This window comes from Aedes aegypti, chromosome 2, assembly GCF_002204515.2.
Source record: "Aedes aegypti strain LVP_AGWG chromosome 2, AaegL5.0 Primary Assembly, whole genome shotgun sequence".
Classification (NCBI taxonomy): Eukaryota; Metazoa; Arthropoda; class Insecta; order Diptera; family Culicidae; genus Aedes; species Aedes aegypti.
Genome location: NC_035108.1, coordinates 389,150,221 through 389,294,399, shown reverse-complemented (window position 1 = coordinate 389,294,399; position 144,179 = coordinate 389,150,221). Strand labels below are relative to the sequence as shown.

At 36.4% G+C, this 144,179-nt stretch overlaps 2 protein-coding genes across 2 annotated transcripts; both read left to right on the top strand.

Annotated features, from left to right (window-relative positions):
- Positions 1-40,785: 40,785 nt before the first annotated feature.
- Positions 40,786-101,383, top strand: LOC5572785 (ras-related and estrogen-regulated growth inhibitor-like protein). The gene is made up of 5 exons (XM_021846979.1): positions 40,786-41,405; positions 73,234-73,348; positions 89,424-89,737; positions 98,262-98,430; positions 99,076-101,383. The coding sequence occupies exons 2-5, from the start codon at positions 73,273-73,275 to the stop codon at positions 99,216-99,218; spliced, it is 702 nt and encodes a 233-aa protein (XP_021702671.1). The 5' UTR covers positions 40,786-41,405; positions 73,234-73,272; the 3' UTR covers positions 99,219-101,383.
- Positions 101,384-134,541: 33,158 nt separating this feature from the next.
- LOC110675967 lies at positions 134,542-138,425 on the top strand. The gene is made up of 3 exons (XM_021842118.1): positions 134,542-135,352; positions 135,410-135,470; positions 138,049-138,425. Exons 1-3 carry the CDS (start codon positions 134,741-134,743, stop codon positions 138,333-138,335), a joined length of 960 nt encoding a protein of 319 aa, XP_021697810.1. The 5' UTR covers positions 134,542-134,740; the 3' UTR covers positions 138,336-138,425.
- The last annotated feature ends 5,754 nt before the right edge of the window (positions 138,426-144,179 follow it).

The following is a 144,179-nucleotide window of genomic DNA, read 5'->3' as shown; positions in this document are numbered from 1 at the left end:
TATTCTGTTATTTTCTTTGACGTTGAGGACAATACAGCTTTCTTTGCTGGATACACTTTTTGGGAAATAATCTACAATTTAAAAACATCCCAGTCGTGACAGAACACCTGAAAAGTGAAAGTTCAGGAGAACGAAGCTTGGAAGAGTTTTAAAATTTTGGGGTTTGAAGATTTCTTAAGTGTCATAATAATTAATTTAAATTTCAATACAAACAATCTTACCATGGGGGAAAGGGAGAATGAAATATCCCCAATAATGTATTGTACCTGGTACATATATCATGGTACAAGTTGTCAAGAAAATTATTCCAAGGCTATCTTAAATGAAGACGATTATCAATAATGAACTTATTTCAAAATAATCATATGTTTTATAATACTACAGGTGTGTCAGAAGTATGACGTAATTAATGAACAGTCCCTTACATGATTTCATGGTTTTATAAAAGTGCTTTGGATAAATTGAAGACCATTTTTATAATTTTTAAAATTCATGAGATTTATTTTTAAATTTTGGCCTTTGGCCCAAGATATTTAAACATTATTATAGGGACAACGAATAAAAAAAGTGGTCTAAAAATATTTGTTAAAGAGCCATATTCTGATTCATGGTCGTTCTTGAGCAAATATTAGTTTTGGTTTTCAGTCCGCGAAAAGATCATTTGTTTGAATTTAGAAGAAAAATAGTGATCTCGAAATGAACCAGAGAAGTACAAAGTATTTCCTGTTGCATACCGTAAAGTGCCCTAATTCAACGCATCGCGCTTTTGGTCCAAAAATGTCAAAACTGATGAAAATTTTAAAATTATCCCATACCGCTATCTGCGCTGAATACGGTACATATATTGTTAACATTGGCGTAGAAACAGGGGGGCCCCTACAGAATCGTCCAGGACGCCCCAGAAAATTTTAGGATAGCATATATCAAAATAAAAAAAAATAAATAAACGTGTTTATTATAGGCAGATATAACCATGTTAACCAACATGAAATGTATTTATAGTAACTTTATGCCACATTATGCTGAAAGGCGTGGTGAGACTCAAACCCACAATTCCCATGCATATTTCAAATTCAAAGATATCTTACTAACCACAAACAAGTCATCGTTTATTTCCTTATTTAAGAACATTGCAAAAACTACGGAAAATGCATCTTAAAATTTGATAGAACATTTGGAGTTCCTCAAGGAGAACAATAATCCTTTTTACTTCAATTTTCCATAATTTTGTACCGGAATTTTTCGAAAATTGTCTCTCGAATCCCTCCAATAGTATGCTAAGAAATTTCTGATGGATATTCTATCATGAATTATATCACATCTTACCTCTAGGAATTCCACAATGTACTGCTTAAATTATTCTACCGGATAAATTTCAAGAAACTCTTCTTTGTATTGCTTTGAATATTTCTCCAAATCCCACTAAGAATTCTTTCATAAATATTATCAGAACGTCCACCAGAAAGTGTATCAGTGTAGTGTATTCCTAAGTTTATACTATAATCATTCAAGAAAATCCACCGAAAGTTCCTAAATCCCACCAATAATTGTTTTTGAAGAATTTCATCAAAAGCTTTAAAGATTTTCTTCTGAAAATTGTTCCAGAAACTTTACTACAAACTTAAGAGTTTTTTCCACTTTTTATCTCAACAATAGATTTTGCTAAAAATCTAAAAAAATGTGCTAGATACAACTCTATGATTTTCACAGGTACATCGTTATAACTTCTTCCGAAAAATGTTTGTAATAATAATACATGCTTGAAGTTAAAATTTTTAATCCAAACATTATTATTCCAGGTTTTTTTCAGGACTGTGAAAAATTTCTTAATTAATTATGACAAAAATCATGAAAAACAATTTATAATATGTTCATGAAAAACAAAATTCATCAAATATGTAACAAATTGCTCTAAAACAATATTTTCTTTTATATCGAAAGAATGTATCTATAAGTAATATTTAAATAACAATGAATCTATAAAACCTTATTGAAAGATTGATAAAAAATACCTGAAGATCCTTGTAATTTTTATTTATCTTAAGTTAAGAAAATGGTAATGGAATCTTTTTATAGTAACGTATGGCAAAATAATTAAAGAAAATGGAGTTTCAACTAGAATTCAAAGATATACTTATGAAGGCATTCAGAGAGAAATTTGTTAACATCTTCTGTAAGATGTTTAAGAATTTCTTAGCAGATTCATTTTACAGTTATCCTTAGATGTAGCTTTATGGAAATATTTTTTAGAATAGTTTAGATCAGTTATCAAGATTATGATAAAATTCGTTGACGGAATGCTTACAATAATTGCTGATAAATCATCGGAGAATCCAAAAGTTCAATTAGGAAATTCTGGCAGATATCTTAACAGAATTCGAGAAGTAATAACTGACGAATTCTTACAGTTTTTTTTTTTTGTTTTGAGAGACTTTACCCAGAAGGGGCAGTAATTCGCCAGTGCTTACAGTAATTCGAAATGCTATTATTGAAGAAATCTTCGGTAGAACTTCTGAGGAATGCACTCTTTATGAAAACTCTAGAGTAATACATAATGGAATGCTTTAAGCTAAAACAAGAAAATAAAATTAGATTTCTCATATAATTTCATTTCATATGAGATTTTTAAGAATTACTTTTTAGTTATTCCATCTAGTATTTTAAAAGGTGAATCATGTATTTAAAAATTTCAACAAGAAATTTCTACGAGATATGTGTATAAAAATTGGCAGAATTTTGTCAAATGTTCTCTTAAAGATTTTCCCACAATCCCCCATAAATAGAAATATCCTTTGGGAATTCCGTCAAAATACTGAGAAAAATATCGCCTTATAAATAATTGAGAAGCTTCTGAGACCGTTCTCAATTAAATTTGTTCAATTACACTAGATTAATTTATATGCTCTTGCCAAAAAATACCCATATAAAATAAAAATATTTGAAATGACTTCTCAAAAAATCCTTATTTTTTTCCCTTAGGCCTAATTACAAATTCTTCAAAGATTCAGAATACAAATATAATAAGAATCAGAACACAGTTATGATTTAAAAAAAAGTTTTGACTAAAACAAACTTCTTAAATTCCCATTCCAATGCCTTCCTGCATACCGCCACACAGTGGCCCAAGGCTGGCCAAGAGTCAAAAAAATGAAGTTTGCAAATTCCTTCTCAAATATTTTATCTTGATTTCTTCAGTATTGAATAACAATTCCCCAAAGTTTCAGATCGATCGGTTTATTTTTCTGGAGAGATGTCAGCTGAAATTGACCCTTTGAATTTTTCAAATTTCGTGAAGGTTGATCTATAGAAATAAATTGCATTTTCTGTGATAAATCATATTTTAAAACGTATAGTGTTGAACAATAGAAGATAAACATCTAATTATCCACCACAAGGTATAAGAATTCCTATTGAATGAGAATTTACGAGATAATCAAAAAGAATACCAAACATTTAAACCTTAAATAACAATTAACTTACACCATACTAATAATAATAACTATCAGACACGAATGCCATTTGTTTGGTAAAGTGTCATAAATAATTAATAAATAATACTAATAATGACTTAGATACTATTACAAATAACGTGGAACTCAATGAAACATTAATTTTTCTCCAAGATTTTTTCACAAGAAAACCATGAACCAATATTTTGATAATGACCTAAAGTTGTTCTGGTGATGACCTAACTTAAAACTTAGCCTAAATTAAAAAAGGCCGATTCATTATTTTCTCCCGGAAATTTAGTTCAAAATAGTTGAAAAAAAGTGACTTTTTAACGAAAAAGATGACTTTAGTTGAAATGGCTTCAAAAAAGAGACTTTAAAGTGACTGGGTTCAAAAAAGTGACCAAGTCACTAAAAATGACTCACTACCAGCCATGTAATTCTGTCAAATGTACCGGAAATATCGATTTTCTGCTTCAGCGACTATTTCTATCAAATTGCCTCTAATAATCATGTTTTGTCAAACAATAAGCATTTTTGAACGTTTTGAGTGAGAATTGTACTTTTGGCCAACATTTGTATGGGATGCGGCCACTGTGCGCCAGTAATTTTGTCGAAAATAATGTCAGCAAGACAAATCAGCTGGCCTTTCATCGAAAATTCTCCCAGATGTATCGCTAAATGTGAAAAAAAATCTCGAATGAGATTACAGATCACAGATAAAATAATATTAATCCAAGCATTTGTTTAATAAGTTTCACTTAAAATTTACATTGATAATAATCTGGGAATCATGTAAAACATTTTCTCAGTCATTATGCCAGGAATAACATCACGCCTTTAAGTCCTTTATGCAAAATATAAAACTCTCCATAAACTCTGTTGCAAATTACTAATCTTCTCATAACATGTATCACAAAATCACAAAAATATTGTATTATTTATGATTATAATACCTGAAATTAATCCATAAAAAATCCAGAAAAGAGCTTTGTAGAAATATCGGGAAATATTTATAGAATGACTCCTAGATAGATTCCAGAACGAAATTCATAGATTTTCTGTAGTACTAGAGTAGTGTTTGAAGGAACAGCCGAATTAATTTATGAATTTGAAAAGGGTAGTATTCCTGCCGAATACCCAGAAGACATCTCAAGAATAAATTGTTACTTTCTTGTAATCTAATGATCCATGTATTTATAGCAGAAATTTGGAACGAAATTCTAAGGACAATTGTGCAAATTTCCATAGTTCGGAAGAACAACTTGAAAAACGCTGAATTTTGATCAAATGTTCATGGTAGAAGCAATCCTGAAATCTACTTGAGAAACATTTGAAGAAAATAAATGAATTCTCTTGGAGGGTTCTTAGAACAAATTTCTGCAAGATTCCCTATAGAAATTTTTTAATAAATATCAGCAACAATTACAGGAGTATTCCTGTAGAACTCTAGGATAGATTTCTACGAGCTGGTTCTGGAAAACCGTGCAACTCTTAAACTAAAAAAAACCTACATCAGACCTAAAGAGGTTTTCCAGAAGATAATTTTTGAAGAACTACTGATTAAATTTCTGAAAATTTCTAGTTTGCTAAATGGTAAGAGGTATCCCAAAAATACATGAGAGAATTCCTAAAGAATATCTTGGAAGACGTTATGAATCAAACAAAACAAAATAGGAAAGATACATTAAAGATGAACCTAGCGGCATTTTCGAAAGACAAATAATCAGAGATAAAGGAACTGTTGGAAGAATTCTCCGAAGGAAGTTTTTATGAAGTAAACAAGACTATAAAAGTAATTAAAAAGTAACGTTGTCCATAATCATAATTGAAATCTATAAAGATTGCTAAATGTGCTCAGCGAATTGGGATACTTTTACATTCATTTGGATCATAAAAAAGTACAATTACTAAAAATCCATGAAAAATACGAGATTTGTGGAAACTATGATTATTGCGACGTAAGTATATTACATTTGTGACATCAGAACACGCTGGGCCCCCCCAAGGCCCCATCCAGAAAAAAATCCTAGCTACGTCAATGTGTTAACTATATTTCTCTGGCTTTAGTAGCCCTTACAAAATATGTTGTATTTTTCTTCTTATAATTTTTCGGCTCGGGAAGGAGATCGGTGTAGTTGGGGTTTGACTCCCAAAACCTCCCTTGGTTGCGCCACTGGCTGCACTCGATACCGGACACAACCTGGAAATAGCTCGATTTCTATAAATTTTAACATCATCGAATGCTTTTATTCCAGGAATAGTATTTCATAGCCAATTAAATGCATTTGCAACATTTACAAGAATATTTAATTTAATTTAAGGATGTTTAATTCTACGCAAACATTACTCTCTAGTATAGCTCTCTTTTCTTCTAATACACCATGTTGATTGTACCATGATTTCTCAATTCTTCGAATTTGTCCGGTATTAGGTGCTGTCCGATACAGGGGGATCTCCCTTTCTTATAAATTTCCATGCATCCAAGTGTCCTACGGGATGCATCCTTGGGTAGATCGTTCTGAGTACTGAAACTTTGCGGAAGACAGTACCGTAATCCGGAGTATCATTGATCAGCGGGGTAACATTGATCGGAATGACTCATCTCATAAAAAGTTCGTATCATCATTTATTGATGGAACATTTCCAAATCATGAATGGTGCTTCTCTTTCTCATATTCATAAGCTAATGAAAGTGAAGATTTTTGCGAAAATTGCGTTTACCTAATGCGTAAATTTGTCCACTTTTCGAAACAATGATTTCAATGGGTAAGGATGACACTACCGAAGATTCATGTCTCACATAAGTTCTGTAAACGATATGCGCAATGAAAATGCAATTCTTACTAAAAATGGCATCGCTGAAAACGATACCGTTGTCAAAACTTTCATAAGCATGCTCAATTAGGTAACATAAACGAATTATTGTGAAGAATATAGAATTCCCTTAGGAAATTGCCTACCTTTAGGCGTATTCCATGGTTCGAGGTGTTTTTATTTTTAAAATAACTCAAAAAGTAAATGACTTGTAAGCGTTTGGCCTTCATATTCGGCTTCAGGGGTCATGATTTAAGTAAGTAACGACATTTTCAATATAACCGAACGTTGTTTACATAGGTGATCAATGTTACCCCATATCAGCTAAATAAAAAAATCACTTAAAACATTTTTTTAAACATGCTTAAATCTTTCAAAAAAGAAAATGCAGTTTGTAGTCACGAGCTATGGGTGGCAGTACTTGTTTTAAAAATATAAAAAGTGGAACATTTGCATTTTCAAACGAAATATTTAAGAAATCTTCAAAAAAATGATCAATGTTACCCCGGATTACGGTACTGAACTATCTGTTAGCGCATACAAGATAATCAACAACACCTCTAAAGTGATGAACTCCCAAAAGGCTAGCAGGTCAAGATTTTTTGGGATTGGAAATTTTCTCATGGTCATTTGGCAAGGAGTTAAGAACTGTGGAAGTAATCATACGAAGCAGGCAATGCTCCTGTCAGAGCGTAAGACCAGAAAGATAGCAAAGAAGTTGTATACTTTCACTACCCGCCTAGAGTATATAATCGTCTAATTGAGTGTTGCAACACTCGCTTTGAATATTGCAATACCCCCGGAATGTTTAAAATTACTACCACAGCAACTGAATATATCTGGTGATTCTAAACTTTGCAATACTAAAAACGGTTGTTGCAATATTAGATGAATTAGAATACTTTAGGCGGGTAGTATAGGGTGCAGAGCAACTTGGGCACTTTCATGATTCACTTTGGGATGGGTTTTTTTTTCTCCTCTCTGGGGGCCAAATTGTCTGAAGCTTTGCAAGAAAAGCTCTTTAATACGCCGCATATTTTGGCTAAATATGAGCTCACTAGCTTTCAAAAAACCCACTGCCGAAGTGAATCAAAACTGCCAAGAATAGGATCCGGCTCCCTACTTGTAATAGTTTGGTGACCCGCTGTAATAAAATTTGCACTTACCTAAGGACGTATCGGGAACTGCACCAGCACTGCCATCTTCCTCAAAACTGGTCGATTGAGCATACTCTGGACACTCCAGGAGCGTACTCTGAAGATTACAATTCGTCGTCGGTTCGTTTGCCAGAAGTGGTGCCGCGAAATTGTCAAAGCTATCTATTTTTCCAGTGTCGTGTCCACTGTAGTTTTCCACGGAGCCGCTGAATTCAGTAACATTGGTTTCAGTACCTTTAAAGAGATAAAAATCCATGAAGTCACTGTAATCACCCTATCCATTTCAAGAAGCAAATCTCAAGTTCCACTCCATATGTCAATGTGATAATGTATCACTATATTTCTATTTACCATTAATTAATCGGTTTTTTAGCTATATACTTACCATCATTACTAGAATTATACACAATTTCACTTGCATGTTGATTTGGTGGGGTCACAAGTTCAACGTTTAACTTTTCTGGATCGAAGTTGGGGATATTCAACGTGGGAGCCCAATCGATATCTGATATATCTGTATCTCTAGCAGATTTTCCTTAAAAAGTAAATGAAAATAAGTATGATGTACAAAGTTTAACATTTCATCCACTAACCTGTTTCAAAATGCAAACTACAGACAAATTTGTTTGCGGGGTCGTAATGGGATCTAAATCCCAAAACGCTTATCCACTTCAAGAATCTTCTCTTGGAAAGCGTTGGTGACGAACATTTTAGTGTGGGGAATCGGAAGAATCGTATGTTTGGCGTTCTGTGCGACGACAAACACTCGGGAACAACACACTTTCGAGGCATTTTAACGAAACGGACGGACAAATATGCACAAAATCACGGAAACTTATTTTTTTCGGACGCGCGGGACAAATATAAACGAAATCACGAAAAAAAAATCGGAAACAGCGAATTGTGTTATTTTCAATTTGTTTGTAAACACGAATGCTAAACAAAAAATGTGTTGTAAACAGGGCGCACAGTAAAAGTCATTTGTATGTCGACTCGGCAGTCGACTACGCCGTCATGCATAGGCTCATTGTATATGGCGCGATTGAAGATACGATTTTATGACAGATTTTTGTGACTGCTTCGTGCTACATATGAGTACGGTTCGTGATTGAAGGCATTTTCATTTGGTAGATGCCGGTGTCAATTGCTCATTGATCTAAGGTCATCTTGTTGTGTGTCTGGTGGTTTCGCGTGGAGAATTCTGGGGGCGATTAAATTGATTTATTGAGTACATTTTGAGTGACATTATGATGAAACTGGATGACTAAGCATGAACGTTTTTTGTGTGGCTATTGGATATAGGGGCCTTCCTCAGCCGAGTAGTTTGAGTCTGTGTCTACAAAGCAAAGCCATGCTGATGGTGTCTGAGTTCGATTACCGGTCAAATCCAGGATCTTTCTGTAATGGAAATTTCCTTGGCAACTTTGGCAAAGAAAGCTCTCAGCTAATAACTGTGGAAGTGCCTATTGAACACTAAGCTGAGAAGCAAGATTTGTCCCAGTGAAGACGGTATGCCAAGAAGAAGAAGAAGGAAACATCCAATAAATCTCCTCCTACAATACTATGCCGAACCTGGGAATCTTCAAATCATCGGAGTGATATCACCAGATCCATACAAGTGTGCATCCATGCTAAATTTTCGTGTGTTGCATCAGATGGTCAATTCATAGGTATCAACTGCACATAATCTACAAGTTTTGAACATTAGAAATCCCACCTGATTTTGAATTTCTTTACCATCACATTGAAAATGAGCGAAGAACGTCTAACCTACCCATACTAATTTAACCTTTCCATATTTTCCCTCTTCAGAATTGGCATTTCCACTAGTAAAATAAAGGATAGTTTCAACCTGCTCTCTGTTATCTCACCGTTCTGGAAAGTCACGTTAAAGATAAAAGTTCACGTGGAGATCTGACACGCTGAGCCACTACAACTAGCAGATTATGTAATTTAGCTCAATGAAACTGTCTTAATTGATCTGTGAGGTAAGAATGACTACCTAGAGAAAGTTGTGGAAGGTTGCAACTAAGACGATGAGTAGGAAGTCTGCCATCCATGGGGCATGTTACACAATGCCACTGTTTCACCTGTATGTTTTAATTGATTGTCCTTCGTACCTGTATATGTACCTATACTGTTGTGGCAGATATTTGTCATGATGAGGAACGCTTATTGCATGATTGAATGCATACTGGCATGGCTGTCGATATCTTATAACAGGAAACGTAAATACGATATGCTTCGGTGGATGATGTGTGGCCTTTTGCTACGCGTGTGAGTTTCATAGTACAGTTATGGCAGCTCAGCGCCTTCAGTTATGCAGCAAATCTAAGAGTAAGAGGGAAAGTTTAGCATTCTCGCCCGGCACATACAGAAACAGCTAACTTGCTACATGTGGTAATTCGAATGTTCATGTAAGATTATTATTCATTATGATACATAGGTTTGAAGTTTGAGTTGTGTTAAATAATCGAAAGCATTTCACATCGTAATCCGGGCACATCGATCACTGTTTCACAACTTTTTGCTGGGTGATATTTTGCAATTAAGATATTGTTAAATAATTTTCTACAAAATAAATCTTTGATCTCTACCAATTTATGTAATCGATTTTTTATGTAACAACATTTATCATTTCATAAAATTAGTTTTCATATCAAAAGTTGAAAATGACAGACTGGGGAGAAATTGATCGCTATATGAAATAGCAGGTTTTAGAATAAAAACCAATAGGGAAGGTGTACCAGTTATGGCCATAGTGGTTCCCTATTTGACCATACGCAAATGGATAACTTTTACCTTTTTAATCTTTCTGAATGTTTTAACATCAAGATTTATCCTTTATCTTACTGCTAAAATACAAAAGATTTTTCAAAATGTGAAGGCATTCAAGATATCACGTATGGCGAAATAGGGAACCACTATGGCCATAACTGGTACACCTACCCTATGTACTGATTTTTGGTCTCCTGAATCTGAAATTTATGTCAAAATTCCTATAACTCGTTAACCTATTTATTTATTTTCCGCAATATTAAACTTTGTAAATCTGCATAATACGCCAAAATGTAGGCAATTTCCTTGGATATAAGTACGTACTTTAGGGGCCCAGATAGCCGTAGCGGTAAACGCGCAGCTATTCAGCATGACCATGCTGAGGGTCGTGGGTTCGAATCCCGCTGGTCGAGGATCTTTTCGTAAAGAGAATTTTCTCGATTCCTAGGGCATAGAGTATCTTCGTACTTGCCACACGATATGCACATGCAAAAATGGCCAATCGGCAAAGAAAGCTCTCAGTTAATAACTGTGGAAGTGCTCATAAGAACACTAATCTGAGAAGCAGGCTTTGTCCCAGTTGGGACGTAACGCCAGAAAGAAGAAGAAGATAATTACGTTATTCAATAATACACGGTTTTATGAGCCAAAAACTAAGCGTACAAGGCTGTATGATTCGAAAAATGAGTTCAGCAGTTCACACTTAAGCTTAACATTCAAAGTTTGTTTGTAGGCTTAGCACCAGCGGATTGTTTCGTGCCGACATTTCAAACAGTATTGCTTACATCTTTTAAAACTGGGAATATTTATATGCAAAACTGGCCTTAATAATAATCAAATAGTTCAAAATCATCTTTGAGTATCTATAAACTAGAAAACATGGAAAACATGGTCTGCGATGCCAAACAAAAATACAAGACTTAGAGTAAAAAGGGCAAAAGCTTCTTTTCAAGTTTTTTTTTTCAAGCGCAATTCAAAAACAAACATCATAAATGTTATGGTGCTATTCCAGAAAGCGACTTTCGCTCCAAATAGGAAGCCGGATCCTATTTTTCGCACTTTTGATTCACTTCGGCAGTGGGGTTTTTTAAAAGCTACTGAGCTCTTATTTGGCCACAATCAGAGCTGGAAAGCGTCAATGTAAATACAGAGTGTCGCGCGACTTTTACATAGTTGCTTACCTCACTTTCATCGGACGGCGAGACAATGACAAAAAATTTTTCTAAATTCTCTTTCATATTTCCGTCACTACGGCCTGTGACGGAATCGCAAACTTTGACTATTTTTAGTAAATTATCTGGTATAATTGTTGTTTGTATCGTTGGAATCAAGGAAGGATATCCACTTAACGATTCACACATTTACTTCCCGAAATTCTTCAAAATGAGATGCAAATTTTAATTGCAAAACAACATTAGAATTGCTCTCGTGAGAGCTCTGTCATTGCGACTTGACAAAGGGAGCACATGAAATATAGTTTCGGCTTGCGACAGTGAGAAGACTCGTTTCGTCGGTGTCGGAAGCCGATCATGATCCTTAACAAAAAAAATCCCCATGCCAAAGTGAATCTACTATAGAAATCGATTGAAATTTGGAAAAAGTTATAGCCTGACCTAACAGAGAGAAGACAGCTGACTTAGATTGCGAGTTCGCAATTTGGAAAAGTTATGGATGGTTTTCGACGTGAAAAGTTTATTTTTTTTATTTTTTTAAGGCACTCCGTGCTCGTGGCCACTACTGTGCCGGAATCAGTTTATCTGTATCTTCTTTACCGATACAGTTCTATTTTTAACTAATCTATATTTACATCTGCTTTCATGCTCTTCTGCTCTTTTGCTCTCACACCGAGCAGGTAGGAGAGTGCTCTGCTGTTGGTCCAATCGATTTCCATAAGCCATAGTCCATTGCTCTTGCGGTGGTTCGTTTTGCCGTGTTCCTGAGTCGTTTGAGGCTAGCTGCCTGCGAAGTGGGTCAGTTTGTCTCAGTCACCATCTGATACTGACGGAGGAGTGATGTGTTCCCCTGAGCACGGTCCCTCCGTGCGGCGTCTTCTGGTGGCTGGACGGGTTATTTTTTTGGAGGGGCTGGGAATTGAATCCATGACCTTCCGCTTATGAAGCGAAAGCGTAACCTCAAGGCTACGGACCCCCCTTACCGTGAGAAGTTATATGTTAGTGTTTGACGTGAAAATTGTAATTTTTGGTCGAATTTTATTGCATGGAACCAAATAAAGATAAAATCTTATTGGTTTTCCTGTTTTGTGCAATTTTTGTATGAAACTTTAGTGTGTATTTTTCTGTAAGCATAAGTTTATGGCTAAATAAAAATTTAAGTAATTTTTTCTAATGGCTTCATAGGCAAAGTACCTAACGGAGGCCTTGAAAATTTATTCAAATTTGGGTTTTTGGGCTCAACTACGGTTTTGCGTTGAAACAACTCAGGTTTGAGTAAATCCACGTTGCCGTGTACAATTTATATAAGCAGTACTTCCCAAACTGTGCGCCGCGGCGCCCTGGTGCGCCGTAGCATTTCTTCAGGGGCGCCGCAAGTTAATTCACGATTAAATTTGAAATCTTCCCATTATCTTATAAATCATTTCAAATTTTCGGATATAAATAATGGATTGTTCTTCGACAACTTTGAAGCAGATTATAACCGTTTTCAGCGACTATCCTTCATTGTTGACAACTTTTGAAATTGATCTTGTTTTTTGGCATTCGAGGCCGTGCGGTTAATGTCGTCAAGCATTGTGCTGAGAAGTGTTACTTCGATTCTCACTTCAGTCCGGAAAACTTTTCGTAAGGAACGTTTTCCGATTGTTTCACAGGGCGTTGCATGTAGGTCCATTGTCTAAAGTGGTGCTACTTTCAAGGAATCAAATCGTCCACTGGAAGCAGGGTAGTGTTGGTGTGTTTAAAAGATGTAATTATGATTAATGTATTTATTTGATTGACTCAAAATACAGCATTCAAGACTTTTTTTTGCTCAGATTGTTTGTTTGAAAAATATATAATGTATAATGGTTTTGCTACACAGATATAAAAAAAAACAGAGGTTAACTTCAGATTTTTAAAATTGTTACCATTGTGTAATACTCGGATTTATTTTAGGACGAGCAAGAAATTTCATTCAACATTTACAGTTCAGAAAACACTCATTTGCGATGACACGATTACAAATTGATCATATGTTGAATGTCCAATCCTACTTTTTATTTAAGTTTTGAAAACTGGAGCTTCTTTTTTACATTTTTTCTATCTGATTCTTCTTCTCGCACTATTGATAAGTTTCAAAAAAAATCTAAAGTACTGTTTAAAAATTGTATGATAATCAATGAACAATAAAAAATATTTATCAAAAAATAAGGAATATGCATGATAATTGCAAGAAAATTGTCAATCGTTCACAATTACAGAAACAAGAGTTCTGCGTTGGTGCATTGGTTGTATTTTTTTTAGTAAAACTTCCATTTTTTCTAATGAGTATTGAAATAGAATATTAACTTGTTAGAACAAAAGTTTCACGAGTTCACATTTTACTTGCAAAAGCATAATTGTGTGAGTATATTCAGGATAAATTAGAATATCTCAATATCGTTTAAAAATCGACATTGAAAATTAAACTCAATTAAACTTTGAACCCCAAAACACAGACAAACAGACGTAACACTTCGAACAAATCTCAATCAAAATCATAGTCACGATGACATGTACGCCCAATGCTAAAATTAGTGTGTTTGGCCGACGAACCAATAGATGGCGATAGTGTTTAAATGTCAAACGCGAACAGAAACGATGTGAGCGCTGCGGGTGACGGATTGGCCACCTACCACATTTTTGTATCGACCGTTAAAAAGGTGGTCGATGGACAATGGTGAGAGTGTGACGTCTGTTTGTCTGTGCCCAAAAGTTGACTAAGGAAAGAAATCGAACTGTCTAGAAATTGCACCAAACATCACTTTGAGTTATTCGTTTTAAGTAGGATGATCAACGTATTTTGGACAGACCGTGACGCGTTTATGGCAAAATCAAAATGGAAAAGGCCGCATTAAATACGCGTAACCAACGTCATAATACACCTCCTTATAATCCTCAAAGTTATTTTGGTGTTGTTTTTTCCATATTTAAAGTATTATATTTCTGGTAAGAAGTGAGGAAAATGCAAAAAAAATAATATCTCATGTATAAGGAAGTCCTCTCCCTTCAGTTTTTTGTTCCGGTGCGCCGCGTCATTCGCAGAAAATTGCTAAGGGCGCCACGATCTAAGAAAGTTTGGGAACCTCTGTATATAAGAATCATGTGCTTGTATGAAGAAATGATATCAACATGCGCTGAACGCTCCCTTATGCTTTGTATATAATTTGTTGATGGATCCATGCAGGAGCCTTAATGAAATAACATGACTTTTTAATTTGATGTTGTCTAAGTAATTTGGAAGCACTTAGTGCGCTTTAGCAGTTAAAAAAAATAACGTGTTCCCCATCAAGCCTTTTTGATGAGTGTGCGCATGAATTGCTTCGAGTTTTCCGCTCTCAATAGGGCGCTTGCAGCAAACAAAAATGTGACCAACGCCTCCCTTTGATTTTGCTGGGTAACGGTTTGAAACGGGAAACACGCTACGAAACGTTTCCCAGCTGCAAGAGCCCTATTTAACAGTTCGAAATGACCGAGAGCTAGCACGCCTAATCACCACTCGAGGGACACGAGTTCGACACGCTTTGAGACACGGATCCCGATTTTTTTTCTACGTTGTCCCTTATAGATATTTAGAAAAATAAATCAAATTTTATCTCATGGGCTAATTTTTGAACTATAGAGCACAATCAGTTTCATGTACAGCGGGAATGGTGAACTTCATGTTATTCCTGGTATCCATTCCACGTAAAGAAACGTGAACTTGTTCAGTGCGCTTAATGTGATTAACTTGGTGCCCGTAATGCGGGTAATTCACCAGTTCGTGGTGCGTTACGGGGTAAGATCTACCAATTTGAACCCTATTCTCATCTTATTTGTTGGGCTAGGGTAAAATGTTCTGGTAATTTAAGGATTCGCGATGCAAAATCCTTGTTACTGGCAACAGTTTCTGAATTTGAATCTATTTAACCTAGCAGATGGTTAAAGCCGCGGAGTCCCTAGACTACACTTGAAGCCAGAATAACAATCATGAGTATTAACTCAACAAGGACTGTTAAGTATTGGTAATTCAAGGACTCATGTGAATGCTGATTACCGTAATTTGGGGCGTAGTTGATCAGTGGGGAGAAGTTGATCATTTTCGTACCCACATGTGAAGACTGTCAGGAGAACTATGATGAGATTTCAATTATCACAATTTCGATGAAGTCGACGCATTACCTGATAGCTACTTTAAATGTTCCTAAAATGGGCTTGACATTTTAAATAATTATACCATGGGAAAACAGATTTTTTAGGAAATGTTTGATGAACTGTTAAAGGGTTTTTCTCTAAACAATCGGATATTGCCAAGACTACATCAAGACACCATTTAAATGAACTGTTTCATGCATTCTCTATATGTTCTGTGTATCCATAGTTGAATTTCCATTGAGTATAAAAATTCATTTTCATAGAAAACAATAATGTTTTTGTGAGTGAGTTGCTGATTTCAAAGGGAATTGCATACTTTTAGGTGTTTATTGCGCTGTATTCTGAAATTCACAACATTCTATTAAAAAATGATCGATTTATCAACAAGTTGTAAGATTTTTGAAACTGGATGCGGATTCAGTGACCCTAAATTTAGTGAATAGCATATTTCTTCAATTTTGGAATCTTATCGGAGTTTATTGTCTTATTGATCAACTTCATCCCGGAATCAAAAACTCAAAATTGGATTTAAAAAAATGTTTTTTGTTATTATGATATTATTTCGTCCAAATTTCGTTTATATATTTCGATCAAAATCCATCCAAAACAGGTTTTAAAAATATTTTGATGATAATACATGCATCCTACTGGGAATTATTAAACAAAATCACTCCAAAGGGATCAACTTCACCTCATATTACGGTACTAAACAAATTTCCTAGATTGATACGGTTTTGCTACTAGCCCAAAGCCCCTTTTTTCTAGTATTTTTCTGGGACTAAACTAAAAACGAAACAAGGATGGGACTAGAGTTCCATTGCATGGTCAAATATCAGTAGTACCGATTTAGTTCCTGAGAAATCAAATTGATTATGTTTGCTAAGCGGCGCGCCTCTGCTGAGATGTAAAACTCTATGAAAGATGTGAATAGCGGGACCTTTTCATCACATTCGATTGTTATCAATCTCTGATGAATCAAAATAAGAACTGTACAGGAATCTATGCTTCTTTACCTATCAATGGAAATGGAACAATGTGAAATGCACAAGGATACGGGTAGTGTCAAAATAGATCTAAATAATGGTCGCAGTGGTGCATCCGAACAGAAAAAAATAAAAATAACTTGGTGCGCTCTGACAGAACAAATTCATGGTTTTCTTCGTTCACCACATTCACATGATTCATGATTCAACATAATTTCTATTGAAATAGGTAATCCACCAAGAGAACGACAAATAGAATACTTTTAGGATGGCTTGTACCAATTTATTGATAGGTCCCCAACATTACATTTGTGGCCAGTTCTATGGAAAGTTACAATTCTTTTCTATCCGTAGTGCATAAACATTTGTAACATGCATTTTAACATGCAAAACGATGATATGAACCACTTGTGCCCCTAAATTTAAATTGAAATCTGATTACATGGAAATATATGATGATTTTCTTGAATATTCTATCTTGAGATACTTATTGGACCCTGTGAGCGTAAAATTTTCGAAAGAGTCATTGGCGATCTACTCGCAGATGAGTGGACTTTAAAGATAAATATCTCAAAATAATGGTATTGGAACTTAGTGCGGTTTAGCAAATTCCTGACCAACTTTGAAACTGTTATAACTAAAAATGGGTACATATTTTAAGACACGTTTGTTCTACAAAACTATAGCCAATATGTTGGAGGTTTACAACTTGTTAATCGTCAGAAACCTATGTTTAAATTTAGCTAAATATGCCTAATCGTGTTAAAAAGTAATTTAAACTACACATTTTACCTTAGTTTTGCTAAATAACTATTATTTTTTTATAGTCAACCCTGTTTTGGAAAAGTTTTCCATCTAAACCTAGAGTGCATTTTTTTTTTGCAAAAATCATTTTACAATGAGTAAAAGCTAGTCTAGGCATAAAATATCGATGTTTCATGTCAGCTTCAATGAACTTTTGCCCCACATTCGATTCAAACTCGTGCCCCACCGGTGGAGCAAAAGTACGTTTACGACACTCATTTTTGAAACTGTTATAAATAAAAAAAATAAATAATTTCACACAAGCTTATTTAGCAATTTGTAGCCAACACGGTGCGGTATTTATAAATATTGTTTATACCACTAAGATCGAACTTTTGCCCCACCTTACTGTACAGACAAGTATGCATGGATAAATATGGTTCACAGTATAAATGCTGTAGGTTAGATTAGTTCGTTGCTGAGATTAGGTCTAGTTTGTCTTTTTCCACACAATTTCGCACTTATATTTGGGTCCTGTTACTATATTGGAAAATGTTAAAGATATTCCAGGTGCTTAATGAATCTTTTTGTTTTAGTGTTTTATAGCGCACAGCTATTTTTTATTTTTTTAACCTTTTAATTATTTTAAAGTTTACATAAATTTTACGCAATTTAAATTGAAAAATGAAAAATAACTAAAACTTCTGGTTTTGTTATATAATGTTTAATCGAGTGAAATTGATCATTTTGCTAAACGATTACATTACAACCAAATTCAATACCGTACTCCAGGGTAACATTAATCAGTTTTATTTTATTTCTTGAAAATTTCATTAGAAGATGCAAATGTTGAATGTTTTATATTTCTGAAACAAGATCCAAAAGACGTCGAAAATAATTGAATTGTGAAGCACTGTTTTTAATTATTTTGGACAAATCAATACATTTTGGACCCTCAAAGTATATATTTTGGACACCCGGCATTTTTTATCGTTTGGCGACAAAGTCCACGACACTGTTTATATGATATTCTTGCCCATAGTCTAAGAAATCGATTGACAATGGAAAAACGAAAAAATTCTACGCTTTTAGTTCAGAAATTTGAAAAAAAATTTAGTTCACTTTTGACAAATTTCTGACGGCTTCAATTTCTGTGTGTAACGTGTTGTAACGATTGCATGAATGAACCGATTAAATTAAATTAATTTCAGATAAAATAAACACATTTTCTATGTACAAACGGTTGATGCAAGTGCGGAATAGTCTTATCTTTCCAAATGGCATGCAAATCGAGTTGGTCTTTCCATTTAAACAGAGAAATTTGCAGAAAAATTACCCAGGGGGTCCAAAATATATTGGTTACCCTATAGGTCTACAGGTCGATAATTTTATTAGTAAATTTTGCAGTCTTCAAAGTAATTCGTAATATCTGATGAGTTGAAAATACTCATCAAAATTTTGACAACGGAATTGTTTTCGGTGATGCCGTTTTTAGTAAAAACCACATTTCCCTTGTTTATCTAATTTGCAGGACTATTTTCTTCTTCTTCTAGGCATTACGTCCTCACTAAGACAGAGCCTGCTTCTCAGCTCAGTGTTCTTATGAGCAGTTAGCAGTGAAGATTTTATTTTTATTAATAAATTTATGATGAACTTTCATGCTTTAACAAATGTTTGTATCTGTGAATAATTACTGATTTTTACTGACCATGTTTAATATGGTAGTGGAAGATTGTACTTAAGGTCAGGACGGATAGCGAGTCACTTTTTTCGATTTGATCACTAAAAAGCCACTTTTTACAACAAAAAGTCACTTAAGTCATTATTCTTGTGATCTAATGATTATCAAATTTTATTTAAGAAAAAGGTATTTATTATAATAAAGACAAACATAGGGTGATTTGGAAATCAAAGTATCTAGAAAGATAGGGATTCCTGACTAGCTTCCTGAAGGAATTCAGGTAAATATTTCGTAGACATTTTCAACGGGAATTGTAAAAACATATGACAAATGTTTTGAAAAAGGTTCTGGCAAAACTTTGGAAGCAACTTTGGACTGAATTTTTTGACCGAAATATTCGAATAAATTTTAACGAAAACCAGGATCAATATCCTGAATAAATTACCAGCAAATTTTCTGCAAATATCTACAGCTATACATGAAAAGCTATGCTCAAAATCTTCAAAAATTTCTCCAGCAATGGCTTTGTTGAATGTATTTCAATGAATAATTCATTTATCATGAGCTATGAGGTTCACTATGTGCTGTTTAATGTCTAAAACTTGGATTTGACAAAAGTTTTACACATCACACAAACTCGGAATTATGCAGAATGTTCTATGCATTTCTACATGAAATAGTCGTAATGAGGATCTTAAATTGATTAAGGACTCGATTCAAATATCTAATTATGAATTCAATTTAATTATTCTATATGACCATTAACAGAAAATTGTCTATTTTGGACCGGTTTCAAAATCACAGTCTTGTGATTGCCAAACTTTAATCATTTAATCATTAAATATTCGGAAAACAATCCTCAGAAACATGACCTAAAGTTGATGTGCCGTTTATCATATATATGAAAGTTTTTGAGATTGGCAGTTTAAATTGATCAAAACGCCTGAGTAGTGCGCAAGAGGAAGTATGCAGTATTGGGAGCGCTATACCAATTTTCTTTGACCAAACAATGGAAGCAACAACCCAGATAACAGTCTACTAAGACACAGCTATAAAATCGGTAGGCAATCTCTTTGCAATCCATCTTTGCAGGGTTGTTGTCCGGCATTCTTGCAACATGCCATGCCCATCGTATCCTTCCAGATGTGGTCACCTTCTGGATACTGGGTTCGCCATAGAGTTGGGCGAGCTCGTGGTTCATCACCATTGGTACCTCGCGTACCTGCAGGAATAAAATAGATTTCTTTGTGTGGTCCTTAGCCTCTTGCCCAGCAACTCATATCCCTACTACCTCGTGATGCTAGCCGGGGTACAAGTAACCTTGGGGAAGATTGGGTAACCAACCCCGGTGGGAACTCTTGTCGTATGCTGACAGCATACGTTCATTTAACTTCCATTAGGGGTCGTCCATAAATGACGTAGCATTTTAGGGGGGAGGGGGGGGCTTCTCGTATTTGTGACGATGTGTGACGAGGGGGAGGGAGGGGTCCCAACTTATGGACGTAGCATTTTGATTTTTTTTTTGAAAAGAGTAGAAAAATTTGACAAACAGTTTTTTATCAAACATCTTGTTTGAATTTTTAACCTTTAGATAAAATTAAAAGATGCAAAACATCAATATTATAAAATTCAAAAATTTCTATGAAATTTATAATTTTGCTGACAATTAAACAGATTTTATGAAGCTTCTAACAGTTATGTGAATTTTACATTGTATTTGTGTCCAAACTATTTTATTTATGAATTAACAAATTAAAAGTTTAATAATTCAAGTAAAAATCAATGCTTTATTTATTATATTTATTGAGACATAGAATCGAATGTTTTATTTTAATTCACATTTTTTGCTGGAGCCTTATTTTCTCTAAAGAATACAATATGCTCATTTAGGTAAATATTAACATTATTATAGTAAAACAGGATATTTTAGTGCGTTCAATGTTTCAGGAGATCTCCACTCAGTCAACTCAACAATTCGTTTTGATATATCAATATCAATGATCTTGATGGAACAGCCTGGATAATCTTCCCAGGGCTACCAGAATACTCTTTTACTATTATTTTCAGGTTTTTTTTTTGCATTTTATCTTCTTTTAGGTTGTTCATTACAAATTAATTCCAGTATTTCTTTACAAATTCTCCCAACAAAGATACTTGTACTTATTTATCTTCAATTTGTGTAGGAATATTTCAGTATAGGTGACGATGATGAAGTTTAGTTTAAATACTAATAGAGTTGATTGCATAAAAGTCGCTTATTTTAAATATTACAATTGTTATTTTTTTCTCTATCTAGCTACTGTTAGCTGAATGGATTTGAATTTAGTGAATAATTACGGAGATCCTTAACAAATTAAGGTATTTTGTTGATCATATTCACTGAAATCTGTTTCTTAACCACGAAAAATTAAAAAAAAAATCCTCTAATATATCAAAATTTCTGTTTAATATATTTTAAAATATTTCGAACTTGTTTTAGGTTTTAACAATGAAAAGTACTGCAAATCAAATTTAACCTAAATTTAACAAAATAAAGTTTAAACTGCGAACCAAAATTATGTAACTTAAACATTAAATAAGTTAGTTTAAACTGTCTTCCAAATGATTTTTGAGCGCAACGGTATATCATATCAAACTATCATTCGTCAGATTACCCTGACGTGTCAGTCAGTAATTAATATCAACATTTGAATTTCTGGATTTTTAAAGTTAAAAAAATAATGGAGGGGGGGGGGGGTGTCCTTGATATGCTACGTATTTTCCAAGGGGGAGTATCAGCATTTGTGACGAAATGCTACGATGGGGGAGGGGGGTGCAAAAAATCAGTGAAAAAATGCTACGTCATTTGTGGACGGTCCCTTACATTTTAATTTTACCCACATGTATCTAAAATTAACTCTGTGGAAATATATTTCAACAAAGATTTTTTATAAAAATGATGATGAAATTATATTTTCGTCACAATATTCCAACGTGTTACATGTTATCAACTTCCTTCTTCAATTAGGCGCAATTTTTAGCAAGTAAACTAGAATATTGCTTAGGGTGTTCATTCTTCCCCCAAATCCCCCATAACATTGATGTGTCTATCGCACTGCTGAAGGTTAAAAATTAAACTAAGGACTGTTCATTTTATAAAGTGGACACTTTGTTTATGCTATATCTTTTTTATTTATTGATAAAATCGAAATCGGTTTTCTGTGCATCGTTCAACTATTATTCTACAATGCTATGAAAATACAGGATCTTAGAAAATGCTCTTGATTGAAAAGCTAAATATTTTTTCCGAAAACTCCTAAGAAAAGCTGTTCGATAAAGTTTAACATTATTTTTCGCAAAACAAAAATCCCAATTTTCATGAACAAATTGTATGTTTGTATTCTTTACTATTCTACTAGAGGTTAAAAAAAAAGTCAAAAAAAAAGCTTTAAAAAGTCAATTATATTCCATCATTCTCTGACAATAGGTAACTTAAGTGATTTACCCATTACTGGCCAAATTTGCTGATACACCATCCTTTCACTCCCAGCAGAACAGAAAAGTAAAAAGCGTATTCAAAACTTGTTTAGTTTACTAAAGAAACTATATTTGTACAAACTAGAGCAAAATCGTGCGTCTAAACCATAGTCTTAAGTACAAATTTTACTGTTTATGGTAGTTTTATTATAAAGTCTCATGCTTTTAAAATCGTGTACGCATATTTATCAATCTACAGCAAATTGTAAATGGTTTTCTCCAAAAATTTCAATTGGTAATCTCAGAATAACATACAGTCGACTCTCCATAACTCGATATTCAAGGGACCATCGACTTATAGAATTATCGAGTTATAGAACATACCGATAACAAAAATTTGAAAATCAAAGGCTCAAATTTCTATATTTCCTATACTTTTATGATCACTTCTGCAAGCAGACAATATCATTTCGTTGATAGCATTTTGAAAAAATATCTTTGGACACTTTTGTCAAAATATTCGAAAAATCCCTTATTTTTACTAAAAAAATTTTTTTTTCTTTTATGTTTTTCAACTTTTATTACAACTTGCAAGTCCTTTATTCACTGCCAAACCAGAAACGGTCCATGTCTCCCTGTATAAAAATGGGTTTTTATATAGATTTCGAGTTATGGAGGGAAATTTTCCTCCCACGTGGCATCGACTAGTGGAGACATCGAGTTATAGAAACATCGACTTATGGAGAGTATGATGTATGGGAATTTGAAGGGACCGCAAAATCCATCGAGTTAAAGAACATATCGAGTTATAGAACATCGAGTTGTGGAGAGTCGACTGTATTATGAAAATAATATGTGCAAAATAAAATCGATTTTATTACAGCAGTGTTGCCAATATTGATGATTGTCAACGTACTTTGGAAAGTCTTCTAAGAATAATGCAATTGTTTTTCTATTGTGCTTAAAATGTGATGTGGGGACTAAATAAGTAACTTTACGAAGGCGTAAGTTATTTTTCATATTAATACTATATTAAGACTTCCGTCAGGACATACTTTTAATCAAAACATTCTACTCATATCAATTCCCTTTAAATTTAAATTTGTTATCTCTAAAAAATATAAGGTAAAAATGATCTTATTTTATCTGTAAAATTGTTGTTCCAAAAATAACTTGATTTTTTCCATCGGGCTTCTGATTGATAATGCTTTCGAAGTACAAGCATTTTTTGAAAATAAAAAATATATACTGTCAAATTTTCCAGCAGATTTCTAACAATCATTGATTTTGATAACCTCCTGAAATCGACCGTTCAAATCGTTTTTTCATATTCGTGTGAAATTTAAATATTTTGTAGAATTTTTATTATCACAACATTGTACAATACTAGTTGAACGATGTACAGAAAACCAATTCAAATTTCATTGACAATTAAAAAGATACAGCATGCACAAGGTGTCCACTTTATAAAATGAACAGTCCTTACGTATTTGTACTCGAACAAGTTTTCATCTTTTATTTGCTTGAAAAACTTTTGACAATTACGATGGTGTAAAATGACCTTATTATGACACTCTGCAGATTGCAAAGTTTTATGGCTTATGGCCTCACGTCAATGCTCCATAATTGAATCATAGTTGAAAAACTTGCATTGTGAAGCAATACGAAAATATCTGGCGAAACACTTTTAGCAACTGCAATCAATCAATCTCCTATTTTTATCAAATGGGTAGTTGCTAGAAAGGGCAGGTCGAGTACCCTCCGTATTTTGACCTGTGTATAAACAGCTGATGAAACCACAACGAGGGTAGGGGAGAGTTTTTCAAAACTGAACAAAAGGATGTAGTTGGGGCCTTTCTTAGCCGAGTGATTAGCGTCCGCGACTACAAAACAAAGTCATGCTGAAGGTTTCTAGGTTCGATCCACGGTCGGTCCAGGATATTTACGTATTTGGAATTTCCTTGACTTCCCTGGGCATAGAGTATCTTCGTATCTGCCACACGATATACGAATGCGAAAATGGCAACTTTGGCAAAGAAAGCTCTCAGCTAATAACTGTGGAAGTGGAAGAACACTAAGCTGATAAGCAGGCTCTGTCCCAGTGAGGACTTTAGTGCCTAGAAGAAGTGGTATTTGCTTGTTTGTTTTTGTCAAATTTTCATCGTTTGATGAATTACATAAATTATGAAAAGTAACTCTTTTGAAATTATCCTATTATTATAATAGCTCCAATAATGTTAATTGATATAGGAATCTTATACTAAAAACATCAGGTACAAAACTCTTATAATCTCGCTCATTTATTTATAGTTGCATTCTCCCTTTGGTGTTTTGAAAGTGATTAATTGTCTGAAAAATTTATTAAGTGCGTATTGGAACATGCTTCCCTTAACATTCACGGTCAAGTATTCCTTCGTTTATTCTGCGTGAACCGCGCACGTGTACGAAGGGTTTTGGTTACGTCAACCTGTCGGTCAACCGACATCGCTGAAACGTTGGTTGTTAACTTTTGTCGAATCCATTCCTTTATATCGTTATTTATTTAGAGTAGAAAACGGGTGGTGCAACTATCCAAGAGTGGGTTGGTTGATGGACCATTGCGGCCACATTGCGATACCTAATCTCTTGTTTGTGTAAACATTTAGTAGAAGGAAAATGCCACGACGACGGTAGTGGTGGCGGCTGGAAATTGCGATGAAAATAGTTCATTTGTGGGAGAAATTCCAAACGGTCTATACCCATTCTGTATGTCAAGGTTGCTGTCAATACTGATGGTTTGTTTATTAAGCTAATAATCATCAGTTAAGTGTGATGGATAGGGCAAGTGGAATTCACAAGTCCATTTAACATTGAGTGGTACAATTTAATTCTTCAGTTGTCACGCTGTTTTACTTTGTAGAATGAAGGAGAAAACTATGCTTGTTATGCTAGGGTAGTTCCAAATTTAATTCGGCGAGCTCCTCGAAGCTAAACTTAAAGTAACTTAAACTCAAGTAAAGTTAAAAATAAGAATAAAAATATTAATAATTTAAGGCCACACGGGACGTCATCATAATCACCCTATCCATTTCAAGAAGCAAATCTCAAGAACTACTCCATATATCGATGCGAAAAATTTATCACTCTGATTCTATATATGTAGTGCACAACCCGATACATTTTCAGCTTCATCGGTTCACTAAAACTCGAGATTTGCTTCCACAAAGTTTTGATGATAATTGTTAGAGTCAGACGAAAGATAGGGAAAATAACACGGTCTCCCGTGTCCCCTTAAGCCACTGATGTTGACGTTACAGTCTGGAGTAATAAAAACGACTTTCAATGGTTTTACCATCATAGTAAAAAGTATGGCATTACTGAGGAAATGACGAAAATCATTCTTCAATCATTTCAAATATTGATTCAAAGAGACGAACCAATTCAAAGCTAAAAGTCTCTATAATGAAGCAATAAAAAAAAACTATTGATTTGCAAGACTATGTACGACTTTCATATCCTTCCATATTCGATATTTTTTCTTATTATTATTGGCTTCGTTATAAACATCACATTCATTGCTGATCTAAGTATTTTGCTAAGGTTCATGCCAAGAGTGGTGGGTTCGAGTTCAAATTGTATGGTGAAATAAATTATTATTGTCGAAAACTTCACAACGATTAAAAAACGTGTCATTTACCGCCACTCAAGGGTACACGTGTCCTCAACCTCATTAACATACTTCGCAGATTGTAGTGCAGAAAACGCAAAACATTAGTGCAACGTGTAGACCAGCATGTTCTTACACACGCTTGGCATAATGCTTTATTTGCCGAAGAAATGAAGGAACGGACTGATGCAAATCAGTATTAAATTCTATGATGTGAATGTAACCCAATAAACCTGGAACAAACGTATCTAGCTACATGGCTGGAAGCTGCACAGCGTGTTTCTGTGGCACGCGGACAACGCGTGTTACTTCTTAAGTCAGTCCTGTTATGATGTCCAGCATTCGATAAGCCACATGCAGTGATTATAAAATGGTCCTTTAGTGACAAAGTTTCATCCAGCTTTTTTAAGACATTATTGCCATATGGTTATACGACGGATGTTTAAAAATCAGTATCCAAGTAATAAATCAACATATTCCACGAATTAATTACAGCCAACAACCCAAAACATCTGTTCGCAAACATTCTCATTCATTAATAGTGAACGTACTTTGCCGGCTTTGATCGGTTTGTGTATCGATTGGGAGGAAGAAATTAAATCTAATGAAAGCACAACAATCAAACCATTTTGATGCGCCACCGACAAAACCTCTAACTAGTAGCTGGATGAATTCATCGTCTTTTGGTTTAGTAGAATTGCACTCGATTTCATACGTCTCATCCAGAGGTACGCGAACGACATTGCAACGTGAAAAATCACCGCCACCATTATTATGGCTCGTTATCAAAGATAAACACTGTTACATTCACTCAGAAGCAGATGAAAGCACGGTCTCTATGTTAAAGGCTTCGACCTAATCAGCGAGATAAAACATGACGAGGTGATTTGTTCGCTGTTTGTCCACTGCATGCCTTCGCTAATCCTCATTTCAGCAGCAGTAACGTCGCCATAGTCGTCGATTTCATGGTGAATTTCCTATTAGACACAGGAAACATATTGTGCTTATTGAAGAATTTCAAATATTTGTGTTTATTATCTTGCGATGTACATCAATGGAATGCAGTGGCAATTTTTGCTTTCTTATGAAAATTTTTGAGCTGATGATTAATCTTCTTTAAGTTCCTTTATTAGTATCATTTTAATCATTGCATAATTTCTCATAGCTACATGTTCTGTGTCAGGCACCACTATCAACCAAATTTTATAAAATTTATTTATGGTATTTTTATGTTTTTGTTAACATGCTATTTTTTTTATCTGACGTAGAAGTTTAGATTTTTTTGTTTGAATGAATTTATGTGCTCATGAATTTAAAAATTGAGTTTTAATAAACATAACCAAATTGAGCGGTAATGGTAAATGGCTGGGCATGGCGTACCATTGGTACCTCGCGTACCTGCTTAAATAAAATAGACCCCTTTGTGTGGTGCTTAGCCCAGCAACTTATATCCCTACCTCACCGTGGTACTGGCTGGGGTACGAGCAATTTTAGGGAAGATCGGGTAACCAACCCCGGTGGGAACTTTGGCCGTATGCTGACAGGTAAGGGGGGGTTTGCTTCTGCAAACCTGGAGCGTCTGTACTCCATGTTAGGAGCGGCTCACAACAACGTCTGTTTCCCATGTCAGGGGCGGTTGATCATCGTGCCAGAGAAGGACTCTAAGCTAAACTGCGCACTATGGCTCTCTGAACATTGTGGGGGAATGGTCCTCCGGAAACCTAGGGGGTTGGCGTCAGGCCCTGCAAGCCAACCGTAAAAATACACCAGTACAGGAACGTCAACGAGAGAATACGAACCAGAACAATCGGCAAAGACCACAGCGACGGAAATTGACTAGCGATTGGACGTGGAACTGCAAATCTCTCAACTTCATCGAAAGAACACGCATACTCTCCTATGTACTGAAGATCCGCGGTTTAGGCATCGTAGCGCTGCAGGAGGTGTGATGGACAGGTTCGATGGTATGGTTACGTTTAGAGGTAACCATACCATCTACCATAGCTGCGGCCACATACGTGAGCTGGGAACAGCTTTTATAGTGATGGGCAGTGAATCAATTTGTCATCAAAACAGACGAAAAACAAGTAAAAAAGCAAGCTCGCTCACAACCGTTCGACCCAACTTTTTCGGATAGAGATACAATCAAAAGCAAAATTGTCATAAGATTCACATGGCTGAACATTGTTGTAAGCTTTTCAACACGCGATTAATCAGTTATTTTAAACACAAAAGCGAATTTCTGTTAAGGATGCTGTTCGATAATGTGGCAATGTTTACAAACACAGAGAAAGTTCCAGAAAAACGTTGCGCACGTGGTGAGCGATCATTGTCATATTCTGTTCGAGTGGTGATAAACCGTTGTTGCGAAATAAAATTGCTGCAACAAAAATAGGAAATAATAATGTCTTTGTTGCTGCTGTTGGGTGACAATTGGTTTACTGGTGATGGGTGATATGCGAAGACGCGTGATCGGGAGGTGGCTGATCAACAAAAGAATGTGCAAGTTGAGACTCAAAGGCTGGTTCTTCAACTTCAGCATCATGAACGTGCATAGCCCTCACTCCGGAAGCACTGATGATGACAAGGACGCATTTTACGCGCAGCTCGAACGCGAGTACGACCGCTGCCTAAGCCACGACGTCAAGATCATCATAGGAGATTTGAACGCTCATGTTTGCCAGAAGGAGGAGTTCAGACCGACGATTGGAAAGTTCTGCGCCCACAGGCTGACGAACGATAACGGCCTACGACTGATAGATTTTACCGCCTCCAAGAACATGGCCAATCGTAGCACCTACTTTCAGCACTGCCTCCCGTATCGGTACACCTGGAGATCACCACAGCAGACTGAATCACAAATCGACCATTTGATTTGATTGATGGACGGCACTTCTCCGACATTATCGACGTCAGAACCTATCGTGGCGCTAACATCTGCCCACTAGATGGTGATGGTTAAACTGCGCCCAAAACTCTCCGTCGTTAACAACGTACGGTACCGACGGCCGCTCTGGTATGACATAGAGCGGCTTAAACAATTAGAGGTCGCAGTTGCATAAGCGCAGCACCTTGAGACTCCATTACCGGAAGAGGGTGAGCTGCAGGAAGCCCCTCTTGAGGACTGCTGGAGAACAGTGAAAGCAGCCATCAACAACGCAGCTAAGTGCAACGTCGGGTACGTGGGACGGAGTCGATTGAACGATTGGTTCGCCGAGGAATGTAGGCAGATTCTGAGGATAAGAATGCAGCGCGGGCGGTCATGCTGCAGCAAGGAACCCGACAGAACATGGAGCGTTATAGACCAAACCGGCAACAGCAGATCAGCCTTTTTCGAGAGAAAAAACGGCGCCTGGAAGAGACGGAGTGTGAGGAGATGGAACAGCTGTGCCGGTCTCAAGAAACACGTAAGTTCTATCAGAAGCTCTACGCATCCCGGAGCAGCTTTGTGCCGCAAGCCGGGATGTGCAGGGGTAACGATGGGAGCATTTTGACGGACGAGCGTGAGGTGATCGAAAAGTGGAAGCAGCAGTTCGACGAACACCTGAATGGCGCTGAGAGCACAGTCAATGAAGGACGTGACAACGGATGACATGCCTTTGTTAGTACTACGGGCGATGGAAACCAACCAGCTCCCACTTTGAGGGAGGTTAAGGATGTCATTCACCAGCTCAAGAACAATAAAGCTTCTGGTAAGGATGGTATCGGAGCTGAACTCATAAAGATGGGCCCGGAGAGGCTGGCCATTTGTCTGCACCGGCTGATAGGCACGATCTGTGGTAAGCAGAACGGCTATCGGAGGAGTTGAAGAAAGGGGTAATATGCCCCATCTACAAGAAAGGCGGCAAGTTACATTGTGAGAACCTTCGAGCGATCACCATTCTAAATGCGGCTTACAACATATTATCCCAGATCATCTTCCGTCGTCTGTCACCTGCAGTAGACGAGTTCGTGGGAAGTTATCAAGCTGGCTTCGATGACGCCTGATCGACAACTGACCAGATCTTTATCCAAAAATGACGTCAATACTAGGTCCCAACGCATCACCATTTATCTTCGTGTTTGTTTGTCGTTTTTTTTTATTTTTTGCAATATCGCACGTCAATCAAACATCTCAGTCTCTTCAAGCCAGAGCATCTGATACTACGTCCGTTGGACGATCAGGATCCGACACAGGCTGGCGATTCTAGTTTGGGATCGGATCGTTCAGTATTCGTAGGAGAAGCAGCAGAGTCAGCTAATGTCTTACCTGTTGTGTTCTTCAACATGGAATATAGATCTGATGGGAGCGAGAAAATTTGTTACTTTCATATGTATGACTGTATCACAGATTACGTGATTAAAAAATACAGAATGGATTCTACGCATGGATGTATGCTCACGTGGGTTATCTTGAAATGTTTGTTTGTGCTTAAGAAATAATTCAGGTAAACCAGTTTTTTTTCGTAATAGCAAAAAACGTTGTATGCAACTTGTTGCAAAACTCGATTTTTTCATCACACGTTGTATTTATGCAACGAGGGTCGCCGTGTACAACTCGTGCTGAAAAAAGCATCATTTTGCAACTTGTAGCATAAATAACTATTTCAGTGTTCCAGTAATTACCACAGTGTTTCTACATCTATTATATTTTTTACATTCTAGAAGTACATGTTTATTAGTAAATTTTGCAGTTGTATGTGGAACAAATTGGTAAAACAGATTACGGAGTAAACATTTAATCGTGCGTTCTGCGTGAACGACGGTCGTTCCTTTTCGCTTCTGGAAATAACTGAGAGCATTGTCTTAAACAGAGATTCTCCCAAAAATTTCTTCATGGATTTTTCTATTATTTTGCCTTCAGTATTTTTAAAAGATCATCCAAGCAATTCCTATAGAAATGCCGATTGCAAAATTTATTAAGTCTCCGAAATAAAGTTAAGGCATTTTTCCAATACTTTCCCATGCATTTGGGATATTCTTGGAAGTAGCCCAGGTGAATTTCTCTGGGATTTCATAAGAGGTTTTCCAAAGATTTTTTTTATTTTCCTTACAGTTATTTTAAGTTGTTTTTAATTTCCTCAAATTTTTTTATATAGATTTCCTAAATTTGTTAATTTTCAAGAGTTTAAAGAATCTAACCAAAAGTACCTTAAATTTTATGTTTTGATTTCTACCAGGTACTATAATAATGTTTATATATATAACATCTCGCAAAAGTTTCCTCAGTAATTAATCCTGTGCCTTCCCAATAATATTTTTCATAGAAATCCAAATATTGAAACAGGAATTCTCCCATGGATGCACTAGAAAGTAGTACAGATATTTTAATACTTCATCTAATGCTCCTTTCGGGATTATTTTTAAAATATTAGTTTATCTATGAATAACTCTAAGAACAGTGCTAATAAATCTGCATAATCAAAAGGAATTTTTTTTAAATATCACTTCTTGGATGATATATTTTTTTGCGAGTGATATTCTTAGAAATATTCGGAGGATTTCTAGAAAGAATTTTTTGAGTTACTATGGCAGATTGCCAGAAAAAAAAACTTGGCGCAATGTCTGAAGAAATATCTCTACGATATTTCAAGTCACAAATATAAATGAAATTGAGAACTACTTACTTACTTATTTGGCTTTACATCAATTATCTTGATAAAGCCTCGCCAACAATATTTCGCCAATTCCCTCGGTTCATGGCCGCTTCTCTCCATCCTCGGCTGTGACCCACGCTCTCCAGGTCCTGGTGTACCTGGTCAATCCACCTAGCTCGCTGCGCCCCACGCCTTCTTGTTCCGACCGGATTCGTGGCGAACACCATCTTTACAGGGTTGTTGTCCGGCATTCTTGCAACATGCCCTGCCCAGCGTATCCTTCCAGCTTTAGCTACCTTCACGATACTGGGTTCGCCGTAGAGTTGAGCGAGCTCGTGGTTCATCCTTCGCCGCCACACGCCGTTCTCCTGCACGCCGCCGAAGATCGTCCTTAGCACTCGGCGTTCGAAAACCCCAAGAGCTTGCAAGTCCTCCTCGAGCATAGTCCACGCCTCATGCCCATAGAGGACTACCGGTCTTATGAGCGTTTTGTACATCGTGCATTTGGTGCGGGGGTGAGTCTTTCTTGACCGCAGTTTCTTCTGGAGCCCATAGTAGGCACGACTTCCGCTGATGATGCGCCTTCGTATTTCCCGACTAACATTGTTGTCAGCCGTCAACAAGGATCCGAGGTAGACGAACTCGTCCACCACCTCGAAGGTATCCCCGTCTATCGTAACACTGCTTCCTAGGCGGGTCCTGTCGCGCTCAGTTCCGCCAACCAGCATGTACTTTGTTTTCGACGCATTCACCATTAGCCCGACTCTTGTTGCTTCGCGTTTCAGGCGGGTGAACAAATCTGCCACCGTTTCAAATTTTCTCCCAATAATATCCATGTCGTCCGCGAAGCAAACAAATTGTCCGGATCTCGTGAAAATCGTGCCTCGACTGTTAAGTCCGGCTCTCCGCATGACACCTTCAAGCGCAATATTGAACAACAGGCACGAAAGTCCGTCGCCCTGTCGTAGTCCCCGCCGAGACTCGAACGAACTGGAGTGTTCGCCCGAGATCTTCACGCAGTTTTGCACACCGTCCATCGTTGCTCTGATCAATCTTGTGAGCTTCCCGGGAAAGCTGTTCTCGTCCATGATTTTCCATAGCTCTATGCGGTCGATACTATCGTATGCCGCCTTAAAATCGATGAACAAATGGTGCGTAGGGACCTGGTACTCACGGCATTTCTGGAGGATTTGCCGCACGGAAAAGATCTGGTCCGTTGTCGAGCGGCCGTCGATGAAACCTGCTTGATAACTTCCCACGAACTCGTTTGCTATAGGTGATAGACGACGGAAGAGAATCTGGGATAGCACTTTATAGGCGGCGTTTAGGATGGTGATTGCACGATAATTTTCACACTCCAGTTTGTCGCCCTTTTTGTAGATAGGGCATATAACGCCTTGCTTCCACTCCTCCGGTAGCTGTTCCGTTTCCCAGATTCTGACTATCAGCCGATGCAGACAAGCGGCCAACCTGTCCGGGCCCATCTTGATGAGTTCGGCTCCGATACCATCCTTGCCAGCGGCTTTGTTGTTCTTGAGCTGTTGAATGGCATCCTTAACTTCCCCCATCGTGGGAGCTGGTTGATTTCCGCTGTCCGCTGTGCTGACGTAGCCATCGCCTTCGCTGTCCTGACCTTCTGTGCCTGTGTTCTCTGCGCCATTCAGGTGTTCATCGTAGTGCTGCTTCCACCTTTCGATCACCTCGCGTCCGTCCGTCAAGATGCTCCCATCCTTATCCCGGCACATCTCAGCTCGCGGCACGAAGCCTTTGCGGGATGTGTTGAGCTTCTGATAGAACTTCCGCGTTTCTCGAGAACGGTACAGCAACTCCATCTCTTGGCATTCCACCTCTTCCAGGCGGCGCTTTTTGTCCTGGAATAGGCGGGTTTGCTGTTTCCGCTTCAGTCTGTATCGCTCCACGTTTTGCCGCGTACCATGCTGCAGCATTGCAGCCCGCGCTGCATTCTTCTCCTCTAAAACCTCTTGGCACTCCTCGTCGAACCAATCGTTTCTTGAGCTCCGTTCCACATATCCGACAACGCTTTCGGCAGCGTCGTTAATGGCTGCTTTGACTGTCCTCCAGCAGTCCTCAAGAGGGGCCCTATCGAGCTCGCCCTCATCCGGCAACGCTGCCTCAAGATGCTGCGCGTACGCATTGGCGACATCCGGTTGTTTCAGCCGCTCGAGATTGTACCGGGGCGGGCGTCGGTACCGTACATTGTTGATGACGGATAGTTTTGGGCGCAGTTTCACCATCACCAGATAGTGGTCGGAGTCAATGTTGGCGCCACGATAGGTTCTGACGTCGGTTATGTCGGAGAAGTGCCGTCCATCGATCAAAACGTGGTCGATTTGCGATTCTGTCTGCTGAGGTGATCTCCAGGTGTACCGATACGGGAGGCTGTGCTGGAAATAGGTGCTACGAATGGCCATGTTCTTGGAGGCGGCAAAATCTATCAGTCGTAGGCCGTTCTCGTTCGTCAGCCGGTGGGCGCTGAACTTTCCAATCGTCGGTCTGAACTCCTCCTCCTGGCCAACCTGAGCGTTCAAATCTCCTATGATGATCTTGACGTCGTGGCTTGGGCAGCGGTCGTACTCGCGTTCGAGCTGCGCGTAAAATGCGTCCTTGTCATCATCAGTGCTTCCGGAGTGTGGGCTATGCACGTTAATTATGCTGAAGTTAAAGAATCGGCCTTTGATTCTTAACTTGCACATTCGTTCATTGATCGGCCGCCACCCGATCACGCGCCTTTGCATATCACCCATCACTATAAAAGCTGTTCCCAGCTCGCGTGTGTTGCCGCAGCTCTGGTAGATGGTATGATTACCTCTAAACGTTCGCACCAATGCTCCTGTCCAGCACACCTCCTGCAGCGCTACGATGTCGAAACCGCGGGTCTTCAGTACATCGGAGAGTATGCGAGTACTTCCAATGAAGTTGAGAGATTTGCAGTTCCACGTACCGAGTTTCCAATCGCTAGTCCATTTTCGTCGCTGTGGTCTTTGCCGATTGTTCCGGTCCGTATTCTCTCGTTGACGTTCCTGTGCTGATGTGTTTTTACGGCTGGCTCGCAGGGCCTGACACCAACCCCCTAGATTTCCGGAGGACCATTCCCCCTAAATGTTCGGAGGGCCATAGTGCGCAGTTTAGCTTAGAGTCCTTCTCTGGCACTCGGACGATGATCAGCCGCCCCTGACATGGGGAACAGACGCTGTTGTGAGCCGCTCCTAACGTGGAGTACAGACGCTCCAGGTTTGCAAAAGCAAACCCCCCCTTCCCTGTCAGCATACGACCAAAGTTCCCACCGGGGGTTGGTTACCCGATCTTCCCCAAGGTTACTCGTACCCCGGCCAGTACCACGAGGAGGTAGGGATAGGAGTTGCTGGGCAAGAGGCTAAGGACCGCACAAAGGGGTCTATTTTATTCCTGCAGGTACGCGAGGTACCAATGGTACGCCATGCCCAGCCATTTACCGCGCCTGAAATTGAGAAGAAAATCTTAAAATAATTTCAAATTGATTCTGAAATAAACATTGTCAGTATTCCTGATACAATCCCTAGAACAATTCTGAATGTAACTCCTAAAGTAATTCAAGGAACTTTTAGAAAATTACTTAGAGAAATTCGGGAAAAATACAAAAAGCCATCATTGGAGTAGTAAACAGAGAAATCTTTTCAACAAATGATAGGATTAAATTTATTATTTTTAAAGTTGTTTCATTTGATAGAACAACTAATCGAGGTATAACAACATCAAATCCTGAAGAAAGCTACAGAAATCCCGAGACATTTTCTTGAAAAATTTCTGACGGATTCCACTAAGGAATACTTAGAATAACTATTCTAGGGATGCCTGCAAAATTTCGTGAGTGAAATTTTCGAACTTTTTTTACTATTGAAAATATGAACCAAAAATGGTTCTGAACTCCAATTTGCTAAATGTGGATGATGAATGTCCTTCGTAGCTTAACGATTGCAGATATTGTATATAATGATCCATTTGCGCACAATTCGAGAATGAACTTTTATGATCGCTTGCCTCTCCCTGACAAAAACCTTGGCTACGTCCATGGAATGACCTATTATATTTGTTAGTTCAATCAGTCTATTGTTTAAAAGTGTGTACCAAGATTAGATGAACTCCATTCTTATAGCCAAGCATTCAAGATTGTTTTTCTTAATAAATGGCTTAGCGTCTTGTCCAGGAAGTTTTTACTCAGCAAAATCGACAGCCTTATCATCTTTGGCTAATTTATCTGCCTCTTCGTTCCCCAATATATCGGCATATTCAGGAAGCCAAGTTTACCTTTTTTTTAGTTTTAATTATATCTTCACACTGTTGTATCCAAGGACATTCTAATGTCTGATGCAACTAGCACTGTCGGTAAAATATAAAATTTTCTTGTTTTATAAACGTACTTGAAATCATCGAGTGCTTATTTCGTGTCTAGAATAGCAAGACCAGTTTTATAGTCTTCAGATTGAAATTACAATTTTCATTGATGTTAACCACCCTTCTGTTAAAAATGACTTTTTCAAACATTAACTTTTTGATTGAGAAAAACAAGCTTATTAGACGATTAGTAGAAGCTTTATCAGGATATTTGTTCGATTTAAAAAAAAATGTTTGTTTAATGTATCAACTAACCATTTGTTTAATGTATCAACTAAGAATAATAAGACAGGAAAAAGGTAGTTTATTGATGAGAGACGTATACAATTCCATTATCGCTAGGTGATTTTATATTTCTGAATTTTTTAATAATAGTTTCACTTCTTCCAAACCATATTCCATAAAAACTGTCAAAAACGTTCTCTACACACTTAGCTAATTTTACCGGAAATCCGTGAATTTCACCGTAATCTCGACAACTGAACAGTTCGGTGAAATAAAACACCGTAATTCCGTCGAAACTTTTACGGATCCCGGTGCATTTTCACCGAATACTGTAAAAATTTACCGTACTCCGTTTATTTATTTGACCTAACTGTTCTGCTGTTGAGATTTTCCAGGAATCCGTAAAATAATGTAAGTGTGTAAATTAAAAATATTTTCGAAATCTTTGATAATTTGATTTTAAAATGGAAAATTGAGTCCTTAATGAGAATTCTTCGTGCTTCCAAACTACATAGCAAATTTTTGGATTAGTCGCAAATATTTCATTATATTTTGTTAACTATATTTTTGATAATTTCTTTAAAGCTAAAAGACCGAATCTGATTCATACACTTTTTTTTTTAATTTTTATTGCTTGATTCAGATAAAACGGTTTTTAATTTCTCTTTGCAGAACCTGTAATGCAATCAATCGGTAGTACGTTGAAATTACGTTTTTGAAGCGGATCAAGAGTTTGAGAACGTCGTCTATAATAATACAGTCGACACATCTCGATGTTCTACATCTCAATATCTCTCCCTATGTCGATGATTTTTTCGGTCCCTTCATTCTGCATACATTTACACTCTCCATATCTCGATTTCCTCCGTATCTCGATATTTCCCTATCTCGATGTGATTTTCGTTCCCGATTTTCTCTCCGTATGTCAATATGCCCATTGTCAAGGGTTACTTGACTAGATTTTAGGGATTCAAAACAATTTCCCAAGACGAATTGACATCTGTTTGTTTTTAGTTTTGCAGGTAGCGGAGTGATTGTCAATGTAGTATTCATTAACAATTTGTTCTATGTCTCGATCTCTCCCTATCTTTATGGTCCCTTCGATATCGAGATGTAGAAAGTTAACTGTAGATTCGAATTTGAGATTTTGGTATTGCAATGCATCTTGCTTCAATAAAGAAAATTGCATTGTCGAAATGATTTTCTCAACGCCTTCTGCATCGTCCTGTTCGCTTGTTGCCACGTGTAATGGAAAATACCTTGCGCTGACTAATTGTCATCCTTCCCATTGTGTGCTTGTAACAATGCAAGCAACAAAATTGAACTACAATGTAGTCACGTGATTAACGGAAAACTTCGACTGTATCGCATCTTGTGTTGACAACCCTAGCTGTGAAGATGAGAGGGCCTGTCGCGGCCTTCCGAAGGTGGATTCATAAACATGTCATTGTATTCTTCACAGTTGGCTAAAATAACTCTCACCGTTTACTTTCTGTGGTAAGGGCGCGGTTTGTTCTGCGGATGACATTTACTGTCTGCGACATAGATGTATTTTTGGTCATATGCTTATGCATTGAAACATTCTTATGTTATGCATGGCGCAATTTCCAATTCCAAACACCGCTATAATAACGCAGCGTAATGAATATAACATGTTTGCACGTCCCAAAGATCAAGTTATGTGTTTCTAGTATATTAGAGATTGCTAAATATGATACTGCTCTCAGATTTTGTACTACAGGTCACCAAAGTTGTATGAAGCTGATTATATTAATATTTACATGAAATTAATCTAGGATTTAGAAAAAAAAATAGTGATCTATTCCACTGAGTATTCAAATTAGGACTTAAACTTCTGAGTGCGAGATAGTGTTGTTAAAATTTTTCTAACATGCTTGAAATTTCCACATAAAATTGTTTCGTTATTTTATATGTACAGATACAACATCTTTCTAAGGCATAAAAAAAAACTATTGAGCATCGAAAGTATTACGACTTGGTCTTGTTGGTAAGTATTCTTTAACAATTTCTGGAATCCTAAACCAAATATATGATAATATTTTGCTGCAAGTATATAATAATGTTTTGATATACATTGTTCGAGCAATAATACATAATCTATGTTTTTCAAATTTAAATCTTGCTTAGAGACAGAGTGACCAATCAAAAAGTGAAGAATATTTCTGATAAATTTACAATGCAATGCAGTTGGGTTGAATTTGCTCAGCTCATCAATTTTTCCAGCTACACAATTGATTGAACAGAAATCAGAATTTTCGCCGGAGCATTCTTGTTAGTAGTACAGATCACGTTCCAACTAAAGATCCAGTTCCGCGAAACGTGGATAATTGAACGCACAAATGTTGTGTAATTTGAAATCCTTTGTGCTCACAGTTCCGCTCACTTGGTCTTTGCCGCAGGGCTAATCGATGAAGTTCCATAGAAGTATGACTTACCAGATGAAACAACAAACAACAATAATCCCATAGGTTCATTGGAACAGACTCGATGGGGACTTTGCAATTATGGATGCATCATTTGCAATACGGTTTAATTCGGATTTCCGCATTTCCGTGTTGGGAAGAAAATGGCAAAGGCGCTGTGATAGAAAACACGTGGAAACTGTTTATAATTCTGCAGTGGATGAAGCTGTGAATTATATACAAGTCGTGGCTGTTCGGACGGTACTACGACGTTTAATATCCATACGTAGTTTTATTTTATTTTGCCAGTGGGAAAATCGTGGAAGTACCTAGTTTTTTTACGTTTTCGAAACTTTTGAGCAGAATCGAAGAGAACCAAGAATGAAAATGAACAAAATATAAATCAAAACGATATGCGTTGCAGTCTTCTTCAGTAGCGAAATATATCTTTTTTTCCGATCACACTTCAAAAAAAATTGATTTATTTTTTATTTAGGTCAAGATCTATTTTTAGCTGATATTTAATGCTATCAAACAGCTGGTAATTGGTTTTATACTTGTTTAATTTTATTTATTCAAGGAGGAGTATATCTTTATTTTTTTCGTTAGATCTAGAAAAAAACATCAAACTCACCAGGACAAAAGCTGGTGAAATGCGCAATCCGATAGCTTAAAACATTTTGGAATCTAACATCCTGATGTCAAAAACTTTTTATGGATTCAAGAAATCTTCGAGACTTTACACAACAATTTAGAACTTTTTCTTCTTCAGTGAGGACGTTATCACTGGGACAGAGCGTGCTTCTCAGCTTAGTGTTCTTATAAGCATTTCCACAGTTATTAACTGAGAGCTTTCTTTGCCATGTAACAAGCACAAGCACGAAAATAGGAAGAAGTCTAGAAAAATATCAACCCGATCAACGGGATTCGAATACACGATCTCTGGAAGAATTAGTACCGACATTGAAAATGTGCCAAAGCTGTTTTCCCAATACCTTCGGATAATTATAATTCCGTAATAAGGGACATAAAAAATGTCGAAAATAGAGATTCATAACAATGATGCAAGAAACCATTGAAGACAAATTTCCACTCTGTCTTTGTACGAGTGTAATATGATGTTATATGATGAGAGAGACTACCCTAATAGGCTAATTAAACAAAACCATTCATAATGAAATTTCTATATCTAGGTGCCTATGAGCGTTTCTGAATGATCGCCCCTGGTAGTGCTATCGTTCTCACTGCATATGTACAGTTGTGTTCAGAATAATAGTAGTGAAAGCCGATTTTCATACAAAATGCTCAACGTTGGCATGCTGTAACTTTGTTTTCATACGAGCAATCGGCATGAAATTTTGGTAGTAAACTACAAATATGCTCAATTTCATTATCAAAAAATTTGAAAATTTTCACACTACCGGCTAAAAAGTTAAGCACCAGGTGAAATCGCTCAAAATAATAGTAGTTTTTCTTTTGTAAATTTTTGTTCAGCAACAATTTAGTAAAAAATTGTATTGTCTATACATTTAAAGCTTGGGTGGAAATGGTTGACACGATGTGTAAAGAAATATTGAAAAACTCAAAATACAGCAGATATTTAAATTATTAAAACTACTATTATTTTGAGCGATTTCACCTGGTGCTTAACTTTTTAGCCGGTAGTGTGAAAATTTTCAAATTTTTTTATAATGAAATTGAGCATATTTGTAGTTCACCACCAAAATTTCATGCCGATTGCTCGTATGGAAACAAAGTTACAACATGCCAAAGTTGAGCATTTTGTATGAAAATCGGCTTTCACTACTATTATTCTGAACACAACTGTAAGTTACAAGCAACGATACTGTCTGTTTTCATTTGACACACCACCCACCGGTCCACCCTCCTGTACGAATAAGCCATCGTTGTTTATGTTTGTTGTTTTGGTTCATGTCCGTTTCGTATGAAATTCTTTCCCATTCACAACCGGGAGAAAGAACGGACGACACCAGCTCTCGGACAACGCATGCGCTTTCCACCAGCTATAAAATTTTCCGCTCACATTTTTATGGCATCGTGTGTCCCGGTGCTCAGCTGATGAAGCCGTTCGCACCTAGAAATATATATGACCCGACACCACTCGATCTGGTTTCAGTCTGTTGAAGTAGCTTTCCCGGTGTGTTTCGCGAAACGTGCACAATTGTGGAGTTAATATCAGCTAGCAGTAGCATCATCATCATCACCATCAGTATCTAGGATTGATGTCTGCATTTGTCTGAGATTGTTTATGTGTGGTGAATAGCAGCTAGTGGCAGTGCAACAAGTTGTTTTCGTTGGGATAGAGATAGTCAAAGGAAGTGGTAATATCCACTGCCATTCACTGCGGGAATTTGTGTAGTGGTTGTTTGGTGAACCAGCTCAACTTCCGCTTTTAAGTGCCTACCGTAATGGACTCAACGTCTATTGACTGAAATATTGAAAAACGTACAGTGATATTGGTATAGTCTAAAAGAAAAAAAGAAAATCATAGAAAAGCTCAAAGTGAAGGTGAAAAAATACAAGAAGTTTGTGAAATTCATTGAGTTAGCAGGGACAGTGCATTAAATGTTGAGTTTGGTCGAACATTTCCCGCTAAAGAAAAACTACATTTGCAAGTACCAACAGTACAGCGGAAAGCAGTGATTGAATTGTCCCACAAGATTCGGATTTCAAACCATTCACTTGATTGGATTTTAGCAGTTCCCGGAACAGGACATTTCACAAGCCAAGGTAGGTGTATGTGTAGCTGCTTATCACAGAACAATTTACCTACTTCCATTTCTACGCCCTCATTCGGTGGCTCATGTCGAATATCAAGCGCCCCACGCGCATATACGAGAGTTACTATACGACGGCATTCGTGTGAAATTATTTGCCGAGTGGGCGGCTGAATTTATCCTCCCACGACCAATCTTCTAAACACCCAACACTCGCGTCGTCGAGAAGTGCTGATAATGCCAGTTGTACCCATGGAATCTTCTTTTTTTGCGAAGAAATCTTGGTTTTACCTACTATGTAGCTATATGTCATGACGGTGCGAACTTTCTCAATCGAGGAAAATGATTAATTATTTTGTCAATCACTGGGAAAGAAATTAATTTGTAATGTAATCGAATTCACTATATGAACGAAATACAAATATAATACAATGGGTTATACTACCACATGATCTTTAAGGTGAAGATAAATCGAAGCCAAACCACTAATTTTCAGGAGCACGGATTTGGAGAACCAAACATCCGTTTAATCTGAAAACTTAATCGATTGGTCACACGCTGGTGGTGACCAAATTAGGGTTTCAGCTCAAACAGGTGTACGGTTCTGCAGATTTGTGCTCTTGAAAATTTGAGGGTTGGCTTCGATTCATCTTCACCTTAATAGTAAAACAAAAACGGCCAAGACATAGATTGTACATAAGCCACACTATCGCTTTCAAAACCATGAAATGAAAAAAACAGTAAAATATTGAAACTTTGAATCCACTGGTTTTAGATTTAATTTTTTCCTTAAATTTGTCAAATGGATCCGTCCATTAATTACGTAAGAGATTATAAGGGGAGGGAGGGTTTGAGATTTCTTACACGTCATACAAACTATTTTTGATTTTCATACAAAATATTTTAATATGGGGAAGTTTGGGTTTAAAAACTCACAAAACCAAATTTTACAACTACGATGGAGTGCAACTACTCTAAATATGTATACAATCAACCATAGGCGTTGCCAGGATTCCCATCAAAGGGCGATGGACGATCTCCAAAAAGCTTATTCACGAGTTTCACGCAATACGACCATTGTATAAAACCTCTTCACTATGTTTGCATGAAACGTAGAACTATGAAAAACATCCCCTTTCTCTCTTTTCCTTCTCTATTAGCAAAGCTCCAGATTAGAAAAAGTCTGACGCTCCGATTGGCAGAGATTCCATTGACCGACAATTTCAGCCTGGTCAATTCCTGAAACGGGAGTTACAGTTTCTACCAAAAAAAAAACTATGATAAATGGTACCAACATTCCTTTCAGGAATATCCTCCGAATTTCTCCAAGCATACTAGTATTCTTTCAATAAATCCGGCTGAAAATCCCCTGGAAAATGTGGACAGATTCCTATAAAGATTCTGCTAGGATTTGTTATGAGCTTCTCACCTGGTAATTTGCATTATTCTATGATTTCTTCAAGAAACTTCTCAATGTATTCTATCAAATTGATTGCTTTGGAGACTGAATGCACGTTTATTGTGTGTTTTTTCTAAACAGATACATTCGACAAGCGATTCTTTCATTCACTATGCGTTTTTATAAACAGGCGCAAACTAAGTTAATTTTTCATTTGTTATGTAACTATTTTCTTGAGATATCTTCAAGATGTTTCATCAGTAAGATTCAAGTAAATTTTCTGGGACTCGGCCATAATTTTCCTGTTTTTATCAAGTGTTCTTTTAATAATTTCTCTTAGGAATCGTCTTAAATATGTTTCGTACAGAATATCCTTTTTGAAATCTTTTTAAGTATAATTTGAAAAAATCCTTCTAGAATTTTATCCAGAGATTTCTTTGTACATTTTACCACAAATGCTTCGAAAATCCATCTATATGTTTCTTAAGGATTCCTTCTATAAATTCTCCTAAAATTCTTTTGAAAATTTCTCCAAGGATTTCTTCAGGATCATTACAGAAACTTGTAGGATTTAAAATGCAATATGTTGGGGCCCAGATAGCCGTAGTGGTAAACGCGCAGTTATTCAGCATGACCATGCTGAGGGTCATAGGTTCGAATCCCGCTGGTCGAGGATCTTTTCGTAAAGGAAATTTTCTTGAGTTCCAGGGCATAAGAGTATCTTCGTACCTGCCTCACGATATACACATGCAAAAATGGTCAATCGGCAAAGAAAGCTCTCAGTTAATAACTGTGGAAGTGCTCATAAGAACACTAATCTGAGAAGCAGGCTTTGTCCCAGTTGGGACGTAACGCCAGAAAGAAGAAGAAGATGTTGAGGCATATCCTTTGAATTATGTAGTTGATATTTTGGTGTTCTTAGAGGTATTTATAAAACAATTAGAGTAAAACCTAAAGAAGACATTAGAAGAAGTTGGAAAACAGTTCATAACATTATTCCTCATGTGGTTTTTTGAACCGTTCTACCGAAATGCCTCCATGAAACCCCAAAATTAGTTTGAAAACGGTTCGAAAGTACATTTGGTTGAACGGACATTTCGTCGAATGGACATTTGGTCGAAGAGATTTAGTGGCAACATTTAGTATATGATATTTGGTCGAACCGACATTACATGGAAAGGATAGTGGTCGAATCTAAATAGTATGGTATGGAGTAGCATTTTGTCGCTAATACTAGAGTGGTTAAATAATCGAAACAGTATCAGCCATTTTACCAACAATCTCTATGAGTTTCGCAAAGTTTTGTTATTGATTCTTCTAATGTTTCATGTTATTTTTTCGTTCAGGCATGTTCTGTGGTTCGAGATAAGCTGATCCTTTTGTCTCCTCAGTCAAGTCGTCTTCACTTACCCGACACATAGAATTAGTACAATTTTTCATTTTTAATAATTTATTGCTTCTTCTGCAAACTCTGTTTTTATCCGAGGTCATCAACACTGCCAACAAAGCCATATATTTGCTTGAGAAATGTTATTAAACTGCAAGTCACAACAATCCAATTGGACATAAGTAGGGTTACCGACACCTAACAATCACTTCGCCATAAAGGTTGTCTTTAAAACATTTTTCCTGCCGTTCGAATTCTGATTTCCGCATTCAAAAGAGTTACTCTCGTTCGTAAGCTGCAAGATCCGGAATTCAAAGAAAAACCCCATGCACTCTTTCTGAATTCTTTCATCAGGTGAAAATCAGCAGTACATTACGAAGAACGATGATATTCAAAAAGAATAATAAATAATAAATAATAAACATATTATGTGCATATCGTTGAGTAATCAAATAAAAACTTGTTGAGCAGTCAAAGAATGATGATATTTTCAAATAATAATAAATTCACTAGAACTAAATATTTCAGTCAATGTACAAAAAAAACTAGATCATATGAATAATCAAAAATCCTATATTTTGGCATAACTTCAAATTACAAATCAAAAGATGTATGAAATTTAATAATTCACCTACATAAAATGTACCCTTTTTTTATTCACCAACAGTCAATGATTCACATTATTGCAAATAGTACGTTATCTTACCAACTTCGCAAAACTTAGAAAGCAATGATCAATTGTACCAAATGATCTTTCAATAAATTATTTGAAAATAAGCTTTCAACAAAATTTCCGTTCAACAAAACGTCATTCGACCAAAATAAATGTTCCAAAGCAATCCGACCAAATGTCCATTCCACCAAATGTCATTCGACGAAATGTCCTAAAGCCCATGAAGTTATGGTCAAACAAAGATAATTTTCTTTGTTAAATGAGCAAAAATTTGGAGTAAAGTTTTCATAAATTGAATGTTGAAGGGTTTCTGCTAAATAACAAAGATATGTTCATTTCACTGAAGGTCATTTTTTATAACTTGAAATTTCACCTTCAAGTCGCTTGCGCCACCTCTAAATGTTTAATATTTAGAGCTCAAATTTAGAAGTTTCTGTTTTTATATAGATTAAATTGAAAAGAGCACACGAATTTTTGGTTTTGAGAACTTTTGAAAAATAAGGCCTTTTTCGACATCTTATAAGTGAATTTTTGCACATAAAAAGCCTCCATGTGATTTCGTTGTACGTACATTTTGGTTGTCTGAGAAGATTTTTTTTTTTTGATTAAAAATTTCCTATCAGCCAGGAAGAAGTGAGGGAACGCCAAATTTTCTGGAAAGGCTTTTGGCAGAATCCTGTTTTATGTTGAACTCCAAGAATTGTCCAATAAGTTTGTCATAACGCAATTTTCAAAACCTTTCGTAGCAAACTAGTAGATTTTGATTTTCTTTCGTCAGCCTGGGGAGGGGCAATGAAGCTCCCCCTGCCCCTTTCTGGCTTCGCCCATGCAATCAACGTTACATAACACGTTAAGTCCCTCTCAAACAACAGCAACAACATAACAAGATGTTCAAGAGACTATCGGCTTATAGAATGATCGAATTATAGAACACACCAAGCATAAAATTAGATAAAATTAAATGAACGAATATCTTCATTCTCAATACTATTATGTTCACTGTTGTTAGTTAACCGTTTCGTTTTTGTAGTTAGATACTTCATAACGTTCATATGGGCAACTTATTCGTGAACATGAACAAGTGCTCAAAAATTCAAATTTTTTAAAAGACGTCTAAAACATGGGCAGTTTGACCTTTTTCTCTTAACATTTTCATCCATTTTTTTAAGAAAATTTCACTTTTCCAGTTTGAGTAGACTTCAGAACAAGGTGTAGGTAATTAAACTATCACCAAATCAGATTTTTTTTCAATTATGAAGGAGTAATGAAGGAAATTTACGATTCTACCCCATCCAGCTTTTTAAAAGCGCTAATGGCTGCCGCAAACAGGTTCGCTTTCTGGTAAGGATCTTTCGATTTGACGTTTGGCTTGGGTCGTTTTGTATGAGCGGACCCAAGGCAAACGTCAAATCGACCAATCCCTATCAGAAAGCGAGCCTACTTGTGGCAGCCATTACCGCTCGTTTATAGCTGGATTACCCCGAATACTATTACTCCGAATGTACCATTACCCCAAGTTCCATCAACCCGAATGCTGTTTCCCAGAATTTATAATTATCTTGACATGATTACATGACATTTGGGGACATGACGTTCAGGCTAATGGGCTAAAATCAAAAATAAATCTACGTCGATCGGTGACCTAAAAGTTAACACTCAAGCCTCTAAACTTTACCATTTTGAATAAACAACGTCTAATGCGTAGTTCATTTTGTCAAGTACTGTACATATAAAATTCAAAATGTCAAATCTGGCAAAGAAAACTTTGGTTAACAAGAACATTGTAGAAATATTTATAGAGCCTAAGCTAAGAATTAAACACTCTCCCAGTGGGAATGTAATGTCATGAATAACAATAAATGTTTCCTTTCACAATTCAACAGCACAGCAAAACTTCAATCACAAAATCAACCCAAAATTTATTTGTATAACAAATCAGAATTGAAACAACACTCTCCAGTTCTAAGGATAAAGCACCCACGTAAGAATTAGAGAAGCCGGCTCTTTTGTTTCCTCAGTAAAACATGCAACAGTTGTCCACCCCATCTACCTCGGGGCGATGAAATTCCAAGATTTTGCTCAATCTTCTCAGAAGTACCTACGATATCCCCGACCACCACCGTATGTAGGCAGATTGGAAAGCAACGTCTTTTGAAGCCTTTCAAAAAACGTCATCGTTACATTTCCATCGTTGCACGGTAACAAGGCCATTATTTGAGGAAAATCGTCACCGGCTATTGTGAATCGAATAAAAGTTGGTCAAGTGATCCATCTCGAACCGAAAAGAGAGTGGAAAAGATGGATTTTCCTTTGAAGTTGGCTCGTTTGTCATTTGGCTTCTCGTTGCTCAGTCATTTTTTCATTTATGGTGGTGCAATGAACGAATCAACGGTTAAATTTAACGCCAAATACCTATATGGTTTCACTTTTTTACATTTATAACATTTAAGGTTATTTACCTAAGTTCAGTCGATTGACGAAAACCTCACGAAAAAAATACGTAACATTTCAGCATTAAAGCTCAACTGTTGGTTACCTTCTTGTTCTGCAGAAAGATTCTACTTCTACCTTTTGGGTTACAGCCTGCTTCTCAGTTTAATGTTCTGAGAGCATTTTTACAATCGTTAACTCTGTCTCAAAGTTTCACCTTCTGTCTATGTAGCTCGCTTAATACCGTGAAATTACCACAGGAGACTACTATAGGAGACCTTTCCAGTAAGTTTGCAGAATTGTAAATACGTAGTAGTATCGAATACATTCGCTGAATATACATATGAGAATTTGAGATAAGACGTTTGGGGTGTATTGACAAAGTTGTGTTTTGTCAGAACGTTTTCAACGTAAACTACACATTTATACAATTTCAAATTAACATCCTTATGTGATCTCTGGTTTGCTGTGGTGTATCTCTGCCTGAATCATAGAATAGAAGTTATTCCGAATGCAGCGTTTCAGTATGAACTAGAAGAAGAATGCAATTGCACCATTCGAGGAATAACTGAAAGGGTATTTATTTCTTATCATCTCATGACACGGCTGTATTTATGACATGTTTTGGTTTCCAGCTGCGACGCATTTGGTCGACTCATTTGTAGTCATTTTTGTCCTCTGGAATCCAGAATATCGACGCGCAATTTCACCAAACAATGCAATAATTGGACTAAAATTTACGAGTACCATCGGCATTAATTATTTCCGCGTTTCCAGGGAAAGAGCATTGCGCAAACTACGGCGACAACCGAAAATATATTCATTGAGGAAAAACACATTTCGGAGGCATGGGTGCCACTGACACAAAGGATTCGAGAATTTATCATTGAGCAGCACACACAATTTTGACCGTGCAAAAACGAGTGACAATGTCCACAGTGACCTCGTTCCCGAAGCATCGAGCCAAATTGTCTCGGCCAGTAAAGCACTGTGTGACGGAAGATAATTATCACTGACTATTTATCGGTTTTACCGAGCGACTTGAAACGTCCGTCCGCTTCGGCAAAGCTGTGACACGGTGCCTATGGTCGTGCAGTGTTTAATAAACTTTGGATCACGACTTGGATATGACAAGGTGGAAACAAAATTAGAATTGTCACTGAAGATCATTTATGAAATAAAAATTGTTCATAGAGAGATCCAAATAGGATCTCTCGAGAATCTCAGGAAAATAAATATCCCACGGACGATCATACCTAAATGTGGTTACAAACATGAATTAGACTTCAAAGTGAGATAAGTGACTTCATTCAATACAGTGGTTCTTAAGACATCAATTGAGAACCACTGTATTGAATGAAGCCACTTGACAGTAATCTCTCCAACTGAGCGCAGCTTTGAAATCAAGAATTATCCCTTTTCACTATAACACAGTTTTCTTGCAACTAGACAAATTTATACACTGCTCTGCTAGTTTTCTCACGTTGTCACGTGGACAGAGTCTGCTTCTCAGCTTATTCTTCTTTTGAGCACTTCCAGAGTTATTAACTAAGAGCTTTATTTGACAAATTACCATTTTGTTATATCCTCAAATATATTTTATCGTAATAATAACTGAAATAGTTGAATAGATGCCTGCTGTAACATTCATCCATATGAGTATAACTTTAATGTCAGAACACTAAATTTGGCGAAATATCTCGAAAAACGACGCACAATTTCGAAGAAAACTGTATTTCACAAATGGCAGTAGAATATGTTTTGAAAATTAAATGACGATTCTCACATACCAAGCGTGGGGTCAGGGTTAATCGTTAATGTGAACAAAATAAAAGAAAGAACGCTTAGTCTTAAGTTACTATCAAGAGTCGATCAAGAATTGAGAAGAGAATATAGAACTAATAGGGAGCCGGATCCTAATCTTGGCGCTTTTGATTCACTTCGGCAGTGGGGTTTTTGAAAGCTTCAAAGCTCACATTTGGCCATAATATGCGTTATTCGAAAGCGCTTCTTATTGCCAAGTTTCAAACAATTCTGCCGATAAAAAAAAAAACATTCCAAAGTGAATTAAAAAAGTCCCCAAGTAGCTCTGCACCCTATTGAAATGTTTAGAGATGTGTTAGGTACAGGAACTAAAAATTCAAACAATTTAGAATCATATAATTTAAGAAATGGCCAAAAGTAGCAAAACTTCTTCAGCTGGTCATTGACACAGAGAAATTCTTCACTAGAACAACAGATTTACCTTATGTTCTGTTTATGTAAGCACACATTTTGTCGCTCGTGGCCTGTAGAAAACTTGAAGTACGTCCGTTTTTGCACCGATTTTCCACACACCACATGAGACGCAATCGTCACCAGCCACAGCTCGTCCGGACATCCATCATCGAACTTGAGCAGTACCTATCATTCATCTTTTGTTGTTCAGCCACCATGGCTTACAAACATCCATGAATGGGGTGGAAAAACTTTACAAAGCTAGCTCGCTGATTCATACCGTGCCCATAAGCTGAGACGCAAATGTTCATTCATAAAAACCTGACCGATCGAGCTTACAAGTCATTCGAGAAGAATTTCCTCAAAGACATGACAACCCACCTTTCCGCCAGTCCTAGTAAGATAAACATATTGCGCCTGGATGGAAGTGTAAAATCTAGTTTGAGCAAAGCGGATGGAATATAAACAGAACATTTTTCAACGCTAAACGATCAGCTGCCTATAGGCTTGTTTATAGCGTAGGTTTACCTTTGGGCAGGGTGAAATTGTTGACTCAGTACGTGGAATATGCGCATTTTTTTGGACAAGGAAATGATGCTACTATTTGAGGCGTCGTTTACCAAACAGGAATTTTCCTATATAGCTACAGCAATCTCAAATTGCTTAAGTGTGTACAAGCTAACTATTGGATATATACGGACCTGGCTTAATTGGTTGAATACCAGTATAAACAGGTGCAAGTTAAGTTGATCAGTTTGGTTAATGACACATTCTCTCTACATTGAATTTACATAGTTTTGCAACATCTTAACATCAAAGGGTTTTAAAAGCAAAATTGTGGTAGAAAAATTAAATAAAATAAACAATGAAACCATTCTTGGGAGTTATAAACTATTGAATGGTCGAGGTTTAGTTAGACCAGATCTAGTGTTTTGAGTGCTTTAAGGAAAACATACTTCAACCATTCGAAATAACATATCCGTATTATTTCAAATAATATTAAAACTTGTGTATAATATAAAACATCTATTTTAAAATACCATAGGAAAACCAGAATTGAAGAAGTTGTTGACTTTTATTTACTATGCCAAAATATCGTCTATAGATCCGGTCTGCCTGAATACCGACCAAATCCAAACCAATGTTATTTAAAACTAGTGATCCCGGCATACTTTGTCTCAAGTGGGGGAATTCGGATCATAAAGGACACATCAAGCAAATGCTTGTTTTAGGACCATACAATGACATTTTTTTCAAATTACTCCCAGCTAGTTTTCAAGTTTTATGTTAGTACAATGTGCTACAATTTATTCATGGTAATAAAAATCATATCATATGCCAGAAAAGTGAGATAGAAAATTAGGTCCAAAACAAGGCTAGTAAAAAAATATCGGCGCAAAATGAACTCTTGCATGAAATTTAATAATGCCAAAATATTTGATGTCTGTCAGTCGTTTCGATGTGTAAAAGGGCTCTCACTCTATCATAAGAGCTAAAAAGAACCTTTCTGGGTTCGTTATTTTGCAAATAATAGATTCCCCCACCGCCTTGCTTATAAGCCAACTTAAAGCGGAGAAAAACTTAAAGTCAAATTTCAAAGGAAAATGGAAGCAAAACATAAACTTTTTTACCGTCAAATATTTCAAATGCAATATAAATTTCATGCAGTGTATGCACTTTTGATGAAGTATGCATATTCTCAGAGATTGAGGAGGTGTCCATTTCGCCCCGGGTGTTCATTATGCCCCTAATCCCCCTAGGCTGTTGGAAAACACCATTGAACATCCCATTCCCATACAAAATAACAGTTCCGTTCACTTTCGTCTTTTGTAGGTACTGTTCCAGTGAATATTGTTAGTTTTATTCGAACAAAACACGTCGGAGCATTTCAGGAACACAACTATTAGATAATTTTCAAAATCCTATAGCCCGTTCTCAAGCCAACTCGTGTCATACAAACATCATTCCATTTTTTTAGATAGATAGATATACAGACTAGTTAGCTCGGCAAACGTAGGCTGTTTTATAATGTTCGATAGAATCGCATAGGGTAACCAATATATTTTGAAACTTCATATATTTGAACCCTCTAGATCATTTTCTGACAAATTTCCCAGTTTAAATCAAAAGATCAACTCAGTTTGCATTGGGATGGATAGGACTGTTGTACACTTGCAACAACCGTTTGCGTTTGTCTTTATTATGACTGAAATTATTTAAATTCAATCGGTTCATCCAAGCAACCATTACACACTGAAATTGAAGTCGTCAGAAATTTTTCGAATGTAAACAAAAACTTCAAATTTCTGAGCTAAAAGCATTAAATTCCTTCAGTTTTTCATTGTTAGTCGATTGATCGGACCTAGGACAGGACGTGACAGCTCAACTAAAACTGCACCGTTGTTTTTCAGTCAATAACTTTGACGATGCAAAAGCCAGTGCTACCAGTATCTTTTCAATCGAATCCTCTGAACAAATTAAAATATAAAGGCTCATAATATTATAGTTTTTTGCACGCTTCTTTCATTCAATGTAATAGAGGATAAGCTAACATATAAAAATCTTTTTTTTTTTCAAAACCGGGGATGTTTTTAGAAGAAATCGAAAACAAATACCATTATTTTGCTCTCTATTAAGTATGTTGTAGTTATTTTAGCATTGTAGGAACACATGCGGTAAACTTGACATCGAATTTTAAAAGATTTGAAACAAAATGATCTCATGAAAAATGTTCAAACTTTTGGTGAAAACTCTAATTTATAAATTAGCAACACGGCCTGGCTAACAACAAAGTGCCCTGTTGCAATTTAACTCAACGATGTGAAAGTAGGCCTTTGCCAAAACAACCAATGAGAAGTGGTCTTTTTTTGACAGGTAGGGTCGGTGTTCCCTTAGTGGACAGTCCCACTAGTGGCTTTTTACGACCGTTTTGCTATAAATCTTTTCAAAATATTTTTTGACATGAAGGTTAAGAGCTATTTTTCTAAATACTATTGATAGATAGCTTGGTTTTGTTCAAAAAATGATCGAAATAATTAGTTTTGCTTAAAATTTGAGCTCCCTTGCGCCTATAGTAAACCTATTGTTCCTATAGTAGCGCAACTGAGAGAAACTATTTTTTATTATACAAAATAATTGATACATTAAGAACTTTTTTACATCAAACGAAATCTTTTGATACATACTCTATAGGAAAAATATAAAAGTTTTGTAAAAATACGGTTTTGATTAGTATTTTGTCAACGCCGTGATGCTAGTGCTACAATAGGAACAGAAATTAGAAATAGTGTTAAAAATAATGACACTGCCGTTATTTTTCGATTTTATACGAATATTTGTTCTTAGCTATGCGGCTATTGGTACATCGACCCTAATTGGTTTCGTTTTTGCACTTTTACCTGACACGTCTTGTCTTAGGATCGGACCTGAGACGAGACTCGCGAAGACGGTCTTCTTTTTCTGTGATAGCTGAGTTTTTTTTTCTTATTCCACTTTGTGTTTATACCAATTATGCCCATGCTGTTCAAATCCTCACATGAACCTTTCAGCAAAAAATGATTGAGTTTGCATCACATCGAATCATAAACAGCCGTTTGAGTGAAATTTCATGCCAGCAAACGTAGCAGACATTAGAAATAATTAATCTTCTGCTTAGATTTATCAGCAACTTTGGAAAAAACTGCTCCGCCGACTGAGGTTTTTAATAACAGTTTGCTTTAAACACAATACTTTTCACTTTTTCAGCCATAAAAACGGTGGGCTGCATTTGACGTTTCTGAGTGGGGAATCTGGGCTGCATATGACGTTGATATTTTTCCTCTTCGCGAGTCTCTCTCAGGATCGGACTATGCACAAGCATATTAAACAAATAGCATCTTAATCTTTGTCTCCAATCGAATGTAAACGCCAAAGGTCCAAAATTTATTCTTTTATGGTCCAAAATTTATTGGGATATCCAGTGCTTCACAATTCCATTATTTGCTTCATATTTTGGACTATATATTACCATGTGGTATTTTTATCTTAAACTAGTGGTCCCGGCAAACTTCGTCTTACCATCAAGTAGGCTGTTGGAAAACGTCAAGAAATGATACCTTACTCTTCTCCCGTTTTCCCCATTATTCCGGAGAATTTCCTGAACTATTTCCTCGTACGAACACGTCGCATGCTTTGTGGAGGGCAACAGTGAAAAACTTGCGTTAATCCGTTGACCTGTTCTCATGCCATTTCGTGACATACAAACACCTGTCCATTTTTATTTATATAGATGGTATGGGACGAAAATTCAAAATCACTGCCAAAGGGGTCCAAAATACGACCGTTACGATACAAAAGACAGTTTTCACTCGGTTTTCCTTCCGATGTGTTTCTTAAACTATTTGTACACACAGCCACCTTTGACAAATAAAACCAAGCATGATTGGTTCTAATTCGTTCACTTGTTCTTGGACCATCTCGTGTCAAACAAACACCATTCCATATTAATTTATGAATAAGATAGATAAATACATAACTTATTACCTCCAGTTTAAGCTTTAGTAGTTTAATACAAATACTTTCAAAGTTACACATTAGACCTGCACAATTTTTGAGAGTTTTTCTCAAATTCCCTATGCCAGCCACATCACCTACTTAACGTATTTATCAAAAAAAATATTTGGTAAAGTAATTGCTTGGAATATATCCTTGTTTTCTTTTTAAGTATCTATTTGCTAAGACAATAATCTATCATTTTGAAGAGGACACTATTGTGGTTCGACAGCTTTTTTATCATATTTTTATCATACGTAAAGAGCTAAACAGCCTAAAAAATTGTTTGGCTGTCAAATCATTTGTTTGATTACAAAACCATGATTCTACGGTCAATGGTAATCAGTGTTGTGAAAAACTCAATTTCTCATAACTCACGTCTGAGATTTTTCATGCGTGAGTTGTCAATCACGCAACTCAGCAGTCAAAAAATCATGGGTAAGTAGGCTCACCTTTTTGACTCATTGTTTCGTATTTCCACAGTTTACTCACACACAGCAATAATTTTTTGTTAGTCTGGTAAAATTATAGTAATCCTTTCTAACGTAAAAAAGAACATTCAGGTTTCACGAGTTTTTGGCGGGTTTTGCGACTGAATCATTTTTTACGGTTTGAGTTGGTTGAGTGATTTTGTATTAAAATCTCAAGCGTGAGATTTGCGAAGTAGATCTCCAATGAGTTTGCTCTCACGGGAGAGCGTATTGATTGAGATTTGAGTGTGAGTGAGTCTATCAACACAGGTGGTAATGAGGGTGGGTAGGTGTCGATAAAGGCCATTTTTGGCGTTATGAAATTTGTGAATAAACACTTGAATTGGATACATGCTCACTGAGATGAGAAACAGGCACTGCCCCATAAAAAAAGGAGATGAAGATGGTTGCCAACAGGATATTTTGAAAGAATAACTGACATATGAAAGAAGGGAAAATATATGATGAAAATTTCACCGACGAATTTTACGCACCATTAAGTTTACCTTAGAGACGCACACAAGAATGGTCAATCTTTTTCAACAGAATGATCAACATTTTTGCCAGCAAAACCAGGTACTGCACTGTATCTCATGCTATTCGGGATAATGGCTCATTCGGGGTTGTGGCCTTCGGGGTAATGGCGTTGGAGATGGGATTGGAGCAAAAAAATAAAAAAGAAGCAATATTTTTTATTTTATATTACAAAAACGCAACATAACAAAACGTTTGAGTTATACAATTCCGTACATGATCAATTTCCAACCATTTATATCGAAAAACGTACACAGTGTTCCCTGCAGCCTAGTTCCCGCATGCCAGAAACAGTATTCCAATTTTAATTCGTTTTTCGCACCGCTTTCCTTATCCCTTACTCCCACCTTTGGAATGCATTTTCCACCACGCACACTAACAGCTATGCGTGCCCACACTCTACCTACATCCCGTGTTGAATTCTTCGCTTGCATACCTTCAATTCCCTGCATGCAGCGAGAGGAATGCCGCATTTCACCATAGGTCTCGTCTCATTTAAAGCCAAAATTAAATTCTATACTGTAGCCGCAATCCAACTTCTACGAAAAAAATTCTCCCCAAATCGGGCCTATAGCTGGCCACATTCATGGTCGCCAGTCGAGAGATACCCGCACACGTGTATTTCGCCGATCATACGAACCTAAAAAACTTGAGCCTTGCACGAGCTCGTAACAATTCACAGAAGGTCGGTAACCTCGTTGGAGGAGAGACATCTACCACGAGCGGTACCGTCAACTATCTTAGTGGATATTTAGAGCAGCAGCAAAGTCCGTGTAAGTACAGTGTTTGACAAAATATTCGCAACTTACGAGCTTGCTAAAGACAATTTTCATGAAAAAGTTCCATATTTTGAGAAAAAATTGAAATTTCTAATTGTTAAAAATTTAACTTTAGTGGCTAAAGTTTAGTCAAATTGAAATAACTTCCGAACTCGTTATTTTAAAAAATAGCTCGAACATACATGTTCAAATTTAAATTATGTCTAGGGTGCTGCAAAAATTTCATTCACATCGGTTGCAGAATCTACACATCTGAAATCTACACGGCTAAAAATCTGATAATATCGAAGGATGAGACCGTAAATTATATATTCGTAGAAGCTAAGGCTCGCTAGATATGTTGAACGACCATGCGCTTCCATTATCTACAGTTGTGTTCAGAATAATAGTAGTGAAAGCCGATTTTCATACAAAATGCTCAACTTTGGCATGCTGTAACTTTGTTTTCATACGAGCAATCGGCATGAAATTTTGGTAGTGAACTACAAATATGCTCAATTTCATTATCAAAAAATTTGAAAATTTTCACACTACCGGCTAAAAAGTTAAGCACCAGGTGAAATCGCTCAAAATAATAGTAGTTTTTCTTTTGTAAATTTTTGTTCAGCAACAATTTAGTAAAAAATTGTATTGTCTATACATTTAAAGCTTGGGTGGAAATGGTTGACACGATGTGTAAAGAAAAATTCAAAAACTCAAAATACAGCAGATATTTAAATTATTAAAACTACTATTATTTTGAGCGATTTCACCTGGTGCTTAACTTTTTAGCCGGTAGTGTGAAAATTTTCAAATTTTTTGATAATGAAATTGAGCATATTTGTAGTTCACTACCAAAATTTCATGCCGATTGCTCGTATGGAAACAAAGTTACAGCATGCCAAAGTTGAGCATTTTGTATGAAAATCGGCTTTCACTACTATTATTCTGAACACAACTGTATATGCCATCAATGTTTTGTGCGTGTGGCATCGGCAGAAAATCATGAACGAATTTCCTCGAAAAGAGTTATGTTTGTGTTTAGCTTGCATTTAGTAACGTATACTGTAATTGGATCATGGTTTCATTCATGGTGACATATTTGCGTTCTGTGAAATATCTTATTTTAAGGCGATTATAGAACGAAGTCAAACCTCAAATTTTCAAGAGAACAAGACTTGAGAACCAAACTGCGCTCCACGTTGAAAATTTATCCCATTGGGCACCACCAGCAAGCAAGCAATTTGATTGATTTTCAACGCGAACTGTTGTCAGATTCTTCAGCCTTGTGCACTTGAAAATTCAAAGTTTGGCTTCGTTTTATAATCACCTTAACGGTAGAATATTTTATTTATCTCACTTTTATGCACTTTGAAGTTGCCATTTTTGTATCCGTATATTGTGTAAAGACGTTCGTGAATTAACGGTGGAGTTTAGATAATCACCGAGAAAAGAATCACCCAACTAGGATTTCTTCATTCAAATCCAATTTAAGTTGAAATAATGATAAGGGAGATTGAACATTCAAACACTTTTTAAATTTGGTTCGCCCTAGTTTTTAATTCTACGCCAACCAGTTATTCTTGCAGTATTTATTTTGGCTTGTAAATGAGCAATTGAGCATGGAAACTGCTGTATATACCTATCTCTAAGGGAATAAAAACTGAATGGAAAGTTAACCAATAAAATGAAGTGCTTTGGAAACAAATTAAGTTGAAACCTAGGTTGCATCATGTTTATCGGAGATAATCCCAATGGATAAGCTTAACCCTTAAAGTACCCATTCTTCGAAGAACCACATCAGTTCAGTCTTCCATCTATAGATACTCCACATGTTCGGTTTCCGCAAACAACACCAAGAGCCCTTCCCGACACCTGACAAAACAGCAAGGTAGTTGGGAAAATGTCCATTCTATTGCACCAAAGCCATATAGCAACTGGGTTGTTATGTTGAAATCAACTTCTACTGCCGAGAAAATCCATCAATCTTGTTTTATTCAATTTCGATACACACATAGCAACAGAGAGAGGGCGAGGCATCATCATTGTCACTACCATTTACCGCCGACCACTTGCCTTGTCTTTGACGCGTTGTAGCGTTAAAAGCACCATTATGGCGAGTGATTCCCATGAAGTGTTTAGCGTTGGTGCCTGCCAACTTTTCCTCCCTGTTTTCCGGTGACATTGAAACAATGTGCCTCGGATTCGAAGCAGCATGATGGGGCTAGCGAGGGTTTCAATGGAAAGAGAAAAACGTTATTTCATCATAAGTAACAATTCTGAGCCCATGCATAATGGAAATCAAGGGCAAGGCTACAGATGCAATAATGAATGCGTTAAACGAGACATTTTTCTTTAAACGAGTTTTAGAACGAATGTTGAAGAATCGATATCTGACTCAGCTGGGGGAGATCTTTACAACAACGTTGGAAACTATAACGCGAGGTGTTGAAATATTAAATATTTGCAACCCACCAGTCAGCTGTTATAACCCAAACGTCGCCCAAACAGCTGGCGCCAGATGAGAAAGACCCGATCCGGCGAGATGTAGCGACATACTAGCCATTATAGCTAACGACATGAGCCGAGAAAAACATCACCTCGATGATCCAACTAGTGTAAATTCCTTTTCACAGGCACTTGTAACAAAAACGAAATAAAGACAAAGTAGTCGGGTGCGACTTCTAGTACTACATTTTGTCTCTTGATATAACACTCGGTGTCCAAGTTTGACAGATCGCAGTACCACCTCAGGTGCGATAGATTTCGGGACATAAAGGTCTTTGTTTCGAACCCTAGAATAACGAATTCGAAAATGACAAACCACACAACATTACACAAAACATTTTCTTTTCGGATAGCTGACAAATTTTCAAAACTCATCACCGTTGAAAAGTCGCGTGAAATTAAACGTCTCAATAAATTCCTCAGCATCGCAAAAGGAAGCTGTTACAAAGCGTGAGGATAGCCGCAGACACGCTCACGATCGTAGTGACAAATGTATCTTCATTAAAATAGATTCATTGAAGCGTGTATGGGCGGTGCCCGGATGGGACACAAAGGAGTTTTAAAACCAATTGGTAATTCAAAATCTGAAAGTAAAAGATGTTAAATTACTGTCTTTCAACAATTATCACAGTTATTGGAGCGATATGAAATTCCTTCGGAATATTCTCGATATTTTCGAATTGAAATTTTTTTTGACAGCTCTAGCTGTGAGATATCAACATCCTTAGACTACGTTTTATGTGACTCATGACAATTTTTTAATATCTAGTTGGTGACATGATATTACAGCACATAAAGCATGTTTCAAGAGTTGGCGTTAAACGGGAGTGTAATATTTCCTATAAAAACGTTTAGCATAAGAATTACATAGCGTAACAAAAATGGTATTTTTGCGTGTCTTGAGTAGATTAGATTATGAGTCACTGAATCTAGTGCCGTTTTCAGAAATGTTCCAGCACGTCAATTTTTTTAGCTACAGTTTGTATAAAACACTGGTTTTATTGATGTTTACATGTAATTTAAAGTATGATTTATCAAACTTTTTTGTGATCTAATCCACCAAGCATGTGAAATATGACTTAAACTTTCATTCCAAAAAACATGTAGCTGTAACTGAACGATAAAATTTATATTAAATCGATTTTTTTAACATGTTGGCAGTCTTCATACAAAATTCTTCGTTTCTTTTGTATGGTAAAATGTAATATTTTTCTAAACCACCAAACATAACTTTTGAACATCAAAAGTATTATGAACTTTGTTAAAAAGTATTGTTATACCCATGAAGTTTGAACTCTATGACAAATTAAGCAAATAAATTGCCAAACAAGCTGGCAAATTTGCATGCAAGTTGGTTGAAACAGTCAAATTTTGCATTTTTAACAGTTATATCTCAAAAATTAGACGGATCCAGCAACTCTTAATCAAGTAAAAAGCGGTTTTGGTGCTTGAAGTGTAACGTGCCATTTTAAAATGCTACATGTTCTTGTATGCTTGATGTGAATCGTCTATTATGCCAAACGTCCTTATGCGAAACGACTTTATGCGAAATGGCCCACCACCACGAGAAACACCAGATTTTTTTCTTTCACAACCAGCAAAATGGAGTTCAAAAACATAACTTCTTTCCATTTCTCGGCATGGTAATTGATCCAGTTAATGATAAAGACTATTTTCGATTGGAAATTGCCTGAAAAATCTATTGGCAGTGGTTCCATTATTTGGAGATTTTGCTCTGGTCGTTCAAGGGTACGAAATCATCTGGATTTCTATTTGTACAAGAATATTAGAATATACGTATTGGGATTTCACACATTCTATCAAAGAAGTCTCCAAGAGAAGTTTTCGCAACGTTTTATCTAAGAATAAAGCAAAATTTCCTTTAGAAAAATATTTAGAAAGCATTCATCTTGGGATTTCTTTAGAATTTCGTCCCTTTTAATATTCATGCGACGCTTTCAGACTAGCGATGGGCGATTTTGAATCGATGTTCCAAAAATCGATTTTTTTGTTCCGATAAATCGATTTTTTGAATCGATGTTTGGAGCACTCAAAATCGAGTGAATCGATTTTCTTTATTCGATTATTTGTTTCGATTCAAAATGATGTAATTGCTTAGAATTTTTCAAGGAGTTGACATAGTTTTGAATCAGTCTCGAAGTGTTTAATATATAATTTTTAATTTCACTCGTCATTCAATCGTAGGAATTTAACAATTATATGCAATTTCATTTGGTCTTATTTTGAAAGCTTGTTTTTCTAAATTTTTGCATGAGCTTGACATTCGAATCGATTCAAAAACATCGATACAAATGATTCGATTTTATCGGTGAATCGATTCGATGCATGGAATTTGAATCGATTCAGTAACATCGATGTTCTGGTCAATTTTGCCCAACGCTATTTCAGACACAAGACTTTATTTTATGAGTTTTGCCAGAAGTTTTAGTCAAGATATTCTCTAAACTACGTAACTCAAGAGCGGTCGCACGTTCAGCCATCGCTAGCACAACCTCGCTTGAGCTGTGAATGTAAAGCGAGCTTTTTTAATGTGCGTGTACTCAGTACACGTATGCAATCGGTTTTGGGTTAAATAAAATCTCCAGAAATATTATCAAGGACTTCACCAAGTGTTCGTCGAAGAATTCTAGTAATGACACCTCCAGTAAATATCTCAACAAAATCTATCAACTATTTTTTTTAATTTCTTCATAAAAAGAGTATTCTTTCAATTTATGCATTTTCCAAACTGATATATTTTTAACTATACAGAAGAGATGGTTATTTGTAGATTAATGATTAAATGCCTTTGCTTTAAAAAAATTAAGCTATCTTATGCAATCTATATTGTTGTTCTGAATAATAGCAGCCCATGTCGATTTTCATGAGAAATGCTCGAATTCGGCATGGAATGTTTTATTCTTTTCCAAGCAATCGAGGTGAAATTTTTTGCACAAAACTTTAAATAGGTTCAACTTTGTTATTGCAAATTTTCATTTTATTTTCTAAACCTTTGCGGAAAAGTGAGATACTATGCGATTTTTTGCGACAATAGTAGCTTTCCATTTCAAAATATGTTTTGTTCAAATATTTTAGACATTTTTGGTTTGGGTGTACGTTTGTTCACTAGGTGGAGGTTGCTCGAATAGTAAGTGATATAAAATTTAAGAACTCAATGCTGAGCGGAAATTTATTTCTACAAACTGCGATTATTTCGAACAATTTCTCCTAGAACGTCACTTTCCAGCAAGGGCACAGAAAGTTTTAAATTTTGTGGTTCGAATATATTTGTGCTTCTGTGGAGAAAATTTTAGGTCGATTGTTAGAAAAGGAACACAATTAGAGCATGCCAAAGTTAAGCATGTTGTATGAAAATCGACATGCGCTGCTATTGTTCAGAACAGTACTTCAGCATTGAGAACTCATGATATAGTTAATTTTTAAGACCAAATGGCATACGGCCAAATGACCTGGAAGCATTTCAATATGATCAAATTTTGCCCCACTTTACTCTACCTCAAAGAACCCTACAAGAATATATTTTAGATAAAGCCAGAAAAAAATTGTATTTTTTTTTCAGTAGGTAGCTCAAATTTTCAAAATCAAAGGAATTCCCAGAGATTGTTTCAGATGCAGAAACACTTTTTACGCTTAACGTCTTTTACACATTTTCTGAATCAATCTTCTTATTTTCAGGTTATCTTCGAATGAATCCCAACAGTAACACCTGAAACGATCACTGGATGGATGAGAATTTTCTGAAATAATTGCTAATATATTCTTAGAGCTTTTCTTGGGTTTTCACCAGAAGTTGTTTCCCAGAGGAACTTGAAAAGAGCACATCAGAGAATAGAAAAAAATGCTAAATTATCTTCAAGTTTTTATTTAAACTCCTCAAGGAGTCTTAATTCTTATGTGAAATTATCTGGTGGAATCGCTAAGTATACGTTCAGGAAACGTTTCAAGAATTCTTTGGAGTAATACCTGGAGTCATTCAAGATAATTTAAGCAGAAATTTATAAAAAAATAGAAGAATACTGCAATAATTCCAGAAAGAACTAGGAGATAAACTGCCAAGGTAATGCATAATAAACACAAAAAATATCTGCAGGAATCCCTATAATAAGTAATTCTTGCGTGAATAAAAAGTACTTGTCCCATCCCTACCTAGATCAATGCTTGGAAATATCCTCAGAGCAGCTTCTAGACGAGTTCTGGATAATTTTCTGGGTTGATTCATGTTAGAATCCTTAGAGAATATTGTAATGGATTTGAATTTTCTTTTAGATAAATTTCCGGAACTCGTGTAAAATTTCGCCAATAAAGATTATCTATATGAATGGCGAGTTCCAACTCCAAGTTACTTTTTTTTTCTAGAATTTCCAACGGTAGTCTCAGCTAAATTTGAAATAATAATAACAAGCAGGGGCCCAGATAGCCGTAGCGGTAAACGCGCAGCTATTCAGCATGACCATGCTGAGGGTCGTGGGTTCGAATCCCGCTGGTCGAGGATCTTTTCGTAAAGGAAATTTTCTCGATTCCCAGGGCATAGAGTATCTTCGTACCTGCCACACGATATACACATGCAAAAATGGTCAATCGGCAAAGAAAGCTCTCAGTTAATAACTGTGGAAGTGCTCATAAGAACACTAATCTGAGAAGCAGGCTTTGTCCCAGTTGGGACGTAACGCCAGAAAGAAGAAGAATAACAAGCAAATTGAAAAGATTTAAGGCGTTGCAGGAAGTACACGAATTCTTGGTCTGACTCGCGTATAAAAACTGGCGCCAGCCAGATGAGCTTCGTCGGGGATGGCGGTGTCAACCAGTTTATTGCACGTTTACGCCATCAGCTGGAACAAATTTGTTGGAAGTTTAATGTCACTTCAATTTACAGCCAAAATCCTGGCGCTTGGCGAGCAGTAGATAGGTATGTGAGTGGGAGGCACACTCTTATTTTCCAATCAACAAACGCGAACCACAAGACGATGGGTTTCTGTTCGGTTCGTTGATATTTCTCAATCAGAATTCATGTAGGTACCTCTGGTGGTACCATTCACGTACCGTATCGTAAAAATAGGCAAGCGCGTCTAAAGTGGGAGTGAGTACATACGCGGTTCCGATCGAATACCGCAACCAGCCGGCGGTGGATGTTAACTAGGGTGGTTCAAATTTTAAAAAAAAGTTTGATAATTCTATCTATCATATCTTTTCTGGCATCGTTATTATATTTTCATCCATTTTGGTAGAGGTGAACCAAAAATATTGAAGGTTTATATAAAAGAAACGAATATAATAAAACACCATGTTGATGCTAGTATAAATGATCGAAACTTGTTTCTCTAGCCTTAATGAAAAAGTTGCAGAAGAAACAAATTCATTTTGAGCTAATTTAGGAGCTTTGTTTGAGGTTTTTGCAGAAGGTCACTGGGCCGTCATCACACATGGAACTAAATAAGAGCAATCAAATTGATGCGTCGGATTGAATTGTTGTCAAAACAACTTTGTTTATTATGAGTTTTCACTTTGAGATGTTAAATTTGTATTTATATTACAATATGAAGGTTTTTGAAACATTTTTCAAAATTTCTCTATAGCGTTGGTGTAAATGTACGCATCACGAAGCACATTACGAACGTGAACCAACGCTAAACAAACATGACAGACTCACGAACGGGCTTAGTGTGAGTAAATTCGCATAAAATAGACAGTAAACTACCAGCTTGTAGTCAAAAACCCTTGGAGATCAGAAATCTCAAAGGGAAATTGCGTTTCTCCAAAAGCGCAATTGATTCTGAACTGCCCCGAGCACGTTCACGAATCACGTTAGCTTCATTTACTCGCGAGCATGACAGATGCGAGTAAATCAGCACTCTGTCACTCGCGAGCATTTTGTTTTATTTTTGCTGCGGTTCAGCAGACATGTTTGCCACTTTCCTTCACAGAATTTCACAGAGTAGTTTTTTTTATCACAGGGATTGTAAAGAAGATATGAGGATTGGATTTTCAAACATTTTTTGTTATTTGAACCACCCTAATGTTCACTCAAAACGGGTGTATTTTTAAACGGAAGATTTGCTTCTTTGCTCTCTATTGCGCTAGGTTTTGGCAGAGCGATGAATATGTCTGTCAAGACTCGGCGAGAAGTGTTGCTAATATTGACCACAAAGCGTATACCGATGAGCTGTTGTGGATTGTGTCTTTTTACGTAGCATCCACAATTACTTGCAATTCTGTTATTTCAATGTTTGTAAGGCTCAACAAATCATCAGTCAACTTCCAGCAATCATCAGAATTTGAAGCTCAAATAAATATTCATGAAAATATTTTATCATTGGAGTTTTGAGATAAATTAACTGTAAGGGCGAAAACCCTCTCTATAAAAGATAAATAATAATAAGGACTGTTCATTAAATAAAGTGGACACGTATTTTTTAAAGCAAACTGTTTATTTTCGAACAAATTCATGAGTTCTCTTGAAATACATGGAAATCAAAGTAATCTCGACCAAATTCACATAAGTTTGAACATTTATTGAGCATTCCTGGATAATGCTCTGACTTTTCTCTTGATGCCTCCCATCGAATTCTACACAACTTTCTTCGTAACTTTTCTTTGTGTTGCTTACCACATTTTCTTGAAAAATTCCATGGAACTTGCTTATCTTCCATCCTTCTTAAGATGTTGTTTGATTATTGCCCAATATTTCAAAATGGGGCATAGTTATGGGCAATTCGGTAGAATCTGCCATGTTTTAACAAATTCGACTTTTTCCTTCTTGATCATCTCTAAAGTAGCTGAAGCATAGTGAGTCGATGCCAGGCCTGGCCAAAACAATGGAGGCTTGTTATACTTTCGGTAGATGGGCAGAAGACGTTTTTAAATGCATTCAGTTCTGTAATTTTCGCCGTTGAATGAACCCGTTGTGAAAAATGTAGTACTTTTCATACCGCATGAGCAAATTGCTTGCCATAAAAAAACTTTTTTCCCAAATTTTTCTGTTCGGATGTATTGCACGTCGTCATAAGCATCTGTTTTCGAAACAGTGTTGAAAAATTGGAATTTGGACACTTCGCGATTTAAGCCAAACCTCGGAACGACAGCTTTTCTGAACACCATTTGTGCAGAATAAATCTGCGTGTCGCCATGTTAAACCGACCTATCGCTTGGAATTTACAACTGTTCGATGTCAACTTTCTTCTGCTGTCAAAATAAACACTTGAGTACACACTGAAACAAAATTTGAATTTTTTCCTTGGAATTGTCACACCAAAATGTTAACAATCAGGTGTCCACTTTCTTTAACCCGTATAAGCCTGAATGAAAGCAAAAATTCTAAAACCCTCACCGCTCAGCGAATTCCTAATGGATTCAAATGATTTTTTGTCAGTATACTGGCGCACATATCTTGTTTCTAGAAGTGGACAGAAGAACGCGGAAATATTGCTGTGGTAGGAGTTATTCCCGCGGATCACTGGGTCAGGTCGGGTGCGTTTGTGCCCCTGGAGGTAAGCAAATTTCAAGTCACAGATTTTTACCGGAATCGGTTATAATGTGGCCACTACATGACGGAATTTTAAGAAAATTGCATCAGTGTAAACCTTTTGAGAAACGTTTGAGTTGGATAAGTATGAGTATTGCACTTGCTTAATCCTACAAATTACCATTTTCGGGTTCCGGGACGCCTCAAACTTACGATAAAGTGGCCAATTTGTATCTGAACATCTGCGCCAAGCTTATGGGAATGCATTTTAGTGCACAATTATGTTTGATTTCTACTTTTCGAGAAATGAAACGAATTACTATCCAACAAATCTATAGTCGGTTCTTCCAGGCATTACGTCCGAATGGTCACATCCGGTGTATTTTAAACGGTGCAAAACTCTTCATTCATAATGTTGAATGACAGATCTAAATGATTTATGCAAATTAAAATGATTGTCATTGCAAATAAATAAAGGTAACTTGGCATGTCCCAAAAAACAGCCATTTTTTACCCGACTTGACCCAGTGACCCACCGGAATAACACCGGCCACATCAATATTTCCGAGTTCCTCTGGCCACTTCTAGAAACAAAATATGTGGGCCAGTGTACTGACAAAAAAATCATTTGAATCCGTTAAGAATTCTCTGAACGGTGAAGGTTTCAGTATTTTTGCTTTCACTCAGGCCTATACGGGTTAATGAACAGTCCTTAATAATAAATTTGCCTATTTACCTTTCAAAAAGTCGAGTCTAGTACATGACGCTGAACACGGCCTTATAGTTGAGGCCGAAATACGTGTATCTGTCAAAGAGTACAAACTTTTGTAGAATTAAATGGTATAGTACTTAATTTAGTTTTTACATTGATTTACAAAATACAATTTAGTAGGTAATAAGCTTATTTTATATCTAATCACATTCCACAAAAATAGCTGAAAAATTACGTTGGGAGGAAAGCGTATTGTAGAGAACCTGACCGTATTACTATTACTATTTTCATAGAATGACTTTTAGTTTTAAATATTTTTACAACGCTTGGAAAGAGGTTGAACTTTACTCAATCGGTTTTACGTAATACAGGCAGTGCATTACAAGCCACTTTGTGCAACAAACTTTTACACGCTCAATCTTTACGTCTTGAGAGGAGTTACCTCCCACCATGCCCTTAGTTAGATTACGCTAGTCCATTATAAAAAAGTAAAACTTTCAACGGGTGTACGATTTTCCCCCATTCGCCTCCCAAACCGCATTACGGACAGGATCATTGATGCTGGTATGAGGTCAACCGAACAAAAGCAGGCTCAAGGCTTTTCGGATCAATTCGCAATCCATTACTTAGCCGTCAATCTTCGATTTCCATCAGAAGCCAGCTTCCTGCAGCGATGATACCGAGCTGAAAAATATTTTCGAAGGACACTTTTGCTTTGACTGTTAGCATAATGGACGATGCGAGAAAAGATGTGGTGATTTGTGCTGATCCACCTTTCAAGAGCTCTGGATTTTGTTTGATGCATGATCCCCCTGTAGAGAAAGGTCATTGAATAAAGAAGTTTATTATTATTTTGGAAGAAAAGCTAAAAATGAAAATGTCAAATGGGTTATTCAGTCTTTATAATTCTAAACGAATTTGTATTTTATGCTTTTCGTATTTGGATTTGTGCTGCAGAAAACTGAGACTGCATACATGCCAGACACTCATTTCTTTGGAATTTTGAATATGAAGAAAGTAAATTGGAGGAAAATTCCGAAATAAATGTGTCTATCAATAAAACAAAAATCCAACTTCATCGGTTTACAACCCGCAGAGATGCTGGCCATCGTCGGAAACCACATCGCGCACTGTTTGTAAACAGAGATCTGTGGTCACCCACTTGTAAGATAGACATTGGCATATAAAAAACACACAAAGAAATACCACTATGAGACGGCTGCAGAGCTGGTCCAATGAATCCGATCCCGACCTTTTTCTCCACTTGACTCAGAGTTGGGGTGTGTTTCAGACATCGGTTTCGGGATGTTTGGGAAACACATCTTGATGAGTGTCTATAATAGTATAAGAGCCGGCTAAGGTTAAGTAAATAACAATTGCGAAAAACTGGTTTGAGAGATTCCTTTCGCATTCCGCCCGAACGCGAGAAGTGGAATCATTTATGCGTGCCACTATGGGCAGTTTCGACATAGAATGGCGGTCAAAAATATTTTTGCGGTCTTATGTCGTATGTCACAAATCTAATATTTTGTTATTCAAATATGTTTTTTTTTTTGAGAAAAGCAAAGAACAAGTGTTGTTTTACGATTTTTGGCCACCTGATCGCCCATAGTGCATGCTACCGCAACCAGCCACGGACCAAGCGTTTCCATCCAATGTTGAAGCGGATTGCAAAGCAGGGCTTATGTATGTAGGGTGGAAATAATTTCAAGGCAGACGATGCGATGGACCAAGCCAAGCGGCGAATATTGATAGTCTGCTCTTTTTCATTCCCTGTGAAGTTGCTCAAAAATTGCCGCCCAAGTGCAGACAGCAAGCGGAATGTTTACAAATGGTTGATTTCGAGATTCGGCTAGTTTAGTTCGAGTGAGATCGTAGAGGAAAACTTATTAGGTTAAGTCGGGTTGACCCGGTTACAGAATGGTGAGGCGATAGTTCGATCTTGATTAAACAAATAATTCATACTCTCAAAACTATATGGTATAAAAAGAAAGCTCTCGGCAAAATTTCAGTGAAAAATCTCTTTTTTCGATTTCTGACATTTTTTTTAGTTTACTGACTTTTTCGGTAGTTCAAAAACCGAGTTATTTTTACCGAACAGATTGAGTGTGTTGTGAAGAATGCACAGCGGATCTTGCAAAAAAATCTGGAAAAATAACGCTTGCAGATTACTACCGAGAATCTTCTAGACAATACTATCTTAAAGTAAAACAATCTAGAAATTCTTCGAGGAACTGTTTAAGGAATCTCTCTTCACAAATTCTCGGTATTTTACCAGATATAGTTTTTGTTCCTATGATAATTTCAGGAATTACTCCAGGAATTATTTCAAAAATTCTTCCAGAAATTGTTTCAAATCTCTACATAGAGTGCATTGATATTTTCATAGAGTGCATTGATAATCCCTCTAAGAGTTATTAGTGGAATGACTACAACAAGTTTCTACAATATTCCTACAAAAGTATAATAACGAAGTTCTCTAACGCTTCAATTTATATACAAATTCATGAAAAATTGCTACAAAACCAGCAAAAGATACTTTAAGAATTGTTTAGAAATTTTCGCTAAGATTCCTACAGAATATACCAAAACTGTTTTAAAGTTTTCCAAGAAATTCCTCTAAGAGTTTCCAGACAACCAGAAGTCGCGTAACAGTTTACGAACAAAGTTGTTTATTTATACAAATTGCATCACATCCGCACTACATGGTGGATGAAATCGTTCGATTGATGGGTTTCCTCGCATAAAATGTTATTGTTTGAGTTCATATGTTCATTTTGTTTCGTCCCGTATACTCGTACAAAGTAAGTCGGATCAATCCGTAGCAGCTGTCAAATGAACTTTGTTATCATAAATTAAGTCGGATAAAAGTACAGATTGATTTGCAATAAAATCGATACACTCGCATTGCCTGCTATTTTTCATCATATAAAAATGCACGTATATCGCCTCCACTTTTGTACGCATAGGGCCTTTTTTCACCATTTTATACGTGCAATTTTCCACATATAAGCATCGCATAATGCAAAAGGTGATTCCGTTATACGTACATTCTGGGTAATTACAGGAATGCCTACAAAAAGTTTCTGCAATAAAAAAGTATATCAAGAAAGTTCTCTAATGCCTTGATTTATCTAGCAATTCTTGAAAAATTGCTACAAAACCTCCAAAAGTGACTTTAAGAATTGTTTTAGGAATTCTCGCAAAGATTCCTTCAGAATATACTAAAAACGTTTCAAAGTTTTCCCAGAAATCACTCTAAGAATTTTCACTGGAATGCCTACAAAAAGTTTCTACAATATTTCTACAAATGTATATCAAGGAAGTTCTTTACACCTTAACTTATCTAGAAATTCTTTGAAAATAACTGCAAAATCATCAAAGTTACTCTAATATTTTTTTAGGAATTCTTGCCAAATACCAAATATGTTTAAATGATAACTCAAGAATAATAAGAATATCATTTACGTCACCTTAGAGAATTCCTATCCACGATCTTCAAGAAACTTGTCAGACATTACTTCTCGAACTTGTCCTGAAAATACATTTTGAATTTATTTGAAGATTTATCAATCGTTTTTGTCAGGAATTACTTTAAGATTTTAATATGATAATTCCTCGCAAAATTCATTCAATGTTTTGCTTAGCTATCTTCAGTAGATCCTAGAGATATAGGAATATTACTAAAATTGGCTTACTCAACGTGGCTAGCCACGCCAACGAATGCGGGAAGGCTTGATAATTCTCCTCAACATCATCAGAGTTCGGTCGGTCAATTTCAGGACCGATACAAGTAATTTGAGCGTTGTGTATTCAGGTTTTCTGCACTCAATCGCAAATTGAGTGGACAACAGAACACTATAACTTTATGTTTAATGTGTTCTTGTCCTTTTCATCTGTTCCACACAATTTCCCTGAGTTGGCCACTCATTGACATATTATTTTAAAACTGTTTAGATGTGCTCGGGTGCTGTGTAAGTTTGTGCTCCGTTAAAATGATACAAAGTTAGTGTGAATTATATCATTATGTCCGAAATTTATTTGTAATTCCAGTGTAATGTTGTTAGCCGTTCGTTCCATGTTTGTTCAAATCCACTTGACGAGCAAAAGCAATTAACGATGTAAGTAATTTTAATTATTGTTCGGACTTGACTTTAACAATACCATAATTTTGTAAAAATGTAGTTTGCCCTGAAGATGAGCAAATAAATGCTCGAAACGTCGGCTTTAATCAAAACAATTGTTTTATTGAACCCGAGGACCGATAATACGCCAAGAAATCTCGAACACCAAATCTGTTACTAGAGCTCTTTAACATCCCGATGAATAGCCAGCTTGTATGGCTTCAAACGTTGACTTGACTTCAATGGCCCAAGCACCATTTAAAAGTGCAAACAAACAGATGATAAAGCGTTCCAAAGCTTGTCCGTGAGTTGTGAAGATGCTTCTTTTCTAAGTGGTGCACGTGGCAAGGATACCGCGTTTGGTTAGTTTATTCGCTCTTAAGGAGAAATGAGCATTCTAATTGACGAGATAAAAACTCCGATGCTAAAGGCACCACACCAAGCCTCCACGTGACAGCCCAAACAATTTGAATCCGTTTTAGAGCGTGGCACTGTTCGTGTTGCTCGCAATGTAATATGGCTTGAGCAGATTATGAAGATCAGAGTGTAGCTTCCAAGGCCTCTTCCGTTCTAGAGTCAAAATATTGGTTCGAACTATGTAATGTGAATCCATTGAAAAGTTCCTCGGAAGAACCAAACTTTTTGAATCAGCGTAAATCAATCAATCCAATTCCCTCAATCCGGTATCCTTACCTCTAGAATTTCCTCGATTTCATTAGCTTTAGAACACCACTCTCACAACGTGATATCATCTCCGCCAATGCCTGCAATCTCGTCACCGCAGGAGAAGAAAATGCGTGTGTCCTCACGAGGCCACACTCCCTCACGGACTGTCGTCATTATTGTGAAAACCTTGTGCAGTGCACGAGTACCATTATGCTGAACATTTTGTGCTCATAATTGGCTACCATCCCATTGAATGAATAAATCTGTCCGTTGTTTGGGGAAGCCACCCACATTAATGTGACGTCACTAGATAGTATAAACTCTTAGTTCTGGTTTCCGCTGCACCGTGCAATCCTGTCTAGCGTCCAGCGAAAGTATGGACACGTGTTCGTACGTACGGAAGTGCCTAACCAACCAGCCAACCAACCAACGGAGCGGAGGCTACACGGGTCAGATTATTTATGTTTTTCATTCCTCCGACTAGCCGGTTTCAATTATTCTCCTTTGAGCCAACTACAATCCCGGAAATTGGTTTCCATAGAGCCCATTATCTCCCGTCTCAGGCAACGAACGATACCGGCTAGCAACTGAGTACCGTTCCGGTTTGATTTCCGATTAGTTTTGTGTATTTGACGCTTAATTTTTTTTTTTGGCTATGAAATGTTTTGATTGAAATTTTACAACGTTATTTTTCTCTTTTCAATATATTCGAATCCTCTGAGCAGAATTTCAATAAAGAAACCAAAAAGTAGGTTGGAGTATCTTGTACCTTTGAATTCTTCCCTAATTGCTTATCTTTGACAGATACGCGTATTTTGACTACCACTTGTAGCCTTATTCTCGGTGAGAATTAAACTCACGCCTCCCAATTCACTAGACAGACGCGTTACCAACTACGCCACGAGAAGATCCTGAAGCAACCTGGATTCGAACTCAATCACGTGGTCTTCTTTTGCGCAAATCGCACTTCTTTCGGAAGGTTAGTCGCAAACACGACGAATTCTAATAAAAGTAAACCTTTAAATAATCATGAAAGCTATTTATTAAGTTTTGAAGTTTTGAATTTTGATATCATACCGAGGCATTGCAGAATTCGCTCTCATTTGAGTATGAAGCATGATCAAAGCAAGCAAAGAAAAACATCCCATCTGTTGCGGTCCACGATCGTCATTGTATCGCAAGGTGTAACAAGTCTAATAAATGGAAGCGGCGAGCGAGAGCCCCAAAGAGAGAGCGATGATCAAATCCATTTTTCTCGCTTGTTTACCGTTGGGGGTGGGTGTTTTTCTTTACTGGCACGATAAACAATCCACGAACTTCCAATAGCAATAGTGTCCCCCAGGCTTGGAGCATGTTTAGAGGGGTTTTATCATGCACTACTATCCCCCAATCTGATAAAAGTTGTAGCAGTATACGATAAACAGTCTCTCATAAAGTGCAGTAAGCTATGATAGTTACAGAGAGCGATACGTCAGAGATTCTCTCAATTTTCTCAGGATTCAATCCCTGATCGGATTCTGAGTCATGTTCGGACTTTGGGACAAAACGGTACGTAAAGAAAATATTAATGTAGGCAACAGACACAAAATGGATAGCTATGGATATGCTAACATTCACTCAGATGGGCTCCTTGCTCCGGATCTCGTTGCTGGCAATATGGGCAGCAACATTTTCTGCAGATGCTTTGCTATCCAAAGATCATACTCAGTTCGTTACCTTTGTGACCTTAGCTTTTCAGCACATGTGGTGAAAAAACATGCTCCGTTCCCATGAATCCAGATTGTTTTCCTTAGAAATGTATAGGTCTGAATTATCCAGATTTCTAATTAATATTTACGGGTATTCTCATATTTCTCGATTTGTTAGCTATTATGTGAACAAAACATGCTATAATTCCCTAAAAAATATTACCATAAAAGTTAACATTTTTAAAACCATTTTTTTTTTTCACAGATATCGTTCCGCAGCAAGTCAGGCCCCAGAGAATCCGCCATGAAGACGGATGAAAAAACCAACGTGCCGAGGGTGCGGATAGCAGTCCTCGGGAACATGAACGTCGGTAAATCAGGTACGTAGATACATTTGTGCTGCTCACTGCAATGCATGGAGCAATTCGGACAATAATGAAGTTGTTTTAGTTTTCATGGTTTGTTACTTCCCATGAAAAAAGCTTATGTGGTAAATATTTAGGGAATATCTAACCAACATTTTTTAATAGTTGGTTACAGGTCATGTTTGTTGTCACTCCATATTAACATGAATACTCCATATTTCTATAAACCAATATACATGAAATTTGACGATTTTCAACCAATTTTTGTGTTACCCAAATGTTATTTTGAAACAATATAAGGCAAATAAGCTGTAACTTGTCTAATGTTTCAACGAAATCAGAATCGATTATTGGTTTTATCAATCAGCATAATCTTAACTTATTATTCCATGAATTTTGAAAGAAGAATTTTTCAAAACATGAGCGTAACATTTGAAAAGGACCTCACTGCCAAATATAAACAAACTCGATTTTTTGTTATTCGTATCAATTTTTAAGGTAAATCATCCCTACATACTCTCACGGATATAGAAAACGCATTTTTGGAGGTAATTTTATTTAAATTTTAAAAATCCCGGTCTGAAAATGGTGTCCCTAGAAGGGCCTAACTGGACATAAAAGGGCTTAACTGAAAATTTTCATCAAAATCAGATTGGCCCTTTTGTACATATTTTATTTTATCCCAAATTTTTTAATATTTAGCCATAGTATTGTATTTTTCTCACATAATTGATGCTAGCGCAATTCAAAGAGGGCAAAACGTAAATATTGAAAAATTCTCAATTGAAGAATTCTCTACCATATTTATTATTCGTATTATAAACTCATTCGCTATTTTACTAGTTTAATCCTTGGGTTTGACACTCATTATAGTCAATTACCTTACACATAATGTTTAAAATCTAAATGAATGCAAACATCATCGGCAGATAGGCCCTTTTACGAGTTTTTAAACCAATTAGACCCTTTGATTGATCATAGTTTCAGTTAGGCCATTGTATAATATGCTAATTTTATTTATTATAGGGGCGATTTGCATTATACTTATTCAAAATCAAACGATTATGTGAGATAAACAAAATATAATAGTTAAATTTTGGAAATTCTTGGATGAAGATTCAGAATCATATTGATTATTCGTATTTCAAGCCCTTTCACTCATTTACTAGTTTTATACAAAATCTTTAATCTAACATTTCTCATTTTCCAGACCTTTTTCAAATGAATCACTAGAATTGTATAAAAAATAAGTAGATGTTTACTTAAAATGGATTAATCAATCATGCACATATTGATACAAGTGAATCTAGGACACTTGATTGACCACAGACAAAAAATCATATTACAAATTTTTGGACTTTTTCGGCCAAAACTCGAAATTTAGACTTTTTTTATACAAAATCAATGGACATATCAATTAGTAAAGTAATATCAATTGTTTTTGATCAGACCTCCTTGTATACATTATCATTCAATGAAGCTGGTCTTTGCTCGTCCATAGAAAGCATACTTTAGCGAGTATGGATTTTTGTACCTAATTTATTAAAATTAAAAGCTCTAATGAATGGTCATGGTTTTTGAACATTCATCAATTCTGACATATTCATGATAACGCTCTAAGAGTCATTGGTAACCGAGTGTGTTGCTCGTTATTACTGAACATATGAATTGATTAACACGTTAGTCTACAGCGCTTTTCTCCCAGTGTAGAAGGTTTTGACGGTATCGTAATCCGGGGTTTCATTGATCAGCGGGGTAACATTGATCGGAATGACTCATCTCATCAAAAGTACGTATTATCATTTATTGATGAAACATTTCCAAATCATGAATGGTGCTTCTCTTCCTTATATTCATGAGCAAATAAAATTTAAAATTTTTCGAAAATTGAGTTTACCTTATGCGTAAATTTGTCAACTTTTTGAAATAATGATTTTAATTGTTAAGGATGACACTACCGAAGATTCATGTCTCACACAAGTTCTGCAAACGTTATAAGCAAGGAAAATGTGATTCTTACTAAAAATGGCATCACCGAAAACGATTCCGTTGTCAAAACTTTTATAAGTTTGCTCAATTAGGCAACATTACCGAATTACTGTTAAGAATGTAAAATTCCCTTAGGCAATTGCCTACCTTTAGGCGTATTCCGTGCTTCGAGGTGTTTTTAATTTTAAAATAACTCAAAAAGTAACTGACTTGTAAGCGTTTGGCTTCATATTCAGTTTCAGGGGCCATGATTTAAGTAAGTAACGACATTTTCAGTATTACCGAACGTTGTTTACATAGCTGATCAATGTTACCCCATATTAAATCTTTCAATTAACAAAATACAGTATATAGTCTCGAGCTATGAGTGGCAGTACTTGTTTTAAAAATATAAAATTTGCATTTTCAAACGAAATATTAAAGAAACATTCAGAAAAATGATCCATGTTACCCCGGATTACGGTACCGTAAAACGGGGTAACTTTGATAATGCTGATTACTTTGATAGTGCGAGACCCACAACATACTAAACAAAATAACAAAGTTTATGTTAATCAGTTTAGAAAAACGAATGCAAAAATAACGAGTATTAGTATAGCACTTACTGTCGAAACTGTTTGCGTTGGAATCAAGTACACACTTAAATTATTTTACGGATTCCTGTAAAATCTCAACAGCTGAACAGTTCGGTGAAATAGTTTAACGGAGTACGGTAAATTTTTACAGTACTCCGTGAAAAATCACCGGAATCCGTAATATTTCGACGGAATTACGGTGTTTTATCTCACCGAACTATTCAGCTGTTGAGATTACGGTGAAATTCACCGTATGAGCTTAGTGTGTACAGTTGAGGATAGATATGCAAATATTAAAAATTTATAAGATTTTAGCATTTTTGAAATGCTCACAAACAATCTGTTCTACGACCACTGTTTGATGAAGTCATAATAATGTCTTCTTTTATCCTTGACAGCCTAGAACATGAATTCGGTCTCAAATATCTTAGCGAAAACCATTTGTACAAACTGGGACCATTTTTGTAATCTAAGTCAGAAATTTCCATATAGCCTTAAACGCCTAGAGGTATGCAACGCCCTATAAATGTTCCGTAATTCATTCAATTTTGTTCGATTTATACTCCACTATCAAAGTTACCCCAAAACAGAGAACCGTCTTTCGATTTTACGAAAAATTATATATCCATTCAGAATAAATCTTTTTGCAATCTATCAACTGCAATCGATAGTTAGGATACCAGTACTTGTTTTTAAAATATAAATTATAATTATTTGAAACAGCATGCATAAACATTCAAGTTTCGAAAAAAAAAAACTATCAATGTTACCCCGTTTTACGGTATTCATTTTTACTATCGGCTCTAAATTTTAAGATGTTAGGAAAGATATTAACGAATAATTTTAACAATCTCTTTCAACTTTGGACTCTTGAGGCTAAATGGATCCTTATAAAAGGGTTATTGAAGATGATGACAGATTTGTGATACATTGATAAGAACAGTTTATAAAACATACAAATTAGAACTTATGTAGAAGTTTTAAGGTAAAAAAGAGATTCTATTTTTTCCTCTAGTTCATGTAATACATCAAATATAATTATTAGTAAACTTTTATCCAGATTTTTTTTCAACTTATATCTTCAAACATACCTTGTTGGCGTCTCCCATGTTTATCTATAGGAGTACATATATTGATGCAGACACCGGTGTACGTTCAATACCGGAAAGGACATCATACCACTTCTTTTCTATGGCTGTCCTTCCATTTTCCGCATTCCTACTGATTGGAACCCGGCTGAAAACAAATTTTCAATGAAACACAAACACCCAGTCAGTTACGTCAAACAGATATTATTGAGAATGGGAAAATGTATGGGGTTTCACTGTTCAGAAAACATCTGCTCGCCGAGTTGCATAATCTTGGAATACAAGTATACTCTCGCATATGCTGCCGCCTATTATGTGCAGGAAGTTATAGATTATGAAATACCAGTAGTCAATCTAAGGCTGAATTCAATTTGAGGAATGCGACGAAAAACCGTTTGTTAACAGCAGTCACTCTATTTAGTATTCGAGCGTTAATTGCCCGTGTGCGTAACCTTACTAATCCCCGTACAGTGATCGTTTGCGTTCATCAACTTCAAACCGAGTGGAGTGACCTTCACGTCACTAGATCAATTTCCCGTTTCCTGACAGCTCGCATCTCACAGGAAAATGGCTTTATGAGTTTTTAAGTATCGTTCTGAATGTGGTAGACGCCACTACCGCACCCATCCTCCCACGTTGCTTCGGTTGCCGTGTCTTGGTTCCTAAAAAACGATCTTTCCAGCTTGATGCATAATGATTGGGAAATACTTCGGAATTCAATTTCCATCGTCGGTTGGTGCATTCTCTTGTTTTCAATTTTCCGTATCGGATCTTCGATGCAGTGAATTCAGGTCAAACTCAAATTCGTTCCCGTAAACAACATACGATGATGTGATTAATCCCGAGATCTTTCATGCATCTCGTTGATCATGCTCACAATGACTTGCGGTCATGTTTATCGTTTCTTCATGGTCTGCTTCTTATTTGCATTACGTGCTCACTGGTTCAGATTTTCCTACTAAGCTGGTGATATTTGTATGCCCCAGAAATTCAACTACGAAAGGATCCTACGCCGATCGGGAATCGAACCCAGACATCTTCATCAAGGCTTGACTTTGTAGCCGTTGATGTTATCACAAGGCTAAGAAATTATACTTTTATTAGGAATGGGCAAGTAAATAAAGTAAATCCACTCTTTTGATCGATTCAGTAACTCATTAAAAAATCAAAACAATAATCAAAAAAAAACAACCAAGCATAACAATTTCTGATTAAAATCATTGAAATATATGAAGCTACACCAAAATTATTGAACACCCTGAACAAATGCTACTGAAATCGTCGAATTTTCAACCGAAATCTTAAAATTTCCGTCGAACTACCAATACGTCAGCAATCGAAAGATTTATTTTCCAAATTTCATCAGTTCTTCTAAAATTTTAAGATTTATTTTGAAACTGCAGAATTCTCTCCGGAATGACAAGATTCTCTCCAATGTTCCAGAATGATTTTCGGAATTCTAGAATTACCACAAAAACACACGAATTCTTACCGAAATCTACGAATTTTCTAAAACTCTAGCAACCTCCGAAATGTTATAATCCAGAACTCCCAGCCCAATCGCAGAATTCTTACAGGAATCCAAGAATTTCAACTAGATGCCCAGAACTCGCGCCGAAATTTCTGATCACCTATTGGAATCCAGCATTCGCACCAAAAAGTTCTAAAATCTCCTATAAAACCTGCACGATTTCTGTAGGTTCCAATAAATCCCGAATTTGTTACAAAAAAAAAACCATAACTTTCAACGAAAAACCAAAATTCAAATAAAAATCCTGAGAGTTCCTACAGGATTCGCAGAAAACCAAGGTTTTTCAAGTCAAACGGGAGGGGTATGGAGGGATGTGCCACCCATCAATATGTAGGTACACTAATCCCCTTTCTATAACGTTTAAAAAATGGACCAATGCACGAGTTCATTAATTTGAACGGTTCCTAATTCATTCGTTACCACGGCCACATAAATAAAACGGCACCGCTCAAACGTCAAATAATGAACTCGTGCATTGGTCCATGAACCTTTGCACGAGTTCACTAGTTTGACGTTTGAACGGTGCCAAATTGACTAGTTACCATGGTCACGTAGATAACACGGCAAACGTCAACGAGTGAACTCGTGCATAGTGGTTTCTGCGCTCGTGTACATACACGTTATATGTCACCAACACTACCTAAAGAGTGCTGGTTGAGCATGAGCATGAGCATTATTGACCGCCTGCAGTTGCTACTCCGTTATTGCAAGAACAGCTGTACTTACACAGGGAACCAACAGACACTACTCGGGATCAGTAGCATCCTCAATGTGTAAGTACTGGTGCTCTCATTATTATAATAAACAATATCGGCGCCGGCTACGTCCGAATGCAGGTCAATTTGGGAATGGGAGGGAAATGTTGACGTGTTACTTGCTTTACAGTAATACAAGTTTACACTACCTAAAGAGTGCTGGTTGAAAATATAAACAAAGATCAGCTGTTCCCAGCAAAATCAAACGGCAGTATTTTCAACCAGCAAATTTGCGCACGTGTTCGTGACACCGCTCGGCGAGAGCTCAATTGGTTAATTGGATTCGGATGACTATTGACTAAGATCGAAGTATTTTTGTGAACTAAGGTCCGTCCTGCCACTTTAAGGGTTAAACTAAGCGTTCGTTAAAAACATGACAAAGAAATAGCGGAATCGACTAGGTATGTAATTCGGTGTCAACAACTGACATTTTTTTCCTTGAAAATATGAAATGTTGCATTATTTTGCTAGCAGTGAGTGTATTATACTTCAAAGTTTCAATGATTGACATTTTCCCAAACAAATTCTTCTCTCAGATCGTCGTTGAAAATTTAAAGCATCACATAGGTCATTCCTACGCTGTCGTCGTCAACCTAGAACACCATTTCTGCACTTAGTCGCACTCCTACCGTTGCAAAACCATGAAGCAAAAAAGAAAAACATCTACATGTATCGAATGTCACTTCCTTTTCCGCCTTCTAAGAGCCGCTCGTTTAAACTCTATCTAACCCTCCCGAGCTGATGAAGTTCTGATGCACACTATAATGAAGCACTTTAAAATTTCCCCTTTTTCAAACTGAATCTCCTGTGCGTTCGCGCACCAGCTTGCCAAAGAAAATATAAACATTGGAGGGCCTCATTTCAACGGTCAGTCCGAAATTGACAACTTGAAAAACAAAGAAATTTCGTTGCCCTACGTTGAATGAACCATGCCCAGTAAGTTGTGACGTGACTTAGCCATCCAGCTGTATGGAAACGACGTCAGTCGATCAACCAACCAATGGACTTTGGAGGGTTATTTTAGGGTACTGTGAGCAAATGTGGCAATATATGATGAACTGTTCATAACTAAATTACATATCAATCAATCAGATGCTTGCATAATGAAAACTGTACCAAGTCGGCATCTGTATCGCAAATATCTGTGGAGCTGAAGGTGCTCCGCGGTAAGACAAATAAACATCATGGAAGAGAGAAAAAAACATAGCCGTTTGGTTTTTCACACCTCACAGCAATAAGTATCCGCCAAGCGAATGGATATATGGTGCAGGCAAAAGTTCAAAATAAACATTCACCCATTGGCGAAATTTTGAAACCGCATAGAAAGGGGCAAAACCGGGAGCAATTTGGCAACAATCCCAGATGCGAGTTTTTCGCAAGACGGTGGTCCGGTCATTGTGTTTATGAGCTGAAATTTTCCACCGGATGGAATCGTACGCGGTACGGAGTTAATTTTATTGGAACAATCTAAATAACGCCAGCACCTGAGCTGTGTTGACTGACGTGAATTGATAGGCCTAAGTGGATGGTGTAGCATCTGATGGAAATTTGCCAGTATCAGGATCGAAGTGGAGATGATCTGTGCAAAATCCAAGGTATCTACCAAAGACAATAAACTTTTGGTTCTTGTATCAGTGTCCTTTTTTACTGATCAAAACGGTGTTTGGACCTAGAAGAGTTTTCATTTTGTTGAGGAATAACTGAAAAAATCTCGGAGAAATTTCCATAGAAAACTCTAGACAAAATTTTGTACGAATCTACATAAGAACTCCTTGCGAGTTATTACTAGATGGAACGCTGGAAGAATTTCTCCTGTAAATTTCCTTAGGTCGATTTTGTACCTTTTTCACCAGCGATAGAATCTTAAGACTTATTTTAATTCGTCCAAAACTGTTAAGTGTACTCGTTACTTAGTTGATAAAAATTGAATTGAATCAAAATAAGGACTCCATTGTCTAGATATGGAAGAAATGAACTGTCAAACGTAATCCACTCAAAAGCGTAGATGAAACTATAGGAAATTATAATCTTCATTCATGACTAGGTATACGCAGCTCCATCTGTTCGTCCCCCGCTGGTTAATGTCCCATTTCAATCCCAATTTCACGTCTTTTCGGAGTCCATTAACCTTTCTGCTCGAGGAACGCACTCGAACTCTACATAAAGCAAATTCATTGGTTCGTGATGAAAGGTTTCGTCCAGGAACATACCCCAAATGCAAAAACACACACAACTGATCGGGCAAATGGGACATCTGCTAGCGCCATTCAGGTTCCGTAACCTCCTACTCTAAACACTGACAGAACTATGGGATGTTTTTGATGATGTCCACCCATCATCATCGGTCCCCAGCAGCAGAAACAGACCAACCAACACGACCCCATGTAGCCAATATGTGGTGGCAGTATATTAGGTAGGGTAGAAGTACTGGTTTTGGTCATTCTAACAGGTTTAGTGATGATATGGGAAGTTCTACATATACAATTTTCAAGTCACATGAAATCTTTTAATCTATGATTTGTAATCAAAACTGAGCAGACACTTTTTATCGCATTGAAGATTGCGATAGCCCTATTAAAGAGGCTATCACAACCAGTTTTTACCACATTTTATTTGTGATTCCTAGCTAATCACATTATACCTTATGAGATAGGCCACCATAACCAAATTATGTATATTAGATCAGCGATTGTATAGAGAATGCAATGATTCATGCTTATTTACTTCGCTAAATGGTGTAAAATCCGCTATGGCAACAACTGGTTGTATGACCAAAACCGTTGCTACTACCCTACCTTCTCAGTATTAACCAGCTGTAGTTTGTCAATCCGTTCCGTCCGCACTCTTCATCTGTCCTACCGCTGCCGCTAATCATCCCATTTCCGTTGGTTTGCGGTAATGTCTTGGCACGTGTGCACTCCACCGAACCTTGATGATAAACTTTCCCATTGTAATGGGATGCAACTTGTAGTTGTGGAATCTCGGGAATTACCTACATGATTAGAATGACCCACATGCGTGGGATTGAAACTTCAATGAATGGAATTCAGTAGAAATTTAATAACAGAAATACGTTAACCAAGGATGGAAGAAAATCGCCTCTAGCGACTAACAACATAGTATTTGAATGATCAAAGAGGGCCGTTGATCTTGCAGAAGCATGATTCGAACAGCTCATCACGCGTGCATAGTAAGGATAAATGGAGCATCTGATGCACTGTTTGTCGCGGGACAAACCGTTTGTCGGATGTTGTTACAAGCCGCGATTAACATGAATCAGAACGCGGTCACGGCATAATTTTTCACTCAGACCATACCCGATTGACATTCGAATCTTAAATGACATACTACAAGGTAGATTGTGGAATAAAAACGTAAAAATCCCTCAAAAGTTATGATTTTGGTTTGCGAACAATTGATCGTTAGCACACATGCCGAGCGATTCATTTTTCGCAGAGCGGAGTTTGTTGTTAGGACTTGACGACTAATGGTTAATCGTTGTTGCTATGATCGCACGATAAAGAACAACCGCGATGCATCATTTATTTTGTCATGATCACTAGATTTCCATCCTTGACGTTAACCAATAGTCTTAGACGTAACAGGCGTAACACTACTCATTTTTCATCGACTATATTTGCATGTTGATATTTTCGCAGACTTTTGCAGATTTTTGCAGAGCTCCGCTGTTTTTTTATGGACTCAACCGGCTCGTCCAGGACCTCAGCCAATCCTCGACGACGACGGACCATGGCGATTTCCAGACCTTTGTAGACCTTTGCTGACCTTAACAGACTTACACAGTTTTTTTTTTTCAAACATTTGCAGACCTTGGTGGACCTTCACGAACCTTCGTGAAACTAAACAGACAATCGCTGAAATTCGCAGATTTTCGACAAGATCTTCGGGTTTTCTCAATCAAGGCCGTTAAGACTCCTCAAGAGGAGCTACAAAGTCATTGAAATGACTATCAAGATATTTTTTATTTTCCTTTTTCGATTTTGGATTCGTATCCAAATATAATAACAAAGATCGTTCCTGGGAATATGCATGGTATACTTTCTAGCTCAACCCTTGGCAGATTTCATAAATAATCCGGCAAACATTCCTAGTAGTTCTTGGAAACTCAACTTTGGTGGAATTCAAAAAAGTGTTCTTTCAAAATTTTTGACTGGTTCCACCTTAACCATTGAAATGACTGAATTCTCCAAGCCTTATTACAGATTTCTGGTGGATTTCTCCATTTCCAGGAAGCATTTGACGCGATATATGTATCAGATATTTAATTTTGATTATATTTCCAATGAAATTTCAGTTAAGAATTCTTCCCAAGGTCCATACTACTAATTTAACATAACTGTCCCACGATTGCTGGGATTTCATATTCGGAGGGGCAACTCAGTCGCATACGACAGCATAGTGAACCCTTGGGAATTCTATTACTATGTTCCTTAAAAGTTCTACAGCTGATTTTTGTAAGTTTCTGAAGATGTCCTGGGGAAATCATTCAAAATTTGAAAGAATCTTTTGGATATCCGATAAAACCTTCAACGAAGTCCTAGAAAAGTTTGACGAATATTTGGAGAGATCTTTTATTGATAACTCACATAAAACCTGTCCAACAAGATTTTTTTCTTTTTTCTTTCTTCTTTCTAAATGATTCTTGCGAGAGTTTCAGATAATTATATTATCAATGGGGGACTCCATATGTTTGCACCCATGTACACAAAAAGTATATTATCTCAAAGAACTCTAGTGTATTGCTCCTTAACTTCTTGAAATAAGAAACCACTAGATCTATTTACGTATCTGGGGAGATCACTGCCGGATTTAATTTGATAATTGTTTCGATTACTTTTGTTTTTCTCGATTATAGTTCTAGAAAATCCTTAATTTCCATATTTTTTAGTTTTGAGAACTTTTATTTTCAAGAGCCCACAAGATGTTTATAGAAGTTCAAATTAGGACGTAAAATTGTGACACGACAACCAGGAAGGAGCATTAAACAAAGCTCTGGTCCTACCAAGGCCCTACCTCACACTTCCACGTGTCAAATGATAACAAAGACCGCCAGCTAAGGGTTGCGTACATAGCTGGTAGTGGAACCTGGGCACTATTGTCCTTCTGACATCAGCTAGAGTGAGGAGGTGCGTCTCGAGTGTCTGTCCACCAAGGAGCCATGAGCCGCACCTCAAACAGCGTCTGTTCTGGCATCCAGCGGCTGAGTATGAAATGCTGCATTAAATCAGCTACTCCTAAGGTGGCAGCCCCAACATCGTGATATAGGTATCGCGACCCTGGTAAGGTAGCATATTGAATCTTGAACTTACCACGAAAAATGGAGAAAAAATAAATAGAGAACGATATATTTCGGGAACCGACCTGGCCACGAAATAAGGACTACGAGGGAAAACTTGGTACCTGGAATGTCAGGACGATGAATGAACCCGGACGGGCGAGTCTTTTGGCTCGTGAACTGCAGAAGGTTGGAGTGGCCGCCATTCAAGAAGTCCGGGGGCCTAGATCTAGAGAACGTTAATTCAGGGCGGATAATCCCATCGCCAACACTACGTTCAAATATAACATCTACCACAGCGGCAGCGATAAGGCAGAATCTGGAGTCGGTTTCATAGTGATCGGGAAGCAGATGAAACGCGTTGTGGAATGGAAACCGATTGACGAGCGAATCTGTGTACTGTGTACGCAAATTCTTCAACTACAGCTTGATCAATATCTATGCCTGACGAACGACAAATCCGATGACGTGAAGGACGCGTTCTATGAAGGCCTATGGAGATGCCTACAACACGACGTGAAAATCGTCATCGGAGATGCGAACGTTCAGGTCGGAAGAGAGGAATTTTTCCGTCCAATCATCGGTAAGGAGAGCCTTCACTCCGTTACCAATGACAACGGCCTACGACTAGTGACTTTCGCTGATGCCAGGGGGATGGCCATCAGCAGCACCAACTTTTCAGAAGCACACCTGGAAGTACCCAAATGGTGATTTGCAACCAGATAGACTGTATTGTGGTGAATGGCCGACAGATGTCATCGATGTTAGGAATTTCAGACATTGACTCGGATCACCACCTCGTTATTAGTAAATTTCGAGCGCGGTTATCAACTGTAGCGAATTCAAGACCACAGCAAACAAAGAGATTCTACCAAAAGCTGGACAAGCGGATAAGTGAGATCCATGTGAGCGAAAACCTCAACAATTTAGGGAATTCATTCCAGGGAATGGTTAGTGAAACAGCGCGTGAAGCGATAGGCACTGCTCGAAGACGCCTCAGAAGCGGATTGGTTTGACGAGGAGTGTAAGAGGGTGACGGATGAGAAGAACGTTGCTAAATGTCGGATGTTAGTGTCTGGTACCAGGCTGAACAGAAAGCGGTACAAGGAAGCAAGATCAGCCGAAAAGCGAAACCATCGCAGGAAGAAAAAAGAATATTATGAAAATCTGATAGCCGAGGCGCTAAAATGTATGGAACAAAACAAACGATATGCAACGATTCTATGAAACTGTCTATGGTGTGCGGGGAAAGTCAACGCCGTCTCCCGTATTGTACAACGACTGTAAAGGTAATTTGCAGACAGATAAAACGATGGTGGCTGCCAGGCGAAGAGAGCACTTCGAAACATTGCTGAATGGTTGAAACGAAAGAGCATTGGAGAACAGAATAAGCATCGACAACGATGGTCAAGCTGTGGAGCCTCCATCACTAGATGAAGTTAAGATTAGGGAGCTGAAGAACAACAAGGCTGCTGAGAAGGATGAGCTCCCAGCCGAATTCCTCAAGCACATTAATGAGCAGCTGCATGGAATAATTTACCATATACTACTAAGGATATGAGAGGAAGAAGAACTGCCTGCTATCAGGATGGAAGGCTTCACGTGCTCTCTCTTCAAAATAGGGCACAGATTTGAGTGCGCCAATTACCGAGGGAAAACGCTCCTCGATTCGGCATACACAAAAATGTCACGTATTCTTTTCAACAGATTGAAACCGCTTGAAGAGTCCTTCGTCGGCGAAAACAAAGCTGGTTTTCGTGAGGCGGAACGACGTCGGATTCAGTGAAAAGAAACGAGTTGTGGGAATAATGATGGAACATGGTTTTCCGACGAAGCTGATTACACTGATTCGTGCAACGATGGAAAAAGGGAGACAACGCGAATTGGGCTCATTATTGATACCACAAAGACAAAATACATGGTCTGTTGTAGACATCGTGACCCGCCCGGCCCATAGGTCATGTTGGTAGTGATGTGGTGATACTTTTGAAGTATTTGAAGAATTTGTGTACCTTGCAACTCTAGTGACTTGCGATAATGAAGTTACTCGCGAAGTATGACGGTGGGTTGTAGCTGCGAGCAGGGCTTTTTACGGACCAGTTTGCTAGCCAGCTAAAGACCCGTAGCTTACAGACAAAGACCAAACTCACGTTGTACAGGACTCTAATTCTCTCTAAGGCAACGAATCTTGGACGTTGAAAGAGATCGACCGGAGAGCTTTTGGGGTCTTTGAACGTAAAGTTCTGTGAAAAATACTCGGCGGTAAATTGGACAATGCCATCTGGCGGCAACGCATGAATCACGAGTTATACCAAGTCTACAGAGAAATGGAAATTAATAGAGAGACCATAGAGAAATAGATATTAAGCGTATAATACACGGCATGCTGTGGTGGGCACAATAAAAATTCAGCACAAAACCAGGCAGGGTCGTCGCCTCCGTGGCAGACCGAGTCCAATGGAGAGGGCTTCTTCATTCGTTGTAGATTTAAAGCTAGGAATTGTTGCCCATCAAGTATCAAGTAAGTTAAAGGAGTTTGCTGTCTCAAGAAGGTTGGTTCACTCAAATGAATATTTAACAATTAAAGAAGATGTTTGATGAACTAGAAGGCCTCATGTACATAGAATTACAAAACCAGGAATCTGCATAATCCTAACAATGATTTCTAAGATATTCCTATTTTAATAAATTAAGAATAGATCTTCATTTGTGCAAGTAGAATCATAAATCTAAACTATTGGAAGAATTAAACATACACACAATTTAACCTGATTTGGATGTACGAAAATCAATACTAATCAATATCAATACTACTACATAACATACTTATTCGTTTTGATCAGCATAGTTTCTATTAGTTCATTAGCATAGTTCTGTTTTCATACACACTAAGCTCTTACGGTGAATTTCACCGTAATCTCAACAGCTGAACAGTTCGGTGAAATAAAACACCGTAACTTCGTCGGAATTTAACGGATTCCGGTGATTTTTTACGGAATACTGTAAAAATTTACCGTACTCCGTTAATTTATTTTACCGAACTGTTCAGCTGTTGAGATTACGGTGAAATTCACCGGAATCCGTAAAATAATTTAAGTGTGTAGTTACGAACTAAACTTTTTTGTTTTATGATGTATTTCATTCTTCTTCTTCTTTCTGGCGTTACGTCCCAACTGGGACAAAGCCTGCTTCCCAGATTAGTATTCTTATGAGCACTTCCACAGTTATTAACAGAGCTTTCTTTGCCGATTGACCATTTTTTCATGTGTATATCGTGTGGCAGGTAACGGGGTACCTTTGATATTGTGGGTAACTTTGACAGTGCGTGACCCACAACATATTAAACGAAATAACAAAGTTTCTATTAATCAGTTAAGCACAACCAATGCAAAAGTAAAGAATATTAGTATGACACTTCATGTCAAAACTATTTTCGTTGGAATCAAGCGCATTTGAGGATTTATATGCAAATATTAAAAATTTATGAGATTTCAGCATTTTTGCCACGCCTACAAATAATCTGTTGTACGATCAATATTTGACGAAGTCATAATGAGTTCGTCACTTATCCTTGACAGCCTAGTTATAGAAGAACATGAATTCGGTCTCAAATCTCTTAGCGAAAACCATTTTTACAAACTGGGACCAGTCAGAAATTTACATATAGCGTTAAACGCCTAGAGGTATGCAACGCCATATATATGTTCCGAAACTCATTCAATTTTGTTCGATTCATGCTCCATTATCAAAGTTACCCCAAAACAGAAACCCGACTTTCGATTATATGAAAAATTATATGTCCATTCAGAATAAAACTTTTGGCGATCCATCGAGTGCAATCGATAGCTAGGATGTCAGTAGATCCTCGACCAGCTGGATTCGAACCCACGACCCTCAGCATGGTCATGCTGAATAGCTGCGCGTTTACCGCTACGGCTATCTGGGCCCAACATTTCATTCTACGAACCAATTCAACCTACGAATCCGCTTTCCAGTTCGTAAATTGAGGTTCTAGTGTACTCGGTTGTTGATACCTACTACATCTGGTTAGATCTCCACGTGATGTCGAATTAAAGTCGTAGCCCATATCAATATTGAAATCACCTTCAACTTCAATCTACAGATACTAATAAGTACTAGGTACTTACCGTATGCGTTGAGAAATAAACAACAGCAAATATTGTGTTACCCAGTCTGTGCTGTTGATGATTTATTCGTGTCCATGTGGAAATTCGAACAAATCCATCTCATCTACTGCTTGGATCGAAATGTGGGGATTTTCCCCCCATTTGCTTGTGCCCAGTTGGAAAATCTCTGCATTATATTGTTAGTGGCAGTGACAAGGGTAGTCCTCCACGAGAAATAATAATCATGAAGTGTTATTATACTTTCCTCGTTGCTAGGAATTTCCCAAAGTTGTCCCACCCGAGCTAACCTACAGTATCGGACATATAAAAAGCACCAAAGCCGTCTTCCCATACAGCAGGGTCACTTTCAGTTAACCATATCTCCGTCGTTTCTCAACTGATTCTTTACATATTTTTTTTGACGAACTACAAAATATCTCAATTTTTGAGAACTATTGAAAAAGTTGTGCGAAAATTATTGATTCGAAGGTTACAGATAGCCTGAATTTTGAAACTTAAAATGCTGTACTAGGGAAACATTTAATTACTCACACAAAAATGAAAGGAATCGGTAGAGGACCGGTGAGGATATGGGCATCTGAAGTTGACCATTTTGTATGAGAAACTGGTTTTGGTGTTTTTTATATGCCCAATACTGTATGTCTAACATGTCCGAATGACGAGACCTAATTTTTCAACCGTTTGTTTTGATTTTCCCTCCCGCTGCAGCCCTCACCGTGCGGTATCTGACGCGAAGGTTCATCGGCGAGTACCGCTCGAACACCGACCTGCTGTACAAACAGACGGTGACCCTGGAAAGTGGGGTGTTGGACGTGGAAATCGTGGACATTTCGGCGGAAAACGAGAATGATTTCCCGGTGGAGCAGATCCAGTGGGCCGATGCGTGCCTTATCGTGTACAGCATCACGGACCGGGCCAGCTACGAGTATGCCCAGCGGTCCCTCGGCGAGCTCCGCCAGCTGCAAAACTCACCCTCGGCCTATCTGATCGGGAACAAGGCCGACCTGGACCACTTGAGAGAGGTAAGCCACTGTTGCCATATGGGTGAATCGTGCGAAGAGAAGACACACATGTAGAGATAAAAAAGCGTGGATTAAATGAGTGATGGCCTCATATTGAAAATGATGTTGACGGGGGGAGATTGAGATCAAAGGGAATCACAAACTGTGATTGGAGGTCACATATCACGCATGTTTTATAGGTCAGCACATAGAAGCACAGCTAAACGATCTAAATGTTTTACAAGTCGCAACTTCAAGCATGTGCTGGAATAAGGGTGAATGTAACATAATCGATTTCTCTTCATCGGTCCTCTCTTCTGTTAATAAAAGTGACAGACTAAAATCATGTCCAAAGCGAAAAACTGAGAGTAAATAGATTAAACAATACAAGTAATGAATAATATTTATGTTTCATTCACATTTTCTATGTAAAAACTATTATAAAACATGATATGACGATTTTCGCATTTTTTTTAAGGGCCATACTGTATACTAATATCATGGTACGAATTAGCGTGCTACATGAAGGGCTGTATTCAAAACCCCAATCAGTTCATCTACCAAGCTGTGTTTTAGTGCAGTTATTCCCTGCAAACTGACACCCAAAATACCGCTGAATAATCTAATTCTGCACGCGATCCCAATACCTATGTTTAAAATTGATTTCACACCCTTCAATTGCAACAAAAAATCATGCATATACATCACTCTGGGAATCATGCATCCATCAACCGGAATGCGTTAAGTTTTTTATTGTTCCCGGCATATCAATTTTCACCATAAAAAATGACATGCATTTCCGATAGCTCTATATCCCGGGCATCAATCATCCTCAGATCTATATATAGAGTACTTCTCTGGAAAGCTAGCCTTCAGACCGATGCACATATTGGAGATTCCCTTCGGGCATATTCTTCCGCAGTAATGGCGCAACGATCGAATCTATGCACCAGCCATATTAGCATATTCCATGGAGACGATGATGACCATCGACGATTGCAGCCAGCTCAGCAGAAAGATTATCGAGGCTGAAACCCGTTTTGAACTTTGATGTGTCCTGCCGGTTGCATTTTTTGCAACTACTCTTGCATGCAGACCCTCTCAACAGATTCGGCGCTAAAAATAGAAAATGCAATCAATCGGTGATACTCAAGCGGCAAAAACGATTCTCGTTACAGTCAAGTTGTCGATAGCACTGTCAGAGACACCGTCATTTCAATGCGTCTAGGTTTTCTTCAAATCATTTTTTTAGATTTTAAGCAAATTATAACCTCAAATTATAACAATATGTATACTGAGTTGATGTGTCTAGTTATTGTTTGTACTTGATTATGAATTTCATTAGAAAACTGTGTTTAATCCTTAATGTGGCATACTGAACCAAATGCACTCGAATGCAGTTTCACAACTCATTAGTTAGCGAGTGCCAAAAACCTAGAAAACTCTTGAAGAAATTAAACCAACCACTTCTCATCGTCGGGTGTGGCCGAGAAGCCGGTTGACCCGAATAGAGCCGTGGAAAATCCTAGCTGCAGACACGCAAAATAAAGTGTGTAGTTTTCCACCGGCTCCATCATTATCGGCCTTCACTGTCGGAAGCTGCACTAGAGACATTGTGTACACACGACGGTAAACCGACAGTCTTACATGCTGCTCGACTAATCCCATATTTTGTTATGTGGCATTTTCCTCCGCTCCTGCTTCGGTCGACCTGTTTCTATACCGACTAACTCATTGGCAAACAACATCAACTACGGTAGCGTGTGCCAGTAATGATGGTCCAATGACATGAGCCAAGAAAACATACAAAGGGTGTCCTATCTCTTAATCTTCTCATATGGGCATGTTAAGTTTGAATGATTTTTGTCGAGAATGTAACCTAAAACCAAAAATATCTAGGTATGCCTATGGCGACAACAACCGGCACGTTCTGATTTTTCTAATTAATTACACCATCAAATCGCAACGATGCAACACTGTCCGTGAAGTGATGAGGTTGGAAAAACCCACCCGGCAAAAATAGTGCGTGCCCGAATAGAAATACAAGGGCGCAAGAGAGTGTGCACTTGTTGTAGACTAATAATACGGCCGGTAAATTTGCTGCTCTTGGAAAATTGTGCGGAAAGCGGAGAATTCCGCCGCACCGCGCCAACCTGTAAATATCGTTCACTCGCACGGAACGGATGGAATTTCACCAGCAGCTTGTATTTATGTCATACCGGTGTCGGCGGTGCTACATCATCATTTGTGAGAAAATTCCACTGATGGGCCGGAAAAGCTCCTCGACGGCGACGGTGATATATGCCTGAACCAGGAAAAGCAAAACGCTGCAATACCATTGGCGCCAAATATGCAAACAACATACGCGTATCGTCGGAATGCATTGCAATGGTTGGGGTTGCAAGTGCAGTCATCAATGAATTTTGAGCGGAGATTAGAGATGGCACCTTTGCAGAACATACATATGTGAGATATTATACCGTTGTGTCTCAAATTCCGAACAGACTCATATTTCGAACACTCGATTTTTGTAAGGCGATTAGGTTGACATGTTTCGCTGAATATGTCGTCAAATTATCAGGAAATGGCAGTCAGTTGCAATTCAATTTTTAAGTATTTCCATCTATTTTATACTTTGGGAGTTGTAATAATTCTCTAGTTCGAGATCAATACAACTAGGGTAAAAGCACCGGTTTTGGCCAGCCTAAGAGAAAATGTCAATAACAATTACATGGGAAGCCGCATTTATACTACAAATATGTCAAATGCAAGCTTTCAATCCATATTATATGTGTAAAATATCGAAACTGAGCCAAAACCATATTTTTGCTTTTAAAATCTCGTTGGTTAATATAGGCCACCAGAACCAGTGTTGGACAGAGATTTAACTTCGGTTCCTAAATTGGCCAATCACATTGATTTATCATGAGAGTGGACAAATTAAGAGTACCCTGGCCAAATTAGGTAGTTAAAATTATAAGGAAAATGAATTGTTTTCCTTATGTTTTGAATCAATTTGATCGTGTAAATGAATGTAGCTCTATCATGCGAATGTGATCTACTCAATTCGAAAGGTTTCATGCTGATTGGTTATGTAAAACGGTATATAATCCACTATGGCTACAATTGGCGTATGGCCAAAACCGGTGCTTCTACCCTAGCTCAGATTATTTCATTTGCGAAATTATTCATTTGAATACGATTTGCTCGTGCTGTTCGGAATTTAATTCGCGGTGGACGAAATATGAATATGGAACAGAATGAACACAATGTTTGGCATTTGAATCAGAATATAGATCTATACTTTTACGTAGAAACAATACTAAACAAAATTAAATCAAACAATCATTTATGCAAATCAGATGCATTTGAAGTCACTGTGTGCGAAATATAAGTCAAAACAGTATAGGAAAAGAATTCACGGAGACGCATGGTATCTGATAATTTTGCAAGTGGTTTCTATTGCCTGAAAACTGATAACGTTTCGTAGGAATCCATTTTATAAGACACTGTGGCAAAGAAATCAAGTAATCAATAATTCGGGTTTTACTCAGGCTTGATAATACTCCTTAACATCATCAGAGTTCGGAGACACATTCTAGAGCAGCGTGCTGCTTTTGCCTCTTTGCGAGTAAGCCACAAAAAACTTAGCAGAGATGCAACAAAAAATGAGCAAGAAAGATGGAGTACAAAACACAACAAAGCAAAATTCCATTTGAAAAGAGTACCCGAGGCCTGTTTTGTTCGAGAGGGTCACACAAGAGTTCTTTTATAGTGTGAGTAAAGATGAGCATAGCAGCAAGAGAGAAAGAGTACCAGAAAAAAACCTCGCATTTTCGTGCGCTTTCACTCGAATTGTTTGAGAATCTGTGTTGAAAAATTTTAATTTTTATTCTACAGAAAAACGTCAAAATCGCCTCATTTTTGCATCACAGAAGAGATTCTGTTAAGTCTGGTGTTACTCAAAACCCAAAAAAAACACTCCTTGTTTGAATAAGGTTCTGTAAAATTTCAATACTGTTTAGGAGAACACAATAGAACATATGCAATTCCTGAAAAAGTACGAGTAAAAAGAACAGGATACAATTGACACAGAATGAATACATATTCGTATTGAACAACTTCTCGTATTTAAGATAAATATCATTCTCTGTTAACAGCGTGAACATTTTCTTTTGTGAACTGAAGTTCTAATAATAACTCAGAATGCGAACTGATTAAACCAAACATGTCCTTTTTTATGTCTTCCGTTTGCCTGAAAACCAAGCTTGACAGAAATTCCTCTGCGATGAAAAAATGAGGCAATTTCAAGGTTCAGAGGAGTAAAAACTGAACTCAAAATTCACAAAACGAATCCCCAAACTTCAAAAGAACTTTTGAGTGCCACGCCCAAACTAAACAGGCCTCGCTATGTTGTGATGGCTCTCTATTTTGATGGAATTTTCCTTCGTTATGTTTTGTGTGTTTCCTCGCTCATTGTTCGTTGCCAATCTGCTTAGTATTTTGTCGCTCCCTCACAAATAGATATTGACAGCACTCTACTCTAAAGCATGCTACCAAACTCTGATCTTGAGGAGTATGATCAAGCCTGCTGAAAACTGATAACATGGATCGACGTTTCTTATCAATCCGTATCATAGGACACCGCAAATAATCAATTGTTCGGGTCTTACTCGAAAGTGCACTTACGGTAAATTGCCAATTATTGCACGGTTAAGGAAGCAGCGTCAGTATTTTGGCTGTCAAATATGTCAGAATCCCTTGAACTTAAACAGAATTTCGCTCAAAACCAGAACATATATTCGGCAATCAGATTTCCCATCGATTATTGTGCTTTTTAATCAATTTGATTGACTTTTTTCCACATTCATAAACCTTTGCCAAATCCCAATTGATGCACACTTAGAAAACATCCGCATCCTATTGTTGCACACTTTGAGCCCAATTATTGCACACATCTTTAATTTTGCTTTTTGCATGGAGTTGACTCGCTAGTGCAATTGGAGACGACGCGATAGAACATTCCAAACAATAAATTGTCAATGTTTTTCTAATAATTCCTCCTTGCGTTATGAAACCATAACATAAATCTTCACTTTCGTTGAAAAAAAAACATTTAGATTTGACTTCGGTAAAAGCTGATTCATTACGGGAAATATTTGATTCATTACGTAACAATTTGGGTGTCAATTGAATAGCGCTGCACACGATAGTTTATTTTAGTTTTAAGTACATGATTTTGAACTTTTTTTAATAAGAAACAAACTGCTGGTAGCTTGAATGCAGTATTCCTTAGTGTTTAGCATACATATTAGGGTTTCAATTCATTACCATCATAGTGTAATAATCCCCGACGATTGGCAAGTGTGCAATAATTGGGTGGTGTGTAATAATTGGCAATCTACCCTATAATTTAAACTAGGTTTTATAAAGCTTTACCACTATTTAGGAGTGGGCTTCGTGACCGTGCGGTTAGTGTTACCAAACATTCAGCCACATCGTGTTGGTTTGATTCCCGCTTCAGTACGGAAAATTTTTCGTTTTTGACATAGGTTGGTCATTGTTGACATCGACATAGTTGATCATGGACCGATACAGATGGAATATCTTCTCCGCTTGCTTTGGTCGTGCTTCGAAATCAAATGAGAACGAATTGTCTATACAGGGCTGGCAGCGGTTAAGTGTCCTAAAAATAGGAAATAGAATTCCTCATCACATTACCACGAGTATTGATATTGTATGTATTTTTCTACAGGATTTTTTTTTTCAATTATTTTCTAAATGTTTGCTCGCATCGCAAGGGACCGTCGTAATAGAGAAAAGTCGCTATAGAGAATGGATGTAACATCAAAATATTTTACAAGGGACCAGAAATTGTCGTTGTTGTTGTTGTTTGTGAGGGACTTTAACCCGAAGGTCATTCGTCCCTGAAAAAACATAAATTGTCGTTATACATTATTATGTATAGAGTTATGTTATACATTATTATGTATAGAGCTTTTGTCGCTATAAAAGTTGTCGTTAAAACGAGCTTTTACTGTAGCTTTGACATCTTTTTTATGTCTGGGTAAGCGTAATAAATAGTTTGAATTGTCTGATTATGAGCTGTCTAGAACTCGAGCAAAACGTGAGGTAGCGCCCTAAATAAGAAACATGAAAAGGCCACTTATTTCTGTTCATTCAAAGTTTTTCATGCTGAGAAATCACAACCCATAATTAAAAAGTTGAATGTAAGCTTATGATAATTTGATTCATAAACTTTTGGATGAGTTATACTTTACTGAAGTGTCTGTAATATAAATCAAAACTTTACTTAAAGAATTATCCCAGAAAATCTATGAGAAATTCACCAAGGAAGTCTTCAATTTTTTTTTATTTTGATGAACTCATTAAGACAACAACTTAAAGACAAATAAGCTGCCTTTCAAATAGGGAGACTTACGGCTTCGGCACCATTCGACTATTATCGGCAACAAAATTTAAACGCCGAATACACAGTAATTTCTTATCAAATCACATCAATGAAAACATTCAGATGATTCTTTGTTCTGTCCGCTTCCCACTGACGAGATTTACGAGACTGAACAAACAATACCGCCAGAGATGTCATCAATTCAAATGAACACGCCTCAAAATGCGACTGATTTGGAGCTGCCGAAGAGATTTACCTGCAGCTCTTATGGGAAAATGGCCGAAGAGAACGAGGTTGCCGACAATAGTCACATTGACAAGAGATGTTCGCAGCGTTGTAAAAACGTTTCCAAAAGCATTTTGACAAGTCTGTCGGTGTGAATCGTTATAGAATTGAACAACGCATATATGTAAACAGATAAACACGGAATTTGTCTGCTGATGTTCGAGAAAATAACAAAAGAAACGCGACACCGGCTTAGACTGCCGAGAATACGTAAGTTCCCCTACTTGTAGTCAATTTCGTTTGAAATAATTAAATAAAGTTATTGAGTTTGTTCTTTAGTTTTTGAATCCAGCAAAAAATGGTTGAATTTATAGTTATGAAACAGAGTGTATGTGGAGAAACTTCATGAAGAATGCCACATTGTATTTATTTGAATTTAAGGAAGAATACTAAACATGTTTTCTTGATGCTTGTGTATCAATGTGGGTGAATTCTTGATGGAATCTATATGATGCCTGGAATCTCACTGGAGAATTTAACGTAGGAACGCTTGTAAACGAATTCTTAAAAAAAAAACTGTGGAATGATTATTTGTGGATTTTCTTGGAATAGCTCTCGTAGGTGTCTGTAGAAAATTTCCTATACTAACAACTGGGAACAACAGTGGAAGAACTAATCATAAAATATCTGGTTTACACCCTGAAAAAGTCTCTTGGAAAACTTTCCTTGTTGAAATTGCAGGAAGTAGAAGCATTGGAGGGTTTAAGAATTTCCTGGAGCAAATTCTGAAGAAAATCATCTGAGTATTCTTCGGCACTGGATGAATTTCTGGTTTACTTTATGGCGGAATCACCAGAAGAATTTCTACACGGATCTCTGGAGAAATCTCTGAAAGTATTCCAGAATAAATCTTTGTAGAAATGACAATTCCGGAAGCTTTTCCTCTAGAGATCTGAAAAGAAATTCCTGAAGAAAATGTAAAGAAGTCACGTGATATTTGGAGCAAATAGAAATTGATGCAGGAAAATAAGAGATATTATTGAGAATTTTGGTTGAAATAGAGACATTAGAGACCTTCCGGTAAAAATAGATGGTTTTTAAAGAATTGCATTCAAAAAAGAGACCAAATCTCTAAAAAGAATCCTGCTACCAGACAAGAATTAAAATTTACATAACTTTCTAATGTGTACGACTTGGATCATCAAAGAATTGATTATCCCCTGAAGAAATTTGAACGATTACCTTTAAAAATCACTAAAGTCGAGTGTTCAGAATATGAGCCAGGTTCGGAATTTGGGACAAAACGGTTTTTTGTGTGATTGATTACCAGGCACTGTCCATCTCCATACCATTTTGTACCCAATTCCGAACACTCGACTTTTTATAATGATTCAAGTTCAAAAGTTGTGAAAATATCAATTCTAACCTTTGAAATCACCATTGTTTGGAATATGAGTCATGTTTCTAATTTGAGACAAAACGGTACATTTTATTGATGCTCTAAAATGTAGTCTCAAAAGTGGTTCTGTGTTCGCTTAACGTTCAACGCTCCGTCACCGTAATCATCGTCATCGTCAAAACTTCGAAAGCAGTTTTTCTGTTCAAAACTGAAAATTATTCGATGGAAATGTGTTCACTGTGTTTCAGTTGGAGAATAGAATACAGTGAACATATTTTCCTGTGATTTTTTTAATTTAGAACGAAAAAACTGCTTTTGAAAATTTCGAAATCAATGATGGATCCTGCCCCCTTAACTGAAACCCAGGCCATGAGTAGGATTCTATATAAGCCACTAATTCGAGAAGTTTTGATTTTATGATAGCTCCAAATGTGTATCCTCCATAGCACAAATGTACCTCCAAATGGCATTTTTTCATACATATTTTCCCATTTTCCACTCCCCAACAGGTTCAGGAAACGGAAGGAGCCACCCTAGCCGCCTCGCACGCCATTGGCTTCTGCGAGGTTTCCGTCGCCGACAACTCTCCTGCCCTGTACAAAGCATTTGAACGGCTACTGATTGAGTCGAGGGCCCGCCCAGTCAAACCGCGCAAATTTTCCGTCAGCAAAATGTTTGGTGAGTATTTCAACGTTCAACGCTCCGTCATCGTAATTATCGTCGTCATCGAAACTTCAAAAGCATTGTTTTGTTTAAAACTGAAAATTATTCAATAAAAATGTGTTCACTGTGTTTCAGTTGGAGAATATAATACAGTGAACACATTACCCTATATATTTTCTTGATTTTGAACGATAAAACTGTATTTGAAAATTCCGAAATCAATGATGGATCCTGCCCCTTCAAATTTACCCATCTATCTCCTGATTTACGAAGTACAAACTTCATCTAGGTAAGCGGTTTCCATGTAGGACGGAAACCGCGCGTAGATGATGCACCCGTAACTTTGCAATTTGAGCTGATTGGTTCCTAAACGTGAGCTATCATGCTTCCACATCGTTTTCATTACTGTGAAAGCTGGAGTGGACGCATTGTGGTTGTTGCAGAGCTACGGACCTCCATCAACGGGAATTACATCAACGCAATACCAATTACTGTCCTACATTAGGGGATAGCTGTATCTAGATTTGTTACTAAGCTAAGCGTAATTAAGTGCTTATTGGGTCAATTCATTATCCACTAATTACAATTATTGTTTGAAATCACTGAATTCGAATCCCAACAATAACGTGGATTCCATACTGCTTCCATCTCGCCCGACAGGTACCCTCATCGGTAACAATGGCACCCGACAGCCTTCGACAACCGTCAGCCAAGGCACGGTCGTTCCGTGCCACAAGGGAGAACTGCACAAGTCTCGGGTAATGAAACGGCGACAGGCATTCACCGCGACGGCATCTCTATGACCGACATCGACTGCGACCGAGGACAGCAACTAAACACTACAGTACGGTTCTTCTTCTAGTCCCGAATCGCTTTTGTACCAACCTCCGCCGAATGCACTTCTGATGAGAGGAAGGTACGGAGCAGGAGCGGTATTACAATAGATGGGATCACGATGCAGTGGTGGCAGAAGCGTTCAACGTATCATTGACTGACGGAACGGGAGAGAAGATCTTGGTCGGTTGGTCGGAATTCGGCTGAACATAAGTGCGGCGACGCGAAGTGCCGCGCCATGTGCTAAGCCAGCAGGTCACCGCCGCCGGACGGTGGAATGAACGAAATGTGATTTTAATTTTAGCATTCTCTAAACGATTTGCTGAAGTGCTTTGCAGCCGTCGCGCCGTAGTGCAGGAAGCCGTTACTCATCAGCAGCCAACACATGAACATGGGTAGGATCTGAAGCATGGTGCAGAAATTACGTAACGCTCACATAAATCGTAACACTTCGGTGGCGTTATTGAATTTGAGTATCATACTCAACACCACTCCACCCTAGGATATTGAGCTATAGCGTGCAGTCGTGGTCCTATCTGCGTTACGTATTATGCATAGAACATCTCTTTATCGTTTTAGATAGAGTGATGCTTCGATAGCAGCGATTGATGTGGGATAGGAAAAATGTGCTACCATAAACTTACAATACTAGCAAAATACTTTAATAACCTCTTTTGATGGATCATTGAAATAACTAAAACGACTGTTACAGAAAGTCTTGATGTTTTAATACAAAACATATGATCTTTTTGTCTAACCAATGATCCATTTGCATTTTGAGTTTGAAATCATAAGCTAGTATAGGTGTGAGAAATGACTCAACAAAAATAATTACCTGCTCAAAACGTTCGATCATATATATAGATAATTCGGACATGTAAGTACGATATGAGTAGCTTTAACTGATTAACATCTATGTACCAGTTGTCTTCCTTGGCTTAGTTTGGTTGAGAACGAATGTAAGAATGGCAGCTTTATCAAAAAAGCTCTCAATTAAAGCAACGGAAATGCTTCAAAGCCAAAACAATTGCTGTTGAAATACCTTGCCGGAAATGAGAAGACAGAGATGCATGGGCATAGTCAGGTTTTTAATCATGGGGAGGCGAGTGACATTGTTATTAATTAATCCAGACATCAATGTGTTTCTCGAAGTATTTATCCAAAGAATCCTTAGATGACCAAAAAATATCAATTATTTTTTCCAGGTACTTAGCTTTCTCCAAAAATTAAAACAAAAACGTATTGCTTTGAAAATAGAAGGTTTAACTTCATGAGTTGCAATAGGATTAGTCGCAATGATTCCTTCATTTAGTACTTCATGGATTTCTTTAGGAATTTGTTCAAGCATTCCACAAATTCTGACCTTACAGCTGCACTGATAGCATATGCCGTAATTTATCAACAGATTTCTTTAAATATGTTCTCTCAAATACCGTGAGATACTCGAGATCTCTATAGAGATTGTTACTAGGATACTGTCAATATTGTTTCAAGAACTTCTTTCATTCAACTTTTTTCTTGATAATTCGTCATCAAGTATCTTTCCTGAGATATTTCTCTGAAGATTTGTATTTTCGTGAGAAATATTATTTAACTTATCCGTTGACCAGTTCTAGGTTATGTTCCTGATGCAGCTAAATTGTCCAAGATAGTGTGCGTATCTTTATAGAATTCAAAAATGTCTAACTGATCACAAAAATTCTTCCAAAGACTTATGTAGGAGTTTGGCTAGGAACTCCTCCAAAATACTAATAGCAGTTTCTCCAGAAGCGTTTCCTAAATTCGTTCAACTCTTCAGAGATTTGTACAAGTATTCATAATAAACTCCTACAGGAGTTTCTAATTGAATTTCTTCTAGATTGATTCAATAAACTCTTTCAGAATTTCAATGAAAATCATAGATGAAATTCTAGCAAAAATCTCTGATGGAATTACCTATAGAAATATCTGCATAAATTTTAAGGATTTTTTTCCCGATTAGTTGTTTGATTCTGCTTTATGTTTCACAATGTTCCGTTTCGTTTTACTCCGTTCCTTGAGATTAACGTTTGAACTGTTTTTAAAAAGAAAAATTTAAACGATGTGAAGCTAAGTGAGGGCCACATTCCACTTTTGGCTACGCCCATGCAAAGATGACACAATGTCTGATAGCTATACCTAGTGATACCAAAGGAGAAAATTTCCACCGCTTGTATTTAGTCGGAAATAATTGGTCCTGGCAGCACCGGCCTCCAAGCGGTGTGGCTCGATATTTGTCCTCCGATTAATTGATTGTTATTTCGCTTAGTGGATGTGTTTATCGCACTCACGCAACGATGGATGGACGATAGAACAAGTGGGGGTTGGTTATCTGGCAGCCAGTAGACTGATGGCTGTCACTGGCTTTTTCAGGGGTATGTCCCCTGGATGTGAACTTTGAGTACAAATAAATCACAGCCTTTGCACGACTATGAACTACTCCTTGTCGGTAATGAGCTACGGCAATTTGTGCAATAACCATTACCATTTATGTGAGTGATATCACAAGCATTATGCAACCTGGAAAATCCCCATACAGAAACGCATGGAATGGAATCCCCTGGAACGATGCGCAGTTAAATAACACAGTTCGACAAAAAAAGTCGATATGAATGCACAGAGACCGGACACCCCGGGCTTGAAAGTATAAAAATAAACAAAAGTAATGGCGTTTTCAGAATGTTCGTGTCTGCCCCAGGTCATTTTTAAAATATACTTGAACTTTTTGCATTTTTTTTTTTTAATCTAATCTAATCAATAAACCGACACAGTGTTTTATATTCAGGACAGGGGAATTCATGTGCCATATAATGTTTTGAGGTGCATCTACGGAGATGAACTATGACCACCGGATACCGGTGATAATCCGGATTTCCGAAGCATGTCTTATGCAGTAAAATTATGACGTGTTTTTAGCAAAGGTCTCGGCTAAAAAATCAAAATTTTACTACACATGAAGATAGAAGATCAAATTCTGAAGCGATTGGTGCGCCAAGTATTAAGATCGATCCAGAAACAACCAAGATATGGCCATTTCCCCGGAATCGGTGCCGGTAGTGGATCCGAATTGGGATCAAACAATTTATTCACTCAAAATATGTCGCGCAATATTGTTTTCTCCCTAGCTTATCATAAAATACCCTATTATAAGTTGAAAATGAGTCTTGTACAGATTTGGCCACTCATGGCGCCGCCCAGTGCCCCGGGGGAACCTTGCATAGGGGACATTTCGATTTTGACACCAAAGCATATCATGCGACGGCTCATTCTTCATGTCTTGTCGTAAATAGGGCAACTATAGACTCAAAATGGATAGTTGACTACAGTGACTACTTCCGGGACCACCGGATGTTCCAGAGGGAACCTGTAATTAGGGACAATTGATATTGAACTCCAATACATATCGTGCGACAGTTCATTTTTCATGTCTCGTGCTAAATAGGGCTATTGTAGACCTTAAGTGGATATTTGACTATAAGGGTATGCGAAATACCGAATGATTCCGTCAAATACGCTTCGAAACGAAATTCCGCGGAATTCCACGGAACTTGCACTGGCGAAATTTGTATTTTGCTATTTCGTTTCGTTTCGCCAAATTGTTAAAATATTTCCACGGAAAATTGAAAACAAACGGAATAAAACGGAATTTCGCGAAATTCGAGTTTAATTTCGAACAAAAAAAAAGCAAAGCGTTCGCTTCTACTCCTAGCAGCTACAGTCAAAAATGGGTCCGTATTATGGATCGAACCGACTCATATCATGGATCAGAACACTATAACAGCCAATTATCTGCGAGGCAAACGAATGGTGTGCTAGTGAAAGCATACGTTTTGACGTTTCTTTAGGAATCGTCTTATCTTAGATTCATAATTGTGGTGTGGGTTTCAATGCCCCACAAATTTGAATCAACGCTTCTAGGCATATGTATGACATTTTATTTCCTACGAATGGAACAAATGTGTTTAAGCATGTTATTGTTGATTGCGATGCTGTATAGATTTATGGTTCGCGTAGGTACAATGGGTTCTGCGTAATACTCTATTTGATGAGATATTCTCCGTTTGATTCAACTTTGATCCATATCTGTGTGCTAACCATAACTGTGGGATGACTGTAGTATTGACTGGTCCACAGGATATGATAAACTGCACTGCCATTGTAAAGTTTCCAAAAACGCCCATTTGCCCTAAATTCCTCGCGGCGAATAGCCCAGGAAAGGAACAACTGCGTTTGATGAACTACCGCAATCTTATCTTCCATAAAAATGAAGAGAGCAAAACCACGGTTTCCTCCGGGGAACATCGCGTGTCCTTTTGAGCAAATCCGTTAATATATCGCAAAAATTGTCTGTACACAAATGTCAAAAAAGCTGCGGAGCGTGAGTCCCTGATGTTCTGGATTTGCTCAGGTGGTGCAGATTATTGATGCGCGCATTAGTTTTCTCTCTTGCTTTCCCGCTATGACGTCACTTTTAACTCTGCATAAGAACAGCGGGAGAATAGAAGAGAAAACTAATAGCACGCATCAATGAGTTAAGGCTCTCCGCGATTTCGTTGTTGTGTCATAAAACTCTACATGTAGCAGCGAAATCGCAGCGATTGTTTGTCGCTGTCGCCGTAAAAAATCGCGTTGATTTGGGTGATCCAAAGCCACACCTCAAATCTTCAAGAGCACAAATCTAAAGAACCAGACGTCCATTCAAGCTGAAAAATCTATCGATTGGTTACTCGATGGCCAATCGATCAAGTGTTCAGCTTAAACCGCTGTCGGGTTCGTTAGATTTATGCTCTTGAAATTCTGAGGTATGCCTTCGATTTATATTCACTGTTGCGACTGTTTTTACAGTGAAACTGGTGACACTGTAAGTCTTATATTCGTAAGTAGTGTAAAGGAATCGGTTGGAGAGTAAGTGTCTCTAGAAGATTCGTTCGTGAAACTATCATGTAAGATATTAACTTGTAAAAGGAATATATAGAAATGAATTTAAATAAATTATTGCAGCATTGAAGCTGATGTAAAGTAAACGCTGCTTTCAATATGTGTTCCATCGAACTAGAGACGACTACGCCCAACATTCACCTTAAACAAGGAAGATGCATACATTATTTTATATCGAAAAATGAATGTAGGTTTATTCACGCTGTACCACACCACCAACTCCTCTCTCCTCTTATAACGTGACATAATTTCCTCACGACCCCCAAGAAATGCGAATATTGATAATCTATCATTACAAGTATTGGAAGCCAAATGCCGCAAGGCAAAGGTCTTAACCTTTTCAATACCGACATCAAGTTTCAAAATTCTCCAGTTTCGCCATCTTTCGATCGATTTTGATGATTTGTTTTAGTAAAAATCACAAATCAGTTATAAATTTGATTCATGCATTGCAAGCACCATCAAAATTGGTTCCGGATTTAGATTCAAGTTTGGTGGGGTACCTAGGGTACCGTAATTTCGAGTGAAATTGATCACTTTTCACTGTTTTCCATGTCTGTTTTCTATGATGTTGCCAATACCAAAACAACTTAATGCAAGAAAACAAGTATGACAGTGAGCCTCATTGATTCATATACTCAAATTTTCATACAGTTGTGATTTTAGTGCTGAAAATCGTCTCTAAAATAAAAAATCAAGGAATTCCATTTCGGGGTGAACTTGATCATCTGTCAAAACTATTATTGTTGGTTTTGAAAACAACTTTACTTATTTAATTTGAGCCTCCTGAATCCAAATATGCTTGCCAAATTCTTAACAATGCATAATTTATGAAAATAATAAACACTTAATTTTCAACAATACCGCAGAAAACGCCTATATGTAGGCAATTTCTGAAGGAATCTTCTGATATCAATAAAAAATTCAATTATTACAAGAAAATGAACAAATTGGTACGAATTTTGATGATAAAATTCGTTTTGGGGATATATTTCAAGCATCCTTACAAATTTTGAGGTTGACACCATGTCCAAGTCCTTGCATAAAACTATAAGTTTATTGATGTCTGCCAATACCACACAGAACACGATTATGGAATTTTCAATTATTTTCATAGAAATAAATATTCCTTAACACAAAAAGCTTCACAACATGCAATTCGACAATAGTTAAGACAAACAACGTTCATTTACATAGGTTGCATTGATTTCTGTGCTCTATTAGAGGGAAATAAAATCGTGTGACACAGTGATCAATTTCACCCTACTGATCAATTTTACCCAAATTTACGGTATTTCACAATAAAAAAGTGCAACAATTTTTTTTCAATTTTCGCACATCTAGATCTCGAGAAAAAAAAAAGCTAAACATTAAATTTAGCTCATTGAAAGACGGATTGTCTGAACGAACATGGGTGAACTTGTCAATCTTATTTGCGATTCCTCTATGCTATGTAGTCCAGGTTCAAAACTTTTTTTTCGAAATTTTCAAATATTTTATAAAATACTCTCGACGCTTAAAATTCAGTGAAAATGTGATTTTGTAGTCAGTTTTAAACAAAGAATCTGAAAATGAGATAATATCAACAATCCTTATTTCTTCCAGAAATTCCTTCACAGATTTTGGAATAGGATCATTTCTCCAGTATTTCCTCTACAAAATAATAGAAATACCTTCAGTATTTTCTACAAGGTTCACTCTAAAAGTTTGCATTCATCCAGACTTGATCCCTCCAAGGAATTAATTCACAGTTTATGCAAGGCTTTTCCAGAAAATTTATTAAGAACTTCTAAATTACCCCAACAGGCAATCCTGGTTAAGTTGCTGTCGCAATGTCTCTTGGAGTTTATTACTTTTGCAGTTCTTTTAAATTTATATTGATTGATTTCTTAGGTATGTGTTGATGGATTTTTTAAAATTTAATTTAATTCAATACTTCAGCAAATACTAAAGGCCGGTTTGCTACTGACAAGAAAAGGAATCGCCTATCTCGATGCGTGGAAAATTTCTCCCAAGAAATGGTCAAGACAATCACTTTTTTCTGATCGCAGTACGCAGTAGAAAAGAAATGTCACTTCTAAGGGGGCTCTCTGTAAGAAATTTCTTGACCCTTTCAGTCAAGGAATTTCTTTACTTTTCTTAAGCGAAACAGCATACTTAGTTTAAAGCAAATATTCTAGTGATTCCTCTGTTCTACTTATTTTTCTTCTTCTTTCTTGCGTTGTGTTCCAACTGGGAAAAAGTCTGCTTCTCAGTTTAGTGTTTTCATGATCACTGATCGACTTGTGTCCCCAATCACATTCATTCAAGCCACAAAGCATAAGTACAGCAAAAAAATGAATATCATTATTCCATGTTTTATGGTCCTATATCAGCATATCCACATGATTAAAAAAATTGTAAGGCGTTTCTAAAAATCAAATTAATTTTGGACTCTTCTCAATATTTTTGAGATTGTTTTAAATGTTTGTAACTGCTTTTCGACCCACTTCTTAGTTGCTACATTTAAATTAAATCCACTCATTGCCTTGTGTGAGTGTCAGATATGTTGAAATGAAACCTTATAAAGTTATTAAGAAGATTTCAAACAAACAGAAAAGAGTTTTACCAGAACATGTAAGGATTCCGCTGAGCAAGAGGTTTTAACGCTGGTAGAGGATTGAAAAAGACGTTTTTATGCCTATTGTCAAATTTCTAGCTTTTGACAAAAAAAAAAAAACTTAAACGTGTATTCCGCGGAACAAATTCAAAAATTTCGTTTCGTTTCGAAAAATTCCGTGAGATATTTGATTTCGTATCGAGTTACACGAAACATTTTTAAATTTCGTTTCGTTTCGTCATTATCAGCGCAAAATATTCCGCGTATCGTTTCGTTTCGTATCGACATGGAAAAAATCCATATCGCATACCCTTATTTGACTACAGTGGCCACTTTTGTGACCACCGGATATCCCTGAAGGAGGCTGTGATGTCTTCAATGACAGATTCCTCCGGGAAATTCCGGTGGTCCCAAAAGTGATAGGTTCCTTAGGGAACTATAGGAGGTCCCCAAAGTGGCCATTCTAGTTAAATATCCATTTTCGGTCTAAAGTTGACCTATTCATGACTAAACATGAAGAATGAGCCGTTGCACGATGAGTATTGGAGCTCAATTCCAATTGTCCCTAATCATAGGTTCCCTAGGGGACACCCGGTAGTCCCAAAAGTGGCCAATTCAATTAAATTCCCATTTTGAGTCTACAGTTATTTTATTTACGACAAGGCATGAAGAAAGAGCCGTCGCATGATATGTTTTGGTGTAAAAACAGAAATGTCCCCAATGACAAGCTCCTCCGGGAAATTCCGGTAGTCCCAAAATTGGCCACTGTAGTCAATTATCCATTTTAGGTCTACAATAGCCCTATTTAGCACGAGACATGAAAAATGAACTGTCGCACGATATGTATTGGAGTTCAATTTCAATTGTCCCTAATTATAGGTTCCCTCGGGGACATCCGGTGGTCCCGGAAGTAGTCACTGTAGTCAACTATCCATTTTGAGTCTACAGTTGCCCTATTTACGACAAGACATGAAGAATGAGCCGTCGCATGATATGGGGCACTGGGCGGCGCCATGAGTGGCCAAATCTGTACAAGACTCATTTTCAACTTATAATAGGGTATTTTATGATAAGCTAGGGAGAAAACAATATTGCGCGACATATTTTGAGTGAATAAATTGTTTGATCCCAATTCGGATCCACTACCGGCACCGATTCCGGGGAAATGGTCATATATTGGTTGTTTCTGGACCAATATTAATACTTGGCGCACCAATCGCTTCAGAATTAGATCTTCTATCTTCATGTGTAGTAAAATTTTGATTTTTTAGCCGAGGCCTTTGCTTTGCTTTTTAATTTTACTGCATAAGACATGCTTCCGGAAATCCGGATTATCACCGGTATCCGGTGGTCATAGTTCATCTCCGTAGATGCAGCTCAAAACTAGATTAGTTGACCCGTCCATTACTTCTTAAAGAATTGGAATCGGTCAATTTTTGTCAAAGTTACAGCATTCCAAAGTTGGCCCAATTTTTGCCTGTCCCTGTTATTTTGACAACCCCCTGTATATCAAATATTCCATCATTTGCGATACTTTAAAAATGGGCAGGGTACAAAAAAGGGGGGAGGGCTCCCTGCAAATCTTATTACAACTCTTCATATTGTATTTAAAGTTGAAAACATTATATGGCACATGAATTCCCCTGTCCTGAATATAAAACACTGTGTCGGTTTATTGATTAGATTAGATTTTTAAATAAAAAATGCAAAAAGTTCAAGTATATTTTAAAAATGACCTGGGGCAGACACGAACATTCTGAAAACGCCATTAATTTTGTTTATTTTTATACTTTCAAGCCCGGGGTGTCCGGTCTCTGTGCATTCATATCGACTTTTTTTGTCGAACAGTGTAATACTAGACAAGAGCTTATCACGCACTTTGACTATTTGAAATGGATTCAATTGTATGTTACGAACATTTTTCCAGAAAAATGCGTGAGTTGTCAATCACGCAACTCAGCAGTCAATAACCCGGGTAGAGGTGAATAACAAAATAATGGTAAAATAAGAACAAATTTTGCAATCATATCTAGTTTAACCATTATTATGTTATTAATATATGACATTAAATATCTCATCAATAGCAAAACATACAATTATAGCAAAATTTGTCATTTGTCTGTTATTCTTGAAAGTCATGTAATAACTAATCAATAACAAAATATACTATCATGGTGAAGTTTGTTATTTGTGCAAAAATACTAAGAAAACATTAAATATCTAAAGAATAACCAACATCACCATCACAATAAAATATGAAATTATTTTGATATTTGAAGACTTTATTTAAATAATTCATGAGAACAAACTAATATCAAATTTTGCCATAATAGCTCATTTTACTATTCGTATGTATTTATTGAAGATTTAAAAAGCAAATGATTTTTGCAGGAAAGCAAAAAGTTTATTTTTTAGTCATGCTAAAATTACCATTACTTTGATCTACTCGTGAATAGCTTATTTAGCTATTATTTTGTTATCAATATCTAAATAATAACATATTTTGTTATTTACGGTTGCCTATATTTTTGCTATTATTTTGTTATTACAAAGACAAAATATGATATTATTTAGTTTTTATACCATACAAACTTTGTTATTATTTTTGTTATTTTATCTCTTATTTCAAACAAACAAAGAACAAATTTTGCTATTCAAACATTTTATTTTAATGATGAATTTTGTTATTCTACTCTACCCGGGAAATCATGGAATAGTTGGCTCATCTGTTTGACTCATTGGGTGGCATGTATAAAAAGCGTTGAACTTTACTACATGTAGTATCTACTCAAAAACAAAATCCACAAAGTTTACTACACTTTTGGTATGAATAAAAGGCCTTTCGAACACATGCAGTACATACTGCTTTCGAACATGAGCTTTTACTACGTACGGGTAGCAGTGATTGATGCTGCGCGTAAAGAAAAATCTATTCAGAGTGACGCTTAAAATTAATACAATTATGCATATGAAGGAAATGCATGGAATCTAATCGATTACGCGACAATTTGCACAAATTCATAAAGGAGCTGTAATTTGACAAGATTTGTAGTGTATTCTGCGATTAGTCTGGTATTCTCTTTATGTGAATGATTTTATGATGATGGTACATCAAAGAATTTTCTGGGTAGTTTTCAGCCTTCGCCAACGCCAGAGTTTGACGAACTTTTGAATTTTTGCTATCAAACTAGAAACCACATATGTCCTAGCACCACCACCAGTACTAAGATACTGGTGAAATTGCGGTAGAAATTTGAGGCTCGTCGTGTGTTTTCTTAATGGCATGTTGAATTCCGGAAATTCTAAGTGTTTCTGTGATATTCTCGTTATTTTGGTGGGTTTCTTGATAGTATCCTTCTAGAATGTAGAATGTTTTAGGTACAATAATGTAGAATGATTTTTATGAGAATTGCAGTGACTCCGATGGTAGTCATTAGAATTCAATGAGGATCTCCTCTAAAACACCAGGGTTCCCTTTGAATTATTAAAATACTTATCGATTTCATCAAACCATTGGAATCTAGAAAATATTTATCGACATTCAAAAGGTTTATATTAAAGCTTTGCTACAAAATTCCAACCTCAGAATTCCTAAGCAAAACTCAAAATACCTTCCGAAGTATCAAAACTCATATCGTTTTCCCATGAGCTTTACTCAAAAGTAAATTATTCCATTTAATTCCGCAATCTCAAAGCATGTGTAGCAACCTCTGAAGCTAACTACCAGTAGCTTTGTAGTAAATGCTACCTTTGTTCGAAAGGTGTAGAAAGGAAAATGACACAAACATGTTCCACTCGTGTTCCACATGTAGCGTTTACCACCGAGAATGTAGTAAACTTAGTTTTACTACATTTTATTCATACCGCCCAATGTCTTATATTTCCACAGTTTACTAACATAAAGCACTGATTTCTTTTTAACTGGTATGATTTTAATAATCCTTTCCAAAGTAAACAACAACATTTCATCCGCTTTTGCAGGCTATAATATAGTTATATTAAAACTGAATCTTGAGTGTGATTGAGTGATATTGCACGAAAAACTCAAGCATGAAATTTTCAAAGCAGATCTTTTAAGAAGAAGAATATCTTAATCTCTCGCGGGAGAGCTCATTGATTTAAATTTAAGTGTGAGTCGGTCAACACTGATTTGAGCTCTGACCTTCAAAATCAATGATTTTTTATTGAATATTCATAATGTGAAAGTTATGGGGCCTTCCTTAGCCGAGTGGTTAAAAAACCTCGGCTACAAAGCAAAGCTATACTGAAGGTGTCTAAGTGCAATTCTCGGTCGGTCCAAGTTCTTTTCGTAATGGAAATTTCCTTGACTTCCTGGGAAATGTGTTAAAATCTTTAAACGCGTTTTTCTCGATTGCATATTTTGGAACATGGGATAATTATGCGTATGACGGCAGTAAAGTCCTAACATAGATTTTGCACAGCAAACCTGAAACCGAAAGTTGTAGAAAATAGAAATTCCTAGAAATGTATGATTTGTGAACAAAAATACTGCAATACATCTTCGAACTTAGGGGCTTCAGGAAAGCTGAACGATGTTCTTTCAACAAAATGTTTTGATAACAAAGAGCAAAAATGCACTTGATAAAATCAATAATCGTAGAAAAAAATTGAATTTCTAATGAAACACGGGGGTTTGAGAATAAAAACTTGATTTTTTCTACGAATTCTATATGATGTACAAATTTAATCATGAAGTTCAGCAAAATAAAAACAGAGATTAAGTATTTTATTGTAAGACAAAAAAATGTTGATTCCAAAAAAGTGGTGTTTTTGAGAATAAACACTTATTTTTCTCATAAATTGTACGTTATTATTCTAATTTAATAATTTTTCTAAAAAAAATACTATGAAATATATACAAATTGGCCCTCAAATTAGTTACCCTAAGTGATGTTCGTCTTATTAATTCATACTTCAATGCCAGATAGAAGGTTAAATTTGTAATGGTGGAACAAATATATTAGTTTCTATGAACACACGGAATTTTGTGGAAATAAGCAACTGATTCTTTGTCAAATACCTTTTGTGATGCACAAATTCGGAGGGTTTGATGAAGCTATGGTTCAGTGAAGTTTATGAAACTGTTGTACTTTATAATAAATGCAAGATTTTCTGGAGGAATTATTGGATTATATAAAAATTAAGGGTATCAATGAGCTAATCAAAGTCCATTCTCAAGATTTTAAGCATAAACTTGTATGAGTGTAGAGCATGATTCCATTCTTGGCACTTTTGACACAATAAGGCGGTGGATTTTATTTAAAAGCTACCGAGATCATATTTTACTACAATATACATCGTACTGAAATGCTTTTTATTGCAAAGTTTCAGACAATTAAGCCGAGAAAACACCTCCATGCCGTCATTTACAATATTAGGAAATGTAGAAAATCCATTAGTTTATGAAATTTTACTGTTTTTTAACTTTTTCACAAAAGCTTTACGTTTTTTTCCAAAATTCCGAAATACGTTCGAAATCAAAATCCAGAAAATCCATTACAATCGATCAAAGTTTATGAGACAAACAAAAATTTGTCGACAAAATTTGTATAGTACATATAATTCAGTTTCATCTCTTAAGGCCATCTCTAGCAAAAAAATTGTAACTCTTATTAGGATATGTTGCTCTCCTGATGATGCTCTAACAGTGCGATGCAAATCATATTTAGCTACTGAAATTGTTCAGATCTTTTTTTTTTCTTATAGATTAAGAATTTTAGTGCTTTATTAGTTATTAATCACTTAAAAAATGAACTGTGTCTCATTCAAGGAAGAAGAGAATTTGCTGCGGTAGCTGAAAAGGGGATGGCATCACGATATAGCTGACCCATACTGAGTTTTGATCATGAATTCACACTGTGTATTTTCACCAGTGCCTCGGGCAGTTGTCATATCAAACATATTTTGCTGATTGATTCCGGAAACTGTTTGTGCAGTTCAACTTTTTTTGGTAGTGCATGAACAGATTCTGAGGGCTTCTTTGGCCGAGTGGTTAGAGTCCGGGGATACAAAGCACAACCATGCTTAAGGTGTCTGGGTTTGATTCTTGGTCGGTCCAGGATCTTTTCGTAATGTAAATTTCCTTGACGTCCCTGGGCAAAGAGTATTATCGTACTTGTCACACGGTATACGAATGCGAAAATGGTAACTTTGGCAAAGAAAGCTCTCAGTTAATAACTGTTGAAGTGCTAATCGAACACTAGGCTGAGAAGCAGGCTCTATCCCAGTGAGGACGAAGAAAGGACCAAGAAGAAGAAGATAAACAGATCCTCCAATATTTTTTTTTAGTCCGAATTATGGTACGTTTTAAGCGTTGTAAATTTCAAAAGGTTATAAACATAAGATGTGCTAATCAACCTTTTTCTCTGACATGAAAAATACAAAGTCAAAGACTTGTCACGGTAAAGTCCCATTAAACGAAGCAATGGCTATTCTAAAATGCATGCATTTTAAAAGGTTTTTCAGATACGGCTCATTGGGCCTTTCGAAATCCATCCCATTTGGATCTTTCATCCCGTCAGTTACCTGTCAACTGCAGACTGCTATCCGGGGTTTTGTACATTCAATCAAATCGAAGTGAAAATTTCATTTAATTGAACAGTCAGCCTACAGCAAACACCAACACAAAGACCATTTTCTCGGAAGTCAATCCGATATGGTAGAGTGTATGACGAAGCGTTGAATGCATTTTCCTCGCTTCATTTTCCAGAGTATAGTATGATATCAATTTGATTACTCGGGTGGATGATGACAGACGATTATATTATATTTTCCAGAGTCAGAATAGGTTTCAAATTATGATTTCGATTAAAACTCGATACCTGAGTTCTATTGAGTTTTGACCAAGTTTTGTTGTTGTACTCTGCTCGGGTAGGTTGCCGTAGGCAAAAGCGGTACAGTTTCCCGGATGCAGAATAATACCAAACATGCACCAGTGATTTCTATAAATTTGCTTCGATGGAAATTTACACATTCACTCTCGCAACACAAACATGGCACATATTTTTTGTTCCGAGAAAATGAGAGACATGAGATTTGCCTATCATATAGAACTAAAGTGGCCTCACGAGGTTCAGGAAACAATTTTGCTAAATCCCTTAATCAACATTGAGATCGAATTGGCAAATAAAACAGTATAATTTGGACGAAAATTATTATTCAGAGCCTGACCTTTCGATTCGAGACGGATGATTTTCCTTCTTTATGGCCGAATATCTCTTGCTAAGTGATATACTTCATAAATTGTAATATAACTTAACGGCTATGGAGAATGCAAACGGAAAATAAAAATGAATCTGGCTCTGAAAAAGTTGTTTCCAAAAAAAACATGTCCTGATTCGTCTCGGAAGGGATTAAACCAATAAGGAAAATTAATTGTTGAGCAATCAGAACCTTTAAATCACCAATTGTTTCCACTTTTTTCAAGAATTTCCATGAACATACCTTCAAGCATTGCTTAGGCAAGGATTTCTCAAGGAATTCCACGAGGGATTCCTTCAAGTGATTATTTTTTTGATTCCTCCAAGAATTTCTCAATTACCCAAAAAAAATCTCAATTTACTTAATGGCGTTTCTTTATAATGTTGACGGAGTTCCTCTGATAATTGATTCTGTCTAAGATAATTCTCGTTTTTCCAAATTTTGAAAAGTTTATACAGCAATTTCTACAAGAAAAGACACCCTCAGAAGTTTTTTTTTAAAGGGATTCATTTAAAAAATTCTTTTGGATTTAGTCATATGAAAGTTGTGTCTTACTTGTCTATTACAAAGCAAGATATTTCGGACTAACTACTGACTCTTCGGACTAACTACTGACAAGGTTGATGCGTCATCCAACAACGAAAGCCGTCCTGGCCACGTCCTTACTAAAGCTGAGTCATAAGAACAAATAATTAGTTGAATGCCTAACAGAGCTGCTGAAAGCTCCAAATACTCTTATACACATCACGGGAAGTTGGAATTTTTATATGGGGAATTTCTCAAGAAAATCTCGTTGCACTTTATGAAGGTTTTTTTTCTCAAATTCACGGTAAAACTCATTATGATGGGACACTTTAGAAAAATCCGGAGTACCTAGAAGAGTTCTTTGTGGAATCTCTATAAGAATCTTGAGATATTTTCCGGGGGGAATCGGTGTCGGATTACTTCTAGAGAGATGTCTGAACATATTAAGAAGTTATTTCTGGAAGAAACATTGAAGGAACTTATTTTAGAGAATTTTGTTGATGAATAGTATTCGTAGTATAATTTGTTTTATCCTACAGTCGTGTACAATACAGAACTTTAGCCGCAAAATATTTAAAACCCTTAAATCAACAAGTATGGAAAGCATTTTTGTGTATCTTTGAAAGGTTAGTTATCGATCTTGGTCACACAAATCAGGTATTGAAAATCTTTGAAGTGGGCTTAAAATACCCTCTAGTTTTCGTAGGGCAGAATCTGAAAATATTATTAATCAAAACGCCCTCGGCACTAATCTCAATGCGGTGACAGATGCCATCGGCATTAAATCATACCTGGCGCAGCGATTGAACTCCTGCTGGTGGCCAATTGACGTATTTCTCCATGTAGTTACCCCTATGGCTCTCAGATGAATGTCATTAAATTTCTTTCAACTGCAGCACGCCGGCTGTCGTATGCAGAAACGAAAGATGATCAATCCACCTGAATTGAATAAGTCGAGTTCTATTGGAATTTTTTTCTAAAAATTTTTGACTAGTTTCTTGGTATTTGGTGCAAATGTCTCTACGATTTAAACAAATATATTACATATTGTGATAATACTGAACTGCCCATAACTGCATAACAGTCACATTCGACATTTTTGACAAATTGGAGTTAATACCGGGGAGAGTCATCAAATGATAAATACTTTCGATCAACTTACTGAAATCTGTGAGTTTGGTCTAGAAAATTCGAAAAAATACCAAGTTGTTTTAACCGCATAACAGTCACATTGAGATTATAAATGAGCCTCGTAATGAAATAGCAATGAAATTTCTATCAGTATTATTTTCTGATTATTCACCTAGTACGCGATATGAGTTGTAAATAATATCAACCTAAAATAGGCACTTTTGAGTTCCTGGTAATTTTTAGAAATTTTAGTTTCCTCTCATACTGCCATAAATTGCACACTTGGTATTCCATTTACTCAATGCCTACTTTTGTCAAATGTTACAAATATGCAGTTATGGGCAGTGAAGGTTAATTTGACAATTAACAACTCAAATCTTCTTAATTAGAGGCAAATTCGCCAATAGCGAAAAGCCACTATAATAAAGATAATAATAATTATTACTATTATCAAAATTGTCAGGATTAATATGCCATCAAACTTTGTCTATCAAACTCAAACTATTAACCTCAAGAAAATGCAATTATACGACAAGTTTTGTAAATGTAAGAGATTCATTCTTATAACGGATAGATAAAAAACCCTTACTAGTTGAAATCGTCATTTCAAAACAGAAGATCTCAGGATTAATAAGATAAAGTAAACACACTTGCATCATCTTTAGACTGTGATACCCATAACCTGTCAAGTGCAGGGAAAAGTAACAATCGGTATAAATCTTTCTACAGTGAAAATGCTTCCAAAGATGCACTGAAATGTTACACTCTAAGACCCATTTGAATCATAGCAAGTTCATTCCATTCAATAGCTATCGGTATATGCACGGATTCTATTTTTCACCTGACTGCAAAATCGAATTCAAAGTCTTGGAGAACGAAAGTACCCTGCCTATACGTATGTAGGTTAAACCACGTCAGAAAAATACACATTACACCGCCGCCACACGAACAAATTTATGTGACTAACATTTCTGTTTGGCACGGGCTGCCTCTTTTAGCTGGGCTACTGCCAACAGCAATATTCCATCTATTTTTCCTTGGGAAGAATTCATCGAACTTTGGCACTATTTTCCTACGAGATTGTTGCCCCTGCTGGCAAATCCCGATTTAATTGATTCTGCCTAAACAGATTATCGAGCAGCCAGCGTAGAGTGTGCACGCGACGGATAAGATGAATTACTGCAGTCACCACCACCGTCTGTCTCATTTAGCAAATCGTCTGGAGATCGATCCTCCTCAGCTGCCTTTCGAGCGGTGGATGATGCTGCTGGAGGTAAGACCCAGTAAAGCCTTCCCAGAAAGGCTTGGTCTGGCTTGAGAAAGCATTGACTCCGAAAAGACGGCCTTTGAAAGTTACGTCTTTCCAGAGAAATGGCGTTGAATTTTCTTCTCCGATGGTGTGAATGGATACAGTTTGCAAATAAAGAGCTTGGAGATAAGAAAACTGGTACAAATGAATAACGAGGAAAGATTAAATCCATAGAAAAAGTTTTCTAGATTTATTTTTGAAAATGGCTGTGAATACATATAAGTTTCAAATTGTTTGTTCGATACATTTATCTGTGTAGTTAGTTAAAGCTAAAATCATCATTTAATAAAGTCATTGGTTTTGAACGAAATATTAATAACCATTAGATTAACATTGAAATGTATCGGTCTAGAAAAATGGTAAGAGATGTATTTTACGTATATCTACTAATTAAACATTTATTGTCATTTGTCCCCCGAAAACAAAACGATATCGAGTTTAACTTTTGGTTGTTGAGTATGAATCGAATCGATTGAGCCTAAATTTACATAACTATATCAGTAACAAAAATAAACATATAGTAATAAATGTATACTTGATTACTGTTGTTATATGTTAGTTAACTATGTATTATTACCTATAAGAATTAATTCAAAATTATGACATTGTTTACATAGAACAAAAATCTACAAAATAAAAATAAAATTTTGAAAATTGAAATGAAATCAACCATTGTCAAAATCTTATTTAATATCACATTCCTTCTAACTAACAACTCTCAAATCAATATAAACATGTCATCTGAAAAAAAAAATGTTCGTAAGTCCCACCCCATGGGTTGATGGGTTCGGTATGTAAGGTCCCAGGTGTGTGGAAATCTTCTTAGGCGTCTGTATTCTTGGCATAGTATCAGAAATAGAAGATCGTGAAAGTACAACTAATACCGTGTCAATTTACCAGAGAGAGATGAAGAAATGGCACTTTAGGTTTCCTTTTCCTAACGTTGATTAGTTGCGTTGAAGTACCGTAAAACGGGGTATCTTTGACAGTTTTTGACGTTAACTACGTCTTACGGCAATATACTGGGTGTCAATTGAAAATCTAAAATGTTGCGACCGTCACGAAATTATGTAAGATTTTGAAAACTAATAATTCAGCCATTTATCGGCAGATTTTCAATATTTTACCACCAATCGGTCGGAAATTTAAACAACATTTTACTCAGATGGAGAAAACTTTTGATTTTTGACGATAGACTGTCAAAAATTGGGAAAATGTCGACCCCTTTCTTACGCAACCAAACACGTTCAAACACGTGGGTTGGGAAGCGCACTATTAAAAGATGACCAATTTCTACTTCTTCGCTCATTCTTCTTTTGATGTTAACTACATCTTACGGCAATATACTGGGTGTCAATTTAAAATCTAAAATGTTGCGACCGTCACGATAAAATTCAAATGCAGAAAATCACTTGGCGTAGTTAACGTCATGCTGTCGTATCTTGTACACAACCCCTCCTGATTTATCGAATAAAACTTGCATGCTGTTTTAAAGAATTATAAATTTTATATTTAGAACAAGTACATGCATCCTATCTATCGATTGCAGTTGATAGATTGCCAAAAGGTCAATCTATCAGGTCAGGTCCCATTTTCACAATGCTTTTCGTTAAGAGATTTGAGACCATATTTAAGTTCTTGGCTGTCAAAGATAAGTGACCAAATATTCAAAACTACATCAAGTAGTGATCGTAGAATAGATTGTTTGTAAGCGTTTCGTATCAATTTTTAATTTCCGTCTATAAAGCCTCAAATGTTCTCAATTCAAATGAAAACAGCTCTTTTCATTAAGTGTCATACTAATATTTCTAAGTTTTGCATTCATTTTGCTTAACCGATTAACAGAAATTATGATATTTCGTTCAGTATATGGTGGGTAACGCACTATCAAAGTTACCCGCATTATAAAAGTTACCCCGTTTTACGGTACTATAAGTATACATGTTCCAACGGATTCAGTAAAAAAAACACATCTATTAATAAATATATAACAGTCCTATTTTCGTTTTGTTGATTTTTTTGAGTTAAACTTTTAGTTTGCATTATCGTCTCATATGGATTCCCAAAAAATTTTTTTTAAATCATTTCAAAATTAACAAACTTTGTTCGTAATATAATGTAATATCAGTCTCAATATAAACTTTTAATACTCATATAAATGTAAATAATGATCACGTTTATGCTTTATGATGTGTGCCAAAATCTGCACGGTTTTAACGTTAAGTAAAATTTTCTAAATCAATTATTTCAGAATTTTACATAAATCTTAGGGGAACCTGGTCCAATTCTGACCCTGTTCTAATTCGGACCATCAAGCATTTCTCAATACTGGGGCTATTGTAAAGATCGTGTGTATCGTTTTTGTACCCACCTTGCGGCTTAGATCTAACACAATACATTTGACGCCTTTCAGTAATTTCGTTTGATTTTTATATTAGTTTGTTGTTTTGAAGTGCTCTAGTGTACCGTATGTTAGAATTATTTCCAAGCTTCTCTAAGCGACAGTAATTCTCCAATCTTTTTGTGTTATTTTGTAATGGAATCCCCACAGCCTAAGCTTTCATCTGACCATATGGTTTTGATATGTCTTTGCACTGTTTGTGCTCAACTAGCTCGAACATCACATAATGTGTGTTGGTCCAATCCGGACCTTTTGAGATGGTTCAATATGGACCTCTTGATTTTCAACGTGTACTCAGTCTATTCTACGAGTTCCACCCCGTGAAAGTCTTCTCGACTTGGTAGAAAATCACAGTTATAATATTGATCAATGGTGCCTTTGTTTCTGTTTCGGCCAAGAAAAAGGCTTCGAAAAAAATCTAAGAAATACGGTAGATCACCAAAAACTAAAGGAATCAATAAATCAGCTATTTGAGAAGCATATCTATGAATACAACAGTCAAGCTGTATGCAAAATAGTTTGGCAATACGCTTTAAAAACATTTACTAGTACTAAGAAAAATACAGTCATCTTTCCTTTATCTAGTATTCTGTGTTTTTGTTCGCAAGCTCGAAAGAAAGCGCAGTCCCTTCAATATAGGGTACTTTGACTTCTATATCTAAGTCCATACTTCCCCAAATTTCTGTCCTGAGTCTCGATGTTGTCTGTTTCATTGCCCCATACAAATTCAACTGTTTAAGCAGATATTTTCATGCAAAGTTTCAATGTGTTGAAATGTTACTACATTGGAATGACCTTTTCGAATATACTTTGTCAAAATAACAAAAAGCTCCAAAGTTTTAAAAATATGTGTTCTTTATCTCGATATTTCGATAATCTCCGTTCAAAATAGAATTAAGGAGAGTTGACTGTACCTAGTTTTGAACCAGCTTAACCAGCAAATTGCACTCATGTTTTTTATGAAATTCATATTTTACTTGAGGTAGTTCTGACTGGAATTTAAATGTAATTTGTCTCGCATTGAGTTTATTTTTTATGCTTGCGCTTCTTCTGAAATTCAATAAGCTTTGATACCAAACTAATCGGAGTTATATTGTATTACCACCATAGCAAAAAACGATAATATATAGGGTGGTCCGTATTAGAACATGGGGGGTCCGAATTGGAACAGGGTTGGTCCAATTCGGACCTTCTAGAGAATTTTGTTCAAACATGTCTAGTCATGTCCTGGTAGGAGATATCACAAAACTCTCTGAGCGAAAAGTGTGCGCGCTGAATGAGGCTTTCACGAAAACATAAAATTTGTCATATAGTTCATCGTGCTGAGAAGATATGGCCAAAAAACTGTTACTAGGTCCGAATTGAACCATGTTCCCCTATTATCGGCAAAAAACTGTTCAGTAGGTTCTGTTCTTTTATTTTGTTTAAGAATAGCGGAAAAACCTCACTTGTCCTACACATATGTTTGGAGGATGCCCTGCTTGAGGTGTCCTGTGCTGATCATTTTCCTAATAAAATTAAAAAAAACCGTACGTTAACTTCAACTCGTACACTATGTCCAACGAAATTAATTTATAAAATGGGCAAAAATTACTAAAGTAGTTTCTTAGACAATAGATAATTTCAGGCAAAAAATTATTATCAAATCCATTACAAAACTTTCCAAGGAATGTTAACCTGGTTAAATTTTCTTCAGATGGATGGCAAAAATTTAACCTGATGTGAGAAAGACTTACAAATCGACGAGGTCGAAATGCGCCTATCTGTCAAATTATACAAACTCTAGTGAAATTCAATGGTATAGTACTAAATTCGGTTTTTCATTTACTTATAGAGGGATTTCACGGAGGCATGCAAGTCGATTCTGATCGACCATTTCAAAAATATCTGAAACTTTGCACAGTTTTTCAGTTCCATCTAAATCGTCATTTTCCGATATCAAATCTTCAAGTTGAGTCACGACTAACTTTTCAAAAGGGTGTATGTGAAAATGGTTCAAAAATATTCAAAAAGCTGCACAGCAAAAACGGTTCGTTCGATTGTTAGACAACTAAAGAAACAAAGTTAGACAACTAAATAAAGATTCCAAAAAAAGACACACAGTAAAAAAAAATTTTTTTTTGCATTAAAAAACATCATTTTTGTCACAAAAACTCAAACACTCAGGCAAATTAATTAACGAATTCCATAAATTTTGCCTTATGATGCATTGAAAATTCCATAAAATCCGATTTCAGAAGGCTAATATGGATTCCATACCTTTGGAATGATAATCATAATCAAAAAAATAGGTGAACATAATGAAAGTATACAAATTTCATTGCGCGCCTTATGATTTCCATTGCTTTCATTAGTCATTCCATTAATGAAACCATACATCATAAGGCTATTATATATTTCATATTAGCTTGATGAAAACCATAATTGCGAAGTAAGTTATACTTAATTAACGTATATCAATTTCATTAAACCGCCTTACTATTCACATAGCTGTCTCTAATGTGAAAAACTCATAAGGTTGTTATTATGAAAATTGCAGCTCGAAATCACCGCCATCGTTGAGATCCAACATACTGTGTCACTTTTTCAGAAGTTCAGCAATGTACAACCACGGGGATCCAAAAAATTTCAAATCGAAAATGGAAATTGAGATTGTAATAAACGGAGAATAATGGTCGAGTTTGTAGATATTGTAGTCTGAATAATTACATTCCCAGTTTGTTCAATATCTGTTTTAGAAAATGGTAACCAACGTGTGAAAATCGAATTTTCATTCCTCAACACGTCACAGCTCGATGTGCAATAATACTTTGCTACGTATTAATGTGATACTCACAATACGGCGAAATAGTTGGAAATTCGATTTCCACACGTTAGCTAATCATTTATCTAAATTAGGTAGTAGAACGCATTGAAATTTCTGTTAATACTCTGAATGGAATGCATTGTCAACTGAATATAATAACGAATAATTAAACAATAATATGTGACATAAAAAGTAATGTAGTTTATACTGCTGATAGAAGAAATTCTTAAATTTTTATTTCAATTTTCATAATGCTGTTTTATGAAATAAGCAAGATGCCACATTGGCATGATTCAGATCAATTCATAAGGTGAATCAATGAAATACTTACCGATTTCTTGTGGCTAATAAACATAAGGGAAAATAATGAATATTCATAGTATTTTTGTTTGAGTGAATATCTCAAAACCCTATCGGAATACCAACGTAATTTTTTGAGGGAAAACGGTCCATTATATTAGCTATCTACCGTAATCCGGGGTAACATTGATCTTTTTTTTTAGTTTTTCTTAAATTTTTCATTTCACAATACAAATGTTACAAGTTTCATATTTTTAAAACAAGTACTTTTTATATCCTGTAAATAAAGAATAAAATAATATGTTAATCAATCCACAGTCCGAGAAGTCTCTCTCTTCTGCGCCAACTGCAGCCAATACTTATAGCTCAGAAATACCGTAGGTACGAACAGATAAAAGGTACCAATTCAAAAGGTAGAATAATTAATACCACTTGAGATAGGTAGACATGACAGTCCTTTCCCCTTTACAAACTTTCTAATAACTCTTTAAAAGCCACCTACAAGTTGCAACAACTCATACAACGAACAATCGAAAATATATCCAAAGAATTCCACGATCTTATCTTTAATACGCAAATTTTCTAATCCATGACTACAACAAAACATTCAAATCATTGGATTTTACTGCTCAACATTACACTTGACAAATTCGTCAACACTAAAGAACAATTTCGTTCATCTCAATACAGCAATCGCTTCACAAAAGAACAACTATGTTCACAATAAACGACAATTTCGTCAGCTCTGAAGAACAATTTGGTTCAACTCAAATCGGCAATTTCACCACACTTTCAAAAACAGATACAATTGGCAATTTGCCACCCCAAAGAAAATCGATTATCTTCAACACACGTTTCCATGATCCTCGTCGCCACTTTTATATCCTGTAAATAAAGAATAAAATAATATGTTAATCAATCCACAGTCCGAGAAGTCTCTCTCTTCTGCGCCAACTGCAGCCAATACTTATAGCTCAGAAATACCGTAGGTACGAACAGATAAAAGGTACCAATTCAAAAGGTAGAATAATTAATACCACTTGAGATAGGTAGACATGACAGTACTGACACCTACCGCTCCTAACTATGTACTTTGTTTTGTTTTTCGAAAGATTTAAACATGTTTAAATAAATGTTTTAAGTGATTTTTTGATTCAGCTGATATGGGGTAACATTGATCACCCAAGTAAACAACGTTCGCTAATATTGGAAATGTCGTTACTTACTAAAATCAGGGGCCCTGAAGCCGAATATGAAGACCAAACTCTTACAAATCATTTACTTTTTGAGTTATTTCAAAATTAAAAACACCTTGAACCGAGGAATACGCCTAAAAGTAGGCAATTTCCTCAGGAAATTCTACATTCGTAATAGTAATTAGTTAATGTTACCTAATTGAATAAACTTATGAATGATTTGACAACGGAATCGTTTTCGGCGATGCCATTTTTAGTAACACCCGCATTTTCCTTGATCACATCGTCTGCAGAACTTATGTGAGACATGAATTTTCGGTAGTGTCAGTGAAAATGATAGAAATCATTGTTTCAAAAAGTTGACAAATTTGCGCATGAACTAAACGCAATTTTTGCAAAAACCTTAATTATCATTAGCTTATGAATATACGAAAGAGAGGCACCATTCATGGTTCGAAAATGTTTCATCAATAAATCTTTATTTGAACGTTTAACAAGATGAGTCACCCCGATCAATGTTACCCCGCTGATCAATGTTACCCCGGATTACGGTACCATAAAAATTTGGTGATGGTAAGCCAATAAACAAAAAAGTTATGACATTTCAAATATTTCACAAATTTGACACTTGGTGAAAAAAAATTTTTTTTTCATTGTTAATTTTTTTTAAGACTGCAGTTTGTTGCTGAATTTTTTGTTAAGGGTACCACATGAGGTTAACAATTTGTTTTCATGATATTTTATTTAATTATTCATAACTATTATAGCATCTATTAGAAAGTTAGACGCGATCCAGTGTTGTGATCTAAAGTCTTGATAGTGTCATATTTTTTTATTGTACGTAACTGAAGAAAAATTCTCTCAATAGTGTTGAAACCTTTTGATAAAAGAAACCTATAAGAAATCTAATATTGAAGACAAAAGCTACAAAAAAAGTTTTCTATACAGGTATACGACTAGTTTACCTGCAAAAAGTTTACCTCGTAGAGAACAAGGCGGATCTATACCCAGGTAATCTGGTATACGTAAAGCAGGTCGGTTTTCTCGGCGCTGGTTTTCTCCACAAAGTTAAAATCTGATTACATCTGGGTATAGACCCGCCTTGGTAGAGAATAGACTTTGTTAATCATATTTGGGAGAAAGCGAGTAACTTCAACAACATCAAAAACATGATAGGTACATACCATGAACATACTCACGAAAGAGCTAAAAATATACTACCACTATGGTTATAAAAGATTTAATTGTAAAATTTTTCTTCAGTCAAGCAAACGACACCAAACTAGTCAGTAAAAACTTAAAAGTGATTTTGTTTATTAAAATCTAACGAGCAACATGAGTAGTCGCTTTCTCAACTGTTGCAGGCCGTTTGCAGAAAAAAAGTGTTCGAAAGAGCTACGAAATCTCACCGAAAGCACCATAGATAAACTGAAAGCGGCTGGTTATGCTCCAATGTCTACATTGAATACAAATTTACGCATTTGTACGTCCTGCCGTTTAAACGTTGACAAACGGGCAATCTGTACATCATCGGTGGATCAGGTTGCAAGAAGTTCGAAAACAACAACAACTGAGGAATTACTAGATGCACCGACAACAACTGAGGAGTTACCAGAAGTACCAAGTGCAGATAGTCTTGCCACGGTACCATCAGCGACATCTGTTTCAACAAATCAATCAGAAGATGAGTGCATCCAGAAGGTCAACATCGAACGCTTCAACGAAGGGATAGCTGGAATAAAAGTGACTCCGATTAAATGGACGACGATGGGTTACGTCAATTATCCCGAGAAAAAATACCGTGAAATCAACGAAGCTGTACGAAGAAACCTCTTCAAATTAGGACCTGAGGATGTGGAAAATACAGACTACGATGAGGTAATTATGAATATGAAGGAAAGGTTCTAGAATCTAGCCACGACAAGGAAAGAAAAATTATTGATTTTGTCGATGCTGCCAAGCTCGTGGTCTATTCAAGACGCCATTGATGAGTTCAAAACCAATAGAAATACAGCAAAAGAGGCAAAACAATTCAAAAATAACTGTCTTGCAACCAAAAATGCTAGGTCGAGTACTTCATTAACAGATGAGACAAAAGAAAAAAATTAATTCAATATTTTGAAGACGATGAAGTAAGTAGGCCAAAAAGATTATGTATCTGTAAAAAAAGATGGAAAGCGTCAAGCAATCCAAAAACGATTAATGATGACTACTTTGAAAGAAGCGTATACACGCTTCAAGGAAATTAACGAAAATATTAAGGTAGGTTTTTCCTCATTTGCAAGCCTTCGTCCAAGGCAATGCAAGCTTCTATCCAATTCAGGAACACATAATGTTTGTGTGTGCACAACACACGAAAATATTAACCTAATCTTACATAGTTTGAAAAGAATCAATTTATCAAAGGATATTAAAATGTTAACTGCTAGTCTTTTGTGTGAAAATACAACATCAAATTGCTATCTACGATCTTGTTCGGATTGTCCAGATTCTTCATCATAGGAAAATACTTTATTCGCTGAGTTTGAAGAAAATTATATTGATCAGTTATCATTTGAGCAATGGGTGACCACGGATAGGTGTGACCTAGAAACTATTGTAAAACCTGTAGATGAGTTTGTGTCATTTTTTTGCTTGAAATTAGAAAGTTTAATTCCTCACGACTTTATTAAAACAGAGCAATCCCGCTTTTTAAAAAATACGAAAAATACATTACAAGATGGTGAATTTTTAGTCATTTGTGATTTTTCTGAAAACTATAGCTTTGTATTGCAAGATGAAGTGCAGTCCCATCACTGGAACGTACAACAAGCTACAATTCATCCATTCGTTATTTATTTCAATGAAAGTACGCAAATTGAACATTTTAGTTTTATTGTATTTTCCGAAGATTTAAGACACGACTCAGTATCTGTAAATTTGCTCATTGCCAAAATGATTAACTTTTTACGCGTTGATAAGGATAAAGAAATAAGAAAGATATATTTCATGCCTGATGGAGCAGCATCGCAGTACAAAAACCGTAAGAATTTTTCGAAATTTAAATCAAAGTACGGAATTGATGCAGAATGGCATTTCTTTGCTACGTCACATGGCAAAGGTCCTTGTGATGCTATTGGAGGAACCATAAAGCGCATGGCCACAAGAGCAAGTTTAGCCAAAGAACGTGAGCATCCAATTAAAACTGCAAAAGAACTATTTGATTGGGCGAATCGCAGAAAAGAAGAAGATTTAACAAAATTATCATTTTGTTTTATCACTACTGAAGAGTACGAATTAACGGCACCAGAGCTCAGCGAGCAAAATAATAACGCGAAAACGATCCAAGGAACCCAAAAATTTCACTGTTTTATTCCATTGTCAGAAAATAAAATTAAAGCAAAACTATACTCGAACTGTACTGATAATGATGCAAAAGTGTTCGATATTGTAAAAAAATTGAATAACAATAAATAAATAAATAAGTATTAATAAAATGGTTTCATGATCTCATAACGCATACCCAAATCCAAAACTTTTAAAGTTTATGTATAACATTTAGAAACTCATTGATCATACTCTAAAAAAAAATATCCTGGTAAAAAAAAAATATTTTCGTGCAATCTGTTAATTCATTTTAATTTATACATATATACATATACATATAATATTTATACATATAATATACATAATACTAATGAATACATGAAAACGACTTGTTTAATTCACGCAAGGCCCTTAACAATAAAATCAGCAACAAACTGCGGTTCCCGTAATAATTTACACCGAAAAAAAAAATTTGTTTCTACTAAATGTGAAAATTGTGACATGTTTGAAATGTCATAACATTTTTGTTTATTGGTTTACCATCACCAAATTTTTATAGTAGATAGCTAATATAATGGACCGTTTTCCCTCAAAAAATTACGTTGGTTTTCCGATAGGGTTTTGAGATATTTGAGTTTTTGTGTCAAAAATTATGTTTTTAATGCAAAAAAAAAATTTTTTTTACTGTGTGTATTTTTTTTGGAATCTTTATTTAGTTGTCTAACTTTGTTTCTTTAGTTGTCTAACAATCGAACGAACCGTTTTTAACCGTTAATATAATGGACCGTTTTCCCTCAAAAAATTACGTTGGTTTTCCGATAGGGTTTTGAGATATTTGAGTTTTTGTGTCAAAAATTATGTTTTTAATGCAAAAAAAAATTTTTTTTACTGTGTGTATTTTTTTTGGAATCTTTATTTAGTTGTCTAACTTTGTTTCTTTAGTTGTCTAACAATCGAACGAACCGTTTTTGCTGTGCAGCTTTTTGAATATTTTTGAACCATTTTCACATACACCCTTTTGAAAAGTTAGTCGTGACTCAACTTGAAGATTTGATATCGGAAAATGACGATTTAGATGGAACTGGAAAACTGTGCAAAGTTTCAGCTCAATAGAAAAAAATGAATTAAAAAATTTACCAAATTTTGGTGCTGTTGCTTGGTATCACTCTATAGATATTTTACAAAACTGCTCTAAGAATTATTAAAATCGACGATAGTTTATTTTTATTCCAGCTATAAATTCTATCTTTGATTTTGCTTCAATTGGGTTAAGTAATATCGCATGACAAACTAATTGCTCAAACTTTAAACTACATTTTTTTATTCAATTGTTAGAAAATGCATATTCTGGAGCTGTATTTATGTGCAATTTCAGGACAGAATACCTAGGGGCTTTCTAGTAGTATTCTGGGAAATCTGCTAGATTTGAAGGATAATTCCTATTTTTAACCAAACTTGAGGATTTTGTTTTAATTATCCTATTTACATTTTCCTCTAGAGAAAAGATTATAAATAATCACTTATCTTTCGTTTTTATGACACTTTCTTAAGGAACTTTATACAAAAATATTTTCATATTCTAGAAAGAAACACTTTGAAAATAAAAATTAAAAAGGAAAATTCTAGGAGTTTTGAAATGTTGCAGAATTCCTATAAATTAATTCCTGATTTATAAAATTCCATCAGCAATTCCTCAACAAATTTTCAAAGTAATGATAAAATTACCTCCACGATTCAAATTAAGTAAAATTAAGTAAGGTTTTTAAAAAATACCGCCAATTTTGTCGTTTCAATTTTATACAGTTCTTACCACAATGATTAAAAATAGTCCCTTCAAAAAAGTTTGGAATGTCTGCAAGTTTGAAAAAAAATTGATTCTATTACAATCTGTGCGCCATAGTATCATGGAACTTCGGAGTTCATGCCACATATTTTCTTTTATGTTAGATACAAATACTTTCAGTGAGATTTTCATGGCTTTTAATGCCAATCGTTGTCCATTACGAAAAATGAAGAAAAAAGAACAGAATTTTCGTAGTAAATTTTACAAACAACAACTTGAGCTTTTCTTTCGTAAGGAATTTCGTCAAAAAGTTTCAGAAACTCTACGTTGAAATTTTGAATTTTCCAACAGGTTTTTTTTATTCGATTTAAGCTGACATTATCTAACACATTTTTTAAAAAGTTCTTCCATAATTTTTTTCACTGTTTTCTTCTAGAAGTAATAAATAAAAAATCCCCAAAGTTGTTTGATGCGACCGGTTGGTTTGTTTATAAAACCCTCTTTTATGACTTTTCCGGTCAAACGTAGTGATAGCGGGATAGTTATTAAACTTCCAACGTTTCGGCTCGTGGTTGGAGCCTTCTCCAGGGAGGTTAATATCGGTACACATTTAACTTCCCTGAGGAAGGCTCCAATCACGATCCGAAATGTTAGAAGTTAAAAAACTATTCCGCTTTCACTACGGTTGACCAAAAAAGCAAAGAGGGTTTAAGAAATCCAAAAAAAAATTATTGAGGTATTGGAGAAAAATGTCTAGTACCTGAAAGAACACATGATGTAATTTCTGGAGAAGTTGTTTTTTAAAGAAGTTCTAAAACGAATTGCAAAATACTTTAATAAATTTATTTTAAAAATATAATTTTCGAGAGAACTTTGAAGTACTGCAGATGGCAACATCATTGATTTTTAAAGGAATCTTAAGGTGAAATCTCGGAATCCAAAATAAAAACTGCACTGTTTGTTGGATGCTTCCTTCGCAAGTTTGGTTCCTTTAAAGTTTAAGCGCAATCTTAGAAGTTAGATTATTTAAAACTAACTATTGGAATTTATATGCTATAATTACGTAGAAAGCCTTTGTAGAGAAATGTGTAAAACAATCTAAAGCATTCTCTGGCGGAATGCTACAAGAGATTTTTTATGCAATTTGATATAGATTCTTTGAAAAGTTGAATGCGTAAGAAACTGTAGGAAAAATTGGTTGAACAATATTTACTAATCCTAGAAATGATTTTCCTTGGGATTCCCGGGAGGAACTCAGTGGAAATTTGTAAAGGAGTTCTTGAATAGTCCACTGATATACGGAAATAATTCATGGAGTAACATACGTAGCAATACTCAGAAAAATTCGAGGAAGATTCACAAGAGATATTCCTCGTGAGTTCTTTGGAAGAATTCTTCAAGGATTTTTTTGCATGATCAAACAAAGAATCAATATAAACCGTAGTTAAAACTTAAATTAAAAAATATCATTGAAGTGCAACGATATGAGAAAAAATCGCATACATATGCAATTTGTGCAAAAAACAACGTGATTTACGACCGACATTTCTTATGTAAAACAAGAATCTTCATCAGAAGAAGTAGTGGCGATCCCCCGAAACCGTACACCTAAGCCGATAAATTTATAATTCTAAAATTATTGGTATTGGCATTTTCACAATGCTTTTCGTTAAGAGATTTGAGACCATATTTAAGTACTACACAGCAAAAAAATATGAATTTTAAACGATATGTAAAACGATTAGCTTTCAAATATACACGAATTGAAATCGGAATACGATTGAAAATTAAATCAAAATACATGCACATATTTAGAGCATTAAAAAGCATCGAAAAATCAATTTGTATCAATGTAAACTTATCTCGCAATGTATTTTTCAGTGATTGGTTGAAAAATGAATTCGTACACAGCATCAGCGTGGTGGTTCTGATGGTGGCAAACCGCGCGACGACTGAAGGGTTAATAAACTACCACGTCACAATACTAATAAAAAACAGTGTCATGTGGGCACCATAGCCTAGTCCGTCTGATTGGTCCTGGTAGAGGGGAAACTTGGCTAAAGCCAGACCGAGGGTTCAGCCTTGACAAGTTAAGCTGTCAGGCAGCTCCAACTAAATACCATGCAAAAGAAAAAAAATAAATAAATAACTTGGTTGACCATTCCTCCCAACAATTTGAAGGGGAAATATTTAAAAGACCTGGCTTAGCTCTTTGAATTTCGCAAGACCAAGGCATACAAATTAACGGAAAAATTAAAATGGATCAAACATTGCACGGTAAATTGCTGGGCATGGCGTACCATCGGTAACTCGCGTACCTGCAGGAATAATAGACCCCTTTGTGTGGTCCTTAGCCTCTTGCCCATAAACTCCTATCCCTACCTCCTCGTGGTACTGGCCGGGGTACGAGTAACCTTGGGGAAGATCGGGTAACTAATTTCGGTGGGAGCTTTGGTCGTATGCTGACAGGGAAGGGGGGTTTGCTTTTGCAAACCTGGACATCATTCTCACAGATTTCTAGCAAGAATTTTCTTTGAATCCAGAGCTGTAGTCTGAAGACTCCATGGCGTAATATTGAGCAAGATTTTAACTCTGGGTAATATTATACCTGGGAGATGTTTTCACAAAACCTTGTTGAAATTGTACAGTAGCAGAGATCTCAGTTTTCCAGACAACAATCCTTTGACTGATTTTCATTCGATTTACGTAAATGTTGTACCATACTATATTGTTTCAATGATTTGGCCTGCAGCTCAAAAAGGTATTGCGACCATGATCTAAATGAAACCTACAAAAAACAAGAGAGAATTATTATTTAACGATTAAAGCATTATCTATGCAAATCGGTATTAGATTTTAGTTTGATTGACAGAAAAGCAACGAAAATTATTTCAGTGAGTGATGGGTTACTAAGGATTTATTTTTGAGTTTCAGTTCAGTGGAGATAGTCAACATGGCTAGCGTAAAAAGCTGGATAGTTACATTTTAAAAGGGTGTAACTCAAAATTGTGTCGATCTTTTCATTCAAAACTCCGCCCGGAGGTTACAAATAACTAAAAACACCTACGTTGAACCAAATTTTGATGGTTTATTTCTTCTGATAAGCACAGCCAATAAAAATCCGTTCAAATATCTCAGATTTCCTTTGATTTTGTGGACTCATACAATCAAAATGGCGAAACTTAGGGGACAGGCCTGGTGTAGTGGTTAGAATACACGCCTCTCACGCCGAGGACCTGGGATCGAATCCCATCCCCGAGATAGTCACTTATGACATAAATGTTCTAGTGACAACTTCCTTCGGAAGGGAAGTAAAGCCGTTGGTCCCGAGATGAACTAGCTCAGGGCCAAATATTTCGTTAATGAAGACAGAAAAAAGAGCGTAACTTCAAAACGGGCCCTACGATTTTTTTAAAATTTTGCCCCGACATGCAGCTTAGCTATAGAAAACGACTGGTGAGCACAGATTTGTTGGAGATTTTTTATCTGATAATAACGGTCAGGGGAACACCGTGCAATCTTCAAGTCAAAAGTTTCATCTATATGACGCAGTGGCTCAACCTTCGCAACAAATAAAAATTCAAGAATTCAAATTGTCGTTCAGAATTTTTTTTAAGATTTCAAGTAGATATATCTAAGGATACCTTGAAGAATCACTACAGAGATTCATTTTAACATTCTTTCAGCAATTTCGGAAGAAATTCTTTAAGAAAGTTCTCAAGGAAATCTTCACATATTTTTTTTATAGAACAAAGAAATTTATGGATACCTTTTTGAAAAACAAAATGCGGTTTGTACTTTTGAAAGAAAACTCTAAAGAAACCTCTGATGTAACTTGTATAAGTTCTAAAATATCCTACAAGGATCTCCGAAAATACTTCTGGACTTTCGAATCACATAACGGAGATACGGGCTGCGTATCCAAGTATTTCCTAGATAAATTGTTAAGATAATATGAAAACTAATCAACCGAATCTCTGGACAATTTTATGCAAAATTTTCTAAAGGAATTGCCTAATGAATCGGGCGGAATCCCTGATAAAAATGTAGCAATGTTTGGGAAAGGTCTGGAATAATTTTTGTAGTAATAATTGGCGTAAAACCTTGCACTTTTTAGGATCCATAGAGATTTTACTTGAAAAATTACTTGAGAATCGATTGGCAGAATTGCAGATGTAATCTTAGGATGCAACGCTGGGAAAATAGGGGGGCTGGGGGCAAGGAGGACACCTTAAGATATATAGGTTCAAATTATGGTTGATTAGCACAATTTTTGAAGATTGTAGGCGCAAGCTCAGCTCTTGTTCTAAATGATGTTATCGATAGATTTCAAAAATATAAGAAACACATGATGATTTGAGATTTTTGAAAATGTCCCTTCTTATGAGGTTTTTAAACGAGGCACGGGGCAAGAGTGCCACTCGTATGAGGCAAGAAGACCACCAGAGCAAAATGCCACAAATTTTGTTTGTTATTATTTCCCCGCCTAAAGGAGAAATTGTAGAGTAAGTAAAGATAAAAACTGAGGGATAAAAGTTGACTTATAGTTCAGAAGTAATTTTACGAAATTAACTTAGTTTTCATCTTATTTGACTGTAATAATAATAGTAAAAAATTTCAGAAACCATTTTGAATGTCCAAGATGGTTTATTTTGATTTTATTTAGTAGGAAACATTGATTGAATGCAATATTAAACAAGAAAAATAAAAGTTCATTTGATTTTATATGACAAAATTGCGGTGTCCCCGGTCAAACCTTGTTTTTCAGTCTTACATTCTTATAATATTTCGCATATTTTGCGTTGGTGAGTTAAAGACATTTTTCTAATTTATTGTACTAAACATTTTTAACTGTAATATTTACAAAACCCTCAATTTATACTTATCCTGCGTTAAACATCAAAAAATTGATTTGAACTACGTGAAATTAGAGGTGGCACTCTTGCCCCAGGTGTCCTTCTTGCCCCATGTGCCCCTATCTAGAAGAACTTCATGAAAAATATTTTATTCATTCATTTATCAAGTCTATTCTTTTTTTTTATTATGTATCAAATACTATGGAAGCCGGAAAAAAGAATTAATATTTCCATGTGAAATTTCACCAAATTTGAGATATCATAGCTGTTGACCATTAATGCCTATTATGTTTTGTTTATGCCTTTGTATCAATTTCACACATTTTACTTGGTTCTAAGAAATATGTATGAATTATTAATTAATTAACTAAAACTTGTGGAAATATGTGCTATCAGTTAATATTTACTTTCCTTCTTTCCAGGATCAATCTCGGTTGACGCAACGCAAGATCAATCAACGCTGCAAGTTCTAACAGTACCACGAATTGTATCGGTCGTGTCGAACGCTGAAATATCCTCGTCCAGCACCACTGCTATAAATGCAGATGAGATGATTGCTGTGCAATTTTTGAATACTGAGGATGAGCTCCTAGCCGATGCCGTCGTGGATACACAAGATGAGCCTAAGTTGAGCACCGTTCCGAATGCTCATAACGTTGATCGACCCTCGGAAGATGCTATAATACACGATCCCCTCAACAACACACCCTGCGAACAGCAACAGAATGAAGAAGATTCAAATCCGTCAACAGCAATCGAAAATTGTGGTGAACATTCGATCAAGTGTAGTGCTTCGGACGATGTGGAAAATCTATCCCCGAATTCGAGTATGAAACGCAACCTTCCCGATGGCACAAAGCTACTCAAAAGTTCTAAGAAACACGCATCGACAGAAATGAAATTCCATTGTTTCAACATCAATTGGGAGAAAATCAGTGACAACATTCTGGATCGCTTGCGCGCTTTGGATGATTTTAAAAAAGCTAATCCAGGAGTCTACACTCCCCCGTCTGTACGTATCGCTAAGACCGAAATAACAACTCTCACAAACGCGATTGTTGATCAATTGCGTACAATTGACAATCAGATAAGAGCAGACATAATGGAAACTGTAGCACGTCAAGTTTTTAATAAATTCCCGGCCTTGGACTATACGGACGACGACGGATTCGGCGCTGGTCAAGGCTACATCGAAATGAAATATAAAATGATTAACAGGAACAATTACTTGAATCGATTTAAAAGCGCGCAAGCACCTACGGCTAATATCGACATAAGTTTGAAGAAAAAGCGTAATGCTCGAGCCGGTACTTTAAAAGAGTACTGGGAAAAATCGTCCAACAAATGCGACAACACCTTGATCTCAATTCTGACTCGAGACGAAACTCAACTATTGACGGACGATTTTCTGGTTCAAACGCAGTCCTTCGTAAGATACAAGTTAGATGAAAAAGTTGCCACAGGAAAAATGATTGCTCAGTTACCGGTTCTACGCCGTAGGTCATTATTGACATTTCATTTCGAGAAGGCTACCGGAGTAAAAATCGCTGATCTTCGGCGGTATTTTACGTCTAAACGAGACAAAATCATACGTTTTTCTTTGACCTGCAAAACGGATTTACATCTAAACAACTTGTCATCAGATCGAGATATATTGGAATTCTTGTGTTCGCTGGTGGGAGAGAACTTCGGAGATTTAATCGTTCATAAAGAGGTGAGTGATTTCAGCAGTGTTTTGTAATATTATCAAACTGTTTGTGTTGTATTTCAGGTTGGCACTCGCATTGAGGACATAGCAGTTGACACTTCAGGACCGGTGCTAGTAGCTGTTGGTAAGTGTAGATTACCTAAAATATAGATAAATTCTCGCCTAATTTATGATCTCGCCCTAAAAGCCATTGGTAATCAAGTGTGTAGCTTGTTATTACTGAGTAAACGAGTGGATTTACACTGTATTTACCAATGCTGCGGTGAAGAGAAGATATTCCTCTATCTCGCAGTGGTGATAGTTTTTGTCTTGGTTCATTCATTTGCTTAAAAACTACGAGCTACACACTCGGTTAATAATGGCTTTTAGGGCGAGATCACAAATTATGCGAGAATAGGGTCCTAAAATGTTTAATTAAATCTTGTTTTTATTTAATAATACGAAAGAGCATGTTACTGCAACTACTTCAGCAATTTTTCCCGCGCAAATAACGGCTATATCATATTTAAACTTTAATTTCAAAAATGGGTCCATGAATGAACCACAGACAAACAGACGTCACACTCTCATCGATGTCCATCGACCACCTTTTTAACGGTCGATTTGAATAAATGGTAGGTGGCCAACTCACCATCCGCAGCGCTCGCGTCGTTTTTGTTCGTGTTTGACGTTTACACACTACCGCCACCTGTTGGCCGATCGGCCAAACACACCGATTTTAGCATTGGGCGTATATGTTCTCGCGACTATGATTTTCATCGAAATTTGTTCTAAGTGTTACGTCTGTTTTTCTGTGAATGAACCTTGACACTTTTGATCATGTTTGACGTTTGCTTAGTCGACAAAAACACCACAGGGCTTTTAGTTTTAACACTGGGGTTGTTCCTACCTGGCATTTCGGAAGGGACACGCAAAACAAAATACACCCAAAATTTGAGTTAATGCCAAGGGGTGTGACAAAATCTTAAAAAACATAAAAAAATGTTTTTTGGACTTAAACAAACCAAAAATATTAAAAAGTTGAGTAAACATGTGTTTTTGGCCAAAACTCAAGCGTTTGGAACTAAAATTGGGACAGGGCTTTAGGACCCTATTATAAGTTGGCTATCAGCTTCTTATGTGGGGTACTGACAGGCCGGGAGCATGAAAGCCAAGTTCGGTCAACTATAACATTGTTAAGAACTTTCGTTGTTTACCTTTTTCACGGTAGGTTCAAATTTTGAAAGTCAACAACCGGTCATTTAAGTGCATGCATTGTATTTCAGCAATAGGCGTGAATGTTATCGTGACAATGATTTTGTTTGAAGATAATTCTATATGCTATACTCAAGGCAAATGACTATAGTTGACCCTGTCTTACTCATGGTAGCACAGATGATACACAGATTTTCGACAAACGTTAGACTATTAGCACAGACAAACAGACGTAACACTTAGAACAAATCCCGATCAAAATTATAGTCATGATGACATGTACGCCCAATGCTAAAATCGGTGTGTTTGGCCGATGGACCAACAGATGGCGGTAGTGTGTAAACGTCAAACGCGAACAAAAACGATGCGAGCGCTGCGGGCGGTGGATTGGCCACCTACCATATATTTGAATCGGCCGTTAAAAAGGTGGTCGATGGACATCGGTGAGAGTGTGACGTCTGTTTGTCTGTGCTATTAGAATTGGTACGATTAGCTCAAAAACGATCGGAATAATTTTTAAGCTCTTGTCTTATCAAACATCGAAAAAAGTAACTGGCCTTAGCGTCCAACTATTGATATATAATTAACTTATTATTGATTTTCAATCAATTTGTTTATAATGATTTTGAATAAGGCTGATACAAATATTAAATTTCTTTTATGTCCGAGACCACTTGGAAGGTACGAGGGGGGGGATAAAAATAAATAAGGAACAAAAAAATAAAAATAGAAAAAAAGTATTGTTTTCGAATATTTATTTTTAACGATAATTGTTTAACTATTTTCAAACGTCCTCTGGATCATTATTTCACTTGTTTTTTACTTTAAAAATTGGAAAAAACCTTTCTGATGTCAAAAAAATGATGAATCTTTTTTTTTCTCCCCCTCAAAATTTTCGGATTTTTGAAGGGGGGGGTGACATAAAAGAAAATTAATATTTGTATCAGCCTAATTTAGTTTAACTACTTTTCTTCAAGAGCTTTTTTATAAAAAGGCCTGTCCAAATTTAAGTATCAAACGCTCAAGTTTAGACCAGAACAAATGTTTTCTAAATTTTTAAGTGTTTTTCGTTTGTTCATTTTGTTGGTTGGCATATTTTGTTTTCCCCTGGGCTTGTTTTTATATTTTCCAGGGAGAGATCATTTTAGATATTTGATCGCGGTTTTTTATAGTGTTGTTGACAGGCTCAATGATTTTCCAGACAGTGGCAAAGCTTTCATTATAATAATCAGATATTTTAGTTAGTTTTCTACAAACTATCGAAAATTTGAAACTACCGATGATATCTATATGGGTTATTTCATTAATTAATTACTGGTGGTAACGAATCGATCAAATTTCCAACGTGGACCGCTGTTTTTTTGAATTTGTGTTCCTGAACATTTTAATGGTAGATTCAATTTATCTTCACCTAAAAGTAATTGAACGTTTCTTTAATTTGTGCTGCTTGACTCTTCCAATGAATATAATACATATTGAACTTAATTGTTTTATTTTTCATGTTTCAGATGTCGGCAATGGCAGAACAGTTATTTACGTATACGCGAATGGAATACGGGTGTCCGAGGGAGCGAGTGACGTGATCGCAGCTATGGAAGATCTTTTTATTATTCATTTTGTCCATAATTTTATGTACGTAAAAGCTTTGTCAAAGTTCTTGGAGCTAATCCAAGAATATTTTTTAAAAATCATCACCTTTGTTGCGTCAAAATCGGCTGCTAGCCGCGTAGGCCAAAGGCAACGAAAAGTGCGAAAAGTAATTTCCGCCTTAGCTAGCTTTGACGTAAGGGATTAAGCCAAGTGAAAGATGTGTAAAAAACTATAATCAGATGAAAAATAAAACATGTTAAGATGCGATTATCTGTTGAATTGTTTCATTAAATGATAGAATATGTCCTTCGAGTGGTTATATATGAATACTACAGTCATCTCTCCTTAACTCGATATTGAAGGGACTTTCGAGTTAAAGAGGTTTCGAGTTATGATTCACAAAAACAGTGCAAATGCAAGAGACCATTCGAGGTAGCCATGAAAACAAATTTTAACTTTGGTTCTCTAACTTGACATCGAAATATAAAATATCGAGTTAGGGAGATTTGACTGTAATACCTACTGGTCACCTTAATTTTGAAAAACATGAAACAAAGGGCTTAACTTATACAAACAACCTTGTAGAAGACAGTTTTCGTCTAATATATCATTTGAAAGCACCAAATGCAAATCTCCTAACTGGTGGTGAACGTGCCTTTGGAGCCGGCCTTCTGGGGGATACCTGGGGCAAATGACTCCTTCGTGGCATTTTTTTGTCAAATCGTACTTTGGCAATACAGTCGAAGCTCGTCATAACGACCACTTTGATAGCGACAAAAGCTCTATAGCGACATTTTTCGATCCCTTGAAAAAGATTTTAATGTTATCACTATTCTCTATTAAGACGGTCCCTTGCGATGTCGTTATAACAAGCTTCGACTGTATTTGCTATCAATCCCTGGTAAAAAATTGTTCCCAATAACTTCGCAAATAGCCTAAAGGGGCACTGTAGCTTGTTTTGCCCCAGATTCCCTTATTACACTTTACTCCTAAAACCGATTGATATCCGAATCTTCCCCTACTGATTATCGCAGTATAGTATCCTATGGAATGCCTAACGGCAGCCAAAAAGTTGATTTCAATGTAAAAATACAGTAACGTGTAAAATTACTAATCAACTAAGGAGTAGAGCAAAGTTGAAAATTAAATGTAATTGAATTTTACATGACTTTATTTCTCAAGCCGTGTAAATTTCAACAAAGGCTTATTATTACGTGTATTTGCATGCTCCAAATATGTGCATGAAAATAAATTGAAATTTACAGAATAGTTTTAGCTGTGTATGATAACTTGGCTGTCAAAGATAAGTGACCAAATATTCAAAACTACATCAAGTAGTGATCGTAGAACAGATTGTTTGTAAGCGTTTCGTATCAATTTTTAATTTCCGTATATAAAGCCTCAAATGTTTTCAATTCAAATAATAACAGTTCTTACATGAAGTGTCATACTAATATTCTTTAGTTTTGCATTCATTTTGCTTAACCAATGAACAGAATTTATGATATTTCGTTCAGTGTATGGTGGGTAACGCACTATCAAAGTTACCCACATTATAAAAGTTACCCCGTTTTACGGTACTATAAGTGTACATGTTCCAACGGATTCAGAAAAAAAAACACATCTATTAATAAATATATACCGTTTTGACTCATATTCCGAACACTTAAGGCCAGCAGTGACTTCAAATGCATCTGATTGGCATAAATTAGTTGATATTTGTGAAAAATTTTATTTCTTCGCAAAGCCTAACTGTTAGCTAGTAGGTGTACCGATAATCATGTTGATTTAATTAGTTATAGTATTGTTTTTATGTAAAAGTATGGAACAACATTTTGATTCAAATGCCTGTGTTGATTCTGTCTCATATTCCGAACACCTTGATTCAAATTCCGAACAGCACGAATAAATCGTTTTCAAATGAATAATTTCGCAAATAAATTAATTCCTTGTTATTTGGTGACATATTTCAACGAAACATTTCAACCAAATCGCCATTCAAAAAGCGAGTGTTCGGAAAATGAGTCTGTTCGGAATTTGAGACGAAACGGTAACAGTCTCTTTTTTGGTTTTTTTTTTTTTAAGCTGAACATTTAGTTTGCATTATCGTCTCATATGGATTCCCGAAACCACAATTTTTTCAAAATCATTTCAAAATTAACAAACTTTGTTCGAAAATGTTGTACAAAACTAAGGAGTTATTAGAGTATTATGTCAAAAAAATAATGTAATATCAGTCTCAATATAAACTTTCAATACTCACATATATGTAAATAATGATCACGTTTATGCTTTATGGTATGTGCCAAAATCTGCACGATTTTAACATTAAGTAAAATTTTCTAAATCAATTATTTCAGAATTTTACATAAATCTTATTATCGGCAAAAAACTGTTCAGTAGGTACGTTCTTTTATTTTGTTTAAGAATAGCGGAAAACCCTCACTTGTCCTACACATATGTTTGGAGGATGCCCTGCTTGAGGTGTCCTGTGCTGATCATTTTCCTAATAAAATTAAAAAAAAAAACGTACGTTAACTTCAACTAGTACATTATGTCCGACGAAATTAATTGATAAAATGGGCAAAAATTACTAAAGTAGTTTCTTAGACAATAAATAATTTCAGGCAAAAAATAATGATTAAATCCATTACAAAACTTTCCAAGGAATATTAACCTGGTTAAATTTTCTTCAGATGGATGGCAAAAATTTAACCTGATGTGAGAAAGACCTACAAATCGACGAGGTAGAAATACGCCTATCTGTCAAAAGATACAAACTCTAGTGAAATTCAATGGTATAGTACTAAATTCGGTTTTTCATTTACTTATAGATATTTTACTAAACTGCCCTAAGAATTATTAAAATCGACGATAGTTAATTTTTTTCCAGCCATAAATTCTATCTTTAATTTTGCTTCAATTGGGTTAAGTAATATCGCATGACAAACTAATTGCTCAAACTTTAAACTACATATTTTTATGCTTCTTAAGAAATTATAAATACATTTGACTGATTTCAACATATTAGCAGCAAAATGCTTGAAGCCGCTCTTCGATATTCCTTGAAGAATTTTAGTATAATCAAGTTCCTCGAGGGATATCAAAGGGTGGCTTCAGAGCATTTACTACAAATCTCTCTGAAATTTGTCAAATAGTATTGTGAGATTTGTTCATATTTTCATCGTAAATTCCTCCTGGAAGACAACTATTCCTTCAATGTCTACTTTTTATCGACAAATGGATTCTGGAATATGTTCCCGCATACAACTTAAAAAAGGCAACCTCTAAAATATTCAAAGATTCTCCTCACATTTTCTCCAAATATTCATTGATTCAGTCAAATCTTAGACTGAGATATTTCGCTGAAAGTTTTATTAGAAATTCCTTCAAATAGTTTTCTCAAAAATGTTATTACATTTTTTTCGTAGAGTTCATCCAAAGTCTTTCAGAATATCAGAAATGCATCACAAATTGGGCTTCGTAGCCGTGCGGTTAGCGGCGTCAGTCGTTTAGGCGTATTGTGCTACAGAGTGTGGGTTCGATTCCCGCCCCAGTCGGAGAAAACTATTCGTCAAATGAAAAATTCTTCATTGGTCCACTGGTCGTTCCATGTGTCCGTTGTCTAATGTAAGTTATGTTCAGTCTGTGCAGCCTATGGCTGTAGACGGTGTAAATTGTCTTTATAAATTTCGTCAGAAGTTCTTCTATGTTTTTTTCTGGTAACTCTGCTTCAAATCTTCGGGCTATACAAGAATTATCTAAAAGTGGTTTTGAAATGTCTCATGCCTTCGAATATTTAGAGGAAAATTGTTGAAAAACCTTAAGCATACCTAAGCTTCCGAAATTAGCATAGCGGTGAAGGAAATTGTGTAGAAACACCTAGCAAAAGGGAGAAGGGATTTATTATGATATTCATTCTCTGGATAATGGAAACAATTGTTGGAAAATGCATATTCTGGGGCTGTATTTATGTGCAATTTCAGGACGGAATACCTAGGGGCTTTCTAGTAGTGTTCTGGGAAATCTGCTAGATTTGAAGGATAATTTCTATTTTTAACCAATCTTGAGAGTTTTAGTACCGTAATCCGGGGGCAAATTGATCACTTTTTCACAACTTTTTGTCATGATTTTCTTTGGAATTCAAAAATTTCCAAATTTATTTCGGTAAAATCAGTACTTCATTGATCTCTATCAGTTTATGTAATCGATTTTTTATGAAATAAAATTTAACATTTCATAAAATTAGTTTTAATATAATTAAATGAAAATGACACATTGGGGCGAAATTGATCACTATATAATAAAGCATATTTTAGAAAGTAAAATTTCCCTATCTACTAAATTTGGGTCTCCTGAATCTGAAAATGATGTCAAAATTCTTACAACTGGTGTATTTCATCATTTTATTGCAAAATTAAACTTTGTAAATCTGCATAATACGCCTAAATTTATGCAATTTCCCTTGAAACAAGCACTTTATTCAACAAAAAACGGTTTTACGAGCGAAAAAACTATTCTTGTAATGCTGAACGATTTCAAAAATGAGTTCATCAGTTCACACTGAAGCTAACACAACATTTTTAACATTCAAAATTTACATGCAGGCTTAGCACCAGCATATGTTTTAGTGCCGATATTTCCAACAGTATTGCTAACAGCTTCAAAAACTGTGAATATTTCTATGCAAAACTGACCTTAAAAAAAATTAAATAGTTTACAACCATCATTAGACATTTATAAACTAGAAAACATAGAATGTCTGTGATGGAAACGAAGTATTAAGCATCCTTGAAAGGAAATGCTATTTGGTACCGACCCGATCAAATTCACCCCAGTGATCAATTTGCCCCCGGATTACGGTACACTCCAAACTTTCCACGACTTACCGTTTTCAAATTAAATTAAAAAGTCTCTTGGTTACTTACTTTTGTCTTTGAACAACCCTCTGAAACTCTGTGTAAAATGACTGCAATGTAATTATTCCCTTATTTGTAGTTCGTCATCCAAATTTCAGCCAATTCGGGCTAGGGTGATGTGCTAGTATCCATCGTATTAAGCATTGATCAGTGAGAACTGCAATTTTCCCAGTATTGCAGTTAATGATGCTGATACAAACCGATGCCAAACAATTCTTTCTCAAAACAGCTTTAGCATTGTACAATAACATTTTGATAAATCTTGATCTCTTTTTGGAAATAATGCAAAGAAAATGCATCTTACCGTATTCTCAATCCGTCGTATCGTTTTCAACTCCGTCGCAATCAGTTTCCAGATTCGTCTCACAACTTACGGCTCACTGTGTGTATTGAGTGGTTAAAACACAATATATAAACGCTATAATAAAATGTTTTACTTGAATATATAGATCTACGGGCATCTCCCTCCATTCCTTCAGCATGATGGAATATACTAATTTCCTTTAAAATTAATTGTTCGTCATCAAAATTCAGCCCGAACATATGAACACAATTCCTTTTGACCGTACAATTATGGCATTTGCTCACAGTACAGCGAAAACAACACAATCAAAGGAACCGTATTTTTACGTCGAGCGTCGCGCACACATTGATGCACACAAGCTTTTTTTTTCTCAGTACGACGGATTGAACTTTGTTTACATTCTTAATTATACGCGGCGGTTGAGAAAATTTCGTAAAATTTGGTGATTTATTGAAGTTTTACGGCGTGTGATTGGAATGAAATCCTTCAGTGAAGAAGTACGAAGGTTTTCCATAGTGAAAATAAGTGCCCGGCGAAGTAAGTCACCCACGGGGGCGGGAAGAAACTTGTGTTGGAAAGTGGTGTGGCTCAGTCGATCGCTAAGCATTTCTCCCAAATCGTGTTCGTCCATGCGATTTCGGTGAAAAAGTGCAAAGTGGATGATTGAACTGAAGTTATTTACCAAAATACAGTAGTTTTATTGCATTTTTGGTGTACAAGTGTACAAACCATAACAGCTTTCACAAAATTACACTTGGATAATGAATCTATGTTGCAGGTAAGTTTGAATATCCACCGTAGTGGAACATTTAAAGTTTGATACGAC

Excerpts from the sequence above, each read along its gene's own strand:
- LOC110675967 (XM_021842118.1), top strand. The coding sequence starts at position 134,741 with ATGGAAACTGTAGCACGTCAAGTTTTTAATAAATTCCCGGCCTTGGAC. Across the intron at positions 135,353-135,409 it reads ATTTAATCGTTCATAAAGAG|GTTGGCACTCGCATTGAGGA; the intron begins GTGAGTGATTTC and ends GTTGTATTTCAG. Across the intron at positions 135,471-138,048 it reads ACCGGTGCTAGTAGCTGTTG|ATGTCGGCAATGGCAGAACA; the intron begins GTAAGTGTAGAT and ends TTCATGTTTCAG.
- LOC5572785 (XM_021846979.1), top strand. The coding sequence starts at position 73,273 with ATGAAGACGGATGAAAAAACCAACGTGCCGAGGGTGCGGATAGCAGTC. Across the intron at positions 73,349-89,423 it reads CATGAACGTCGGTAAATCAG|CCCTCACCGTGCGGTATCTG; the intron begins GTACGTAGATAC and ends CTCCCGCTGCAG. Across the intron at positions 89,738-98,261 it reads ACCTGGACCACTTGAGAGAG|GTTCAGGAAACGGAAGGAGC; the intron begins GTAAGCCACTGT and ends ACTCCCCAACAG.